General features: G+C 37.8%; 9 protein-coding genes and 1 long non-coding RNA gene across 18 annotated transcripts; 4 read left to right on the top strand and 6 right to left on the bottom strand.

Moving 5' to 3' along the window:
- Positions 1–11,141: 11,141 nt before the first annotated feature.
- On the bottom strand, positions 11,142–28,950 carry LOC108280819 (serine protease 16). The gene is made up of 12 exons (XM_017496249.3): positions 26,561–28,950; positions 22,188–22,345; positions 21,924–22,023; positions 21,420–21,549; positions 21,200–21,323; positions 18,890–18,967; positions 18,721–18,768; positions 18,230–18,499; positions 16,712–16,847; positions 13,924–14,103; positions 12,147–12,298; positions 11,142–11,840 (listed from the first exon to the last, which is right to left on the bottom strand). Exons 1-12 carry the CDS (start codon positions 26,619–26,621, stop codon positions 11,781–11,783), a joined length of 1,497 nt encoding a protein of 498 aa, XP_017351738.1. The 5' UTR covers positions 26,622–28,950; the 3' UTR covers positions 11,142–11,780.
- A 151-nt stretch (positions 28,951–29,101) lies between these two features.
- On the bottom strand, positions 29,102–41,228 carry ech1 (enoyl CoA hydratase 1, peroxisomal). Of its 2 annotated transcripts, XM_017496246.3 has the most exons (12): positions 39,459–39,507; positions 39,118–39,191; positions 38,826–38,928; positions 36,563–36,731; positions 35,959–36,047; positions 34,225–34,349; positions 33,005–33,053; positions 32,740–32,804; positions 31,460–31,530; positions 31,308–31,379; positions 29,796–29,946; positions 29,102–29,672 (listed from the first exon to the last, which is right to left on the bottom strand). In XM_017496246.3, exons 1-12 carry the CDS (start codon positions 39,490–39,492, stop codon positions 29,568–29,570), a joined length of 1,107 nt encoding a protein of 368 aa, XP_017351735.3. In that variant the 5' UTR covers positions 39,493–39,507; the 3' UTR covers positions 29,102–29,567. The 2 variants fall into 2 exon arrangements, with proteins under 2 accessions (XP_017351735.3, XP_017351737.1); XM_017496248.3 differs by lacking the exons at positions 38,826–38,928; positions 39,118–39,191; positions 39,459–39,507 and adding an exon at positions 41,070–41,228.
- A 2,124-nt stretch (positions 41,229–43,352) lies between these two features.
- Positions 43,353–62,491, bottom strand: hnrnpl2 (heterogeneous nuclear ribonucleoprotein L2). Of its 3 annotated transcripts, XM_017496198.3 has the most exons (14): positions 62,332–62,491; positions 59,150–59,268; positions 54,018–54,255; positions 53,789–53,874; positions 53,163–53,259; positions 51,273–51,345; positions 48,836–48,868; positions 48,321–48,389; positions 47,892–48,145; positions 47,680–47,801; positions 47,036–47,237; positions 46,799–46,856; positions 44,817–44,924; positions 43,353–44,705 (listed from the first exon to the last, which is right to left on the bottom strand). In XM_017496198.3, exons 1-14 carry the CDS (start codon positions 62,416–62,418, stop codon positions 44,647–44,649), a joined length of 1,605 nt encoding a protein of 534 aa, XP_017351687.1. In that variant the 5' UTR covers positions 62,419–62,491; the 3' UTR covers positions 43,353–44,646. The 3 variants fall into 3 exon arrangements, with proteins under 3 accessions (XP_017351687.1, XP_047018419.1, XP_017351688.1); XM_047162463.2 differs by lacking the exon at positions 48,836–48,868; XM_017496199.3 differs by lacking the exons at positions 48,321–48,389; positions 48,836–48,868.
- Positions 62,492–68,579: 6,088 nt separating this feature from the next.
- LOC108280551 (serine/arginine-rich splicing factor 7) lies at positions 68,580–75,804 on the bottom strand. 4 transcript variants are annotated; one of them, XR_001815792.3, is made up of 9 exons: positions 75,614–75,804; positions 73,735–73,975; positions 73,205–73,381; positions 72,979–73,053; positions 72,624–72,662; positions 72,436–72,480; positions 72,257–72,343; positions 71,071–71,468; positions 68,580–68,966 (listed from the first exon to the last, which is right to left on the bottom strand). XR_001815792.3 is itself a non-coding variant. In XM_017495647.3 (8 exons), the coding sequence occupies exons 2-8, from the start codon at positions 73,962–73,964 to the stop codon at positions 71,402–71,404; spliced, it is 720 nt and encodes a 239-aa protein (XP_017351136.1). In that variant the 5' UTR covers positions 73,965–73,975; positions 75,614–75,804; the 3' UTR covers positions 68,580–71,401. The 4 variants fall into 4 exon arrangements, 3 of the variants coding, with proteins under 3 accessions (XP_017351136.1, XP_017351135.1, XP_017351137.1); XM_017495647.3 differs by having other exon boundaries at positions 68,580–71,468; XM_017495646.3 differs by lacking the exon at positions 71,071–71,468.
- A 763-nt stretch (positions 75,805–76,567) lies between these two features.
- On the top strand, positions 76,568–83,305 carry chchd2 (coiled-coil-helix-coiled-coil-helix domain containing 2). Its single transcript, XM_017495649.2, has 4 exons — positions 76,568–76,753; positions 78,990–79,248; positions 79,402–79,579; positions 83,027–83,305. The coding sequence occupies exons 1-4, from the start codon at positions 76,707–76,709 to the stop codon at positions 83,035–83,037; spliced, it is 495 nt and encodes a 164-aa protein (XP_017351138.1). The 5' UTR covers positions 76,568–76,706; the 3' UTR covers positions 83,038–83,305.
- Positions 83,306–83,432: 127 nt separating this feature from the next.
- On the top strand, positions 83,433–96,556 carry phkg1a (phosphorylase kinase, gamma 1a (muscle)). 3 transcript variants are annotated; one of them, XM_017495645.3, is made up of 10 exons: positions 83,962–84,100; positions 85,044–85,168; positions 85,967–86,145; positions 88,481–88,535; positions 88,671–88,736; positions 92,025–92,188; positions 93,700–93,790; positions 94,035–94,188; positions 94,970–95,095; positions 95,850–96,556. In XM_017495645.3, exons 2-10 carry the CDS (start codon positions 85,086–85,088, stop codon positions 96,114–96,116), a joined length of 1,185 nt encoding a protein of 394 aa, XP_017351134.1. In that variant the 5' UTR covers positions 83,962–84,100; positions 85,044–85,085; the 3' UTR covers positions 96,117–96,556. The 3 variants fall into 3 exon arrangements, with proteins under 3 accessions (XP_017351133.1, XP_017351134.1, XP_047018743.1); XM_017495644.3 differs by lacking the exon at positions 85,044–85,168 and having other exon boundaries at positions 83,433–84,100; XM_047162787.2 differs by lacking the exon at positions 85,967–86,145.
- Positions 94,834–97,884, bottom strand: LOC108280553 (uncharacterized). Its single transcript, XR_001815793.3, has 2 exons — positions 97,457–97,884; positions 94,834–96,131 (listed from the first exon to the last, which is right to left on the bottom strand). It is a non-coding gene; the product is annotated as an uncharacterized LOC108280553 (long non-coding RNA).
- Positions 97,885–98,084: 200 nt separating this feature from the next.
- Positions 98,085–104,772, top strand: psph (phosphoserine phosphatase). Its single transcript, NM_001201161.1, is given in 6 exon segments — positions 98,085–98,170; positions 98,616–98,778; positions 101,568–101,702; positions 101,856–102,001; positions 103,689–103,837; positions 104,330–104,772. Coding segments are annotated over 5 exon segments (681 nt in total). The 5' UTR covers positions 98,085–98,170; positions 98,616–98,638; the 3' UTR covers positions 104,441–104,772.
- A 2,321-nt stretch (positions 104,773–107,093) lies between these two features.
- Positions 107,094–115,939, bottom strand: nipsnap2 (nipsnap homolog 2). Its single transcript, NM_001200366.1, is given in 10 exon segments — positions 107,094–107,527; positions 107,631–107,714; positions 107,799–107,893; positions 109,492–109,523; positions 111,120–111,260; positions 111,597–111,667; positions 112,698–112,792; positions 113,231–113,276; positions 114,897–115,036; positions 115,832–115,939. Coding segments are annotated over 10 exon segments (858 nt in total). The 5' UTR covers positions 115,921–115,939; the 3' UTR covers positions 107,094–107,462.
- Positions 115,940–124,072: 8,133 nt separating this feature from the next.
- LOC128628846 (succinate receptor 1-like) lies at positions 124,073–127,591 on the top strand. Its single transcript, XM_053673812.1, has 2 exons — positions 124,073–124,141; positions 126,161–127,591. The coding sequence occupies exons 1-2, from the start codon at positions 124,073–124,075 to the stop codon at positions 127,091–127,093; spliced, it is 1,002 nt and encodes a 333-aa protein (XP_053529787.1). The 3' UTR covers positions 127,094–127,591.
- The last annotated feature ends 2,043 nt before the right edge of the window (positions 127,592–129,634 follow it).

Genomic DNA, 129,634 nt, shown 5'->3' with positions numbered 1-129,634 from the left:
GATCAGTCTGATAAAGGAGCTAAGCTGGTGTTTAAGCAGCATTTTATCTCATTCTTAACTTGTTATTGTCATTCAGACGTTGCTAGATGTTTCATATACACAATATTCAATTTTTAATATCACTCTATTTTGTTTTATCTTCATGCTTTATACGACTTTAATGAGAACCAATTATGCTGTGTGGATATTATGACTCACGTTAGTGAGCTGAGTATTAAAAATTTGCAGTATTTAATGATAAACATGCCAGTCCCAGTCGAACAAAAAACTGTTTTCAAATTACCCCAGATGTTGTGGCTCCATTTCAAGAACAAAAATTAGGGAACAAAATGTTTGACATCTGATGATGCATGCGCAGCACCAGAGTGGGGCTGTATTGAGAAAACCAAAGGCAGATAGGGAACAGCATGTTTATCACTAGTATGTCAGTGGTAGGAAATGTTGGTGTCAGATGTTTAGCTTGCTGTTCCTGATTTCGATGAAAAAACAAATCATATTGTGCCTGTGAGTTGCCCACTTGGCTTAAAAGGCTCATTCAAAAAAGAACAAATTATTCACAAATCACCTATCAGTTTCTGAAAGTGAGACTATTGCACATTTTAGCTTAGTCTTGCATCATCTGATCCTTTAAACACTTTTTAAGTAACTTTTTTTTTTCTTGTCTTGCTCGCGGTGTGTTTAGCTTTCCTTTTTTCATTTGGAAAGATTAGGACAGGCAAGGTTTCCTACAGTGTCATATTCGAGTTGTTCTCTGTCTCTCCGTATCTGCCTCCATCCTTCTCTCTTCCTCCATCCCTCCCTCACTGCCTCCCTCGCCTGGTCCCCTTACAGATGGAGATTAACTTGGAGCCTGAGCCCCATCCGTTTTCCTGACTGTTTGTTATTAAGGAGATGGATGGCAGCTCGCAGTGCCAGGCCGACGCAGCCACAATTACACCAGGCCTTGTGATAGATAGAGGGAGAGGGAGAGAGGGAGGGAGGGAGGGAGGGAGGGAAGGAGGGAGGGAGGAGATGGAGAAGGGGAGACAGCGAGAGGTGCATCTATCACACCCCTTAATCTACCTGTCACTCTGGGCGCATGGCAAGGAAAAAGAAGAAGGCTGAGAGGAGAGAGCAGAGAAAGGAGAGTGGAGAAACAGAGAGAATTGTAATGTGGTGTTAAAGTAATTTCCCTAGTAATTATAATTACTAAATTATGATGTTTACTAAGTAGCCTTTTAAATAATACATGATTGTTTATATAGCATATACTATTCAATTTATAATATAGGATAACATACGTCAAGTACTCAATTTCATTATTTCTAGAATTCTTAATAAGTCTTCTTAAAGGTGATTTATAAACATGTCATCACTGTAGTATGTCACACGACATTACAATAAATTGTGAACATTAAACGTTAAGTTTACCCTGAAACACATTAAATATGTTTTCATTTCATTGAAATATATGCAATGTGCTTACTAATTTGTTGGTTGGTGCTGGCATTGCTACTGCAGTTATAATGGTGTTTAAGGAGCAAAAATGCCAATAGTAGGAAAAATAAGGGTCATTGGCCAATTGTCATTAGCTCCTGAAAACAAAAGAGCACAAGTTACAATAAGACTAAAAGTTTATGGACACCTGACACCCACCCCAATATGTGCTTTCTGAACATCCCATTCCAGATTTAGTCACTTCTATTGCTGTTATAATAACCTCCAGTCTTCTGGGAAGACTTTCCACTACATTCTGGAGCATAGTTGTGAGGATCTGTGCTCATTCAGGTACTGTACAAGAGCGGTAGTGAAGTCAGGCATTGATATAAGGTGAGGAGACCTGGGACGCAGTCAGCGTTGTGGTTTTTTTTCGAAGGTGTTCAGAGGGGTTGAGGTCAAAGCTCTGTGCAGGCCACTCAAGTTCTTCCATACCAAACTTGGCAAACCATGTCTTCATGGAGCTCGCTTTGTGCACATGGCATCTTCATAATAGAACAAGTGTGGGCCTCTTAGTTCCGGTGAAGGGAAATTGTGAAATTGTAAAGTTACAGCACACAAATACATTCTATACATTTGTGTGCTTCCAACAGTTTGAGGAAGAACCACATATGAGTGTGATGATCAGGTGTCCTAAAACCGTTCACCTTATAGTGTATCCATCCATCCATTTTCTATACCACTTATCCTTCAGGGTCGTGGGGAACCTGGAGCCTATCCCAGGGAGCATCGGGCATGTGGCAGGGCACACCCTGGACGGGTTGCCAATCCCTCGCAGGGCTGGCCTTATACTGTATTAATGAGAAATCCAATGTAGAAGTAGTAGAGACAGTACATTTTGGACAATATTATCATGAAAGTTGAAGCTTTGGATGCTTTGACCAGAGTGTAAAGGTGAGGAGGTGACAGAGTTGGAAAGACTAAAGGACTAAATTGCTGCTGCATTGCTCTCTTTCGGTAGAGATTATGGGAAATATAATATATTTTATATTATATTATCAAAATATTATCAAAAGTGAGACTAGACCAAGAAGTTCAACATCAAGGAGATAATTACTGCACTTTATGAAGTTTATAAATTAGAGTATATGTAGAGCTTATAAATGCTTGGCAAACTACTTGCAGTTAAAACCATACTTATAATGTTTGGTGAATGTGGGCATCATAGGAATTTTTTTTTTTTTTTTTTTTTTTAAAAACACTAACTAAACAAATAACATATACAGTAATTATTAAGTATATAAGTGCTATACAAGTATATACAGTAAGTGCTAGTAATTGTTGTAATTACAATATGCTTGGGGCTGTAGCTTCACACTTTCGACACACTTGGGCTAAATTTTTAACTTTCTCTTTAACGTCCTCCATGGCATTTACCTCCCAGGATGACTGAACGCTCCTCACATGTCAGACACATTTGAGTCAAACCAGCCCAGCAAGAGCAGGACACGAACTCTGTTTGACCCAGTCACCTCATCACTGGACAGGTTGTCGACATGAAGTTGTTGTCTCAGCAGTATTTGTAGTATTATTGTGGGTCTCTGTGAAGTTGAGGTGATGTTTCATGTTTTCTGCAGCTGCCAATTGGAAGCTTTCAGACGTTTTAAGCACGGGTGGTCCAGGTTTACATTAAGATGTGGGATCAAAACAAGCTTGGAGATGACAAGATGTCACCACACACACACACACACACACACACACACACACACACACACACACAATTTCCAAGGGAATCCTGAAACACTCACCTAAATATAGTGGGGTAATAAATGAAAGAAAGCATGGGCTGGTATCATATGTGCATGCACTGTGATACAGTTTTAGAGCAACGTTATGAGAAAGTAATCCCAGGTTCTCCCTTGTTCTCCTGCTCTCCAACCCCTCCTTCTCTCTCGCTGTCCAAAAGAGTGAGGGATGGGATGAGGGGGGATTAATGCTCTTCCGCTGGCCATGGGGATGATAGATGGACAGATGTGGGGAAGGACAGAAGGAGGGGAGGAGTAAGGAGCAGGGCAAAGGAGAAACACTAAGTCAAGTGGTTCATAAATCTGACCCAAGGTCTGGTTTGCATCACATGTACGCCGAGTTTTGGCGAGGTGTTATGATCAGCAAGTGGATTATTGCAAACTGCAGTAACAGAGCAGGATTACATTTTTTCTTCTTTCTCAATGACAAGAGCTGTGAATGGTTGTGTGCAAAAGTGTTCAAATTACCTGAACTGACCTGACCTGTATATTCCAGGAGATCATCGAATAGCCTTGTGAGCAGAAATTTAAATAAATAAATAAATAAATAAAAACCCACTAAAACAGGCACAGTCCATCATTACGACATTACTTTGCATACAAATCCTGTCGTAAAAACACGTCTGCTGATTTAATTAACAGATCGTGTTTTCGTAATATCACAGTTTAATGAGCTGCGCCATTGGAATCTCGTAAGCCAATTAATTCTATGGCCTAGTACTTTATTTAAAGTTAGTATGGATACATTTGTTTCTGTCTTTTAAATATATGGAGCTTCATATGCATCATTTTGTTCATCTATATATATATATATATATATATATATATATATATATATATATATATATATATATATATATATATATATATATGTGTGTGTGTGTGTGTGTGTGTGTGTGTGTGTGTGTGTGTGTGTGTGTGTGTGTGTGCGTGCGTGCGTGTGTGTGTTTTTAATCAGCATCTGGAGTCATCTGTAAGTGCCGTTGTCTGCAGCCTGGTGAGGATCAGATAAAATGCACCCCCAACCACCACCACGCACACCTACCCACACACTGCCCCGTTCCATCCCTCCTCTATCCATTTGTCATGGGGCAGCTGTCGGGCTGCTGTGATTGGTTGTTGTTAGAGACAGATTGCCGATAGGCTCTGATTAATAGTTGTGGCTCTAGCTCTTTCTCATTGATCAAGGGAACATGCAAGAGGCAGAAAGAGAGAGAGAGAGAGAGAGAGAGAGAGAGGGATGAGGCGTGGGAGGGAGAGTGAAATAAGAGAGAAGCATGCTATTTTCAAGCTTCAGACTCAGCTGATGATCAGATTGTGATGATGAGATAAAATCCTGTTTTGTTTTGGGTTGTTTTTTTTTTTAAGGCTTTCCAATTGGATTCTTTAAAGCTGGCTAATAATGGAGCATAATATTATGTGGCTCAAGACGGTGCATTATATGCATGCTGCATATAAATTTTGTTTATTTGTTTTTTTGTACACATCAGGTCAGCTTGGAAAATTATATTATGCACGTAAAGGATGTGAATTGTTTCAAACTTTACATTTAATTCATTAATTAATTAAAAAGTGTCCAAGTTCAGCATAAATTGTTTTAACTGAATTTAGATTAGACAGGACACATGTTTATCTCTCACACAAATTTAGCCATTACTGAAAAATCATATACAATGCATATGCTTTTCAAATATGACTATGTGAGTAATTTGGAAACACCTTAGAAAAATATGTGAACATATGTTATGCTCTCAAATGGCACAAATGTATTTGAGTAAATAGGTGAACAAGATGTGATCAAATATTATAATAAATGAATCAATTCAATTATTTTTTTTTACAGAAATATATACATTTTAAATTTATTCGTTTATCCCTAATGATAATCCCTAATGAGCAAGCCAGAGGCGACAATGACGAGGAAAAATTCCCTGAGACAATATGAGGAAGAACCTTGAGAGGAACCAGACTCAAAAGGGAACCTATCCTGATCTGGGTGACACCGGATAGTATAATTAAAATTAATTCCCTTCTATATCTCTGTACTACATGGTCAGAAAGTACAATTGTGTAACCAGGAAATTCTTAACCTGGAGACCTAAAGCTATTGTAGCAATTGTAGTCCTTAGCCAGCCTAGTATAACTGTTCATATCAATTGCAGTTCAAAGTCATCTTCATGGTTTTTAAGTCGAATTATGTGAGAAAATCAAATAAATAAATAAATTAAACCGCAAACCCTAAATATGGAAAATTAACATTTCATTCAATCATTCATTCAAATTCAGGAAGATCTTTATTCTGATTCTGATTCTGAGCCTGTTCCAGGTACACTGAGCATGAGGCAAACACAGTAAATTATATGTGAAAATAAAAACACCTGCCATACATGTGGAAATCCATTACATGTGAAAAAAGCATGAAATAACCTGTAAAGTGTCTAAAAACCACAAGTGTAAATTTCACATGCTGCATTGCCAACAAATGGCATAATATTTCATTACATCACGTCCTTTTTTTTTTCCATGAAAGTACCTTGAGCGTATGAAGAGAAAGCGAGATCAGTCCTTACACAGACTTGAGTGGTTGTAGTGTCTATATAAATTGGTACGAACTTAGTTGTGTGTTTGAGATATAGTTAATAAATAAAGTTAAAATCCAAAAGGAAGACAACTGATTGAACCCAGGTACCCAGGCTTATTTAAGATTTTTAATCAATTTTTCTTAGATTTTTATCTGGTTCAGGATTCGAGATTGAAGAGTTTATTGTCATATGTACAGGAAACAATGTACAATGAAATTCTGACTCTGCGAATCCTCCCAGCAAACTCTGACATAATTTAAACAAGACATTGGGAAGCACAAAAAAACATATTATTACAAATAGTGCAAAAAAATACATATGCAAGAAAAAGTGGATGCACAATGTAAACATGGAAGATATACATGTGCAAAAGCCTGCATAGATAGGCTCAGTAGTGGACCATGGTGTTGTTCTCATTTGTAAATGTATGTGTGTGTGTGTGTGTGTGTGTGTGTGTGTGTGTGTGTGTGTGTGTGTGTGTGTGTGTGTGTGTGTGTGTGTGTGTGTGTAGGCAGGGTGGGGTAAAGCTTGGCTCCTGGTGTGTTTCATTCACAAGAATGCTTACCTGTTTCAAAAAAATATTGGAGAGAATGTCATCATGTGTAAGATTAATAGTATAACTGCCTTTAACGGTATAGAGTCATGCTCCTTTACATTGTAAGTTAATAATTTGGTTAATGTTGTTGCTCATACACCTGTGCAAAAGTACTGGATCTACAAATTTTACACACATTGGTAATGTGGAACTGGGGTATTAAGTGTTATTATCATGAAACATTTCAACACAATGCAAATGCAGCATTAGGAATTAGATGTTATTTGTGCACTGCACTGCATTTTAGAGCATATGGAAGTGGGATGGCAACCACCACTGAAGTGGTAGTAGATTTCTCCCTGCCATTGCAGATCTGCCCCTACCTTGCAAATTATATCAGTTAAAAATAGACTAACCTATTAACCACATTTATACAGAGGTTTCTCTTAATACGGTCACTGCGTTGGGTGGCAAATTGAAAACCGGACCGTAGCACTCTAAAGGTCAGATTTTACATTAAAACAATTCAAATTGAGAGTAAATAAAACTTACACTTTTACAAAGAAAAAAACAGTAATTTACTGTTACTATTGTGTTTGTGCTACTGTAAATACACTATTTTACCAGAAATTACTCCAGAAACTGTAAAGTAACATTTGCATTGTACCAGACTATAAATTGTGCATTTCCTGTTAAAACATTATATATTTTTTTATTTTATTAACATTTTTTTTTACGAAAAATACATTTTATGTTGCATTTTCAACAGGAAAAACAACAGAGGTGACTAATATATATATATATATATATATATATATATATATATATATATATATATATATATATATATATATATATATATATATACATATATTAGTAATTTTATAAATAAAATATAATTTTATTTTTTTTAATCTGAATAAATGACTATTTCATCTTTTATCTCAAATGATATTCCTCATCAACACAAACATTACTGACACTCTGAACTTGTTTTATCCCCAGAAGTTGAAACTGAGTTTGAGTCTGAGTTTCAACAAAGGACTTTAAAAAACAAAACAAAACAAAAAAAAACATATGAGCATACTATTTTTAAATAATAACAATAATAATAATAATAATAATAATAATAATAATAATAATAATAATAATAATAATAATAATAAGAAGAAGAAGAAGAAGAACAAGAAGAAGAAGAAGAAGAAGATAAAGAAGAAAGATTTAATAGTAGGCCTGTAAAAGTACTCTTTTTGTAAAGAACTCTTATATTTCATTCCACATTGTAGGGACCAGACCTGGGTACATTCATATTGGAAGTAGAGCTCTTTCTTAAATAATGAGACCTTGCACTTATGCTAGTCTTCATAAAGACTGCTGAGCCGGCAGAAGCCAATAAGACTATTTAACACACAAGCACACACACAGCCCGTACAACTAACTGCGAAACAAACAACAAAATATGTTGTTGAAATTACTGAAAAAAAAGAACAACCTCCATAATGCTCAAAAATAAATCAGTTTAAAGTTCCTCAGACCCAAGTTTCACTGTGCATTGGATTGTGATGATTTGCTTAAAATGTGTTGTTTGTTTTTATCACAGCAAAATCACAAATCACAAATGTTGATTTAACAACAATGTTGAATTTACACCCTACAGTGCTTATATAAGTCCATTGGACTCAAATGAACACTCTGGGTGTTAATTCAACACTAGGGATTTTGTGGTGGGAGCAAAGTATCTGAACAGACTAATACTTTTTTTTAGTCAATTAGCTAGCTAACAGTAATTCAAGATACAACATCACAGGAACTCACCACTGCTGAGTTAGCTAATAATGTTAGTGTGAACCATTTGTAGATGAATGACTCATAAATATTACCAGAGAGTCAAATATACTGGCTAGGAAACATAGCTAAATGATTTGAAATTTCACTTTTTTTTTTTAGTTCATTAGTTTCAACAACTAACCTACTGATAGAACTCACTACTGGTGTAGGAAGAGTCTGCATATCTTGAAATGAAACACTTGCCTTGGATGAGATTGTTGCAGCTAAACAACCCAGGATGCATCGCTTCATTTAGTTAAATTAATTAATTTATTTATTTTTACTATTTTACAGTCAGTGCTACATATTTTACCACAGTAGTGGCCTAGTGTTTAAAAATTAAATATTGTAGCAATGCTGTAGTGGCATGGCTTTTGCACATAATGTGCATATGGGTCTGAGGAACTCTAAACTGATTTATTTTTGATCATTATGGAAGTTGTTTTTTCAGTACTTCATGTTTTGTTGTTTAAATATTTTTTTGCCATCTGCCAACTCAGCAGTCTTTATAAAGACTAGCATAAGTGCAAAGTCTCTTTATTATGAAAGCAGTCTACTTTCGATATGAATGGGCCCAGGTCTGGTCACTACAATATATATGGAAATAAAAGAGTATTTTGATATTAAATATAAAAATGCTAATATGTAAAAATGTCCTTTGTTGTTGAAACTCAGACATACAGTATTGAAATAGTACAGTTTAAGTCACATTTTTCATTCGAAATGTTGGTCTTCATTTCAAAAAAATATTTTATGTTTTATAGATTTATGATTTTATCTTCTCAGGTGCATTCATTAAATTTAAGGTATACGCAAATTTCGACTCTTCTCCCCATTTGAGAAACTGAAATATGACCTTCACCAAAAATCTGAATGGTTTTGGGATTATTTTTTAAATATGACACCCAAAAAAGACCATTATTATTATTCCTTTTATGTAATATATAGTGTATACATTTATTTCAATAATGTAAAAATATATATATATATTTTGAAAAATTATTTTAATAAGTAAAAATGTTTCCAAAAAGAGACCATATTTAGCAAAAAATCTAATTATTACAAATATCTTTTTTTTAAAAATGTTTTTCAGACATTTCAGATTATTTACAGTATTTATTACCTATTAATTTTCAAGTCTACTATTTATTTATTTATTTTTATTACTATCTGAGTCTCTTGTCCATCTTGTTCTCTTGGTCTTCTCACTTATATGCGATTTTGTACAATGAAGGTTCAGTGACACCTTTATGAAAGCCTGTAATATGTAACACAGTATGTAACTGTAACCTGTAACCTGACCTGTGACAAATAAATAAAAGTCAGTGTCTCTCATTAAGTGTTACAGTTATCATGTGAGTTGATTTGGCCACCGCATGGTATACCTCAAGCACGAGGTGTCAGTGGTGAATCACTGTTACAAGATGTCCTCATGAGTTCAGAGCTTTGATGATTGGTACTGGTAGGTGGCATAATCTGATCAGGTTGGTAGATAGGGCTTTGGCTAGTAGATAAATGGATCGTGGTTATCCCAGTGACCTCATAACCCCTGATATGACAGCAAGTAGGAAATAAAGAATAGATTGGGAAAGGAGAAATGAGCAGGCCAGGAGTTCATAAAGTGATTGGTAGCAGCTCATGATACATTTATAATCTGCTTATGATTATTTCATAGATAGTTACGAATATATACGATAAACCTTGGCATTGGCGAGTCTGCAACTATCTATATAAAGATTATAGGCTATGAAAGAGGCTAAATATGACCTGTAAGCAAATTGTAAATGTTTTATGAAGTCCTAATGTTTTAGCGATGAATGCATGTGACCGAGAGAGAGAAAGAGAGAGAGAGAGAGAGAGAGAGAGACTAATAATCTATATGAGTGAGTGTATTTGTGTTGAAAGACAGACAGAGAGCATGTATGCTTGCAAGTAAGTGTGTGTGTGTGTGTGTGTGTGTGTGTGTGTGTGTGTGTGTGTGTGTGTGGACCCCGGGTGCTCTCTCTCTGTGGGGGGGTCAGTGATGGGAGGTCATGACCTGGTCGACCCTGGGGGAGTGGAGATCATCAATCAGCGAGAGGCAGTACTGAGCAGCAGGAGCAGTACACACCCCCTGTCCCCCAAACCACCCCCACACACACACACACACACACACACACACACACACGCACACTCACACAGCCTCGGACCAACCCCCTCCCACCCACAGCCAAACAGATGGCCACAGGGCAACTGGCTGTTCCTCACCTTACACTTCGCACAGTTGCAAATAGATTTTCAGATTCTGCTCACATTGATTTTCTGTTTCTGATTGTGTTCGTGTAGTATTTCATACGGCCCAATTTGTAGCCACTTTGCATGAATCCATTAGCTAAATCCTGCTCGCTGAATGCCATGGTATAGAGATATCACAGTGAAATCCCTTGTGCATAGTAACATTATGCAGAATTGACCTATACACACAAGATGACAGAAAGTTTGTGGCACATATATGACCTTAAAGAGCTTTGGCATATAAACACATAAATGTCTCATACAAATTAAAACCATCTTAGCTAAATGACTGAGTGGAATGTATAAGAGCTGACACAGAGGTATGAGTAAAATGTAGTCCAAAACATGTAATAATTGCATTTTCTCTTTTCTTCTTTACAAGTCTTAAATCTGAGACATGTCGCTCTTCTTTTTACATCTAATGGCTGTTATTTTAACAGAGGAAAAAAATCTGTAAATATTTTACGATATAATTCTGCTATTACATCTCTCATTATAGTCTGTACAGGGAAAATATACATATTAAGTGAGAAAATAAAATCTAAAGTGCAGGATTGCTATTCAGAATTATGACCCTCGTTAGATTTAGAATACTAAATTAAGTCATAATATTTACAGGATTTTTTAATAAAGAATGTCACTTTTTGCTGTTTTGGAATTACCACTACGTTGAAGAAAGTCTAAATAAACAAAATATAGAGCTAAAAAAGTATTACTTGTTTTATTAGCGCATAGTGACTATACATCATACATCGCAATAAAATGATGCTGTATCCGTCATCTGGATTGTTTACAGCTAGCAGTCTGATTCCAGTTTTCTGTTTGTTTTGTAACGGTTAAATTGTTAAAGAACATGAAAACAACCATACAAATCTAATCATCACACCACAATTAATTATTTTCTTGCTTATTTGTTTTGTTTTTTTGTCTTAATGTTACATTTTTATGTACATTAGACTGTTTACCGTGAAGTCATATAAATGTTATGTTAATGATGATGTCAATCAAGAACTAATACTAATAGAATAAAATATCTTTTTGTTATAAACACACACACACACACACACACACACACACACACACACACACACACACACACACACACACACACACGCACACACAGCTTGGAAGTTCTTTCTCAGTGATGGCCTGATACTGATAGACATACAAACTACATACACATTTAGTAACTTTCTGTCCCAACACCTAGTCACACAGGCATACACACACTCACATCACACAAGCAGCCTGATAAGATAATTTGACAGAAGGCAGAAGAGAAGGGTCACGGTGGAGCAAAGTGGTTCAGTCAGGTGATCAGCTTTCAAGCATGCTGATTGGTCAGGGCCTGTACTCCCATGCTGCACTCCTCAGCCACATGACAACATGCCTTTCAATTTCCTGCACAGAGAGGAAAAATATGAGACGTGTGTGTTTGTGGTTTTTGTGTGGGTGCATGGAAAGATGGAGAAGGAAAGACAGAGTGTATATGTGTGTGTGTGGGTGAGTGTGTGTGTGTGGTGTGTGGTGGGTGGTGGTGGTGGTGAGGGGGGGTTGTGTCAGGGTGGGTTTTCACCCAAAGTATTACTGTAATCAATCTTTGTTCTCACACATGCCACTACTGTTTCCCCACAGAATCTATTTCAGTTTTTGTGCTTCCATCATTCTCTCTCTCTCACGCTCTCTCTTTCTCTCTCTCGCTCTCACCTTCCTGGCCTGGCGTAGTGAGGGCTTGTCCCCGGAGTGTGTAGGGTTCATATCCGCGCAGTGAGCAGCACCGTGAATCACGATGGCTCTGTCCTCATCCACTCTGGTCCCATTACGTACAATACTTAGCTCCATCCAAGGGTCAATGTCACCTAAGGTCGTCAGAAACTCAGCTTGGTCAGCCATTACAGCCCACATCACTGACAATATCCTTCACTTAGCTCCAAATGCTGTGTTTTTAATTAGTCATTCAGAAAGTGCTGGATTAGCTAGATGGCTTACTGTATGTTGCACTTAACTCTCATGTTCAGTTTACCTTTTAAGAAAGGATATCCTGTTTACCCAGATCACTTCCTGATTTTACAGCAATATGAAAGTAAATGTTCTTGAGTAAGGAATGAAACTCGACTGGGTATTGGGGTGGTGCAATTATTTTCCGATATCAGTACGATTTTTAATTTATTAGTGAATGACGGGATACTTAAAAAAAAAACATTTTTAATCAATTTCTAGTTACATTTCTTCTCAAATCAGTCTTTGGTCCACCATACAATTAATCCACACCATTTGACCAATCAGATTTGAGAACTCAACAGAACTGAGTTATAATAAAACTAAACCTCTTACCTTCATTTAAACTATTGGCTATGAACTATTAACAACATGTTTTTGGAAATGCTTGGGGATCCTCCTAATGACATCTGTGTGTGCAAATTAGTCATAAAGCTAAGGTGATAGAAAAATAAAACCTCCCTTTTTCATCCTTACAAATGTCAGCAATTTTTCTCGTTTTATTTCCTTGTTATATCAAATGACCTATAATATTTGTGGGCATGCTGGAAAAATATTTAAGTGTTGTTCTACACAGAACATCAGGATTAAATCATCATCATGAAGATGATGATGATGATGATGATGATGATGATGATGATGATGATGATGATATTATTATTATTATTATTATTATTATTATTATTATTCTAAATACTATTAAATTGAAGGTGCAAGGTAATCTTACTTACAGCCATCCCACAGAAAAAAATTTGGGGGTTCCCAAATGGCAAAGATTTTTTTATTATTTTTTTTTTAGTCAGGGACCCCTTTAACTGAAAAATAAATCCCATGGAACCTCAGGAAAGATTTATTTTATGAATATAATCCAAATATCTCAACTATTAGGTTCATTACTCAAATGTGAAAAATAATATTTCGGATATTTACTAGAGCCATAGAGCGATTTATTTCTGAATTTTCCATCGATTGAACACATTAGGTCCAACGTGACATTATTTAGAGGTTACTTGTTTTTGAGTTACTGAGGTTTGAATTAAACTCATTCAGTTCAACTGAGCAGTAAAACAGGCTAATAACTAAAAGGAATATTATACAAATATAATAGCATAAATAAGGCTGGGTTTGTGATTTCCACCAAATTAAAAAAAAAAAAAAAAAAAAAAAAAAAAGCAAATAAATCACTGACCCCCTGCCTATGCTTTATGCACCCCTGTGGGTCCTCAGACCCCACTTTGAGAACCAGTGCCCTGGGGAACCTTTTCCCATTATAAATGTCCTTTATGTTGAAGGTTCTTTGTGATGGGAAATGATTCTCTTGTTCATCCAAAGGTTCTTGAAGCAACCAAAAATTTTTGTTGTTCTTATGGCATCTTTCAAAAGAAGGTTTAATTGTTCTAATGCCGTTATTCATTTATTGCATAATAGTAAGACACACTTATTCGCTGTTACTGTACTGTGTAAATAAATGATATTTCACTCTTACCATTGATGTAGAGCACACGCTGGGTTTGGGCCTGAGCTCCTCCATAGTACTGGTTGGTGAAAGCGATGTTCATGGGGAGTGTGTGTTCAGGAATCTCAAACAGCTGGGGGCAGAGCTGAGTATGGTCCTGCAGCGTCAGCACATGCACAAATGGGCAGCTAGCATCGTCACAGGTCTGATCTGCACACATGAACATACAAACAAAGTAAAAGTATGAAAAAAAGAAAGAAAGAAAGAAAGAAAGAAGGAAAGAGCCCAAAATACAGTATGTTCTTAAAGTATGCCATTTGTTGTAGTTGCACAAATGTGCATGCATTTATATTGAAACCTGGTATTTATTACTGGAGGCATTATTAAATACCAGGTCATATATGTTGAGGCATATATGAGGATGTATTAAGTGAATTAGGTTTCAATACCAGCCCATCAGGAATCTGCCAACATTTCAGTCAGATGTACTATAGCATGAAAAACAAAAGCTATAAAGCTATGTTGTGTATGGTGCCACATGGCAGGGATTGAAAATCTATGAATACATACGCTTTGTTTCCATATCAGATTATTGTTTATTTCCATTATCTCCACAAGCATGAGTTTCTTTCTTTCATTCTTTCTTTCTTTCTTTCTTTCTTTCTGCTTTTCTTGTACATTTCTGTCTGTAGTTCTGTTCATTATGTGATCAGGAAATCTCTGATCTTCTGGTGAGAAACTGAACCTTTTTTTTAAATTATAGCTCTCTAACGTCTGCTCAAGTCCTTTAGAAAGACTATGCTATCATTCCTATTGTAACATTTTGATAAGTTTGATATGATAAGATTTCTGTGAGAAGGAATCTTATTTAGCATTTTTTGGAAGGAGTCTCCAGTGGCAGCACTTTGTACCAGTCACAGGTAAAGCTGTAACTTTAAGTTTTCAGTATGGACAGCTTTTCAGTTCCTCTGTGCATTTTTTCTGCCTTATTAACATCAAAAGAGATACAAATACACTTTGTGTTGTTGTTTATAGCTGCCATAACATAAATGATAACAAGAACTAGCTTGTTTCACTTATGGTCCGCAATATTAACCGTAACTCTAAACATAACAAATGAACATTTATTCTTTAATAAATAAAATCGGAACTGTTGGCAAATGGTATAAGAGGAATTAAAACACTTTGGGACATGCTGTTACAGTTGCCATCCAAATGGCTCCACCCCCATTGCAAATCAGGTTTATTGTCAAAATTTACAGACTGTCAGCTGTTTGCAGTGAACAAATCAAACAAAAGCAATTGAAATAGTTCAATTCAACAAATTCTTCAAGTGGTTTCCAAATTCAACTTAAAATGCAACTTATAATGATTTCTCCAGTTTCAAAATTATTCAACCCCTTCATGGCAAGCATCTTTAGTACTTAGTAGAGCACCCTTTTACTGTTATGAGCTGCTGCAAATGAGATAAATAGCCAGACACCAGCTTCTGGCAGCGTTTCTGAGGAATCTTAGCCCATTCTTCATGAGCAATGGCCTCCAGTTCAGTAATATTCTTGGGTTTGCATGCTGCAACCACCTTCTTCAAATCCCTCCAGAGATTTCCTATGGGGTTCAAGTCAGGTGACTGTGATGGCCCTGTAGAATCTTCCAGGACTTCTTTTGCAACCAAGCCTTGGTGGAATTTGAGGTATGCTTGGGATCATTGTCCTGTTGGAAGATCCAGTGACGCCCAAGCTACAGCTTCCTCACAGACGGCATAATGTTTTTTTCCTAGGATTTCCTGATACTTCAATGAATCCATCTTGCCTTCCACACAATGCTGGTTTCCAGTGCCAGAAGATGTAAAGCAGCCCCAGAGCATCACAGAACCTCCACCATGCTTGCCTGTGGACAGAATGTTCTTTCTTCCTCCAGACATAATGCTGATCCATCGTGCTGAAAAGGGGTTTCATCGCTCCACAGAACAGAATCCCAAATCTTCTGTGGCTTACTTACATGATTTTGAGCCAACTTTTCTTGTGCTTGGGCCAGTAGTGGTGTACGTCTTGGAGTTCTGGCATGGAAACCTTCTGCGTTTAGTATGCGCCTTACAGTGCTCACTGAAACCTCAGTACTTGTTGCCACCAAGTCTTGCTGCAGGTCTTTTGCAGTCACTCGAGGGCTCTTCACAACCTGCCTTCTCAGAAATCTGGTTGCAGCCGTTGATAGCTTCCTTTTTCTGCCCTGTCCAGGTATTTCATTTATTTTCTACCCCTAGCCAGTTCGGGTATTTCATGTGTTCCAGCTCAAGCACACCTGGTGCAACTAATGAAGCCCATGATTAGTTGTATCAGTTGTGCTTGAGACAACACCTGTTGTGCCTATTTATTTTGTTGTGAGGGATTCTATTCAGTGGGTTTTTGAGACTGGAGAAGTCATTAAAGTTGCATTTTCAGTTGAATTTGGGGAAACCACTTGAAGCATTAGTTGTGTTGAACTATTTCAATTGCTTTTGTTTGATTTGTTCATTGCAAACAGCTGAAAGTCTGTAAGTTTTGACAATAAACCGTATTTGCAATGGGGCTTAATCATTTTGATTGCAATTGTATATGCACTGTTTTTGGAAAATAATCTACCTTGTGTCGAATGGCATTACACCACACAGTCATCATGTTTTATTCCTTACTCGTTTCTCAGTGCATTGTGTTAACCAAAATGCACAAACAGTGTATCATATGCACTCCCTGTTTCCGCACTGAGTTAATTAGTGTGTGTGTGTGTGTGTGTGTGTGTGTGTGTGTGTGTGTGTGTTATTGAAATTTAAAGGCACTCATACAGAAGCCGAACTCGCTGCAGGTCTGGAAGTACCACTGTCTGTACCCAAAGCTGCCACTGGTGCTTTTATTCAGGTTCAGGATGGTGTGTTGGTGAGAGATATCCAGACATGGCTCCTTCGCCATAGCACGATACATCTAACAAAATGAATAAAAAAAGCATTGAGAAAATATAACACCATAAAGACATTTCATAACATACTGTAACTGGGGCATTTTCAAAGGGAAACCTTAATATATTTAAAAAAAAAAAAAAAAAAAAAAAAAAAGTACTAATGTACAGCAACTAAGCTGCAAGCATTTAGAGTCCAGCAGCACCACCTTCTGTTCACATCCTCACTTCTGTCCACTTCCGGAGTCTCCCAGAAGTCTTCACTGCCTATTTAGAGACCTCATTTATTACATTGCTTATACTAATGAATAAATCCCATTAGTGAATGAAAATGAGCAATACAGAAATGTGCCAGACCTAACAAACTCTTAATTACAGATTTAATTCATTGCTGCTTGTCCCAATTAATTACATGAAATAAGCCTCAGTGGAAAACTGTGCTGCATAACTAAAAAGTCAAGAGCATAATTTTCTTCTATCAACATTATTGATGAGCCTAGCAGATTTCAACCTCCAAAAAGAACAGAATAATATGCATCATATATTATACCGTAACTGTATAGTAGAACCCCTTATATATGTGCTCAGTCGAGTTACTGTAGACATACATTTCTTTAGATGACTATTATTTACATAATTTATTATTTAAAGAATGCACTTTTCCCCTCTGCCCATCACTAAATAACATTTTTAAAGCAGTTCATAGATAATTAAATCTTTTTTGATAATAAGAATCAAACAGGAGAATTTTTTTTAAGTAATATATCTGAGCAAAAAAGCCAGTAACCAGGACTTAACATGATTTATGAGCACCACTGATAATAGGATTATAATTGGAAATTAACAATATTAGACATTTTCAAAAGACTTAATTTTTTTTTACTTATTAATGGTAAAGGCACACTTATAAAGTGCTTTTATCCAAAGTGCTTTACACTGTGTCTCATTCACCCATTCACACACCAATTGTAGCAGAGCTGCCATGCAAGGTGCTAACTTGCCATTGGGACCAAAACTTGGGGTTCAGTGTCTTGCCCAATGACACTTCAGCATGTGGAGTCACGTGGGCCGGGAATCGAACCGCCAACCCTACGATTAGTGGACAACCCGCTTTACCACCTGAGCCACAGCCGCCCGATAAGATATTAATGAATCTTTACAAAAGATATATTAAATGTATTATTGTTGCTGTTGTTGTTGTAGTAGTAGCAATTATTATCATTATTATTAGTAGTAATAGTATTAATAGGAGTAGTAGTACCAGAATAAAAAAAAACATTATTTTATTAAAATAAATTATCTAGGGAAATAAATAATTATGCTTTGTTATTTGTTAACTAGTCTCAGTTTGTAGATAATAAAGAACCTAAGGGTAAAAACAGGAAACAGAAAACGCTGAATTTCACACCGCTGCAAGTTCGACCAGCCTGTCATAGACCTCCTCTTGGCTCTGGTTGGTCATGATGTCACAGATTTGAGAGATGGTCAGCATCACTCCTTCCTCATTGTACTGCACACTTCCCATGAAGATGTCAGCCACGCTCTGCACGAGCTCAGTGCGGTCCTCTGGGCTCTTTGGCACATTACAGCATCCGAAATCCTTCACCACCTTCATCTCTTTCCCTCCAAGCAGAGCTGCCTCCAGAGCCACAAAGGCCTTCCGAACACTGCGTAAACACTGACCGGTGACAGTTAATACACATTTAAACACACACACACACACACACACACACACACACACACACAAGCAAATGAACATGGTAAAATGTGCACACACATAAACAAGCTCAAGTACACATGGTATAAGATGAGCAAGTACACACAGTATACACTTAAAGACGAATAAGGAAATACTTACAGTAATACGCTTTAAGACACATACCAAGATTCAGTTCTCACCTTATAAGAGCCTCCTACACTTTCCTCTGTAAGACTATGTCCCACCACCTGGATTAACATACACAGACCACAACAAATGCAATAATATTACACATTCACAGCATTCTAGCAAGAGAATATACGGATGCTGTGAAACATAATAATAGTGGCATGTTATGTAGGATTTTACCTTGTTATATGCAGAAAAATCCAGTTTGGCCTGAACAGGAGCCGAGGATGCCACAGCCCCATAGACAAGGTGGGGAAACTACAACACCCAAAAACACCATCGGTGATTATAGCTTCACTAATCAGGACTAATATCTCCCAAACATGCTTCCACGTATGCTAATTTTGCAAACAGTCAAGGAAAGGTAGCAGTTAACCCAATACCGGCCCATGATAACTGACCCATACAAGAGTTCATTCACTGCAAACGAATCCCACAGTGCTTGTGATTCAATTCGATTCAAATGATCTGTTAGGAATTCTTTTGAATCACAACTCTGAGGGTTTTCCAGGAATATTAACCAGGCTACAATGTCAACCACCTACCTTTTTAATAATCATTACACTCCTTGGCAAACAAATGGGCCAAGCCTCAAATGGCAAAATATTAAAATTGTAATGATCTTAACAACAAATCATTGATCAGAAATTTAGAAAGAATTAAACAAATAGATAAAGTAACTTAGTATAGGAAAGCTTTTCCCTTTTATTTCTTTAAATGTTTAAGCCTTGTGGGTAAACATGTGGACAGCTTTTTTTTTTTTTTTTTTTTTTTTTTTTTAAATCTTCTATTTTATTTAATTTTATTTTTTTCTTTATTTTAATTTTGTACACCTTTGCTGAACGTCAAAGGTGTACCTTTGCATACAAGAAGACTACATAAGTGAATTTCCCTGTTTCTTTTCCTCATACAGTTCACTGCAGCAAAAGTAAACGAGCAAATGGTGGCACAGGAAGTCTCAGGAGTGCATTTGTTTAATTCTTGCTAATTTTCTGACCAATGATTTGTTGTTAAGACCATTAAAAGCCTAATATTTTGCCATTTTGGGCTTAGCCATTTCTTGGCCCAGGCGTGTACTCAACGTTTGATACATTTTCTGTATAATAACATTATTTTATTTGTGGAAAAAAACAACTGAATTTTATAACATAAAAATAAAATTGACCACACACTAAATCACAAAATCACACACTTCTATCAATGCTCTTCTTGTTCTAATACATTATTGCCTCTATGGTAACAACTTACACAGGGACTTACACAGCTATGGCGTATGACGCACATACAATATGGATTAAAATTTGTCTCACTGTTGATAAAGTGAAGTTTTCTGTGAGGAGATTTTTATTTACCATTTTGGAAGGAGTACCCATGTCAGTGCTTTGGAACAATCAGATGTAAAGCTATAACTTTAAGTGTTTTCTGAAACAAGCAATGCCGTACAGCTGCGTTTATATTACATTTATAGCTGCTATAAAATAAGTGATAACACGAACTTGTTTCATGGATGCCCAACAGCATTTAATGTAACTATAAAATGATTTTTAAAAATTGCCACTTGCAGTAATATAAGATGAATTAAACAGTTAAACATTTTACTGTTCTTTACAACTCAAACTGCATTGGCATTTTGTATTTAGTCTTTGTGTGTCTAGTCACAGCCTTAAACTCTCTGTTCACAAAGCATGGCACTCAGTGGCCAGTTTATTAGATACAAGTGTACATGGGAACTTTAATGTTTATTTCTAATCGGCCAATCATGTGGCAGGAACTGAGATCAGCAAATGTGATCTATGGAATACATTTTTGACCCTAAACAAGTCTCATACACTGCAACGCTCTTAGAATTTTCATGCACTATAGTCTTTTACAGAATGTTGTACAAAAATGTGCAGGTGTTTTGTTTTTGGGCTAATACACCTTGTTAATAAAAGAGATCACAGGAAAAAAACAACAACTTCATAAGAACATATTATAAAAGAGGTGCACACAACATATCTAACTTTGAAGTAAATGGGCCACAGAAGCAGAAAATACCTCTGCTTCTGTCAGCTAAGCACAGGTAATTGAAGCCACCAATATAAGAGAGTTAAATATTAGAAAAACACTTCCTGGTCTAACAAATTATGATTTCTGCTGTGACATGCAGATGGTAGGTCAGATATTGGTCTATTTTCATTTGATTTAGAACTGCTTTGCGTCAAAAGTTCAGGTCAGAAGTGATAGTGTAATGGAGTGGTGAATGTTATCTTGACATACATTTGGCACATTGAGACCAGTGGAGTCTAGTTTTAATGCCATTAATGCCATTGCACTGCATTGTTGCTGATCATGTTGAATGTCATTTGTGCATAGATACAAGGATACACTGCAGAAAGTATGTTTTAGCTTATCCATCAACACTGCACTTGGTTTAATATGTAAATGAAGAAAAATCTTTAAATCACCCTTCACCTAAAAGAATCAATCACTTTATGAATCATTTATCACCTTTCCCCTGAACCAGGCGGAGAGAGCGCCAGCATATGAGCCCCCGAAACTGATCCAGATGTTCTTGTCAGTGAGGCCATATTTCTGACTGATAAAGCTGTGGAAAGCAGCCAGATCTGCAAGGCTGAGCAAGAGAAAAAAGATACACATGAGAAATCGGTGGAGATTTTAATGACCAAAATGGGTAATGTGTAACCTTCTTCCAAGGGTGGCCACTCACGCCTGCTGACTGGAAAGGTGCTGCAGATTCAAAAGCTCCAGGCCACCTGGATTGATGCTTGAACCGTAGAAACGGTGTTCGAGTGCCACCACCAGTGCTCCATGCTTCTCTGCCATCGCCACATAGTGACCTGAGGGACAGATGAATATCAGATTGAGTTAGGTCATCAGGTGAGAAAATAACAGACATGTGGGAATGTGGTTTTAACAAAAAAAAAACTGAAAAGTTAAAAATTACAGTAGGATGTCTTGTGCCTTTCATGTGCCAATATGTTACCATGTTACCAAGAAGTTAAAAAATTCTAGGAATTACAATAAGAGCAGTTTAGTTGGAAAATCCCACCCAACACAATTACCCTAACTGTATAATCATTTCATTTGGCTTGATCAAATTCTTACAAACTCAAAGCTTCAATAATAGGAATCTCAACTAACAACAGGCCATACTTACATTCCATCTTGGTCTATAATAAATCTCTGTATTAAACAATAAAAAGATAAGTACCAGCCAACACGCTAAATTTGGACAGAGGGCCTTCACCACTGATGTAGAGAAACACAGGACCATCAGGCTTTTTCCAGTAAGCTTCATTCACAATGAATTTCTGTGTCATAAAGAAAAGAGCATGTAATAAGAGTCCTATTATATACCAACATGCTTTGGGTATATAATAATTAGTCCTACATGTTGCATAATTTTTATTTAAATCCTTGATTATGAATGTTTGATTCATCTAGTTATTTCCTGTTAAATAATGTATTTTTGGACCTGAGGGAGGGTGTCCATGTTTTTGCCATTAAAATGGTCAAGTTTCTGGTGAATTTGACCCTCAATGAGATGAGATTTGTGCGTTATTAGCAAGCGCCGTTCAGCTCTTTGCTCATGGATTGAATGCACACGTTCCTTCAACTTCCAGAGCACACGCCCTATAAGGAAGGATTACAAACATTTTACAGTAAATGACTTGCAAATGAAAATCCTCTAGAAAATCTGAAAAATCACAGAAATTCTGTCATTGTAGGTTATGTTATCAATCTATTTAGTATTAGCAGTAAATATCTTAAACATTGTAAAATCTTGTCAGTTTAGCTCAATTTAGCTAGCTAATAAGATTAAAAATCCTCTAGAACATTGGTGTGAGGTAATGTTAGCTAGCTGGCTAGTATCAGCATGAATATACAAAAAGTATTTCTTCTGTTTTTGTGTATATCAGGGGCAGTGGTGGCATGACGGTTAAGCGTTCCTGATCGGAAGGTCAGGGGTTCAAGCCCCAGCACTGCCAAGCTGCCACTGTTGGGCCCTTGAGCAAGGCCCTTAACCCTCTGTGATCCAGGGGTGCTGTTTCATGGCTGATCCTGCACTCTGACCCCAACCTCCTAACGTGCTGGGATATGCGAAGCAAAAAGAATTTCACTGTTTTGTAATCTATATTCAATTCAATTCAATTCAATTTTATTTGTATAGCGCTTTTTACAATAGACATTGTCTCAAAGCAGCTTTACAGAAATATCAACACGGTATACAGATATTAAAGGTGTGAATTTATCCCAACTGAGCAAGCCACTGAGTGGCGACGGTGGCAAGGAAAAACTCCCTAAGATGTTTTAAGAGGAAGAAACCTTGAGAGGAACCCGACTCAGAAGGGAACCCATCCTCATCTGGGTAACAACAGTTAGTGTGAAAAAGTTCATTATGGATTCATATGAAGTCTGTATGGCGTTAGGAGCAGCCGTAGTCCCAGCAGTCTGGAATTAAAGAAGATTTGAGCTCCATCCAGAGGCAGAAAGGATCTGGATCTCTAGTATCTCCATAAATTCGTGTGGGGCTCAGCGAAAGGAGAGAGGGAGAAAGTAGAACAGAATCTAGTCAGGGTAGGCTTGAGTAAACAAATACGTTTTAAGCCTAGACTTGAACACTGAGACTGTGTCTGAGTCCCGAACACTAATAGGAAGACTGTTCCATAACTGTGGGGCCCTATAAGAGAAAGCTCTTCCCCCTGCTGTAGCCTTCACTATTCGAGGTACCGTCAGATAGCCTGCATCTTTTGATCTAAGTAGGCGTGGCGGATCATATAAAACCAAAAGGTCGCTTAGATATTGTGGCGCGAGACCATTTAGTGCTTTATAGGTTAATGCGAGATTTTACTGGGAGCCAATGCAGTATTGATAATATCGGTGTGATATGGTCGTATCTTCTAGTTCTAGTTAGGACTCTAGCACCTGCATTCTGGACTAATTGGAGCTTATTTATATTCCTACTGGAACATCCAGACAGTATGGCATTACAATAATCTAATCTAGAGGTGACGAATGCATGAACTAGTATTTCCGCATCATGTAGTGACAATATGTTTCTTATTTTAGAAATATTTCTGAGATGAAAGAAGGCTATCCTAGTAATATTATCTACATGAGCATCAAATGATAGGCTGGAGTCAATAATCACTCCAAGGTCTTTAACTGCTGCACATGATGAAACAGAATATATGTGACCAATAAAGACTCATTATATCTCATACTAAATAGATCTTCAAATGAAATACAACATAAAACAAAGGTAACCTAAGTAAACAATACATAATAACACAATGCAGTTTTAATTTTTTTGTTGAAGCAAAAAATTTACCCAACACCAAATGTGAAAACTAATTGCCCCCTTAAATTTAAAATCTGGTTGTGCCACCTTTAGCAGCAATAAATGCAACCAAATGCTTCTAATAACTGGAGATCAGTCTTTCACTTACTCCTAGGACTTGGATTTACTCCTGTGCTTTGGATCATTGTCTTGCTGCATAATCCAGTTGCAATTGAGTTTCAACTTACGGACTGAAGACCAGACATCCTCCTTTAGGATTTTCTGGTAGAGAGCAGAATTCATGTTTCCTTCAATTACTGCAAGTTGTCCAGGCCCTGAAGCAGCAGAGCATCCCCACATCACACTTCCACCACCATGCTTGACTGTAGGTAGAATGTTCTTTTTGTGGAATTCTGTGTTTGGTTTATGTCAGATTTAACTGGACACCTGTCTTCCAAACAGTTCCAAATTCAACTCATCAATCCACAGAACATTCTCCCCAAAGGTTTGAGGATCATCAAGGTGTGTTCTGGCAAAATTCAGACGAGTCTTAATGTTATTCTGGGTTAGCAGTGGTTTACTTCACCACTCTTCCATGGATGCAATTTTTTTTGCCATTTATAGTCATGAACAGTGACCTTTATTGATGCAAGAGAGGCCTGTAGTTCCTTTGATGTTGTCCTTGGGTCTTTTGTGACTTGCAGGATGAGTAGTTGCGGTGCTCTTGGAGGAATTTTGGAAGGTTGGCCACTTCTGGGAAGGTTCACTATTGTATCGATTTTTTCCATTTGGAGATAATGGCTCTCACTGTGGTCCTTTCAAGTCCCAGGGCCTTTGAAATAGCTTTGTAACCCTTCCCAGACTGATGTATTTCAATCACTTTCTTCCTCATCATTTCTGGAATTTCTTTCAAGTTTGGCATAGAGTGTTACCGGGTAAGACCTTTTAACCAACTTTATGCTGTTGAAAAAGTTCTGTTTAAATGTTGATTTGATTGAACAGGGTTGGCAGTAATTAGGCCTGGTTGCGACTAGTCTAGCTGAACCCCATTATGAATGCAGTTTCATAGATTTGGGGACTTAGAAATTATGGGGGCAAATACATTTTCACACAGGCCCAGTTATTATTGGATAACGTTTTTGATTCAATAAACAACATTATTATTTAAAAATTGTATTTTGTGTTTACTCAGGTTGCTTTTGTTTTATCTTAGTTTTTATTTTAATTTCTGATACAATTTAGTATGAGATATATACAAAAACAAAAGAAATCAGAAGAGGGCAAATACTTTTTCCAAGCACCACAGCTAAAAAATCACAGAAAATTTGCCATCTTATCTTATGTGATCTTTATAGCTAGCGTGAGCAGTAAAGATTCTCAATATTATGAAATCATGTCCGGTTGGCTAGCTGGCTAACAAAATTTGAAATTACAACCACATGTATCAATGCATATTTTTATTCATATTTTAATTTGATATTTTTAAGAAAGGATGACAGTGATTTTCTGAGAAGTATCACAAATCAGCCAAAGTATCAAATGAACACTTTGCCAATGATGAGTGCTTCAAAAAGTGTTTGACTTGCTAAAAAAGTGGCCAAGCATTGTTGATGGCTAAACGTTATGTGATATGTGTCTAAGTTGTTCATAAGAAACCTTTTACTTTTGGTGACATTCAATATACCATGAGCTCACTGGGCTCAAGTTTCTTTAAAAAAATAAAAACTCAAGTACTGTACCTATATTGAGTGTTTGAGTCTTAATGCCATTAGGAACACCAAGTAAATATCCACCTTGAATAACTTGCCTAATCTTTATGTTTCTTACAAATTTAACAAGAGATCTTCAGTGCTGTCCAGGATTAAATTTGTACTAAAACTCTGAGGATAATATATGGAGTTTTCTTTTACAACCTAGACTTCTAGTTTAACTTTTCTTTATAATTAAACAAAACAAAAACAAACAAAAAAATACAGTTGAGGTCATAAGTTTACATACACCCTGCAGTATCTGCAAAATGCTAATAATTATTTTTTTAAAAATCAGCAATTTCACATAACAGATGTTTACATATAGTTCACAGACACAATAATAACTGAATTTACACAAATGAACCAGTTCAAAAGTTTACACACGCTTGATTTTTAATACTGTGTGTTGTTACCTGGATGATCAATGACTGTTTTTATGTTTTGTGATAGTTGTTTATGAGTCCCTTGTTTGTCCTGATCAGTTAAACTGCCCATTGTTCTGGTCCTGCACATTCTTTGCTTTTCCAGCATCTTTTGCACATTTGAGCCCTTTCCAACTGTCGCTATATGATGCTGAGATCCGTTTTTTCACACTGAGGACAACTGAGGGACTCGTACATGACTATTACAAAAGGTGCAAACATTCACTGATGCTCAAGAAGGCAACACGATACATTAAGAGCCAGGGGGGTGTAAACTTTCTAAATGTACATTTTCACACTAATGTTTAAAGCAAGTCCAAAGGCAAGGACATTTATTATAGCAAATCACTCTCAGTTGTAACTTAATTAAGAAAGCATAAAGAATTAGTTTTACCTGCGGAAGCAAAATCAAAGACAAGCATCATCACCCCACACTGGATCATGGATGGAGCCATAATGGAAGAGTTTTCACTATTAAAGGTAGGTTTGGATATTCTTTTTATCCTGTTCTCTAACACACACTAGATACTACTCTATTCAGTTTGATCAAATAATCTGTGTTCAGAAATGACTGAAGAACAAGTTTAGTATTAGCACTGAGCTTTATGTTGTCTACACATCTACATTAACATCCTTAAAAGGAGCAGCTAGTAATGCTAACTTAAAACCAGGACGCTCAAATAACCATATGATACCCATGCTATGGTCTCCTATCATATTACATAGAATTATTGGCACCGTTCAGATAAATGAGCCAACATTAATATATAAAATGAATAGCACATGCAATGAATGATATTTTGAGGTTAAATTTTGCTTTCAAAATGATCATCACACCAACAATTGTTACTCAGGTACAGTGCTGTGAAAAAGTGTTTGTCCGCATCCTGATTTCTTCTGTTTATGTGTACATCTCCTAGTAAATTGTTTCAGTAATAAAAACAAAATCTAAGATAAAACAAAGGCAACCTGAATGAATGCAAAATAGTTTTTAAATGAGTTATTTATTGAAGCGTAAATTGTATCCACACTTTTTCCACAGCACCATAATTCACCCCTGGGGAGAATAACACTGCGGCTTCTGCCTGTCTAATAGGGTTGGAGACCTTAGTGTTATAAAATTTTATCCGGGTTAAGAATGAATGGGAGATAGACCCTTATAATTCTAAGGTCATGTTGGAGACACTAGTCCATGCAAAACATTTCAAGCTCATTACACAGGCTTCAAATCTAGATACTGAGATATCCAGCTGCTGAAATTTATTTGCATTCCAGCTAACACCTTCAGTGTAGATTTGAACAAATCAAAGATGTCTTGTTCAAAGTTCCAGCTACAAGAGTAACCTCCTGGCAAAGGCAGCCAGTTTTCAGGCTAAAATATTAGGGTTAGTAGAATTCATGACAATGACAAACAGTCCCCAGAACCATATTTTACAGTGGGTATGAAGATTTTGTCCCCTTTCTAGTCAAACATCCTGATGGAGGTCATGGTCAAAACATTTCACATTTGTCCCATATGACCACATCCAATCCAATCAAATTGTTGTTCCAATAATGCATAGTGAAGTACTTTTTTGGGCAAGTAGCTTGTGCAGTGGTGCCTAATTGACTTTTAAAACTTGAATTTTTAAAGCCCTGTTTGGGCTTAGTGGTGTTTTTAACTGTATAATAAATTATGACATTTAGTAGAGGCCCTTATCCAGAATGACTTACAGAAGTTTTGTAAATAAATGTTTTGGGGTTTTGTTTTTTACTTTACATACACTGCCTGTTTTGTGCAGGTCAACAATCATGTCTCTTTGGAGTTATTAAATCACTGTTTTTCCCCGGATGATGATGCAGTTATACACTGCAACAATGCTAACTTAGCAAATGAAGATACCTTCATGAGATTTTTATACACCTATCGGCCATAACATTAAAAAGGGCCACCTTCTTCCATTGGTCCATGGTCCAGTTCTGATGCTCACATGGCCATAGTAGGTGCTTTCGGCGGTGGACAAAAGATCAGCATGGGCACTCTGACACTCTACAGTTACCCAGCCTCATGCACTGTGCAAGCTGCAATGCACCGTGTTCGGACTGCTTTCTTTCATAGCCAGCATTAACATTTTCAGCAATTGGTGCTTTTTCAGCAATCAATGAGCCGTTGGCACAAATTACCCTGTCGCTGGTTCACTGGTTGTCCTTCTTTGGACGTCTTTTGGTAGGTACTAACCACTGCATAGTGGGAACCCCACAAGACCTGCTGTTTTGGAGATGCTCTGACCCAGTCATCTACCAATCACAATTGGGCCCTTGTCAAAGTTGCTCACATCCTTGCACTTGCCCATTTTTCCTGCTTCAAACACATCAACTTCAAGAACTAACTGTTCACTTGCTGCCTAATAAATCCCACTCCTTGACAGGTGCCATTGTAATGAAATAATTTGTTATTCACATCACTTGTCAGTAGTTTTAATTTTATGGCTGATCTGTGTATAAACAAATAGAAGATCATTAAGCCTATATCAAGACCTATTTACTTAAACATGTCTTATTATATTAGCAGATAATTTTGTTTCTTTTCTAGAAATAAATGCTTGAAATAACCTAAAAATATCTGTCAACAGAACAAGACAATTTAAAGCTTAACAGTAAAAAATACATAAATCTAGAAATAGGCTTAATGATAGTAATTGTATAAAAACAATGATCTAATTAAGAGAAATATTAGTTGAATTTGTCTATATTGCCTATGGTAAGATATTTCTACTTACTAAGGTATACTTTTTTGTGGCATAGGGAACTATTTTTAGGGTTACAAATTATTGACTAGAATATTTCAATCAATATGTTCGGTGTTCATTTTATACATTTGCTGTCAGGTTTACATCAGGATCTGTAAACAAGCCCATACTCTTAAACAGTGTCAATCATACTGGGGTTGACTATATTACATCGTTTGTTTTTTTTTATTCACAAACATAAGGCAACGAGACATTTAGGTGTTCATCTGTAAATCACAAATGGAAGACAAAACGTGACATGTATTCCTAATAAAGATTTAAAAGTGAGCATCCAAGGAAATTTAATGTGTTAACTGCACTACATTCTGCAGTCATACAGGACCAGAAGAAAATATGTACATCTACTGTACATGTTAACACACAAAACAAGCTTTTGAGTATTAGTTACCCTGTCTTACTGAACAAGGGACCTGCAAATAATAAACCAAATAATTAAAAGTTCATCTATCATTTCACTTCCACTAATCAGTCTATTGACCAGTCTGAAATTAAAAAGACTAAAAAGAAATTCAGTCTTAGCAGGAAGAACTAAAGATATGTGGATGATGAAGTCTCAGTTCCACTGCTGATTCAGCAGGCAGCTTCAACAGCCCTGGATCTTCTCCTTCTACTTTAAAGCTTGGAGAAGGGCACGTCTTTCGGGCTCTTCTTTTCCATGGCTGCCTGTGCTGACTTCATAAGATCCTGTGTCTGCAACATGCTCATGTTCCAAGTAGCCTGGATACGCAGAGTAGAAATCTCAGATTTCGACCGCTCTACTTTGTGTTTACGGCCATACTATGTGTGCATGGGTCTACCTTAAGGCTAAAAATGCTATTCATGTCTTTAGCAGATTCTTACCATGTAGTCTAGGCCCTCAATCACACTGTGGTCTCTGGAATAGAGGAGGTTGATTTTGGTTCCCTGGACAGCGACGGGACTCCGGCCTGCAATCTCACCTGCTATTTCCAGAGCTCCAGCAATCATTGACTCTTTATCAGGGAACACACGACTGCAGAGATGAAGAACAGAACATGCACTTACTTTCATTTATACAAAATAATGAAGCTACATGAAAAAATACATGGTACAACCCAAAGTCACATTCTTCTGTTATTATTCCATATCTTCCATATGTCAGTCCAGAATTTCACGATTTTGTGATCACAGAAATTAACGCAAAATCAAGAAAACTCCACAATATTCAGTGGAGCTTCCACTTTTTCAAAGTTACTGCAGATTTGCGTCAAAACGTGTCATGACACGTCATCACCACAACAAGCCTTCAGCAAAAGCCCGCTGCGATTCACATGCGTCGAACATGAGTACAGCTAAAAGGACTCGTTTACAAACAAACATGACTGCGAAAGACTGTACAAAACAATTTCGTGCAATTACAATTTCACCAATGCAAGTAGTTTTCTGCAAAGAAAAGCACAAAAACTCAGCTAAATAAATAAATAAATAAATAAATAAATAAATAAACTCCGCAAAATCCTGAATGGACTGATAATTGCTATTTAAAAGGGAACATCATCAAATAACAACACTGCAAGAGTTGGTCAAGCATTAAATCTTTTTGGAAGGGGAAGCCGCCATATTTCTTCTTTGCCTTCAGTAGTTTAGCAAAAAAATGACAAAAATGTTGCCATTTTTGTTCTGATTTCAAGAGAGTTATAAATAATTTTATTACATAATTTAAAATAAATAAATAAATCACAGTACACCTTATTCCAGTGTGCTATATCACACCATATACTTCTACAGTCCATACACAAGACTAATTATTGACATCCTGATATAGTGAAAAGATTGCATCTTGCAAAATAATTACAAAAACTTGCAGTTTTATAAGCTCTAAGATTAAGATACAAGCTCTAAATATTACCTTTTATTACAGGAAATTCATTAATGGATCTAAAGAAAGCTCAGATTATGAAAGACAGTCAGACATTGCAGAAGTCCTGCAATTTATACATTAGGACTTTTAGCTTAAGATTTTATCAAGTGAGGAATTTGTTTATTACATGCAAAATGCTTTATTTTGGAATTGTATTATATATTTTAGAATTGTATTACAATTTATAACTTGTATTTAAGGACATTCATTGTCCGCTCTGACTCTAAATACGTGGTGTGTTAAAGGAAAGTGCACTTGTTTGGTGAAGGTACTGTAAACGTCTGTTTGTCTCACAGTTGATATTAGATTAGTCTTATTATCGGTTGTAAAACAAATAAATATTGTGCGCTACCCCAATAAAATAAAAAAAATAAAAAAAAAGCCTTTCTCAGAATTTTCTCTCCCTTCAATTTCTCCTCTGTTCACTTATACATATTTCTTACTTAGGTTTTCTAATTCTGGAGTCACAATACCTGACTAGTCCACAGCTCTTGGCTTCATCAGAGTACATTTTCCTTGCAGTAAGCGCTAACTCATTCACCAAGCTGAAAGAAAGAAAAAAGAACACATTGCAGAAAACTATTCAGTTAGATTTTTACTTTACTTCGGAGTCCGGCGTTCTTACCTACGACTGCCAATGACTTTAGGGAGACGCTGCAGTGTTCCCACATCTGCTGCCAGGCCAATGTCGACCTCCTGAATAACAGGTAGCAGCAATTCAAAATTCAAAAACTATTTCTATAAAAAAATGCAGCAGGGTCTGAAAGTCTGAATTCAGTACAGAGAGCTGTTTTTATGTTAGCAGTTATGGAAAACTTGATCGAATTTTGATGCGTCATGCAAGATTACTTTGGGTGTTGTTAATCAACAGACGTATATGGCTACACAACAATTTCAAAACAACAGAAAACATGTCTGAACGGGATATTCAGATTTTCCAATTTTATACAAAGCTTTACTATGGTGGTTTTCACACTGGGCACGTTTGCTGCGGTCCGAATCCGAGTACGATTGTTCCCGGCGACCACCGGGTCTGATTTTAGTGTCTGATGTTAGTCTGATTTTAGACCAGACTTGATTCTATCAAACAACATTGCATTTGCATTCATCTTACGTCACCACAAACGTGCATCGAGAACACAACGTGACTCACCATATTTTTTTTTAAAATTATTTTGGTGCTATTATGCGCAGCAGATTTTATGCGCAGCAGCGGACAACTTCTGTGTCCAACAAAATCCTCTGTCACTCATGGTACATGTGTGTTGTAGAAACTAATAACATAGTCATTGGCTAAAACACACGCGCAGGTTACTCTACTTCCTGAGCAAGTGCGAACCCGAATACAAGTTGCGTTCACATTCACAGGACAATTCACATTCGCAGTTCCAGTGTAACCGAACTCGGACCACCTTCTACAGGTAGTCTCGGGTTCGGTACCGCAGTGCACTTCCCGGTCCACATTACAACTTTCACATTACCAACGTTTCATGCAAACTGCTGTTTTGGACTAAATTTCCAGCGTGAAAGCCCCGTAAAACAGCTACACTGCAGAATTTTTCTGTCTTAAAATGTACAAATTTCAGGTTTTGGAGTTCTTCTTTGATAAATGACAAGATGTTAATATCATAAAATAGTCCACTTTGTATTAAAACCAGACATTTGATGCTCACTGTGGTTTATTTAATCTTCAACAAACTGCAAATGTAAATAATTGTTCACAGTGTGCCCCCTTGTGGTCAATTCTTTCACAGGGGCTTGTACGAGTCAAAACAATCAGCCCATTTTCATCTTCTTATCACTTACTATCTCTATATATGACCATATGGACAAAAATAACTTGTTTATAGATCTTGGTGTAAACATGTAAGCAAGCAATGTATGGCAAGTTAATGTTCCTCATACCTTCACCTGAAACCAGGCATCCTGCGTGCACAGACGAATATCACAGGCTGTGATTAGATCCACTCCTGCGAAAGAAGAAATCAGATACACAAAAAAACTGTTAGTAATTCAGTCTCCTGCAGCTAAATATAGAGTGAAAGCCCCAGTAAAAGATAACTCTCTGATGGTTAAAGCTTTGCAGGAAAAGTGACACCACAACTCTGGAAATTTCCATCCATATTTTTTGCTGTGTGTATGAGATGATGGTACTTAACACCCAACAGACCTGCTCCCACACACGCACCATGCACTGCCACCACCACGGGCTTTGGACACTGCAGACACATCAAACACAAAGTTCAGTTTATATACACGACAATGTATTACTCTAATAGGTTATTGATTGTGCAAATACTAAATGCATGTAGAGCCCCTATATGCTTTGCGTTTAATTTATGTAAGGAATATAAATGTGATTATAGGAAAGTAGTTAACGATCCAATGAAGTGGAGTGACCGTAACCACCCCAAGGTATAACTGCACATACTGAAGTGTTTTATTCCCCTTATGCCACAGCAAGTTGTCAACAAGTGCATTTCTTTATTAATTAAAGAAGAACATGTCATACATATTAATCTATTTTAAAGGCTGACCGATGTGGATCTTACAGATGCCGATAACCAAGTCGGGTAGCACCTACTAATAACTGATTAATACTGAATGAAAATATAACACTCAATGGAAAAATTAGGTTTACTTCATTACAAAAATAAACAGTACTGACTGTACCATGAAAATGTACTGTACTTTTTTTTAATGAAATAAATATATAAATACTAATATATATATATATATATATATATATATATATATATATATATATATATATATATATATATATATATAAACTATTAATAATATTAAAGTAAATAAAAGATGTACATCCAAACTGAACCAGAAAGTAACACTCCAAATAACAAATAATAATAGAGACATCCAAAATGAATAAAAAAAACCCCCACAACAAATAACACAACAAAATTTGTCAGTAATAAAAAATTAAAACTCCCTCTTTTATTTATATTTCATACTGTATAATGACAGTGGACCTTTCTGTGCCTCTCCCACAACGGACGGAACTGGGAAGGACTATGCTGATAACTGATTTCTGGGAGTATCTATTATCAATGCTGATTAATAGGCAAAACCAATCAATCGGTCGACCTTTAATCTATTTATGTGGTGCATCCACCACACAAGGCCCTGTGAATTTGCTATTACTAAAGAAACAATAACATATTAGAACAACATTAATATAAATGTATGATTTGCCTTGCGGATGGAACTATTGTCAGAGCTGTTATAGATGATCAATTAAATTAATATCTTCTGACCAGTGAGAATCAAGTATTTAACAGGATTGTGGAATAAAAGCTAATAAGAGGTTAGTTATTTAAAAAATAATAATAATAAAATAATAATAATACAATAAAAAATGAAGGCTACCTTTTCAATGACAGAGAACGTGTTTTGGTATTTGGAAATGATGTGGCGAAGATACCATGCTATCCTGGCTGTATCGTCTCCCTGGGGCTGCAGCAAATCACCAGCAATGTCCATAAGGTCAATACCTATACAAAATGAAAGTGGATTCTTTCAACAAAGACAGAAACATAAACAATGGATATGTCTCAAGCAGCTCCATAGTTCAGTAGTCAGGACACTGATCAGGGAGTCAAGCATTTTAAGTGCTGTCTCAATTGCAAAATCCTTCCAGTGCACTGGAACGTTCGCTCCCTAAAAAAATCCCACAATGCACCGCAAAAACCAGAGAGCATCGATACTCACTATGTTCCCTTACTGGAAATGACATCATGTCTCTCAGCTAATGTCTCTCTCTAGTATCTGGTTTAAAATTAGCTCAATGTGCAAAACCAAGGTGGCTGATTTGTGTCCATTGTTGCTGAATATTTTAATGGTGCTATACTGAGAGCTATTGTAAATGCACTGTAGCACTTGTCTGTCCTGCAGACTTCATAGTTGAAAATGTTAACTGCTTGCTCCCAAGACTTCTTTAGTGCAGATGAACACCTATAACTTACACATAATGTCTGGTGTAACTGTTCTGCTAGACCTGACCAGATTTTCTCGTTGACTTCATGCCAATAAAGGGTACAATCAATACCCAGACAGCTGAATATTCTAATAACATGCTCCTTCGACAGTGGGACAATTGAGAGTGTCCTGACCAGCTGTCTCACGGTGTAGTACGGAACTGCCCCGCCTCCAACCACAAGACCCTACAGCGAATTGTGAGGACAGCTGAAAAGATCATCGTGGTCTCTCTACCCATCAGACACCTCCTTCAACTACCAGTGCATCTGCAAAGCCACCAGTATTGTGGAAAACCCTTTTCACAGACTATTCACCCTCCTACCATCTGGCAGAAGGTACAGCAGTGTCCGTGCCACCATCAGCAGATTCTGCAACAGTTTCTTCCCTGAGACAGTCAGATTACTCAACACACTGCTGCCTCCCAGTGCTCACCTGGGCTAGTCAAACACCTCACCCAGTAAGACTCATAGCACTGCATACCGCACTAACCCAGTAAGACTTTACATACCTGCACTTTATACTATGGAACTATTTTTGCTGCCATTATTGCTGCAATATATGTGCTGCTACATTACACAGTAGCTTACAGTTTACAGTCCATGTTCTGTGTATCTATTGTCCTGTGTATTTACTGTCCTGCGTATTTGCTGTTTTGTGTTTTTATTGTTTTGCACTTGTCTCACACAGTTGTGCATGTGCACTTTATGTACTCTTGCATACTGTTCTGTGTTGCATCATGGTCCTGAAGAAATGTCACTTTGTTCCAATGTATACAAGCTATATAGAGGAATGACAATAAAAACCCATGTGACTTGACTAATGGCACCTCAAACGGTTAAATGTGTATACGAATACCTGGGCACATCCCTAATTAGAAAGACTATTAACTACTAAGCTCTAAATTTAATACATATTACAGTAGGAAAGAATAAGGATGCTTGTTAAATTAAATTAACCTCACTTAGTGTTGTGGTTGTAGCACATGGAGCCATTGCTTATAATAGTACTGAACAGCTATGAGAGAAAAAACACTGCAAACCTACATAAAAATGAAAGCATATTTCCAATTCTGGAAAAAAAAAAAAAAATATATATATATTTTTTTTAAATGACATACTGCTGTACCTGCAGTGAAGATTTTCCCGGCACCCGAGAACACCACCACACGGCACTTTGAGTCTTCAGCAATCTGATTAAAGCATTCAATCATTTCACTGTAGGGAAAAAAAAAAAGCACTAACGATGTTATTATGCAAAGTTGCCTATAACGGAGTATAAAGCCAACACCTTATATAACAAAACAAAGAGAGGTCCAATGCAACAAACCAGAATTATACATGAGGGAAATTAACACTTTTTTAGGTAAATGTCTTCCAAAATTTTTTTTCATACTTTCATTTATTCCTCTCTCCCCCCCCCTAACCCCCCAGATAGCTTTTAAGAACGCTTTTGACAAAAGAAGAATGTACTGAAATCGTTCTCATGCCTGGATCAGGAAGCTGTGGCAAGGATGGACTAACAGGAAACATGGCAAGCACAGCAAACATACAACACAGTTTCCAAACTTATTAACAAATTCAAAAAGACTGGAAGTGTTGCAGACCAACTGAGAAGTGCAAGTCCACTGACGAAGGCACAACCGACCTGGTACTGGCAAACATAGTCCCTTATGTATGGAGACTTTTGGAAAACCGTGTAGTTATGTCCATTTTTTGATGGAAAAACATACCTCCAGTAGGCCTTGTTCATGGCGTTGCGTTTCTCCGGTCGGTGCAGCTCTACATGAGTGATGTGATTGGCGGGGTGGGTGACTGACAGGGTGGTGAAGGGTGGAGTGGGGCCTCCTGAAGTCGACATGGCTCGAACAGCATTCAGAGTAGGAAACCACAGGCTCCTGTCTGATAAACACCAGTCAACAGGTTAATATGATGACAATTTACATAAATGAATAAAGGACACAAGACTATGGCCCCATACACAGTGAGTGACAATTTACAGACAGAAAAGTGACTGAAATCTTTTTTGGTGCTACAATACATAAATCATCTTAGTCCTAGTTGGTTTATGTTAGGAGACATTAATGGAGCATTTTTGAAAGGAATCTCCAGTGTCAACACAGTAAAGGTCAGGGGTAAAGCTATAAGTTTTCAGATACAGGTAAGTCTTCAGCACAGAGGACATTTTTGTGGCCCTATTGGTAACATGACAAGCAGCATTTTTGCTTTGCTTTATATTAAAAAAAAAAAAAAAAAAAAAAAAAGGGTTTTTTTTTTTGTTTGTTTAAAAAAAACAAAAAACACAATAGGTGAGGGAAGACCTGCTGTGAGAACAGCAAGTGAGAACAGGAAAGTGTTTTCCATTCTACAACATTTAATGCAACTAAACACCGATCAGCTACAACAGTAAAACCACTGACAGGTGAAGTGAATAACATGAATAACATCGATTATCTCATTACAACAGCACCAGTGAAGGGGTGGGATATATTAGGCAGCAAGCGAACGGTTGGGGAAAAATGGGCAAGTGTAAGGATCTAAGCAAATTTGATAAAGGCCAAACCGTGATGTCTAGATAACTGGGTCTGAGCATTGCCCAAACGGCAGGTCTTGTACCTACCAAAAGTGGCCCATGGAAGGACAACTAGTGAACTGGTGACAGGGTCAAGGGCGCCCAAGGCTCACTGATGTGAGTGGGGAGCACAAGCTAGCACAGGCAGTGTGATGTTCTGGACAATGTTCTGCTGGGAAACCTTGGGTCCTGGCTTTTGTGTGGATGTTAATGTACTTTGACACGTACCACCTACCCAACACTGCTGCAGACCAAGTACACCTCTTCATGGCAACAATATTCCCTAATGGCAGTGGTCTCTTTCAGCGGAATAATGTTCCCTGACACACTACGAAAAATGGTTCAGGAATGTTTTGAGGAATATGACAGAGTTCAAGGTGTTGACACTGCCTCCAAATTCCCCAGATCTCAATACAATTGAGCATCTGTGGGATGTGCTGGACAAACAAGTCTGATCCATGGAGGCCCGCCTTGCATCTTACAGGACTTAAAGGATCTGCTGCTATGGTCTTGGTGCCAGAAACCACAGCACACCTTCAGAGGTCTTGTGGCATCCATGCCTTGACGATTCAGAGCTGTTTTAGCGGCACAAGGAGGACCTGCACAACATTAGTCAGGTGGTTTTAATGTTATGGCTGATTTTTTATTTATTTTTTAACAAATTGTTAGTGCTGCCAAGCTTATGTGTTGCAAGGGGAATAAAACACTTTGGGATGTGCTGTTAACTCCACGTTGGGCTGAAGAACACGCCACCGTGTTCCGTGTTAAAGTTGTTCACCGTTCTTCACCGTGTTAAAAGTTGGTTTGACGTTGGACGTTCAATATTTGCAGAAATGTGGAAATTAAGGGACCGTCTCTAAAGTTACATACAACATTTTAATACACAATTCTAACTTCAATAGTATTTGAAGGGAATGATGTACAATCACAAAATCAACTGAAAAGTGTTCATCTAGGTGTCAGGTATGAGAAACACCTTTTAGATTTTTGATATTTATCAAAATAAGCTATTAAATCACATTTAAATTAAACATGAATTTCACTGCAGAATGGGCCCGTACACAAAATATACCATTATTTAAAGCTCAATAGCATTTGAAGTGAATGATGTACAGTCACAAAACCAACTGGACAGCATTCATCTAGGTGTCAGGTATGAGAAACACCTTTTAGATTTTTGATATTTAACCCTACAATGCATGAACCAAAAAAACCTTCACGAATGCATAATGGGGGTTAAATGGACCCATACTGGATTGAATGGTTTTCTTCAAAAGATAGATGTCCTATTAATGAAATAATTAAAAGAAATGATGATCCACGAATATTTTAAAATTTCAAACATTTTTATTTGTTTTCTTTTAATTTATTTATGTACATGTTTAGTTTGTGGATGGGAGCCAAAGGAATTCAAAATTATTTACATAGGCAGCACCTCCAGTCAACCTTTTGAGCCTTTTTGAACTGCTTCTCTGACACAGAAAGGCATGCCACATGAAACCACCACTTGCAGCAGTGACATTCAATCTGAAAAATGATCATAGTAATCTTATCAAATTGCTCAGTAATCAATTAGTTTCTCTCAGTCAGTCTCTCTCTCACTGTCTCTCACCCTCTCTCTCACATTCATTCACTCACTCTCTTACACACACAACACATATTTGTAAAAAAATGGTGTGCCCATAAAAATGTTATAACCATTGCTACACTACCCACCCAAAATGTTTTTGCACCACCACCTGGGGATTTTGAGGCAGCACATAATGAGCAGTAATGTCCCCTCTTGAATACTGAAAACATGCAGTTATATGTTAGCTCTGTTGGCAAATAGTACATACTGTAAATAGCATTAAATTAAAAAAATGTAACAAAATAAAACACTTATGCCATTTCATTGTTATGTCTTAAACTATTATGGATAAATTCACACATTTAAAATCCATATGCTGAGTTTATATGTTTCTGTAAAGCTGCTTTGAGACAATGTCCATTGTTAAAAGCGCTATACAAATAAAATTGAATTAAATTCAATTATTAAAGATAAAGATAATCTTTACATTTGAGAGACTGTTTCTCCGTACTCCATCTCATTCTCCATGAAGTGTAACACTTGCTGTGTAGTGATCTAGTAAAAAAATCTTGTCTCTGTTATTCACCACCACTTGAAAATAGCATTGGATTGTCAAAGAACAAAAGATAAAAAATAAATTATATATAGTTACCTCATCCAGTGTTTCATTAACATTTATTCAATATACTCAACAATGGCTTAACATTGTCATTTTTACATAAGTTAATATATTCCTCTATGTTCACAGATTATTTTTCAATTGTCATAAGAGCAATGCATTTCCCAAAGGTATGAATAACTTTTTCTTACCTCAACCACCAGCCATTTATGTGGCTGGAGTGTTTTCAGCTCTGAATGATGCAGGATATAAGACCTTTTTTTTTTTTTGTCCTTTGACTGTGTGACGGCAATGACTATCTCACATGCTTTCTTAGACCACAGAACTTGGATCTACCAAATATACCATTTTTTTAGCTTTAAAAAATGGTATATTTTGTGTACGGGCCCATTCTGTAGTGAAATTCATGTCTAATTTAAATGTGATTTAATAGTTTATTTTGATAAATATCAAAAATCTAAAAGGTGTTTCTCATACCTGACACCTAGATGAACACTTTCCAGTTGGTTATATGACTGTACATCATTCCCTTCAAATGCTATTGAGCTTTTTAAAAAATTTTATATTTTGTGTATGGGCCCATGCAGTAATAAAATACATGGCAATATTTATATATGATTTAATAGCTTATTTTGATAAATATCAAAAATCTAAAAGGTGTTTCTCATACCAGACACCTAGATGAACACTTTCCAGTTGGTTTTGTGACTGTACATCATTCCCTTCAAATGTTATTGAAGTTAGAATCGTGTATAAAAATGTCGTACGTAACTTTAGAGACGGTCCCTTAATTTCCGCGAATATCGAACGTCAAACCACTTTATTCCAGCTCATTAAATATATTTTTCTGTAACAACTCTGTCGTGTTTTATTCATTTATTATCGCTTTTTTTAACCTTGTTAAATACTTTGTTTTTCTAAACGTAAAAAAACCACACACACATCAATACAATTTCCATAATATTTAAAGAGTGAAACACCGGGAATCTTTAGATCTAAAATCGAGACGAACATATCGTGTGTTGTAAGTGCAGGGGTGATCTGTTCTGACACACCACTAACCCTTAGATTGGAGACACAACACATGGAAGGCTGTGACTTCTCACCTACTTTCATTCACTTGTTCATTGCGCAATCTACTTGTTTAATGCGATCCACTGCAAAAGCAAAAGGCAAATCATCTTATAATGAACCGTGACAATTACACAATCTAGAACTACAGCCATCCGTCTTCTGTACCGCTTATCCTTACTGGGTCGCGGGGAACCTGGAGTCTATCTCTGGGGACATGGGGAGGCGGAGGACACCCAGGACGGGGTATCTACAACATAGCTATTATGCTAAATTAAGGCTAGTTGTAGTTATAGTTATGAGACAATCCAAGCCAAGTGTACGCCAGATTGCTTTCGCTGTTTCACTAAAACCAAAAAGCAATGCTAGTCTCATGCTAGTACACACGTCTGCAGTACTCTTACTTACTTCCCAAAGCAGCAGCTCTCATAATGCAGTTCATTGCTCTTGAACCAGAGTTTCAGGTAGAAGTACAGATGCAAAGTCCAAACGCCTTCCTGTCTGTCTAAACGCACCATGTAAGGGTATGACAAGGTATCGTGTACACTTTACGTAGTTTTCTACATGCCCAATAGAGATTCAGCTTGGATTTGCGTTGTAAATATTTATAAGGGACGCCATTTTGGACCGTTTTTTTCTCATACGGAGCCTGAGAAGGGACATAAAACTCCGAGTATTATAGCCTATTCTAGAACATCTATAATTTAACCGTTATCTTCTGCTCTCGTGAAAATTTGACCTTTTTAAACTAAAATAGAAGCAATTTATAAATAACTTTTATACCACAGCGCGGTTGAATTTTCGATTCAGATTGGCTGGCAGACGTTTTGGGGTGTGCAATTATTTTTCAGTAAATGCACGGCTAAAGTAGTTCCAGTCAGGTCTTGTCCGCATTACAGATCCATATCACTTCGCCATGTCAACTGAAATAATGGAAAAGTTAGGATACTGTCCACCACAGCACACAGATTTAACAACAAACAAAATAACAGAAAACTACAATTTTCCAGAAGTATGTGAAGAATAATTGACGACAGGCCGTTGAATTATTAGAAAAATAATACGCACCCGAGGTGGTAATGTGGCCACGAGGCACTTAGAGAAAAAGAGAGCAAGAAAAAAAGCGTGAGAGCATGTATTATCAGTGCTCTCTCTCTCTCTCTTTAATTTATTTTTATTATTTATTTATTTATTTATTTATTTTTGCAGTGCGGCAGGGGGCATTATCTTGCTGAAAGAGGCCATACTGTTGTCATGAAGGGGTGTACTTGGTCTGCAATAGTGTTTAGGTAGGCAGTACATGTCAAAGTCACATTCACATGAATGACAGGACCCAATCCAGTTCTGATGCTCATGTGCCCACTGTAGGCACTTTCGGCGGTGAACAGGAGTCAGCATGGGCACTCTGACGGGTCTGCAGTTATACAGCCCCATATGCAGCAAGCTGTAATGCACGGTGTGTTCTGACACCTTTCTGTCATAGCCAGCATTAACTTTTTCAGAAATTTTACTACAGTTGCAACCAGACGTACTAGCCTTCGCTCCCCGCGCAAATCAGTGAACCTTGGGTACCCGTGACCTTGACACTGGTTCACCGGTTGTCTCTCATTGGACCACTTTTGGTAGATACTGGGAAAACCCCACAAGACCTGCCGTTTTAGAGACACTCTGACATGTAGCCGTCACAGTTTGGCCCTTGTTAAAGTCGCTTAGTGCTTACATTTGCCCATTTTTCCTGGTTCCAACACATTAACTCCTAGAACTGACTGTTAACTTGCTGCCTAATATATCCCACCGCTTCACAGGTGCCAATGTAACAAGATAACTAATGTTATTCACGTCACCGGTCAGTGATTTTAACGTTATGGCTGATTGGTGTATATCTGTTTAGAATGCATGACCTGTTCAGTCTGAATTATGTGTTTGTATTCCCTGGTGAGGACCATGTATACACATTGTACAGAAACATTTCTGATATTGTGGTAACTATACACCAGCGCTCTAGTGTGAAATAAGAATCAGACAATACATAGTTTTATGTAAGAACTATGTACCCACCCAATAAAGATAGTTATGGCACTAGGGTAACGACAGATGTTCATTCAATCAGGTGAGTAGAACAATTACTTTTTAATAATTAGTGTTTATAACCAATGAATGAGCAAACTTAAACTACAGTACACTGGCACTGCTCTGTCATATACTGACAATATTTTCAGGCTAATCTCAGGACTTTTTGTGTTGTTTATATGATGTTTTTAGGCTAGAAATTGTATTGAGACACAAATACTCTGTGAATCAATACATTTTAAGACTAGGCATTATCACAAAGCATCATTACAGAAATTCAGATCTGGATCTCCAACCAGCCCAAAAGAAAGAGTGGCAAGGAATAAAGCCACAAGATGACATACGGATGAAGACTTGATAGGAGCCAGACTCAAAACGAAAATGCAGACACCAGATAGTGAGATTATAAGTCATTACTCCTCCACAAGTTTATACTATAAAGTCAACCAGTACTGTGAGCGTACTGTGAATAAGGGTCCAGGGATGAGTGCAAGACAGGCTTTACGATTATTGCAGCAGCTCTTAGGTACCAAGTCTATTGTATAGCCATGGCTAATTTGTGAACAAATTATGTTTTCTGGAAATGACTATAATGCAAAGATGAACAATTGATCCACAATGTAAAGTCCTGCTGTTTATTTAACGATCAGTTGAATGAAATCTGCAGCAAAGTCCATGTGTTTAAGATGAAAAGAACAAAAACAAATTGGGCAGAGTAAGGGGCATCACCAGAGACTGAACTTGTAGCAGTAATTAATGAGTTTATGCTGTTTCCTTTTAATTAAAAAGCATTACATTGCTCTTATACCACAGTGCTGAATTCTTGATTCCGATTGGTCAGAAGGTATTGACAATTTCTGTAACAGCGGACAGTGCTGGCTGAAAGGCAAGCCACTACACAATCCAAGGCTAATCATCATCATCATCATCATCATCATCATCAATATTTATAAAAAAAAAAAAAAAAACCACATTAACACATCAAATTGACATTTTCTGTAATGAGATGTTTCTTATACATTTATGGAGGCCTCTTCACCGTCCATCAGAGTTTTCAGGATAGAGGAGCTTGTGCATTTCTTGGAACAAGCTTTTTTTTTGTTTGTTTGTTTTTTTTTAAAAAGGGAAGAACTGTTGACATTACAGCACAAATGATAACAGGAACAATGTTCAATCACTGAAATCCCACATTAAAATTAGACATAATTCATTAATAAATTAAGAATACTGTGGTATAAGAGGAATAAAATGCAGAAGGATATGTTGTTATCAGAAAATAATCAACAGGGTGGTAACAAATTTCCTCATTGATCATTTTCCTATAAATGCATTTATTCACAGCTTCATACAGCTCTGTGTTACTGGCCATTGTGACCCCTGTTTTTGTGTCATTTCAGTGTTAAAATATCTTTTAAATCAGTTAAATACTCAGCACTAAAATCAGATTAAAGTACCATCCAGAGCCTCATGAAGGGAATACATCTATGGATATTTCTCAATTTATTAAAATTCAGCAAAGTCACTGAAAACAGCGTCTCACACTAAATAGCTAGTATATTAAATAGCCATGACAAAGGACTAATCGTCACTAATTTTATTTTACAATTAGAGAAAAATGCAGGCTTTCCTTTACAGGCTGCCGTTTGGAAAAGTGAGGTGCTGAGCACACAGCTAACAGTCAATAATGGAAAGCAATAAAAAAAAAAAAGAAAGAAAAAAAAAAGAGAAAAGAAATACTGGTACAAAAGCATTTCACCTTTCTCCTCTTCTATAAAAACAAGATTTAATAGTTCTGCCAAGCTGATTCTCAGCGTGCGCTGTGGCTCACTCAATAGAAAGACATTCGATATTGACTGCACACATGAAGGACGATGAACATGGGACAGTGAAGTTGTGGCGGTGCTGAACTTGTTTTTCAATTTGCGTGCTGCGCAGTGGAGAAGCACAGCTTTAGTGTGTAGGGGTATGGGCCATCTAGAATGGGGGGGGGACAAATTATAGTAGATTAGAATGGTAATTAGAGATCAGATGCATCTGTTCAAACATTTTACCAGTATTATGAAAAAGCAAATGTCCAGCACTCACTAGGGTTCTTCATCTGGTAATGGTTCATCATGGCAAGGGCTTCCATAGCATCATTAACAGATTCCCACTCTAGAAGCCCTGATGAGCTTCTCTCAGAGGAAGCACCGCCTGAAATAAAGGAATCAGTTTCTTATCAACTTTTGTTATACCGTCCTCAACCTCACAATTCAGATAAATATTAAGTCCTGAACAAGCCAAACTGGCTATTAACACACACAGTGCAGTATCATGCACAGTTATGGTTAAATATTTGACATCACATTAGGTTTATATACATTTCAGCTGTAGTGCTAACTCCCTGCAGGGTGTTATCTTGGCAGATACTACCCAGAATATCTAGACTTCTCAATGCTGGAAAGTAATTGTGCACTTTTTCCCCCATAGTCCTGGTGTCTAATTGATCAAAACAAGTTCTAATTCTGTGTTTAAGAATTGGCAGAAAATACTAGAAAACTAGCATTTATCACACGTGTGTACACAGCTTTGATTGACAATAAGTGGGATGGGAGCTTTTCAGAATCAGGCTACACTTGATCAGCAATTACACTTTTATACCACTAGGGGTTTGTGCATTGGCATGGCCAGGAACAGTTCTAACTATACACGCTTACACATGTGGAAAAATAACTTGAACAATCATGGGTGTATGCACAAAACTATACATATGCCCAGGTGATAAAGGAGACCCCTGGTTCCCAGAGCAAATGCCCTTTAGAAAACCTATACAATTCAGTCTCCAAGTGATTCTAACTAATGTTTACGGCACCTCTCAATCATCAGAAAGTGACGATTTATATGGAGTCAGTAAAAACAAAAGCATGTAAAGTTGTTCAGAAAGTCTGCAATAACAGTGGGTGGTGTGGTGGCTATAGTTGTAAGTCTTCGTACGGTTATTTATTCATATCAGTGACTATGTTTACATGGACAGCAGTAATCTAATTATTGACATTACTCGGAGTAAGATAATGTGATTAAGGTGTTTACATGAGTCGCTTTTAGAATACTCCTGTCATGTTCTTGTTTTACATGTTATAGATCATAATTAGATTAACAGCCCACGTCATTACTTCACTGCACCACGTCGTCTGACGTCCCTCCAGAATTTCACATATCAACATACAGTTTGTCTTCGTTATGGTACCGTATACAGTTTTGAGTGTTTTTATTAAATTTTTTTACAAACACTTTAAGTGCAGTTAATTATTTGTCATGCTGTACGTGCTAATAGACAACTGCTTGAAGCCGTGGGCTGCATCTCAAACTGCGTACTTAACATCTATATAGTAGCAGAGATGCATGTATTTTTCCCCACTACAGGCCTACAGTAGGCAAATATGCAGTTTGGACACAGCCGTGCTTTCTTGTTCACCGTAAAATGTTGAGAACTGCCGTGTGTGATCGTGTCCTGTCGCAAAATGCAGTGAAAACTCAAACATTAATAATGTGATTAAGGTGTTTACATGTCTGTAATACACATCCATAATGTGACTAAAACAGGAATACTCCACCTGTCTTAGTTCGATTAGAGCTTAATTCGAGTATGACCTTAATTAGATTAAGGTAAGTAAAAATTGCTGTTTACATGATAGTTTCTTAATCAAAGTATGGTTGTAATCGGTATAAGAGTGGATTATTGTTGTCCATGTAAACGCAGCTAATGAGGACACAAAGTATTACCCACACAATCCAAACAGTATATAATGCAACAGTGTGAGAAACTGGTTATATTTGTTGCTAAATCAATTGTAAATTAGACTTCAAGTCTGGATGGTTGAAGAGTTCTTACACTTTTTAAAATTAAGCGATTACCAGTTCACTTCGCTAACTACCACGATACACAGTCACATTTTGGCATTGTCACACAATGTATCGTTACACTTAATTGTCAATATGAAAATCACCACAAACACAAACTCAACCACCATCACAAACACACACACACACAAACAGCCCTCAGGAGATAAGTTCAAGGGGTCACTCACCTTTTGCTGCGAACAGTTTTATATTAGATGGATTCTTCAAACCGAGTTCATCACAGATCTGAAAACAGAATAAATAGATACTGATGAATCAGTTTAATTAAACAAAATAAAAAAAAATATTTTTTTAAATAATAAAATAAATTAATTAATTAATTAATTAATTAATAATAATAATAATAATAATAATAATAATAATAATAATAATAATAATCTGCACCAACGGGCTGCTGAACTGACCTCAGAGAAGACCTCAACTGAGGCTTCTGGGGCAGCGTTGAAGAAGTGCAGAACATTGCTCGGATGCTGGATGCGGTTCTTGGCCGCCTGTTCTGGGGAGGCAAAACGATTGTTCCGGCTGCCGTGGAAGTCTTTAAAGCTGCTGGTGCCATCCTCTAGCTCATATGACTGACCTGGCATGATGGCCTGCTGCTTGGATACGCTGCAAGGATGAATAGAGTCTGATGCTGATCCAACTCACCAAGTTTGTAGAAATTTTGTTGGATTTTGATGAACACCTCAGAAGCTACAAATGCTAACTCTGGCAAACGGTTACAAACAATCCTAGATAAGGACAGTCAACTAATGCAAATCCTAGGAGAGCATCTATAACAGTCCATACAACCAAACTACATCAAAAACGACTGCTTTTGTTACCATATTATACAGGGTGTCTAAAAAGTCAGGAACCAGTGGTAATATGTTTTGCAAATATCTTGAGCCAATACAATATGATGTCAACATTGACCAAAATCCACAAAAAGTTTTCTGTTTCCTTTGTTGTGGTTCCTGACTTTTCAGACACACTGTAGTTAATAAGAGTGAATAGTTCATAATGGAAACATTGGTGTTTGTCAACAGACATGCACAGTCAAAACACCTACCAGACATTAAGCTTCTGGTTGAATAGGAAATAGTTGTTTAGATGACAGATGGCCCGGTCTACGGCATAGCAGTCTCCCATTTCCACCATGGCAGCACCCGGTTTGCTCTTCATGAATTTCACCTGGATATCAGCAAAAATAAAATCAACTTTTCTTTCTAAACCTCAGAGAGAACTTTAAAAGTATGGGCTGTTTAAGCCTTCTCTGCTTACCCTCTCAACATTGCCATAGAGGCAGAAGATGTTGAACACCCTGTCCGCATTTATTTTGGATGGCTCCAGACCATAGACCATCATGACTGGTGACTCCGCATGAGCGCTGTATTCCCCTGGTGGTGGTGGAGGTGGGGCTCCGTACTGGCTGCCGTAGCGCTGAGTAGCCCCACCCCTCCGTGGGCCTCCCATAGATGGACCCACACGGCGTCCGTCATACCCGCCATAACTCTCATCCTGGTACCCATAACCACCTGGCAAGCAGATACATAAACGATGATGGTTGAAATTTAACAGTCACAGATCACTGCAAATCTGAATGACTCAACACAGCACCGTCTTACTGCCACTGTGGATCTATTCACCCTAAACAATCAATCACTCCCCGTTTTTGTGAGTGAACGTGTTGGTGTCCGCCAGGAGCCTTACCGTACTCTGTAGGGTGGTGTCCCAGCAGAGCCGGCTGTCTCTGGCGCTTGTTGGAGTGGCCATTCATATCTGAGAGGCAAGAGAGGGAAGGAGGCCGTGAAAGGGAAAAGAAGAATACACAGTGACAGGGAGAAAGGGTGGAAGATGAATTTGCCCAAAAAAATAAAATAAATAAATCTGCTTAATATATAAAACGATAATTAGCTTAAAAACCGATTGGATAGGAAAGAAAGGGGGCCAGAAACAGACGGCAGAAAAAGAGCTACACCAAAACTGAATATGAAATTGGTAGATGAGCCCTAGAAAATGTGGACCAGCACCAATGTGTGTGAAAAAGGAATGCAACGGAGACAATTAAGAGCAACTAGCTCAAATTATCAAATCGCCAAACAAACAATTATCTCAATGATTATATAGTGTACTGAGAAGGGAAAACAGGAAGGATTTATATATTTAAAAAAAAAAAAAAAAATAATAAAAATAAATAAATAAAAAGGCCGGGGATGCACACACACCTTGTTCGCCCCCATCACCATCAGCGTCTGCACCTGTTCAGGTACAAATATTGCAAATATGAATCTCAAACTAATTTTGCTTGTGGCATTTGCTTCAACGAAAGACAGTTCTTTAGCAAGGGGCTTAAGTAAGGGGCTCAAGTGTCACATGCCCTGAACATAATACAAGAAGAATATAGCAGTACTACTGATGCAGCACAGCAACACGAAACTGGAGTCCACTGGATAAATAGGCAAATGGAGATTGGAGAGGGAAAGCGATAGCAAGTTAGGTACATATCATTTTGTCAGAATAAAACCATCAAAGCATCACTCCAAGACAACACAAGCTTGGGGATACTTACAGCTCAAACTCAAAGGGAGGGGTAGAGGGTGATGCAGGTGGCACAGGCTGTCAATTAGCCACAGATGAGATCCTCTTCATCTCTGCCACTTGAAAGTTAAAAAACACGTTTCCATTTTCCTCCCAACTCAGTTTACTCTCAAAGACTCTAGTGGTTGTCATCTTTCTTTGTCCGAGAGCAAAGTGCTGCCGCCGCTCGTCCATATTCTTCCAGGAGTCTGTATTTTTATTTAAATATATTGTCCATGTCATCACGCACAGCTTGCAACGTGGTGGATTTTTGCACATTTCAGATTCCCACTAGAGACAATGCCAAACCTGCATCATATTGGAAGGTGTTACAAAGTAGGTCATAAGACTAAAAATAGAAAGGGAAAAAACACACACATACACACACGCATTGAGAGGTAAAATAGTTTGGGAGATCTAGAGGTGGGAGGTAGGCTGGACAATTAGTATTCTGTAATCAAAGGTGTCAGTCTGTGTGGGTGACATCTTCCTGGTGGTGGTGGTGGTGTGTCATTTCTTGCAGAAATCAGAGCTATAATCAGTAGGTCGGCACAGATGCTGCGTTTTATGTGGAATGTGAGCACATTTTGTTCAAGGAGTCGAGTGTGAGGAACAGAGAACAAAATACACAACCATAGATGAGTAGGGTTCAGTGAAGGTGTTTTGTTTCTTGAGTGACTTGTCCTCTGTTGTGTGCATGGACTGGATTTTTTTTTTTTTTTTTTGGTCTGTTTGGAACAATGTGTTTCCCCCCCCTGAAGATTCCTTTATCAGCAGTTGGTGGTGTTGGTGCTGTGTCACAGTGGGGTGGTGATGGTACTCTCTCAGTGGCGTGTATTCTTCTAACACAATTAATCAGAATGTGTGTCATGCCAAAGGGTGGCGCGTCTTCGTGGCTGTAGTGGTTCAGTGGCGGTTCAGGAGAAGATGAGTGTAAAATGTGTTCTCTTGTATGGAGTGTCAGAATGCATGCTTATGCTTTCCTTCTGCTTGGTGAAGGAGAAAATGCTCTTGCAGGTGTAGCTGAGGAAACTGAAATGTCTTCGATGTGTATGAAAAGTGCATTCTTCATTGTCCACGTGTGTTGTTGCAGCTGATGTTTTGAAGCAGTTTAGGTTTTTTTTTTTTTTTGTACAACATGGATGTGGAGGAGCAACTGGCCCATAAGCAGGCATCAAGTGTGCAAATTAAAACCTGATACCTTTTAAGAGGACAGTGCAAATGGACCTTTTGCCAATACCTTTTAAGGAACTAAATTGGGTAAGATACAACAGACAAAATGCACACAGCATTTCAGTGCATTTACCTCAAGGTTCCAGAACCTTTTAAGGTACTTAGACAAACATAAAATAAAATAAATAAATTTAAAGAAAAACCCTAAAATCATCCACAATGAGATCTATACAGCTCCTGGACAAATTCCTGATATACATCTCCACTGCACTGCAGGGGTGGTGAATATTATGCAACATAACAGAAGTGACACAGATAAAGGGACTGACACTCATACAGTTACATGATGCAAGCAGAGGTTGAGTACCTCACAGTTTAGATAGTTTCGAATTAAGATCGGGCATTGTCACGTGAAGTGATCAAGAATTATAAGAAGGTTATTGGAACAATGGCTACACAGGACACCTTAATTTCTCCATGAACTAAAAACTGGCCCCAGTTCCCCTTGTGGAAAGTTCTGAAATGGTCTAGACTTCCTCAAAATGTTCATGGATTAGAAACATGCTTTTTTTGTGAAATGCCCAATGCAGAAATACTTTAACATTGAAAAACTTGATTTGTCAGTGATGCATACTCAGTGGTCCAGTTGCTCCTTTCATCCTTGCCTTGTTGAGAAAAGGAGCTCATAATATTCTGAGAAGCTGTGTACATTTCAGAAACAAGGTCAGAAAACAACCAGTCTACTACCTGCTATGCCTCAGTGTCTGAAAGGAAGTGTGCTAAGCTGCACAATTAAGCACTGGAGCTCCTGAAATCTAACATGACCCACTCCCACCCGCTTAGCTATTCTCCACAGTGGCAGTAAGGGTGCTGAGTTGTGTCAGTAGAAAAATGCCCAGTTGCTCATATTACCTTGGCTGCTCAGGTTTGGATTGGTGTAGTCCCACGTGTCCTGGTCATTCTTGAATACGTTGAGGCGTGTCGGCTGCGAGAAGGAAAACTAACCGTTAGGTTTATTTCCAAACAAGTAGTTCACAAACTTCGAGACCATTTCTACAACATCATTGAAATGTTTCATGTTTCAATCCACCAATGTTATCCAAATATACCAGAGAGAAAAAAAACTAAATTGTACAATACTTGGGGGTAAACAAATCCGTATATTGCGACAAGCAGATTTTGTTTTTGTTATTCATAGTTACAGAGGAAGAAAAAAATCTTAAATCCTATTCACTTTTGCAAGAGTTTTAATTTGGGATGTGTGCTTAAACTAAAACGCACTACATGGTAGCGTGACATCGCAACGCAGTAACTATAGTCAAGTTCCAAATCCTCCCACCTGCTGCAATACACACATCAGCAGACATGTGATCTAATTAAAAACAGAACAATTTAACTAAGCTGAATAAGCAGCATGAATGAATGATACGTGGTCTTTTCAGAATTCAGGAAAACACAGATGTGGAAACAGCAATGAAACTGAAAAGTGCAGGAAAAGCTGTCATAACTCTTCTGCTAGCGCAGTAATTAAAATCATTTTACTTGCGATAGAAGGAGGTAAAACATAATGCATAAGTGAACTGCCTGCCATGAACACAATGTGCTAAATTAGAAACATTATCAGGACTACAGCTATACAGTCATCCTCCCCACAAATTCATATATTTGTTCATTTCCCTAAAAAATTAATTTTCAGACCTACTGGAGCATGTTAAACATTTCTCTAGATTCACGTATTAACAAGTCTACTGGAATGTGTTTCATTCCAATGTGAATCAGCTGAAGAGACTGCTCTTTGTGCTGACCTAGAAGCATAGGTTAAAAAAAAAGGGGGGGGGGCTCTTTGGTATATGGGCAGTTGAGGACTGAACCTTGAAGGGACAACATCGGTGTATTAACATGAATAAAATTTCATTATTCAACAGTTAATTCCGGTCCACTAATTTGATTGGTTGGGCTATGTGCCAAGAGTACCTATATTTCCTATAACCACACTGGGATGTTTCACTCCGCTTGTCTTTGTTTGCCAAGTAAAATTCCACTTCTTAGTTCGAAACTATTGCCACAGTAGTGTTAATGAACTCATCAGAGGGCATGTTGAACAATACTTTTCAGGAATACAACTTTTGGCTTAAAAGAATGAAACTTTGTCAGAAGGGACGGCAATTTTACCAGAAGCACCTTTAGTGAGAATGTACAAAATCTACGTGAACTAGCCAACAAGCTATAAAATGGGAGCAGCTTCTTTGGGATCTATTTCCAACATTGGCGCAAAAACAGGACATTTGACCATAATGTGTCCAAAATGTCACTTACTCAATATTAATTTCTTGCTTATAAAACTGTCGTATATATTTAAAAAGAAAAAAAAGCACATAGCCTGCGGTATGCAGTAGAACCGCACTCTTGCAATATTGCTTAAATAAAAGACTATTCCTCTTCTCCATGTTTGTGCCTGCTTGCATCTTTAAGAAGAAGAAAAGGACTTCACAATCCATCAGTGTTAATGCACTTAACTACTTAGCTCCCCATACGTTATTACATTACATTAATAACCAACCTTTGAGCCTGAACAAATAGGTTTCCAGGCAACCAGAAACCAGGACTTGGCAGCACACTGGCACTTCCACTTGCCCGGTTGACTAGCTAATAAATTAATCATTTGTCCACTCCTGATATAGCATAAAAGCCTGTGAAAGCAGATGAATGGACACACTACCCTCACTCTGCCTTTACCATATGGACACTGTGTGTGCACGTGCACATTCTAAATATATCTAAATAAAACAGTGCTCCACTTACCTTGGCATACTCAATCTTGAGTGTGCAGCAGCCTGAATATATATCGGCACCATTGAGAGAGGCTTTGGCCCGCTGTGCACTCTGGACTGAATCAAATGTGGCAATAATTAAGGAAAACGTACATTCCACTATTCAACGAGTCCTTACAAGGCAAGATCAGTCAGTCATTCATTCATTTGCAGTGACTGCTTCATCAGTGACGTTGTGAAGGACCCAGAGACTATCTGGGGGAATACTGGGCACGAAACACACACACACACACACACACACACTATATGGGACACCAGTTAATCTCAGAGCACATCTGCATGCTTATTCACACCGAGGGCAATTCACTTTAGCCAATACAGGCCATTCAGTGCATTTGAGCCATTCAGTGCATTTGGCAGATGGGGCAAAACCAGAAAAAAAACCTTTGTGGAGAAACTCAGACAGAAACCCAAGTTCAGAATCGAAACAGGGACCCTGAAGCTGTGAGGCAGCAAATATTTGAGCCATATCTGTAATTCACAGGTTTTGTGTACTTTAACCAGGATGTATAAAGACTTCAGTGCCAGGCTCTTCTCTAAAGTATCTTTGCTTTTTGTAGGCGGATTGGACACCAAGCCTAAAGCAGTAAAGGATATTCTACCATGGCCTGGACACCATTTTTCCTGAAGATGACAATTCTTTGAACAGGACCACAATTGTTGCAGATGGTATACAGCACGTCCTGCAGGATAAGAGGAAAAAGTGTTATATAAAAGGTACATGTGTATGTACTGTACGTGTAATCACAACCATGACTGTTCATCCGGTAATGTTTAATATACAAATACTAACATAAGGGAGTTACAGAGTGCTTGAGAGTATTACCGTGGTGATGGGATAAATGGGGTTCATGATTGTCAACAACAAAACATTATTAACACTGCGAGAGTCGTCGGAATCGCCGGGCCGGGAGATCTTCTGACTGGTGGAGTAATTCACATAAGCAGGATTTCCAGCGATGTAAATCTGGTTGTCGTTAGCGTATGTTACAGCGTTGCAAGAGCCGCTCATGTCCTCGTATTCAACTAGTGCTTGGCGCTTTTTGGGCATCAGGACCACATAACTGTAGAAACAGGAAAGAATTTGGCTGAACCACAACCGTTCATTTTCCAAATATCACATGTAATGCAACTGAAGAAAGGCAGGTTGGTTATTTTCCCTGAAAACAGTAGCACAAAATTAGCGACTAAGGAGTCTCTGCAGAAGGTGGGTGGATGGATGGTTTTGGGGGAATTTGGCAATTAAGTACATCTATCTATTAGACACAAACCAAACACACCCAACAATTAAATAAACACCCAACTTTCTAGGGCATATACAGTGAGGGAAAAAAGTATTTGATCCCCTGCTGATTTTGTACGTTTGCCCACTGACAAAGAAATGATCATTCTATAATTTTAATGGTAGTTGTATTTGAACAGTGAGAGACAGAATAACAACAAAAAAATCCAGAAAAACACATGTAAAATGTTATAAATTGATTTGCATTTTAATGAGGGAAATAAGTATTTGACCCCCTCTGCAAAACATGACTAAGTACTTGGTTTTAAAACCCTTGTTGGCAATCACAGAGGTCAGACGTTTCTTGTAGTTGGCCACCAGGTTTGCACACATCTCAGGAGGGATTTTGTCCCACTCCTCTTTGTAGATCTTCTCCAAATCATTAAGGTTTCGAGGCTGACGTTTGGCAACTCGAACCTTCAGCTCCCTCAACAGATTTTCTATGGGATTAAGGTCTGGAGACTGGCTAGGCCACTCCAGGACCTTAATGTGCTTCTTCTTGAGCCACACCTTTGTTGCCTTGGCCGTGTGTTTTGGGTCATTGTCATGCTGGAATACCCATTCACGACCCATTTTCAATGCCCTGGCTGAGCGAAGGAGGTTCTCACCCAAGATTTGACAGTACATGGCCCCGTCCATCGTCCCTTTGATGCGGTGAAGTTGTCCTGTCCCCTTAGCAGAAAAAAAAACCCCAAAGCATAATGTTTCCACCTCCATGTTTGACGGTGAGGATGGTGTTCCAGGGGTCATAGGCAGCATTCCTCCTCCTCCAAACACGGCGAGTTGAGTTGATGCCAAAGAGCTCCATTTTGGTCTCATCTGACCGCAACACTTTCACCTAGTTGTCCTCTGAATCATTCAGATGTTCATTGGCAAACTTCAGACGGGCATGTATATGTGCTTTCTTGAGCAGCGGACCTTGCGCGCGCTGCAGGATTTTAGTCCTTCACGGCGTAGTGTGTTACCAATTGTTTTCTTGGTGACTATGGTCCCAGCTGCCTTGAGATCATTGACAAGATCCTCCCGTGTAGTTCTGGGCTGATTCCTCACTGTTCTCATGATCATTGCAACTCCACGAGGTGAGATCTTGCATGGAGCCCCAGGCCGAGGGAGACTGACAGTTCTTTTGTGCTTCTTCCATTTGCGAATAATCACACCAACTGTTGTCCCCTTCTCACCAAGCTGCTTGGCAATGGTCTTGTAGCCCATTCCAGACTTGGTTAGGTCTACAATCTTGTCCCTGACATCCTTGGAGAGCTCTTTGGTCTTGGCCATGGTGGAGAGTTTGGAATCTGATTGATTGATTGCTTCTGTGGACAGGTGTCTTTTATACAGGTAAAAACTGATATTAGGAGCACTCCCTTTAAGAGTGTGCTCCTAATCTCAGCTCGTTACCTGTATAAAAGACACCTGGGAGGCAGAAATCTTTCTGATTGAGAGGGGGTCAAATACTTTTTTCCCTCATTAAAATGCAAATTAATTTATAAAATTTCTGACATGCGTTCTTCTGAATTTTTTTGTTGTTATTCTGTCTCTCACTGTTCAAATACAACAACCATTAAAATTATAGACTGATCATTTCTTTGTCAGTGGGCAAACGTACAAAATCAGCAGGGGATCAAATACTTTTTTCCCCTCACTGTACATCCTAGTTGGTGATTGAGGCTGTTAACTCGGCAAAATGGGGTGGAGACGCTGCGAGTCAAACAAACTTAATAATAATAATAATAATATAATGCAGTTTTGCTACATACGTCTGAACCACACTGTGCAATACATATGAGACAGCATTAAAACAAAGTTTTTCATGGCAAACAATGACAATGCATTTTACTCCAATAGCCCTGTTGCTAGACTTTAAAAAGGAAGGAACAGATGATGAATATAGTATAGAGCTTGTTTCTGGAAGCGGACAAAGCAACATTGACAAGCTGACTAAATAAAAAGCAGCAGTGCCGGTGGTGAACAAGGCACAAAAGCAGCAGAGAGATGGCAGTTGTTCTGTTGGTTGCTTTTGCCAAGCCAAACACTGATTAGACATGGAGACAGTCACGGCATAATTGCATTTTGCCTATTTGCACATGAGCTTGACTGTTCTGCTGCTTTCACAACTGCAAGCAATCGCAAACAACAAACCCGGATATCAACCCGCATAATATTTGGACCAGGCGCAGTCAGGCTGATGTCTCAGAACAATATATGCAGTGGATAAGAGTTCTGTTTGGAAGCTTGGGCGCACACAGCAACGTACAAACGGAAACCACTTCTCACTCAAAATGCATTCAACATTTGACAGCCAGCTTAAATCCAGACGCGTTCACATGCTACTATCCAAGACGCATTTAAATATGTCCAATTAATTTTAAATGCTTTATTATTGCTGATTCTCATTACGGAAACATAATAGTAAAATCAGACGATTATTTGCTATACTATTATAGTGTACGTTAATAAAATGATGAAAAGGTGTACACCATCATATTAAGTTACTGCCCAAAAGGCTGAAAATTTTTACAGATTTTTTTTTTTTTTTTTAACTCATAACCTCAACTCTTTTGGCAGATTTAGCCTTCAAAAAGATACTATAATCGGTCCCTCGAGGAGTTTGCGACTACAAAAATGAATGCAAAATCAAGAACTCCACAATATTTGGAGGAGCTTGCCATTTTTCAACGTTATCACAGATTTTCCTCAGTTTGGGCTAAGACACATCATGTGACATGTCAACACGAATTCAACGCAAAGGTCTCATTTACCAACCCACATCACTGTGCAATTGGAATTTTGCAAATTCAAGTAGTTTCCGCAAAAAAGTACACACAAAAGAAAAGAAAAAAAAGGCAGCAAATTGCATCAATTTTCTTTTTAACCAATGTGCATCCTTAGGAACATATTTGTCTTTTTTATCAGTGTGTCTGTGTTGATGTAAACCGCATACATTTTGCAAAAGGTGTGCATTATTATTGGAATTAATATTTCATCCTCATTGGCTTTCATAAATCTACTTTAAACTAGGTACACAAACTTGTGTACTATTTTGTTAGGTTGAGCCTATGGGGAAAATACAGGTGCATCTCAAAAAATTAGAATATCGTTGAAAAGTTAATACTTTTCTGTAATTTAATTCAAAAAGTGGAACTGTCATATCCTAGATTCATTACACAAAAATATTTCAAGCCTTTTTTTTTTTTGTTTTAATCTTGATTACGGCTTACAGCTCATGGAAATCAAAAATCCAGTACCTCAAAATATTAGAATAAAGAATTTATAACATAGAAATGTCGACCTGAGAAGAGCTCTAATTAACTCAAAACACCTGCAAAGGTTTCCTGAGATTTTAATCTCTCAGTCTGGTTCAATAAACAACCACAATCATGGGGAAGATGAAAGTAAATTTTGCATTTCATTTGGAAATCAAGGTCCCAGAGTCTGAAGAAAGAGTGGAGAGAGACAGAATCCAAGTTGCTTGAAGTCCAGTGTGAAGTTTCCACAGTCAGTGATGATTTGGGGTGCCATGTCATCTGCTGGTGTTGGTCCACTGTGTTTTCTCAAGTCGAGAGTCAATGCAGCATCTACCAGGAGATTTTAGAGCACTTCATGTTTCCATCTGCTGACAAGCTTTATGGAGATGCTGATTTTTCCTTTTCCAGCAGGACTTGGCACCTGCCCACAGTGCCAAAACTACTAGTAACTGGTTTGCTGAGCATGGTATTACTGTGCTTGATTGGCCAGCCAACTCTCCTGACATGAACCCCATAGAGACTCTATGAGAGACACCAGACCCAACAATACAGACGAGCTGAAGGCCGCTATCAAAGCAACCTGGGCTTCCATAACACCTCAGCAGTGCCACAGGCTGATTGCCTCCATGCCACACCACGTTGATGCAATAATTAATGCAAAAGGATTAAAGCCTGAAGACTTTTCCATAATATTAATTTTTTAATTAATACTGCAGACCAACTGAATAAATGATGCAGCTATAATTGTGTAGTTGTGTATGTATGGATATCGGAGTTGTGATTTGTATGCATGTACTGAAAAGTGTGTGTGAACGATTTGAAAGAAATACTATTGTACTGGAAATCACAAATCCAACCTCATGTATACGAGTCAAAGAAGGTTACTGAGCTTTGACAATTTTTGCATTGAATAACAAAACCAGCCTTTAAAAGGATTAAAATTCTGAAAATGAATGAATGTTTGGTAATTATGATCAGAAACGATGCTGGTAAAAAAAAAATCGAAGTCAGTGAAGGTGGAAAAAAAACAATATAATATTTTTATGACAGTTTTTTGACGTGGACATTTTTGTCCTTTATGGACCAGAGTGGTAGGTTTTTCATTTATTTCATTTTTTTTTTATGCGTCACTGCATAAAAAATATGAATGCATCAAAATTAATGTTGTTAATCCTATGAAAGACTGTAATAATCATTTAGTATATGGGGGGGGGGGGGGGGGGGGTGTTGGGGACTGTTGCATTATATAAACAAGCCAGCTTTTAAAGAGTTACAATGCTGAAAATGAATAACTGTTAATGAATTATTATCAGAACTGATGCTGGTTAAATTTATATTTATATATATATATATATATATATATATATATATATATATATTCCACAAAATCCTGTACAGACTGAGTAATACAGCAGGTTATAAGATGTGCATTACCTGATGGTTCCAAATTCCTGCAGGGCTTCAACAATGTCTGCTTCCAAAACTCCATCCACCAGTCCTCTTACATGGACCACAAGGGAGGGGAGAGGTTTGTGAGGGTCCTCGTAGCCCTCCTGTAATACACAATGGTCATACTCATTACAGTTTACAAAAAGAGACATTTATTTAAAAATAAATAAATAAATAAAATAAAAGATTCACTACAAAGCTGCAATACAAATATGAACAGCTGTGTACATTTGGTCTTTTTTCAATATCAACTACAGTTTTTGTGATTATAACAGAAAGTGCTCTCGGATAACAATATAGGATTGCTTAGGTTTAACCCTCTTACCCCTTAGTTCCCACAGTATTATGTCCCACAACCCTATATTCCCCATAGAAACAGCACGCCAACCCTGAGTTCCCAAGCCAAAATTGGCCCCAAAATCAACATTTTAATTTTAACATTTTTAGGCCTTGAAACAACTTATAATAATGTATTTGTATAATATTACTTTGAAAATGAAGCAGTTCAGTGTTTTTACTCCACTTACAGCACAATTCTTAACTAGAGAAATGACGAAAAATGCTCGCTAAAATCCTTACACTCATTTAGAAGTACCATACGAGCATCAGCGTGGTCAATGCCTTTGAATAAATTCAAATAAATAAATAAATAAATAAATAAATAAATGCATTTTAGCATCAAAAGTCAAGTTTCTGGTGATAATCAGACCAGCAGGTAGTGTTTTCACAAATGTACAGAAATGGTCCCGTTATGACTCCAGACCCCTGCAGTGTCAGTCGCACTGGTTGATGCTGAAAATGAAGACGGATCAGGGTCTGAATCAGGAGAGATTGCGTCTCTATCAGCTTTGGTTTCGGTTTCAACGTCGCCTGAACTTTCACTGCTGTCACTATCTAGAATCCTTGCTATCGCCTGTGTAACTGTGCATGTTTTCTTTTTTTTCCTTCACTGTTTTAGATGTACCTGTGTTCACAGTAGGTGTAACTTTAGCTGGAACACGATTAGCTTTTCACTTTGGCATTTTTAGTTCACTTCTACTATTACACCAATATTCACGCTTGGATCTTCATCCTAATGCCGGCGTAATAACGTAATCACGTCGTGACATCATCAACCTTCCGGGTTAAAAAATAATTAAATAAGTAAGGAATCATAGCAGAGTAATGTCGGTACACCGGCCTTACGGGGATAACGTTTAAACTGTAAAGCCGCTATATCAGCCTTACGGGTATTTGGCATAGACGACCAAGCCGGTATATCGTCCTTACGGGAATATATCAAAGACGGGCAAGCCGGTTTTTCAGCCATATGGGGTAAGAGGGTTAAGTTCAAACTCGCCGGGCTATATAACAAAATTAGCTATTTAAAATTAAGATTATACAATATGTCTGAAGTCAAGTTTGTACTGAAATGATTTTGGGTGATAACTACATTATCATAGCTCAAGCACAAAATTACAGATGTAAACTTTGGTCAACACACATTTGACTGATCGACAATGGAAAATTGTGAAATTTTGTTTTGCAGAACTCTGTTTTTCCTGCCTTGTCCAATATTTATCTGTGGTTAAGCTCAAATCAAATGTACCTGCCCATTATGTAAGGAATAAAATGGGATGAGGCACATTCTCCAAAAAGCATGCCTTTAAATGTTTTATTCCTCTTACGCTTTTTTTAATTTTTTTTTTTTTACCATTTGTAGTTACCTTTAATGTTGTGGAATGTCTGTGAGTCAACTTGGTTCCTATTATCACTTACATTACAGCAGCTCTACACAGTTGTTCCCTCACTAGCCTCTCAATTTTTCCTCTCTGTCTCTCGATGTTATGTTGAAGACATGTTACAGAGAAACCATCCTGTCCTGCAGACTCTCTAGTGGTGGAAAGCTTACCGACACTGGAGACTCCTTCCATAAATGTTACATAAATGTCTCAGTAAATAAATTTTCATGATATTAATGATTATATGCCTTTGTAAAATAACAGTTTAAAAAATTCTGCTTAGGTCATGGGACACATCCATCATACAAGCCCCTGTGTAAGTTACTACAGAAATTATAACATTAGAACAAATGCAGCCAGACAGCAACAAATCACCAACGTTGCCATTATAGAAAATGAATCAACACCTTCCGACCAAGCTGAATCAAGAATTTATGAGCACTGTGGTATAACGAGACCTAATGTGTAATCCTGAATAATTATGACTTCTCAAGTTCACTTTCTGTTTAGCTGTTGTTTAACAGAGTTCATTACAGTGACTACTGGTCATCATGCAATGTAACAAGTGTAGCCCAGAGAGCTTCCTAATCCCTATGTGGACTGTGTATGAACTTGTATAGTGTAAATAAAGGACTTCTCCATCCTTTAGGGTAGTTTCCCTAACCCTGGTCCTGGACTAGCCCTGTCCTGCACTTTTAAAAAAAAGTAATTTAACTAATCAACTATTTAATAACTCTTCCTGGGTCTAAGTGAGTGTGTTAGGCCAGGGAGCCACTAAAATGTGCAAGGCAGGGGGTTCTCCAGGGGCAGGGTTGGGAACCTGTGCTTGAGGGAGCTATTTGGGATTCTGCTTTGTTTGCTACCTTCACCAATGTAGGCGTGTGTAGATTTTATTGTATTTAAATGTCCTAAATATTATAGTCCACCATGTGATAAATGCAGGGAATGCATCAGTTAAGCTAAGCTTCATTAAAAAAAAACCCAGAGGCGCTTTGTTAGCTTTATCAATCAATCAACATTCTACTGAGCAGGCCCTGTTTAAGCGGTGTGGCGTCTTAGGGAGTTATTCCACGCGACTTCTGCTAACTTGCTAGCTAACTACATTCATTCATGCTAGCTAGCCTTCAAAGCTCCACAAAGCTAACCGACTAACAAGGTAGTAGTGACATATTAGTGCAGCCTTTTGAACATGTGTAAGCGCGTTTATAGTTTTAGCCAATGCTTCTAAAATGTATTTACGTCACAGTGTTCTGAGTGCAATAAAATATAGTCCGGTGAGTTTTCGGAGGAAAAGAAAGAGAAACAAAGACGTTCAGCTAAGCAAGTCAAGCTAACAGGGTTGTGCAGCTAGCTCGCGCCACTAACGCGCGAGGTCGCAAAGCATTCTCGGCGTTCAGAAGGAGGGAAAAAAAACTAAGATGTTGGCCGGATATATATGATACTTACAGTCGCCATTCCTCCTTCGTTATCGGTTTTTTGGCGCTTTGTTGCCCTGCCGCCCTCGCTATAATACCGGGCCGTTTGCGTAGCCATGTTGTCCCGTTAGGTTTTTTTTTTTTTTTTTTTTCCTCCCCCCACGCACCAAACGAAAATGGACGAGAAAAAATACGAGAACGAATGCCTGCCTTCTGCGAGCTCCAATTAGTCAGAAAATCACAGTGCTCAACCAATGAGGAACGTACATTCGCACTCAACTGTTCCGTGATTGGACAGCTGTGTTCTTTCAGTTAAAATGATTATTAGGGCCAGAGCACCGATGGTGTTTTCTATTTAATTTTAGTATTATTATCACTATTATTATTATTATTATTATTATAATTATTATAGTTATAATTATTATTTATTTTTACTATTAATTTTTATTTATTTTAAAAAGTTTTTATTTTTTTCCCTGCCAATCGACTGCCCACTCTCCAGTCCAGTAGGTGGCGGTAATGCACCTTTAGTGGTTTGCCAACCGCCATTAAAAACAAAAAGAAGAAGCGCCGATCGTGTGAGGCCCTATTGTTTTTGGTGTGTGTATTATTATTATTTTGTTTAGAGATTTCACTCATTTTTGAGGCATTTGTGATGCTTCAAAACGAATTAAATTTGGCATACTACTGAAGCCCTAAGTGTCCATACATTATTTTTTTTTCTTTGTTGTTTTCTCGTGATCCCGACTTAATTCTTGTGTACTTGACATCCATCTTCCCGAGGTCAATGTTTTTTTTTTTTTAAATGCCTGAAATAAGGTCTGTGGTTAACACAAGTTCAATATATGTTCACGTTTTGTTTTATACTATGACATAAAATACATCAGTGATACATATGCATCAGCTTTTACGTGTCTTGAAAAAGAGGTTGCTAACGAGTGGCTAAATTGTACCACAGACGTTGTCAGGAACATTAAACGTCATCACGCCGAACAGGCAAACTCATCTACTACAGCCTCGCTGTGTTTATGCTAGCACTCTTGCAACTCAAACCTTCCAACTTGTAGATTTATCAATTTATAGTATTTTACAACTGTATTGATTTTTGAGCAAGGATTGAAGGAGTTGTCAGAAGCGTGGCGGTGGTGACGTTGAAATCATGCGACCGTCACGTTGTACGTTTACAGTTTAACATTAGCCCATTACTTCTGGTGATTGTATTTAGGCTTCAAAATTGTTACGTTTAAAAAAAAGTTATGTTAATTTGTGAAGATTGTCTTAATAAACGAAACATGTCGGAATCATCGACTTTTATTGGTCACAGAGTTTATTTTCTGCAGTAATCCAAAAGCCAATGGAAGTGTCGGATTCCATCTCTACAGCGGGCAATCACATTTATGAAGGCGAAAATGCCAGCGTGAATTATAACACCAGTACCATTCACAAAGCGCGAGATTTTCTCGGGATAAAATTACGTTGTGAGAAAACTTTTGTTCTGTCGAGATCACGAGAAAACAACAGTGTAAAAAAAAAAAAAAAAAGCCAGAGCGCCCTCGAACCACGGGATGGAATTTGATGAATTTTCTCAGAGGTTGTTGCACTCATGTACAACAAAGTTCACTTGGTTGTATCTGACTCCGCCCAACAGGAAGTCAGCCATGCTGGTTAGAATGTCGGGTTTTCAAACATTCCCACGGTGTTTTGGCTTACAATGGCTGAAAACGCACGAAACTTTACTTTTCTATTTCTGTTAGGACCACTCTTCACTGGATATTGCAGTTTAGCATAGGTGTACCTCATAGCGCCACCTAGGATTTGAACGCAAATTTGACCCCTTGTAGTGCAGGAAAAGTCAGGGAAACTTGGCGTACACATCACACTTTGCCCAAATTTTATAAATCTTTGGCCATTTCTTTTAGGTTTTGGCTAGTTGACTCCATAGCGCCCCCTAACATTTCTGAATGAGTTTATTGTTGTGGTTGCCACAAAGTTAGTCTGATATTAAAAATTTTGGTGGAGACATTGGGTGCGTCCGAAACCGCATACTTACCTACTATATAGTAGGCAAAAAGCAGTACACCAGAGGGGTAGTTTGTCCGAATTCTAAGTAGGCGAGAAACAGTACACAAGCAATACCCGGATGATATACTGCTTCTGGTGAGATTTTGCAGTATGCAACCAAAGCACACTACGCGAGTCAAACAATCCCATAATGCAATGGGACTGGTGCAAACGAGCTCAGAAAAAAATGCGGAAGACAGCGTCGGCTCTTTTTAAGTATTAAATCTTGGTTAAACAGGACTTGTTTAACAATACCCAAATAAATTGTTAACTTGTTTATGATTTTTGTGTTTATGATGACGTCGAAGGTCAAATGACAATGCTAACATGGCAGATGTATTATATCCAGGATTGTAGTCATAATGCACGCAGGTACTGATTAGTACGTACTGTCACAGTATGCGATTTCGGACGCAGCCATTATCCACATCATGTCAGATATATTTCCCATTGGCTTGTATTAGCTCCACCCAACAGGAAGTTGGCCATTTTGAAAGTTTTGTGTTTCTTCATATAATTGGAACAAACTCTTTCGTACTCCATTTACAAAAATAATCAGATTCACTTGAAATGTAATTATTATAAACTCCAGACATATGTGATTATAAATTGCAAGGGAATAGTGGATATCTTAAACGAGGACGTAATGGTGGGCAATAGGTTTGCTTGACACACAACACTGAATCAGATTCAAAGGTTTTAATGGTAAGGAGACAGTTGGTTTGACAGTCATGAAATCTGGCATGAGCATGAATGTCATCATTGTACAATTTTTTTTTTACATTGGTTTGAGTGACTCTACCTAACAGAAAGTTGGCCAATTTTGGAATCTGTGCATTTCCCCCCCCATATTTTTCAGAAACTCTTTCGTACTCCTCCTAGAGAGTTCAGCAGATTTTCTTTAAATTTGGTTGGAATAACTTTCAGATATATGTGATTATAAATTGCCAAGGAATAGTGGATATCTCAAAATAGGACATAATGCCTGCAAATTAATTTGCATGAGACACCATGCCAAACCAGGAAGTGGACATAACTTGAAGTTTGGTTTGATCAGCCTCAGCTTGTGCATGGCTACTTATGGGTCCCTCCTGATGACAGTAATGTGACAATTATGAGTCATTGTTATAGCGCCTCCTAGACTGAAACTGTTATATTGCACTTTAAAAGGAGTTTATGCGGGTTTACCATATGGATTCATGTTGATTTACTAGAGGGTTTGTCCGATTTGCTTGAAAAATAGTCACGTAAACCTAGAAAATTAAGGGGGAAGATTAATTTGAATAGGGCTCAGTGATGTGTTATTAAGGTGTTATCATTGCAATAAATGATGCCATGCTAAATAGGAAGTGTGAATGATTCTGTGCTGGTTTGAATAATGAGCTTTAAACTTCAAGTAGTTACTCAATAGCAAGTCCTGATTACATCCATTTGACTTTTGTACTTTTAGTTTTAGCACCACCTATATAGTAACATAGGTGCACTGCACTTTGATATACTAGTATGAGATTTGTTTGATTTACCTGAAATTCACCTATATAAATGTGTAGACACAATGTGTGTGATGTGTATCAAATTTTCCTGCATGGATGCTCAATATGGTGTTCAGTTGGCTTCAAACAGAAATGGCATGGCATACACATGAAGCCAAATAGAGTTGAAAAGGGAGGTAACATGTAGATGCTTAAAGAGAAAGGGCATAAAGATATAGTTTGTAAAACCACTTGTGGTGAGAGAGCCTATATATGTAAAGGTGTGGTTGAGGGTAGTAGGCACATTTTTTATTGTGTTACAGGATGTAATGGCAAACTGGAACTGTGTAAAACTTTGTTGTTTTGAAGGAAGAGATTTACATTAATTTGTTTACTCATAGTCATTATCGATCATGCTCAATTGGATAGCATGGAATATAATGATAGTGGTAAAAGAAGTGTAATGCATGCAAACATTGGTCTTTAGCAGATTTTTTGGACATTTATTTGACAAAAAGTAGAGAGAATAGTGAATATGTAATTAAAGAGATGGTGTTATGGTGGATTCCTAAAGTAATGGCAAACACAAACCTTTGCTTGGATCTTTGTGTTTGCTGTCAGTATGATTTTGTGCTTTTAGTTAGAGCGCCACCTATATGAAAAACTAGGTGCACTGCACTTTGTGGTAACTTGTAGTTACAAATGTCACTGCTGGTCACACATATTCACTTTACTGGAGTATAGTTAAAAAATTATTGACATTTAATTAAATGTGATATTAATTCACCAAACCTTGTTTCTTCAGCCTTATGTGGATCATAAGTTCATCTACAAAATGTATCTCAAGTATTCCATTTAGTTGGCCCTACGATCAGCTATTGTGTGACCATGTGTGTGGCAACAAGTGTCTCTTCATACATTTTTGGGTGCGCACAACTTTTACTGTAGTGCACACCAATAAGTCATGTGTATTCATGTGCATTCAGTTTGTTTGTTAGGATGTATCAGATCAAAATAAGTCACATCAGAACAAGTTACTGGCAAAGATCTGATGCCATTAATACATTTCTGTAACACAGCCTTGCCTGCCAAAATATTTAATTCCCCTAGCTTTACTTTATAGTAACAACTCTATGAGCAAAAACCTCAGTGTCAATTCTATAATAGCCATTTAAGTCAAACGCTCATCGTGAAACTAAGGCACTTATTATTCTTTTCCCAAATGAATCACATTTTTGAGGGCCTAAACATTCACAACACTCGTCAGAACTGGTGAAAAGTCTGATGGGGGTTCCAGAATTGAGTAACATACTAAGTCTCTTCGAACCCATGCCTTAAACGCAACAGGATGTCAGCCATTTTGATTTTTCTCTTCAATTTTTGCTGTGTTTTTGCCATTTCCAGGCCTCGTACTTTAACAAACTCCTCCTAGAGATTTAATCAAATCAACATCATATTCAGTCAGTCTCATCTAAAGGCCTTGACGATGCTAAACTGCGAAGCTTTTGAGTTTTTGCTGCACGGCGTGGGTGTGGCAGTCTCACAAATTTTGATATGAAAGGAATCACATTTTTGAGGCCTAAACTTTGCACACCTCAAAAGTATTGAACTTTTACATCTGATACAGGTTATAGAATTGAGTGTGGTAAAATGGCTCGATAGTGCCACCTACAAATTTTCAACAATGTGCGCTTCGTGCTACATTTCAACTACATGTATGAAATTTGGTACACATGTAACATGCCAATAGATACAAAAAAGTATCTTCAACCCATGCCCTAAACTCAACAGGAAGTCAGCCATTTTTATTTTTCTCTTAAATTTTTGCTCAGATTTTGCCATTTCCAGGCCTCGTACTTTAATGAACACCTCCTACAGATTTCATCGGATCTACATCATATTCAGTCAGTCAATCTAAAGGCCTCGACGATGAAAAATTGCGAAGCTTTTGAATTTTCACTGCACTGCATGGATCTCACAAATTTCAATGTTCTGTTATGAAAATGGAAGTCAATGTCCATTCTGCTCTAAACGTCACAAGTTCACAAGGCCTGAAGACATCTACATGCCAATAATTAGTTATAGTCACAGCGACCACCTACTGGCAACAGGACATGTTTTACACTGTAATCCACTCCTATCAACATATTAAAATATGCCAGCAAGTGGTAAATATGCTAGCAACATGCTAGAAACATGTTATACTATTCTAGCAACAGTTAGCCAAGTGGTAAAGCATGCTAGTAATGCCACAAAACAGGAAGTTGTTATAACTCAAACATGCAATGTTCAACCTGCACCAAAATTCATGTTTTATACCAATCCTCGCCTGAGCACACCTACATGCCAATTTTCAGTTATAGTCATAGCGCCACCTGCTGGCAACAGGAAGTGGCATGTTTTACACTGATGTATTCCTAGCTACATATAAAAATATGCCTGCAAATTCTAAACATGCTAGCAACATGCTAGAAACACTTAACTAAGTGCTAAAGCATGCTATTACTGTTATTAAACAGGAAGTTGTTAGTACTTTTTTTTTTTTTTAAATGTTAAATTTGTAAATATACAGACATCAATATGCAATCTTCTGATCTATGTTCAAACTTATTTTTAAGTGGAGCTTAATAGCAAAATTCCACTTCGTGCTACATGTATACACATAAGGATATGTGGATTGTGTGTGCAAATATTAAGAGGTTACATATTTTACATACAATGTATTTAAAGAAGAAGCCTTCAGCTCTTGTGTCATGCTAGAACACTTTATTAGTTTTTTTTCATTTCCAGTGTAAACTTACAGGCAAAACAGAAAACTCAGTACAGTCATTTTGAGTACTATCATTTCTTTCTAATTAATATGTAAAGCAAAAATATACAAGTGTCAATTTATAAATCAAGGAGGGAAATCATTTATGCTAAACAATAATTTTAAGGTAAACATATTAGAGTGAATAAACTCTTTCAGACAAGCAGAACTGAACAGATTCCATGATTGTATAAGATTCATGTGATGAAAAACAGGGTGCAAAAAAAAAAAGGTGGATAAGTGATTTGTGTTTAGGAGTTCTTCTCCACTCGATCTTCACCAGAAGATGTGGGGCTTTTTTTCGGGCTGGGGGACCTGGAATGACTGGAACACAGAGAAAGAGCCCTTCAGTGAGGAGAATATGTATATATCCAACACTTACAAAATCATAAATGAACTTAGCACGGCTTCAACCATATTCCTCCTGGATGGCTCTTATTCCAATGTTTGAGCTTGACCTCTTTCAGTGCTGCTTGAGAACTACACAACATATCTAGATATAAAAGAACCGTAAAACATCATGAGCTACAAAACACTGGTACTGAAAGCTTAAGAAATACTGAAACTGTCCTGTTTAAATCTGTCATATAGTTGTAAATGTTAAACACCTGGAAAGCAGCCGAGCACTGAAAAACAAAATTAAAGAAATACTCCAGCATATTTCTAATCAGACTCCTCTGCATCTGTAGGGCATGTGTAATTAGCACTGATACATTTCTCTGTACTGATAAAAGAATGAAATCTGTTTAATCATAATGAAGGTCAAATGGCAGATGTTAAATGCTCTCAATAAACATCCATCCATCCATTTTCCATACCGCTTATCCTACACAATGCTGCAGGGAGCCTGGAGCCTATCCTAAGGTGGGGGACACACTGGACAGGGTGCCAACCCTTCACAGGGTTCAATCACACACACTTTCACACACCCATTCACACACTACAGACAATTTGGAAATGCCAATCAACCTACAATGCATGTATTTGGACTGTGGGAAGAAACCGTAGTACACAGAGGATACCCCTCAAGCTTGGGGAGAACATGCAAACTCCATGCACACAGGATAGATACGGGACTCGAACCCCCAACCCTGGAGGTGTGAGGCAAACATGCGCTTGAATCAAGCAGATTCTTTCTTAGAAAATTCGTTTTTTATTCATAGTTGGCCTGCAGAAAAGTAGGTCCAACTACCAGAAAAAGACAAACTCTACTATTAATTTTAAAATGTATTACTACATTACATTTTTGCAGTGTTTAAAAAACTATTTCTGTTTTCTTACTATTATGTCTTAAAGTATCCATCTTTTTTTTCCAAAATTTATTAATCGTTTATCTTCACCGTTTTGTATTGTCTTGAGCAACTTCCTTTCCAAATTTCCTTTGGGATCAATAAAGTTCGTCTTATAATAATCATAATCTTCATTTGCTTTGTTTAGTTTGTATTCATGCACTTAACTATCTAGCTGGTTATAAGTTATACGGTATATACATTGTTAGTTACCATTTTTAGCATAGTCAATAAGGTTTCCAAGCAAGCAAACAAAAAAAAGAAAAAAAAAACCCCACAGATGTGGGTGGCACAGTTGGGCTTTCACTTACCAGGTGGGCTCGCTAATAAATTTATCATTTGTCCACCCAAATGTTCACCAAAATTAAGGTGAGACAAACATGCCAGAAAATCTTACCCAAGATGGTTTTACAATATTATTCAAATGCTAAAACAATAAAAAGTCAATCTGCCTACTTACTAGGATTTTTGTGGTATAAAGGTTTTATGGTGTGAGATCAGAACTGCACAACAAAAAAAATCATGACAAAGTGAATCTTCTACAAAGATTGTCATAAATATTTATTGATGGAATTCGCCAACTGCCTTTAGCCTTCTATTATAAGCAATTTTTGCATACGCAGGTTGCTGTTCTTTTCCTAGTCACAGGGAAATGTGTTACAGACACATATGCTACAGAGGAGGTGTATCAGAAAATGCTGTAATATTTCTTTAAAGTGATGAGTTGCTTGAAGCAAATTGCTGCTGGCTGCAACGGGGTCGAGACTGGTTCACCTACTGATAGACCATTTTAGAACCCAAGAGTGCCACCATCTCACATGAGCCATCTACAAAATTTCTAAATCCCTTCTCTATTTAACAGTACCACATTATCCAGAAAATCCAATTCATTTCTCTAAACCAGAGTTAGACTGATAAACACACACACACACACACACACACACACACACACACACGAAACCATGAGAGTTTCCCTTACAGTTGCACTCACTCTCACAGCTGCACACACTCACTCTCACAGGGTGTTAATCATAATATGCTCTGCACATGTTTAGCATTAAGTAAAGGTTTACAGAGAATCTGGCTTTATTAGAACCAGGGCTCATATCAAGAAGGACAGTAACTCTTGGGTTGGTTACCTTTGCAGACAGTGGCGGAAACAACATACAGAGAAGCGACGGATGCTAGAACTCGAAGACACACTCGCAGAGGTCTTGTAGACTGATCTCTCGTCTCTCTCTTTCTCTCACACACCCTTCTCAGAAGCTAATCATGTAGCCAGAGCTTTGAAGGAAAAAAGGGAAAGGGGGGGGGGGGCCAAAACTCTCAGCCCAGCATTTCTGGTCTGCAGTAGTAGTGCATGGGATGGGAGTGGGGCGGGTGGAAAACTGTTTGAGTACGCGCAGGATGCCCTTGGACGATCTCTTTAAAGCAGCGCGGCAGGAGGCTGATCTCGGGTAAGCTCTTTTGTCACCCTCCTGGAGGACGTTTAACATGGCAAGGACGAGCCCTGGTCAGTGCCTTCCACTCCCGCACTCTTTAAGAAAAAACAAGAACAGCCTGCAGCATTTGGTCACCGGAGTCTGATCAAGACAGATTTGTGCTTGCTTTCTTTTTGTTTTGGCGGGTGATCTCGTTCACTCTCTGTAGCTAATCAACTGGATCTGAGGGAGAAGAGAGATGAGAAGATTCCCCAAACCTTAACCCTGACCCTCCCTCCCTCCCTTGAACCCTCCCTCCTGACTCTTGGAGTCTTTCATAAATTGTGTGTGCGAGTTGTGTCTAGTACATTAGGTACGACTTGACCAAGATCATCTAGACTAGGTGACCTTGAAAGTAAAAAAGACATTTCAGACAATGTTAGGAATTGAAATACAGAGTGGGAATGGGGGGCTGGGCTGATGCTCCCTCACTCATTTTTGGAGTCACTTAGTTAGAATCCCTCTCTACTGCATCTAATTTAACTGCCCCTGCTTCGTCCACCCATCTCCATCACCAATTTGTCCATCCATGGCTGGAGCTCCATCGTCAGACTAAAGGTGTTACCTCTGGTGGAAGCTGTGCTTCCAGGACAAACTATGAAAAATATAGTAGACTATTTTTTAACTAACCCAGAGATGATATTATTCCTGACTATGATCAACAGGCTTATCTAAGCTGACTGTTAATTCATAAACATGATAGGTGGGGCCTTGAAGGTATTCTATTTCGCATAATTTAACTTCTTAAGCAAAAACATGCTTTTAGATATTTAATCAGAAGAATGACACAGTTAGGGCAGTTATAGAAAAGCAGGTATGATGTGGTTGGAGACCAGGAACCTACCTGCGCCTCTTAAGGCTGCGAGAGTGGGACCTGGATCTGGAGCGAGAGCGTGAGGCAGATCCAGATCGAGAGCGTGACCGAGAGCGACTGAAAAGGTAAAAATCATACAGCATTCTTGCGTCAGGGCTAGGCTCACCAAAAGCAGGAGGAGAAATAACAATCCTAGACTGGTATCATACCTCCGAGCAGGAGTCCTCGATTTTGAGCGAGCTGGAGTGCCAGACCTTGATGGTTTTAAAACAAAACAAAAATAATGCATATTACTTACTTTATTTAGTTCCAATTATATTAGGTCCAGTGAAAAAAAATAAGAAACCTTTAATGGGAGTTACAGACACTGTGATCGAATAAATTTCCAAGTCCTTACCTGCTCCTGCGTTTTGAATAAGATGGAGAACGGTGCCTCCTAAGAGACAGAGGAAGAAAACGTCTATTTATTAGGGAAAAGTGACGATGCTTACTTCACCCACAAATGTGCCCTCTTAATGCAGCCTGGAACAAGAGAACCTGGAAAGTTTGGGCAGTGTCATGCCACCTCTGTTGGTTTTATTTATTTATATTTTAACCTAATCTTTTCCCTCTAAATCAGTCATAGTGTCTCTCCACTGGTTTTCTCCCAACTCTCAATAACCGGTAGCCTCTTGGTAAATGGCACACTCTTGGTGAATGCTTTTGAATATCATTTTTAATGCTTTAAATAATAACATCATAAAAATTCCAACCGGTTATAGCTGCGGCTTCGGGATCGTGAACGGTTGCGGCGGCTCCTTGATCTGGAGCGAGATCGAGACCGAGACCTGTAAAGGAAAACAAGGCACTTCTTGGCTCACATGGAACACCATCACAGTGAATCTGAAATCATTTATTGGCAAAGAAAGTGTAATGGTTAGAGACACATTAGCCTCTGAAATATTGGGGGGGGTTGGGTGGTGTTGAACCACTTTGCACCTGCTTCGACGTCCTCGCTTGCTGAAGCGGTAGCAGTCGTAAGCATAGTGTCCCCTGTCGCCGCACTGATAGCATCTATCATTTGGATCAAATGGACGGCGGCTGGATCGGCCATATCGGCTCTTCCTAGACATGCCAGTGGACAGCTCCACGCGAATCCGAGAGCCACCCAGTAGCCTGAAATATGAGGAGGGAAACCCCCCCCCCAAAAAAACAGATGCATGAGCCATAATCCCTATCCTCTGATGACAAAAAGGACAGCTTGACAGCATCTCTAATTAACTGCAATGGAAATTTATCTCCTGGTAGATTTCCTCCACAAGCTAACAGAATACGTAGATAGGTTTGTCTTATAGTTACAGGGTTTCATTCATTCATTCATTCATTCATTCATTCATATATATATATATATATATATATATATATATACACACACACACACACACACACACACACACACACACGCGCACACATATGTATAGTATAGTGTTTCATAAATTTCTAAAATGCAAAAGTTTAAATATGCTTACTTTCCATCCATTCCTTTCACTGCATCCTCTGCATCCCTGGCATCTTCATATTCCACAAAAGCAAAACCAGGAGGGTTCCTGGCCACCCAAACGCTGCGCAAAGGGCCATAGTAGCCAAAAGCCCTTTCAATTTCTCCTTTAGCAGCTCCTCCTCCCAGATCTCCCACATAAACCTTACACTCCAAGTTTCTGGAGGAACTGCGAGATGATGATGATGAGTAGTACGACATCTCTCTCCTTACTGCAGAGAAAGAAAATACTCAGATCTGCAGTGTCAGAGTTTAATAATGAAGTCATAGCATGGGATTCCCCAATTCCAGTACTGAAGGGGCAAAGACCGGGAAAGTTTGGTGATTTAACTGCTCAAAGTTATGGAGTTTCTAGGCTCTGAAGGACTATCACCAAAATGTTCTGGGCTCCCTAGGAATATATCCCAAACGCCTCCTTAATTCCTTGACCCTACATCACTTAACCTGTGACCCAGAAATCACAGGCTAAACATCAATTCTTCCAATGTACTCAGAGGAATTTAAATTTGCATAATTTTGTAGAAAACGTGCATCGCACAACAATATCAAAAGACAATGCACACATCTGGCCTGTACGAGAGGGTGGCAAGAAGAAACCCATTTCTCAAAAAAGGTCCATCTGGAGTCCATTTTGAAGTTTGACACTACAAAGGCACCTGAAGGATTCAGCAACAATCGTAAACAAAGTAAAAAAAAAAAAGTTGGCACAAATGTCAAAAACGTAACATCAGTAACGAACACCACCATCCCAAATGTGAAGCATGGTGGTGGAAGCATATTGTCGCATATGGCCAAAGCTACCATGGAGTGGCTTACTAGGGACAAAAGCCCTGACCTAAATCCAACTGAAAATTTATGGAGTTTTATGAAGGCTGCTATCCATTAGCAAAAGCCAGTTCTCCCAGTTTTAACAGCTCCAAATCTCCATATCCAGGTGTGCTAACCTTGTGGAGCACTGCCCAAAAAGACTGGGATCTGTAGTTGCTGCCAAAGGTGCCAAGTACTGAATGTGGGGGTGTTTACTTAAGAAAAGAGGAAATTCATTTGTCAATCGAATGTTTTTTGATTATTATTATTAAAATGGATATACTATATTCATTTGTTATGCTGTGTTGTTTGTGTCAGGAAAACCATTTAAACCCATGATGTTTACGGAAACAAAAATATATAAAATTTAAAGTGGGCGTATTCATTTTCTATCAACTGTACTAAAGAAGCACTAATAAAAATAAACAACTGCTACACTACCTTGAATAAAATTACATTTAAATGTGTTTCACGTTACTAAAATATACCGAATTTGGTTTGTGTATATTTATTAAGCCCTGTGCAACATATTTTCAGTAAACCAAGCAAGTCAGCAACCTCGTTTACAATATATGAAAACGAGAAAGCACCGCAGAGCTGGAACTGCGCAACGTCTGTGTATCATGTCTAACTCAAATCGCACAGAATTTATAACGATTAAAATATCCAGCTTCTAAGACCGTTTTCAAATCGTCTATTTCTCTAAATCAACAGTGGTTATTAGCGAGAGGATTAAATTACCTAGCAAAGGATTTACAAGAAGCTAAAGGTCATCTAATATTGTAGTTAAAAGGGTAGTTAGCTAGCTAATTAGCTACACGGCCCAACTGGAGTGTTGCTATTACAAGGTTACTAGCTAAATGTGTGCACATAAAAAATAACCATGATTTTTAGTTTACTCGACTGAAAGGATACAGCTAACTAGTTCTTCCATTAGCTTATAAGCAACACTAGCTAGCTAATACGAAATGTAGGCTACAGCCAAGGATACGCTAAATTAGCAGCCTAGCTACTACGACAATGTCGTTATAAATCACTCTTACCTCTTTATGTTAATTAGTATGTCTGACTCCCAAGATGAACATTAAAAAATGTACACCGAGAATGAAGTTCGTTTTCAAAGCTAATGAGTAATATTAGCTAGACATACAGCAGCGAGAAGCTGGTTGTAGCTTTCCCACTGCAGTGGGGAGGAACAACAACTACCCAACTGCTTTTGGCTTCATACCAAGGAGAAGTCATGGAGGGCCATTACTGCACATAAACTAATCTCATTTATTTGAGAATTACCCGATGAGATGAGGTTTAAACGATGCTTGCACGGTGTGATAATACAGAATTGTATTTCTATGTAGATAATAAAATGTGAATCTTTTGTTGTTTGGGCTGAGGTTATATATCTGCACCATAAATTATTATGTTCTATGTGCTGACATATTTCCATTCAACTGGATCAGCATGATCTATTTCTTTCAGATATTCTAGTATTTTCATGCCAATTCAGTTTCTCGCTTTATTTTAAAAATGAGATAATAATACACAGAAGGCTGTGACAAGGGGTCTTGAATGATGTAACAGTCTGGAAAGTTCCCCGGATGAACTTTCTATCAGCTGACCAGAAAGAGCCGACTCTTTCGCCTCCCAAACGATTCGTCGCCTTTTTTCATTTAACCCGGACTAAGTGGAAAAAATCTGGATGTGCTACAATGTGAATAACATTATTAATGTTATTATGTATCTGTGCTTCATAAAAAAAACTTAGTTTTCCACTTATACTGATAATCACTTGACCACATGCAATACGGGCAGGTATATCTTTAACAAACAGCAGTGCTGCGGATCCTCACCATTCATGAACATATGCTAAAAGCATGCTAGAAGCAATTTGATTAAATTATACTCCTAGAGTGACACAATTGCCTACATCTAGTGAAAGAAAAAAGAACCGACTCATATATGGGAGTGGGCTACACATGTTCAACTAAAAGAGCCGGCTCAAAGAATTGACTCATTCGCGAACGGCGCATTACTACTAGCTCGGAAGGTTGAAGGTCGGAGAAACAGAACACAGAAGATACCCGCGTAACGTTGCTTTAAAGCTTTAAATATTGGTTGTAAATATTTATAATATTTAAAATGCCTAGAGGAAGCCGTAGCCGAACTTCGAGGATGGCTCCTCCAAGGTAAGATAGCTATGATAACTCTCAAACAACCAGCTAGCTTAGCAAGACTTAGCTAAAGTCATGGTAATATCTGCCTGAATTGTCGTACCACATTAGCTATCTTGCTTGCTATCATACTCTTACTGAAATTTTATTTAGACTCTGGATGTAAACTAGTACGTGATTAGCAAACAAAATAATGAAGTGAGTAATATTTAAAGATCAAATGCCTACCACATGTGAAGTTATGTCTAATAACAGCGCCATTTGTGAACGTAGGTTGACATCATGGGTTCCAAAAACTTGTACTTTTTTAATTTTTCGAACATAAATGAGCTATTCAAACATTAAGTACGTTTACATTTATGGCGTTTAGAAATTTGCCATTAGAAGGCCTTTCTTAAAAGAATGTCAGCCCTCATTTGAGTACGTTAAGCTCTGATTGATAAGAAACAGCCTTATTGTAACAGCAGAAGTCCAACCACAGTCTTACAACTAACAGACTACGTTTACATGGACAACAATAATTTAATTATTGACCTTATTCTGAATAAGACAATATTCTGATTAAGGTTTTTACTTGAGTTGCTTTTAGAATATTCCTTTCATGTTCCCGTTTTACATGTTATAGAACATAGATCGATTCACTTATCAACATACAGTTCGTCTTCTTTATGGTACCGTATACAGTTTTGGGTGTTTCATTTTTATTTTTATGAAAGCTTCAAGTGCAGTTAATTATTTGTGGGCTGCGTCAGAAACTACATACTTGCCCACTATATAGTGGCCGAGATACTTGTATCTCACTTATTATATAGTAAGGAAGTACGTGGTTTAGGACACAGCCATGTTCTCTTGTTTGCCATAAAACGGTTGAGCACTGCCATGTGTGTGTCCTGGCGCAAAATGCGGTGAAAACTCCCACACGACGTTAATAGTGTGATTAAGGTGTGTAGTAGTAATGTCACGATACCAAAAATCTAGTAGTTGGTACCGATACCACCAAAAGTACTCGATACCAAAGTCTATACCACGGTGTGGTATAACAATAAAATTTTGAAAATTTTATTAAAAACTCTCCTGGAGGACATGCTCCTCTGGCTGATACTGGCAAAGAGAGAGAGAGAGAGAGATTTTAGTTATCAAACACTGTCTGACAATGAGTGGAGGCTACTGTGGAGGTTCACTCCTAAACGCACACATACACACACACACACCTACCTTATACTCTGAATGCAAGCATTAGTTTACATTCACTGATATGGTGGCAGGCCAAAAAGATATATTAAAAGCATGAACATTTGAATAATTATTTGTGACATTAGGCCACATGTTGCTGACAGGACACAGGCTGAATGGCGATGCATGGTGGCCCATTAGGAGGTAGTTTGTAACATTGCAATGCGTTAGCGTCGTTAACAAATAACTGCCTATCGCAAACATTACATGGAGTTAACTAGTTCCACGACTACAATGCCAGCTGCCTCAAACAAACAGAATATATATTGACCGTCTTTCAGGTGCTTCACCAAATTCCAGGTGTTCCCTCGCTTTGTTTGAAATGAACGATAGCATCCGTTATATGTTTGTTGTCACCCGCCTCGAATGCGAAGTATTTCCATATTCCATACCACCTTTCCTCTCAATGAGTAGCACTGGAGCTAAACTTCTGTAGTGTTTCCCGTGTGCTTGTAGTTGTTGCTGTTCTTCTTCACCACTTGTGGACCGACTAAAACACTTGCGTGTATTTGCTGCCCCCATCAGGTCCGGAAGAATTGCAACATCGGTACCTCCATTAGAAACGCTTCTAACGCTACTCCAGAAAAACGAGTACCATCACGTTTTAAGAATGTTGGTACTGACTTGGTACCGAAGGATTGGTTCTTGTGACAACCCTAGTGTGTACATGTCTGTAATGCACGTCGACTAAAATAGGAATACTCCACATGTCTTAATTCGATTTGTGTTTACTTCGAGTATGACTTTAGCCGGGATTAAGGTCATTAGAAATTGCTGTTTACATGGTAGTTTATTAATCAGAGTGTTGTCTTAATCGGGTTAATATTGGATTATTGTTGTCCATGTAAACGTACTGATTGTTAACATTCAAGATCTTGAATAACTGAAATCTTCAGTCCTTTGAAATATGTGGTTGTCTAAACCAACAGGTTACAGTGCAAATTACTGACAGTGTCAACAATCAGCTATTACACAGATTGCATCGGTTCTTACACCTTGTTGATCTTTACAATCACAGCTATTCATCCCGCCCGGCACCACCTCCACCGGTGGCCAGAGTAGCACCTCCACCAGCTCCTGCACATGCCCCTGCATCTGCTGTGACTGCACCTTCTGCAGCTGCCCCCAGACAGCCAGGTATGTTTGCCCAGATGGCCAGCACTGCAGCGGGTGTTGCGGTCGGCTCCGCCGTGGGACACACGATCGGCCATGCCATGACAGGCGGCTTCAGCGGTGGCGGAAGCTCCGAGGCTGCCAGGCCTGATGTCACCTATCAGGTAAATGCATAACATGAAATAACTTCACATCCACAGGTTTATATGCTATGTATAATTTATTTTTTTTCCACCAAAAGAATATTCAGTTTTTTTGCCACAATGTGCATGCTTGTGTCTGGGCAATAAATAACACTGAATGAATGAATCCTCCAGGAGCCATATCAGCCTCAGACCATGTACCAGCAGCAGCCCATGTATCAGCAGGAGCCAGTGCAGCAGAATCCCTGCACCTATGAGCTGAAACAGTTCCTCGAATGTGCGCAGACACAGAGTGACCTCAAACTGTGTGAAGGGTTCAGTGAGGTGCTCAAACAATGCAAATTCTCTAACGGTATGTATTTGTGACGGTGTTCAAGCTAGGTTTGCACTGTATGATTTTTGGCACGATTTAGACACCGTTTTGTTGTGTGTCAATTGTATGGCAAAAAAATTTTCATGATCAGTGTCATGATCTGATATGTATATCAGAAGTCTGGTTAGAATCATTATTTAAAGTCTTTGCTATTGTAGGCCATGAGCAGTGAGTTTAATGGCAAACAGGGTCATCATTGGAATATCGTGTAAAACATTTGCGAAGAAAGCACCGTTTCCATCCCATGTGTTCAAGAGAACAAACTCTGGGGGAACTGCTGCAAAGTACCAATACAAATGGAAGTTGTTGCATCCAGGGAAGCCACTGTGCCTCTTTTTTGCAATACGATAAATGACTTGCGCTTCAGAGCGTGCCGATGAAATGCCATCACAAACCCCATGTTATCTTGCAATTGGAGGTGGATGCCTGATATTTGGGAATGGAATTATGTGAGACAGTTCTTGGAGGTAATTATAGCAAATAATTTTGGTGACAGACTTTGTTTCAGGCATTTCAGAATGACAAAAACAATAATATGAAATGCTGTGCAAAGAGATTAGTGATGTGAAGGTCGGATCATTTTACTGACTCAGATCTTTGAATCTCGTTCAGCAAAATGAACTAATCTTTCTTATAAGTAATTCCGTTAATTTTGTTCATTTCAGCAGAATATAATTAAAATGTTGCATGTTAAACTCCCCAACACATCTAGTACTTAATAAACTATAAAATAAACTACAGGCTAATGCAACCAAGGCCAAATGAGAAACATAAAATATTAATTAATTGCTTAGCTGGGTCTTCAGGCTATGCAGACTGATAGCCTGTCTGCATAGCCTTTCAGTTAGTTCACTTCACCTCCTGATCCGGGGCGTTCTTTTGTCATGTCTGTTCCCCAGAAACAAATGATTAGTTCACATCTCGAATCTTTGTGTTTGAGTCATTCGTTTATCCCGTTTGCTATACTGCATGGTGCATCGCCTATGCGGCATTCACCGAAAGAATGAATGACTCGAACCCGAAGGCTCGAGAGGTGAACTAAACGTTTCTGTTTCCTATACAGAACCTCAGAACCTATGAGGATGTTGCAGCGCATGTGTGGTGAAAAATGAATGAATCACTCTCCGAGACAACTCATTGTTCCCAAGTCATTGTTCCCAAGTCATATTAAAGATTTGTTCAAAATGAGCGAATCGTTCATGAACGACACATCACTAAAAGAGATTGGTCCACTGTTTAGTCCAGTTATGTGACCCACCATGCCCACAGAAAAACACATTTCTGAGCCAATTATCTAGCCACATGACTTTTTTTTTTTTTTATGCACATTGAGGAAGTTATTCAGTACATGTGTTTCCAACATTGTTTATGCGCTTGTCTTCTAATCGAAAAAAAAAATTATCTACTTCAACTGGGCACATACATGGTTTTTTTTTTTAAATGTGCATTTTGGAGATTTAGTATGTGAGGTTCTTTCGGTTTTAAGTTGACCATCTAAGGAACTAAGAATTATTTTTTTCTTTAGTTTTGAAATTTGTCTTAGGTGCTTTCAAGCAACAAAACCATATTTCGGAAGGACATTTAGTCATATGTCAGTTCCTTCTGGAGATTTCGAAGAGAAAATGGATGTTTTGAACCTGTTTAAAGACCTGACAGACATAAATTGGATATAAACTTCACCATTAGGTGGAGGACTCAGGCATTTGTAATTGAAGACCACAATGAAAAAACTATCAGAGTCACAAAACTGTATTTTTAGAGTTGTGCATCCACGGCTGTTGATTGAACATTGAAGAATGATCTCTCAAATGTACTTGGATGATCGAAAGATCAGGGTCACAGAATTTTCCATTTAAAATGAACCCATGCTATGGAAAAATTATCAAAGTCCATAGCCTACTGTGAGAAAATGATCACAGTCCAGTCACATGACCGAACTAAGCCAATAGGCTTTGAGTAATGGCCTACCCTGAACAAGCCATACATCGAGATAGTTATAATGGTTTGTGGAAAAACACTATCCTTACAAGGGCCAAAGGTCAGTGTAAACTGGCTTAAACTAAGCCTGCACTGTACACGGACCGTCTTCCAGTGTAACGTTTGAATCACAGTGACATTCAGCGTCTATAAAGGTTTTGTGGACCACTCAGTCAAGCTTTTTTTTGATGAATTCCCTGTAAATGACAGAATTGTGGATAATATTCAAGTTGAGATTGATGTATATTCTGTGAGTTTTCAATATTTAAGTGATGTTGATGATGCTCAGTTGAATAAATTAGTATAAGTTCATCACTGTATTACTGTGAATACCCACGAAAGAAATATCAGAGTCCGCGCAAGCATTTTTCCATGCTTCAATTAACACAATGTAAACAATAATGGCTGATAACTTTTGGTGTCTTCATAAAGGCTATGACTGGGTCTAGCGAACATATCAAGATTTTCTCTGTTCTCAACTATTATGAAATAAGAAGGTTATGAACTTTTAAATTCAAATTCTGGAATTCAAGCACAATGTGGCTCTGATCGTTTTATCGTTGGTGCCTTCAGCTTTCTAATGAAGTCAATGAGGACCACAGTCTGCAGTATAAAGTCTGACTAATTATTTCTCATAGTGGCCACATAAGCTTTGCCAAATCAATGCATCCATGCTCGAATGGTTTCTTTGAGTTTGAGGGACTTAGCAAGCAGACCTGACCTTGCATTCACACTAGAAATCATCGTGTGGGTCACAGTTTTTCTTTTGTGGGCATGTAACGACTATTCCTGTTGTCACTTGGGGCCATGCACTGTTCAGTGTTTTAGTTCAAATGAGAAACAGTAATAGCTATATAGAGCTTGTAAAGCATGATAGTTCGGACTAAGCAAGCTAACTGTAATAGCCATATAGGCTATGTTTACATGGACATCAGTAATCTAATTAGTAACTTAATTTATTATTAACTTATTATTAACTCCCACGTGACATTAATAGTGTGATTAAGGTGATTAACATATATATAATGCACTTTGATAATGTGACTAAAACAGGAATACTCCACATGTCTTAATTTGATTTGTGTTTACTTTGAGTTTGACTTTAGCCAGATTAAGGTAATCAGAAATCGCTGTTTACATGGTAGTTTCTTAATCAGAGTTGTGTCTTAGTTGGGTTAATGTACTGATAGACTCACCAGAGGCACCAACAGTTTCTGTACAGTTTTAATGTTGCAAGATTATTGCACATTTCCTAGCTGAACACTGAACAACATGGGTTCTTCTGTCTCCACTGAGGTTTAAAGTGTGCCTACATACATTAGTTTAACCATATTGTTTGATCAAGGTTTCCTTCTTACTAAAAAGAAAGAGCTCACTAGTATAGCGATGAGTGCATGCAAACCAATTGCACAACTGCACACTAATATGATCTGTCTCTTTCTTTTGCAGGTTTGCCCTGAGACTGGAATGGAGACATCGATTAGGACTATTCTTAATTTACATGCATATATAACAGAGTGAACTTTAGAAGTTATATGCATTTCTTAGGATGAGGCACTGTGTAATTGAACAAAACTTATTTTTGATTTTTATATATATATATATATATATATATTGTGTGTGTGTATATTGGTTAACTTGCTATGAATTTCAGAATTGCATATTGTACGTAGTTTCGGAAGATAGCCGTGCATGAACAAAAATACAATAAACCCTAAAACCACTGTTTCTTTTTTGAACTGGGGAATTATTGCAGAGCCTACTCGGTAGGCATCTTTTTTTTTTTAAGACTTCTGATGAACATCCACTGATGACATCCACAGCACATCTTTTACACGGTTCAAAAGGAGCGACATCATCACCGGCATCTTTTTCGATGCAGAATGCAGACGTGATAGCCATTATGTTCAACCCGTACTGTACTGATTGAAGAGGACAGGTGACTCGTGTAGTAAATAACTTATAAGTGTATATACCCAGCTAGGTCATTCCTAGTCAGTGGATATACTGACATACAGACTTCAGGCTCTTCTTATATTACCATGTTTACATTTTTTTTTTAATTGCATTCAAGATTTTATTGACAAATAACCACACTTGCACACGCTGGCTTCATAACATCAGCGATTTGAGCATGCATTGAGAATCACTGATATGTGATTAGAAAGTGCAAACGAAACTCATTTATTGTTCACTAAAATGAATGAAATAGCAGATTTGTTATCAAAGGCCTGACTCGTAGGTACAATCAATCAATCAATGTGAGCTTTAGGCACGTCGTGCACTGTGTGTGAGTGTGTGTGTGCGCGCGCGTTTTCAGGCTCTATAAGCCGCTCGGACTATTTTATTTTTGGAGCGTGACATTCTCACTGCCCTTTCGCGTGTTGCAGTTTGTGCTCGTGCCCGCATGCACCGTAACATACTGTTGCTGCATCATGGACTGATTTGGACGTCTAGAGAAGCAAGAAATCGGAACTACACTCAAACAAACAAACAAACAGCAGAGAATACTGATGCATCAAGGTATGCGATTTGTTTTTCGCTGATTTGTCGTGACAGCGTACCCGTTATGTCAACCGTTTATGTAAATCGCCGGTTTAGCGGCGTAGCGCGAGATGGAGAATAGCGTCCGCGGAAGCCAAATTGTACTTGCATTGCGACTGAAGCCTGCACACCATTTTGGATATCAATAGTAAACATAACTGTAATACAGCCGATATTATCTGCCAAATGAATAGTCATCTATTCAGAAGAATTTTTGTCCTTTTAGGGTTTCATTAGCTGCACTAGGTTACAATCGCTCCTTTCGTGACCGGGTATTACCGGAATAAATACTATGTCAGAACTGTAACAGCTGAGAATGTCATCATAACCCATAAATGGCGGTGTGTGTAGTTTGATATGCCACTTCTTACTATGCCGTTCAGTTACTCTTTAGCTAGAATGGCTTACAATGGTTATATGGTCAATCCAGTTTTATTTGTAAAGCGCTGTTAACAGTAGACAATACTGACAATAGACATTGCCGCAAAGCTGTTGATTTAGATCCCCAATGACAGTGGCAAGGACAAGCTCATGAGGAAGAAGCCTTGAGAGGAACCAGACACAAAAGGGAACCCATCTTCTTCTGGGTAGCACTGAATAGTGCAATTATAAATCATTACAGCTCTATACCTTTTAGTCAAAAGTACTGACTGAGTGTGTTGAAGGGATGTTCAGTAGGCCTATGTGTATACTGTGAATGATTCCTGGATTGAGCACAGGCCAGCCTTTATAATTACAGCAGCAGCAGTTAGTAGTGTACACTTCCTGACCAAGATAGTGAAAGAGAACCGATTCAGCTGCTCCAACAAGACACTCCGTCGTTGATAATCACAAGCTGGACAAACTGGTAGACCGTCTAAGGAATTTATAACATTTCCATAATTTCTACCATGACACTGAAGTGTTGTCTGCTCTCATTAAGGTTGCACCTGAGTTTCCTTGGATAATCTGTGAAACCATCATCATGACCAAAGATGACGAGATCCCAGACTGGGTGGGAGCTCAGGAGTTCTACCAAAAATATGATCCCAAGGAGATCCTTGGAAGGTAGCAGTGATGTGTTTAAGCTACACAAGGTCACAATTGTCCGTTAATACAAGCTGCGAGTGTCTGGAACACTAGATCATTTATCTTTATCTCGGTAAAATCCGATGTGTTCATTTTTCCTTTCTCACATCTTATTGCCATGAGGACTTATTTGTTCATTCAAGTGTAATTTCACTTGTGAATGTATGACAAGACAGGGCAATTGTTCATCATTGCCATATGACTGGTCAGTGCCAAACCATATACGAGTACTCTCATACCTACAGCAGGGGCGTAGCCAGACCTCTTACAATGGTGTGTGCAGGTTAGACCTAGTGACTTTATTGGGGTGGCAATCTAGGGTGTGGAAAAATCCTAATCCACATCCATATAAAATGCTCTGTGTTTACCTGAAAGACTTCATTATTTAAAAAAAAAAAAAATTAAAGGAAACCTATTATTCATTATTATTCATTATTCATTGTTGCATTCTGTTTTAGTCTTCAGTCTACTTGTTATCTTTTTATTCACTGCTAAATTAAAGATGCTAAATTTCAGGCATTTGCTTGGCACACTTTTTGGCCCAGAGAGGACAAAGCAAATTCATGAAATGATGTATTTTTAATTCAGCAATGAATAAAAAGGTAGCGAATATGTATGTATTTGAGATGTTTGCCTGTTTTTATATATATATATATATATATATATATATATATATATATATATATATATATATATATATATATATATATATATGCTCAGGGATTACATTGTAGGCAAGCTGTTCAAAGTTTTCTGAATTTCGAATTTCTTGTACAGGGGAGTCAGCAGCGTGGTCCGACGCTGTGTAAATAAACGTACAACTCAGGAATATGCGGTAAAAATCATTGACATAACACCATCAGATAAAATGACACCTCAAGAGATTACGGAGATCAGGGAAGCCACAATGAAAGAGATCGAGATCCTGAGGAAAGTGTGTGGGCAAGAGAACATAAGTAAGAATTCATTCTTTTCATACTAGATAGCAGACAACCAAATACAAGAACAATCAAGACATGCATTCTTTCATTTACAGTTGGAAGCAAAACTTTGCATACCTTCAGGACAAAATCAAGACACCTTCATAATCACAAATAACAAAAAATTCAGAAAGTTTTCAGCTCCTGTTTTATATGTGATACATGTGAAACCACATTTGACCTGATAGCTCCTTGCATATCTCCTTTGGATATTTTGTACATACATTTTCCCTTTTCTCATGCAAACCTTGGTTCTCAATTATGTTATTGTCTGTTTCTGAATAGATGTCTTGTTCTTTAGAACATTCATAAACCGCAACATATTATACAACCCCGATTCCAAAAAAGTTGGGATGCTGTTTAAAATGTAAATAAAAACAGAATGCAATGATTTGCATCAAATGTTTAAATTGAGCAAACGTACCATTTTATGAAGAAGATAAGGTAATTTTGAATTTGATTATCGCAATATGTCTCAAAAAAGTTGGGACGGGGCAAGAAAAGGTTGGAAAAGTAAGTGTTACTTAAATGAAACAGCTGGAGGTTAATTGGCAACAGGTCAGTAACATGATTGGGTATAAAAAAGAGTATCTTAGAGAGGCAGAGACTTTCAGAAGTAAAGATGGGCAGAGGTTCACCAATCTGCGAAAATCTGCATCTACAATTTGTGGAACATTTTCAAAATAATGTTCCTCAACGTAAAATTGCGAAGACTATGAATATCTCATCATCTGCAGTACATAATATCATCAAAGAATTCAGAGAATCTGGAGAAATCTCTGTGTGCAATGGACAAGGGTGAAAATCAATATTGCATGCCTGTGATCTTCGGGCCTTCAGGCGGCATTGCATTAAAAACATACATGATTCTGTAATGGAAATCACTGCATGGGCTCAGAAACACCTCCAGAACTCATTGTCTGTGAACACAGTTCACCGTGCCATCAACAAATGCTGGTTAAAGCTCTATCATGCAAAGAACAAGCCATATATGAAAATGATCCAGAAACACCACCATTTTCTCTTTGCCAAAGCTCATTTAAAATGCACTGAGGCAAAGTGGAAAATTGTTCTGTGGTCAGATGAATCGAAATTTGAAATTCTTTTTGGAAACCATGGGTGCTGCATCCTTTAAGCTAAAGAGGACTAAAGTGGAGAGGAACCACCCGCATTTTATCAGTGCTCAGTTCAAAAGCCTGCATCTCTGATGGTATAGTGGTGCATTATTGCCTATGGAATGGGCAGCTTGCACATCTGGAAAGGCACTATCGATGCTGAAAGGTATATACAGGTTTTAGAGCAACATATGTTTCCATCCAGATTCCATCCCATCTTTAATTCTGAGAGACTCCGCCTCTCTAAGATATTCTTTCTGTACCCAATCATGATACTGACCTGTTGCCAATTAACCAAATTAGTTGCAAAATGTTCCTCCAGCTGTTTCGTTTTATTAACACTTACTTTTCCAGCCTTTTGTTGCCCCTGTCCCAATTTTTTTGAGATGTGTTGCGGCTATCAAATTCAAAATTACCTTATTTTTTTCTTAAAATGGTACATTTACTTAGTTTAAATATTTGATATGTTTTCTATGTTCTATTTGAATAACATATGGGTTTATGAGATTTGCAAATCATTGAATTCTGTTTTTATTTACATTTTACACAGCATCCCAACTTTTTTGGAATTGGGGTTGTATTACTGTAACATCACTCTCAAAAGTATCTTCAAGTCTACGTCATAGAAACATGAAAAATAGAGCCTGGTCTGGAGTCAGGCCATAACATAAAAGAAGGTGAAACATCTGTGCCCTCCCAGTTCCCAAAAACATGAAGGAAGCTATTGAAGGAAAAATATTTCAGACATATGAACTTGCTGTGATCTTGACCCTGGATCAAATCCATAATCTAATTAGTTCATCTCTTGGCTACAATGATAATTCAATACAAATCCTACAAACATTCAACCACTAGTTCTTGAGATGTCATGCTAATGAGAATCTTGGACAGACAGACAGACAGACACACAATATTTCCAAAACAATTGGTTGAATGTTTGTATAATATATCCTACAAACATTCAACCAATTGTTTTGGAAATATTGCGCTAATTGAAGAGGCAGAGGCATAAAAATGACTCAGAATAGGTTTTTAGTATTATACCACTGGGCATGTGTAAAGTTCTTTTTTGTATAACTTAAATACAAAATACAAAAACTGTATGACTAATATTTATGGTACTATATAAATTTCTACTTTAATATACTGTTTATTATCATAAATCTGTATATATAAAGTATACTTTCTCTCTATAGTTCAGCTGAAGGACTGCTATGAGACAAAAGCCTTCTTCTTCTTGGTCTTTGACTTGTGAGTACATTACTACTGGCACACTACTCAATAGACATTATCTATAAAAAAGCAACTTCACTGTATATAAAATCTCCCTGTGCACTGTAGAAGAACATAAAACTGTGATATGTCTTCTTACTTTCTTACTAACAGGATGAAAAAAGGAGAGCTGTTTGATTATCTCACTGAGAAAGTTACACTGAGTGAGAAAGAGACAAGGTTGGCCATGTTTGTTAATTCGAAAATTCAAATGATCGTTTAAATATGCCCTTTTCAATGAGCAGTATATGCAGCCTGCGCCCTGAAGGGAGGGCCTCATGAGTATGGGTCTGGCATGAGAATTTGTTATCAATGATTGTACCTAAATATTTAAAATTTAAAACTTGCTCTACCTTTACACCTTTTATAATAACTTGTTCATATGAAATGCAGCCGTACCTGCCCTATTTTGATTCCCACAACATAATTCCTTTGTCTTCTCAAAGTTCAATTGTAGATGACTGTTATCTAACCACTGTACAAGACTTTTAATATACTCAAAATAAGTTGAACTATTCGTGTCCATTTGGCTAGAAATTAAAACCAAGTCATCAGTGTATTTGATTAAAGTGAGATCATCCCTGTTACACTGAGGTTCATTACAGAGAAAAGCAGAGGTGATAATACACATCCCTGAGGTAACCCTTAATTTAAAACTTTACAATCAGATGAGATTCTGTTACACAGACTTGTTGGGGCCTATTTCTTAAAAATTTCTCAATCCATAAAATTAACCAACTACTTACACCTAAATCTTGCAATCTTTGCTTAAAAATTTGCGGTTGTACAGTATTAAATGCTGATGTGAAATCCATAAAAAGAATTCTGACATGAGCATCCGTTTTATCTAAATGTTGCTGGAAATGGCATGAGGTGTTTTTGGTACTGGAATAACAATAGTGTTTTTCCATGCTACTGGTACAAAATCATCATCTAAAAAGACCTGAAACAGCCTAGTACATACATGCCAAAGTTGTTCTGCACATTCTTTTAGAACAATGCCCTTAAGGCCATCTGGACCAGTAGCCTTATTGGTTTAATTCTACTGAGCACTTTGATAACCTATCCCACGTCTATTCTCATAGGTTCACATTTTGTCAGAGTATCATATTTCACAACACCTACAGTGTTATAAAATTGTGAATAAAAAACTTTTAAATTATTTACAAAGTTTTGGGGGTCACCATCAAACAGTTGTACTCGTTTTTGTTGTCTTGCCATCACTCTATTGTGATCACTCAGGCTGCGGAGGGCTGAACACAGACACGCAGGAGACAGTTTACATGCAGAAAACAGTGCTGGTTTATTTTATTTATTTATTTGTGAGGAGAGGGAAATGGAGAGGGTGTGAAGGTTTTAGTGGAAGGTGTCATGCAGGGCCATCTTCCCGTGTCGGTGCTGGGGTCTTCTCTATCTGCGCCTGTAATCAGTGACATCAAACACGGAGACATATCTCACCTCTCTGTGCTGCTGCGAGCTTCTTATATCGTCCCAGCATCTGCTGGAGGATGAATTGCTGCCGCTCCATTCATTAACCACCAGCCGTGTGTGCTTCTGCCACCATGCCTTGCAGCCACACACTGTCAAGCTGTCCAAAACATTTGCAGTGCTGAAACTGAGCTGTCCGTTCAGCACCTGAGTGGCAGTCATGTGAGGAGCACATCTGTGTTTGTGTGTGCGTGCTGCATGCTCGCTGTCACAGTACTCCCCCCTCAACTCTGAGCCTACTGCCCGTGGATGCAGGGCCCATAAGGCAAATCAGCAGGAGACGCAATTTGTGTTTCCATGGTCCTGTAACGACAAAAACCACCTGGTTACCACGGTGTTGGTGTCCTTTGCCCAGGCCATCCATTGCAAAGGCGCTTGGTAGGTCACGAGTGTGAAGTGTCGACTTGCCAGTTAGCACAGCAGCTCTTCTATGGCTTATTTTATTGCCAGCTTCTCTATCAATGGCAGTATATTTTGTCACAGCAGACCTCAGAAAGGACCGAGTGCTCCTCCCCGTCCAAGGTGTGGGACAGGACAGCTCCTAGCCCTGTCTTGGAGGCATCTGTGTGGACCATGTAGAGCCAATCAAAATCTGGGTTTCGAAGGACGGGGAGCTGGTGAGAACCTGTTTGAGGGCTTGAAACGCATGCTCTGTCTCTTCAGTTCACCGCACCTGGTCCAGTTGTTCCTTTTTCGTGAGGTGTGGGAGGGGGGAGGCAAGAGAGGAAAAGTTAGCCACAAATCTAATGTAGTATCCCACCAACCCCAGAAAGGCATGTACCTGTTTCTTTGACTTAGGCTGTGCGTATTCATTTACGACCTCTGTTTCCTTTTCTTGGGGTTTTAGCAAGCCCAAGCCAATGTAATACCCCAGGTACTGTGCCTCGGTCAGCCCGAGGTGGCATTTCTTAGGGTTAGCTATTAGTCTGGCTTTCTGCAGGCTCCCAAATATGTATCTCAGATGGTGTAGGTGGTCTGACCAGGTGGAGGAGGGGATGAAGATGTCGTCCAGGTAGGTGGCTGTGAATGGCCTGTGTGGTCGTAGGACGACGTCCATTGTTGGAACATCACTGGAGCTCCGTGGAAGCCAAAGGGGAGAACCCAGTACTGCCAGTGGCTGCTGGACGACAGGTTTATTCCTTTTTAACATCTGTCTATATTTTGGAAGGAGATGAATGACATTATGGTCTGAACGTCCTAATGGTGGGTGTAACCTTGTCTAAGGTTTTGCCCAGTCTCTTCAGACAAATAATATACTGTTCCAATTTTGGCATATACTTCACAATTGTTAAAGTCTCCAAGAAGAAACACTGGGTCATCCGCTGAGTTGCACAATGCCTTGTTGTAGCTGGCAGCAATGCCCTCGGCTGTAAGTGCAAAATTTGGCCCAGGTACATAGACTACAATAACATTGATTTGTCCGAACTCTCGGGGCAAGCAGTGTGGTCTAAATGAGACAGATAATCGTTCATAATGGGTTGAACAATAGGTTCCACACACCATAATGTTTACTGTCCAGCTGTCGTTGACAAACATACATAGTCCTCCTCCAATGGTTTTGGATGATTTCTGACTATCGTGGTCCAGTCAAATTAGTGAATATCCCTCAAGGTTTATATCATCAGTCTCCTCCGTTAACCACGTTACAGTAATGCAAAGCAGATTCGTTCTCTTAAAGTCTCTGTTATATTTCGTTAAAGCTGCGAGTTCAAGCATTTTGTTCTTAAGTGTACGGGCATTAGATAGGGTTATATTGGGCAGTGGAAAACGGGTCGTTTAAGTCTATTCCAAATTCCCCATCTAGCACCTCTCTATTTCCTTTTCCTTTTCCTGCATGTTGTTTGTGGAGAATAGATCTCGAGAGGAACACTGCAAAGAGGTCTCAGTGGAACTTTCGCATTGTAGCGAAGCGTCATTCCAGTTAGTGTGTTGGTTTCTGTGGCATACTGTACATAACATGTAACACTGTGTTATTTTCAGAAAGATTATGCGTGCTTTGCTAGAAGTGATCAGCTTCCTTCACTCCCAGAACATAGTTCACAGAGACCTGAAGCCTGAGAACATCCTCCTGGATGACAACATGAACATCAAACTGACTGATTTTGGCTTTGCTGTCCAGATTGCACCGCAGCAGAAGCTCAATGGTAAGTCCTTTATGTTTATCCCTCTGAATCTGATTTTGTTATTTTATTAACCATTGTCAGATGCCTTTCATGCAATGATTTCCTAGGGAATTTTAGAAACATGAAAATAATTTGAATGCTACACTATGCAATCAGAAACTTGTCTGTAGTTTCTTATATTTTTGCAGTTCAGACTACATTTCAGTGCAATTCATGCAATTAACATAGTTGATTGGAAGGTTATCAGTTCAAATCCCAAAACTGCCAAGTTTCCACTGTTGAGTCCTTGTGCAACATCCTTAACTCTCAACTGCTCAGTTGTACCTTGTCTCAACAGTAAATAAAGCAATAAAGTTATTTTTCTTTGAGATCTTCTACATTGTCATCATTTTTTCTTACAAATGGAACTTGTTAATTGTTGCCCTAAGAGTGGAAATGGGCATTTGTAATGCTTGTGCTATTTTCTTATAGCCACTTCCCATTTTGTGAAGCTCAACAACCTTTTGTCGCACACCACAGCTATATTCCTTGGTCTTACTCATTGTTATGAATGACTAAGGGAATTTGGCCTACGTGTTAGCTCATATTTATACCCCTGTGAAACAGGAAGTCAGGGTTGAACAATTTCCTGTTCCTAGTCACCAAGGTGTACTAAGATTTTTTAAAATATCTTCAAATATAATTCATAGGGGTGCCAATAATTGTTGCACACCTATATTTAACAAAGATGTATTTTTTGATAAACGTGTGTTTTGTTTACAATTGTTTGATATCCATGAGAGCAGAGTATTTTTTGATTTCTTTTTAAATATTAGGACAGTGGAAATTGCTTTATTTTTTTTCAACCCTGCTTTGTAGGCATCAATTAGCTTAGTTTTTAAATCCTCATTCAGCTGCTTAGAGGAGCCCATGATTGTTGAGTGTTAGCATAAGGATTTAAAAGTCAGATAATTTATTGTTATTCCTACTGACCATCTTTGACCTGCCTAATGAGTCATAATAGTGATTTATGGCCTATCCTTTGTTATTCTATTTTTAAGTTAATTAAATATAAAATATCAGCATTAACATTTGCAGAATTTTTTTTTTTACTTTTTGTTTGCTGCAGCAGTACTTCTTTTCACTTAAAAAATCTACAAAATATGTAAATTGATTGGATGGTCAGACTTTTGCATACAACTGTACATAAGAATATTTGGAAATATATATATATATTTTAACAAGTTTTTATAAAAAAAATCATTTAAAATGTTTTATAAAATAAAATGTTGGGTATAAAATACACAATTAGATACCCTATATTAACGGATTAAATATAAGCATAGAAATTTAACACAACAATAATTATGATGATGATGATTATTATTATAGCTTTTTTCACAATATAAATGATCATTTAATTATTATTTAATATTAAGGATTGTAATAAGATGAACATTTTTATTTAAATCATTTTTAATAAAATGTATGTCAGTGTATGTCAGCTACTCAGTTACTTATAATAAATTTATCATTATTCACTTAAACCTCAGAGGTATGTGGAACACCTGGTTATTTGGCTCCAGAAATCATTGAGTGCTCCATGGATCCTCATCATCCAGGCTATGGCACTGCAGTGGATATGTAAGTTAGGAAAATAGTACTAGCACTTACACAATCCCAAATAATATTTTAGCTTATATTTAGGCTTATATGTTCATTTAAAGTCATCTTTTCAAACTGTGCCTTTGCAAATAGAAATTATGATATTGGGTTCTACAGTTGATATATGAACCCGTTTTTTTAATGTTCCATAACTTATTTTGATCTCTTGTTCCTCTGGGATATAAGAAGCTCACTAATCTAAACTGAGCTGTTGTTTCCACAGCTGGAGTGCTGGCGTGATCATGTACACACTGCTGGCTGGATCTCCTCCATTCTGGCACAGGAAACAGATGCTGATGCTGCGTATGATACTGGCAGGAACCTACCAGTTCACATCTCCAGAGTGGGATGATCGCTCAGACACAGTCAAAGATCTGGTATATAATGAGGAGCACAATATGACACACACACACATATGTTATGTTTAGGTTTTCTGCTGTAAATTTTTTACACTCAAATATATTAAATATGCAGTTGGAATAGGGAGTAAATCACGACAGGTAGTGTGATACAGCCTGACACAAAGTGGATTATTTTTCTATAACGGACATTTGGACCTTCAACAATTTGCCAACAGTTACAATTCTTTACTTATTAATGAATAACATGTCATACTTTTGATCTGTTTATAGTTACATTTATTGTAGTGAATAATCTGTGAGATAAATTAGTCCCTGTTATCGCTTACTTTAGCATAAAAAGTTATTCCCTCACCAGCTTTCTTGTGAAGTTACTAAGACAAACAGTGCAGCTTGTTGTGTTACAGAGAAACTGCAAAATGCAAAGCCCTCTGGCATGACGTCTCTCTTGTGGTGAAAACGTACTGAACATGACAACGCACTGACAACACTGGAGACACCTTCTATAAACATTAAATAACTGTCTCCTAACAGAAAGGTTCACCGTAACATTTTTTTAGTTATAAAAAATAACAACACATTTTTAAAAATTTGTTCATTTGGCCTAGATTATGTAGATCATTTGTCATACAAGTCCACATTAATTAGCTGTTACTATAAAAACCAATAACATTAGAATGAGTACATGAATATAAACTTATAATTTGTATGCAGTTGGCGCTACTGTTAGAACCATGCTGTTATTGATTACACTGAAAATGAACAAACAACTAAAAATATATAGCATTATTGTTTTCAGATCTCCAAAATGTTGGTGGTGAATCCAGAACAACGCTACACAGCCTTCGATGCCTTAAATCACCCATTCTTTCAGCAGTATGTGGTCGAGGAGGTGCGACATTTCAGTCCATACAGGAAGTTTAAAGTGAGTAACTTTTAATAATTATTATTTTTATGATTGACATACAATAGCTTATGCTTGTCAATGAGGTCTAAAATGTTACTACATTTGACAACATTGGCAACAGTGAAGCATGATCTGTCAGTGTTCTTCAAATCTGCAGAGTTTAGCGCCAACCTCCAAACTTACCTGCCTGTAATTTTCTAGCAATTGTGAAGACCTTGGTTAGCTTGTTCAGGTGTGTTTGATTAGGTTTGGAGCTAAACTCTACAGGACAGTGGACCTCAAGGGCCAGATTTAAAGAACACTGATGTATCATGTTGGTACAGTTGTTATGCGTGTATAGATTTGATCCCACTATGGAATTACAGTGTTCAGTTGGGTGTTTTACAAATGAACAGTTTCATAAACAGAGCTCTGGTGTTGATTCTTCTATGATAAGAGCAGTAAGTGCCTTCTAAGCTGTAGTCAGTTATGTTTATGTCAATCATAAACATAATTAATGTCAAATGCTTTTCATTTGTATTATTTGTTATGCTTATATTACCTCTGTTTATTCCTCAAAATGCTTGAATAAAGTAGGCTTTTCCCTAGATTTCTACTAGCCTTAGAAAAAAAAACTGGTGGTTTTGTACATAGATGTACATGGATGACATAGAGGTAATCACAATAAAAAAGAAGAGAAAAACAGGCAAGCAACTAACTTTACAATTATTGGACCAATTGAGATGGACTGACCCTATTATGAAGTGCAATTGTTTCCCACTTCTGTTTCCAGGTCATATGTATGACCGTCCTTGCTTCAGTGCGCATTTACTGCAACTATCGTCGTGTCAAACCCATCACCAAGGACGTGATCAAGAGTGACCCCTATGCAGTGAAACCAATTCGCAAACTCATCGATGCCTGTGCATTCAAGATCTATGGACACTGGGTGAAGAAGGGCCAGACGCAGAACAGAGCAGCCCTGTTCGAGAACAGCCCAAAGGCCATTTTACTCTCTTTAGCGGCCGAGGCTGAAAATTCATCATTGCGAACATGGTAGATGAAAAGGAGACATCTGAAATGAAGGAAACAGGAAAATAAGAAAGTGGCTTGATCAAGAATGTTACAAATCCTTTTTCTTGAATGTGTTGCTATGCTAAATTCAGGAAACTGACATGTAATCTTATTTTGCAATGGTAAATATGCAAATATTTTTTAGTTATAATTTATTTAAAAGTAAGGAGAGCAACTATGAGTTGTACTGTAAAAGAAATATGCTCTAAATTAATTCATTTTGTTTTACATTATGGAAGCTGAAATATTTGTATATCTCCAGGGATTCAGCAACAGATGTGTGTTTAAACCTCATTAATAAGCTTAAACATACCTCACATATGTACAGTGTGGCCAGAAATGAGAGTTTTAACTATATACTCATAAAACTATTTAACTTGTTAGATGTAAAGCAAAATTAATGAAAAGCAGCATTAACGAAAGAGATATTGCCTCAAATGAGTTGTATTTTGACCCTCTCAACTGCCTTGGAGGCTGACAATCACCTGAATACCTTCTGTGCACATACAGGTAAATATGGATGTATATATGGGAAATTACAGCATGTCACAGCACAGGGGTTGGCATTTCTTTGAGGGCTATTCTGAAAGGAATAAAAACATGTCTATCTACCAGAATTCCCCAAGAGACTGATGTGGAATCCACCCATTATGCTGGAGTACCTTATGAGTCTACACAAGATGCCAAACTGGAATGGGTTTGTACAGAATAACTGCCTTTTTGATAGCTATCATCTCATCAGTAAGAGTGGGAAGACTACATGCTCTGGTGATAAGCTCTGCTTGAAAGTGCTGGTGGCCAGATGACTCTGGAGTGAGCTTGTGGCTAACATAATGTAACATGCCACTCTACAGGGAGTGTCTCCTTATCACAGGCATTAGTTAGATGCTTGCTGCTGCTACCTGGGCATCACAGTGCACTTTCTCAAGGCTCCAGAGTGTTAATACTGTCTCAAAGTGGTCCAAAGCCTTTCTTATTAGTACTGAATCCTAAAACTGTGTCGCTTCCTCATGACATTGTGGCACACGTTATCCAGGTTCTCCCTCCCAGTTAGGACATTTAACATATACATTAAAAACAAGTAAAACACTATACACTCTTATTTACATTATTACAATGACATTATATATTTGACATCCAATGAATAATCAACTTTCTCAGGATAGAACAAATAATCGTCTCAGAACAAAATGTGTAAATAATCTTGAACTGAAAACTAAACAAATAAACCTTTTCTCAGCACATTAACAAAAGGTGAAAATTGTAGAATGTATATAGAACTTTCATACTATATATCTATACAGTATATGCAGTTGCAGTTCTCACCACTAGCAGGAACGAGTTATGTTACAGAACTGAATGTAGTTCCATGTGATTGGATGCGATGGCTCCTCTCGCCTGACTGTCATAAGAGGGTCCCGCCCTTGAACCTTTATGACCGCTCATACACTTCGTCCCGCAAACAAACTCCTGTGTGTAGCGGTGCTTAAAAAATACAGCGAAGACGTCTATTCAATGGATACTAGAAGATGAATTTGCGAGTCTATTCCATTCGAGGTATATTGGAAAGGGACAGACTCCAATCGTAAAGCCAATAAGAGATGTGGGTCTAACATGATAAAATCAGAAATAGCTGGCTTATAACTATATAAACTATAGTTATATATACTATGCTGTCTTTAAAAAATCACAATTCTACTGATAATGCAAACAAACATATGACCGGTAATACTATACAACCGGCTTCCGCCGGGAATTATGGGAAACATTGTACGTCAAGAAAAACGTGGTTTGACCATCGGCCATAAAACGTCATGTAGGCCGAGAGACTGGCCAATCATTGTGACCTGACTGTGATTTGATTGGCTAGCGCACCTGGCGGACGTCCAGGAAGGGCGGAGCCTTTTTGTGGAAAAAGTACTGTCCTAGCGACAACAGCATTTCAGTTGCCTCTTCGGTTGTTACGTTAAGGCGTAAACACCGGGTTTTTCCAACGTAGGGTACGATATCGCGTAGTTAATATTTCGACGGAGTGCAAAGGTAAGGAATACGCACCTAAAACTTTCCACACAGACTATAAACATTTTATAGTGATTCAGAGCGTGTTGCAGATTTTATTTAAACTGTATGCCAACTTGTCGGTACAACCCCCACCTCCCCCTGCCCCCTCGCCCGTTTTTAGGGTGATGCAATAATTTAGTCAGCAGCGAACTGCTTCAGTTGGGGCCAACTTAATATTATTCATCCGGGAAGTCTACGATATACTTGTACGCTCTTTGATCGCGTTAGAGTAATATAGCAGCTGCACCGGTTTTGCATTGTGGTTGTGTATCTCACGTGCAGAATAAGTTTGTCCAGCTCTCTTCATGTTCACGAGTTAGTATTCAAAGCCAGTCATTCGAGCGGACGCCGAGTCAGTGAGTTCAGGCCATGTTATTTCAATTCAATTCAGTTTTAAAAATCGCGTTTTTCTGTGCATTGTAAGCGTTTTGCAGGACTTGGTGCAGGATGATAACGCTAGCGCAGACGAAGGAGACGTTCCGCCTGGCCGAGGCGGTGTGCTTTGATGTGGACAGCACAGTGATCCGGGAGGAGGGCATCGATGAGCTCGCCAAGTTCTGCGGGGTTGGAGATGCTGTCACTGAAATGTGAGTGTCTTCTGCACAGGAGAAAAGGCAAACATCTCCAGAAGTGATGCGAGGATGCATGTAAATCATTCACTTGCGCAAAAGTGATTGAAGAGGATACTTTATACAACAAATATTAAACTATATGTAGCATGCACTGATAGATTTTTCTGGAGTTCTTACAGTATAAAACTATAGGTAGCATACACTCTAATGGCAGCTGGTAGAACATCTGGATTCGCTAATTTGTTATAACATCTCTTAAAGCGCAACTCATATAGCCTTAATTTAATGAAACCTTATCTTAAGCTGTATTATGTCTTTTGAATTTTATACACATTATGTTCCCTTACTAACACAGTTAGGTGTTGACCCTAGATATGAGTCAAGGACTGTGACATCAGCTCATCAGGAAGCAGAGTTTACTTCATTTCATACACTACCTAATCCTAGTGAGAGAACCCGTAAATGTATAGTTTTAGAGGCTAGGTATTGCTAAGTTGTTTTTATCCATATGCTATAAATGAGTGACCAGAGGAAAAAGGAGCTTGTGTGTGTGTATATGTGTAAACATATATGTGTGTGTATATATATAATATATATACATATAATATTTATTTATTTTTATTATTATTATTATTATTATTTCCTTATCAGATAATTGAAGCGAAACACAAGTCATTTACATGTTGTCTTAATACATAACTTCTCGTAATGCTGTTGTGCATCAGGTCCTGGGTTTAGAACACATGAAGGCTGATTTGTGTATTTGTTTTTTTTTTTGCTTTGCTTTCCATAATTTTCTCTGAACCTGAAATCAGTTTGTTTTGGCGTTGAGCATCGTGTAAAAATCCTTCAGGGATGTTTAACATTAGCCAAAGTTTTTAGCACCAAATGACAAAAATGAAGAAACAGAGCCTTACGATTGTAATTACTGTCAAGTCAAGCTTTTTCAGTTCACACACTGCCTGTAACTCATTCATCGAATTGAGGTTAGCTGGGACATAATTAAATACATTGTGCAAAATGTCTGTATTGGACTGTCAGATTAATTTAAACATGCATTACTACTGTATACTAGTATACTACATTGTATACTATTATTAGCCCATCAAAGTTTGGTATGCGCAAAGTTGTTTTGTGCTTGTCAGATTTAAATTTAAAATGAAAGTAGAGCCAGTCACAATGCTTCAATGGGCTTTTACTTTTACTTTATTGTTACTTATTTTCAGCACTATGTCGTCCTCACATGTAAAACCATACCATGTATAGATGTGAGATAACGCACATTTTTTGTTATAGAACTCTCAAAGACTTTCTGGCATTTGAGTTTTGTCGAGTGCATGAACACAACAGGCTTTATAAAGTCATGATCAGCTCCTGAGAATTAACAGACTCTCCCATTTTGTCTTTTAAGTACTTGAACTTTGAAAATGACCAAACTGCACAGTACTGTATGGTTTCTGCTGGTAGATAGATAACATGAGGTCATTGTCATGTCCCGGCTCACCACTGTTTACGTAATGGCATACAGCGTCCGGTGACACCTGTGGTGTCTGAACCTTGGGCTGTGACAACAGGTTTAAAACTGCACTTTGAGTTGCACTTTAATAGTAATCAGACATGAATGTGTAGCACTTTGGCTCTAAGGTTTGAGTAGCTTCCTAAGATTTTCATAGGTTAGGTGTGAAATATCGATTTTGTTCACCACACCTGATGACAGGTAGTTAATAAGGAATTAATAATGGAATTGTATGAAAGTATAAAATTAAGTTATTGGAAAGTGATTGCAATTTAGCTTCTGTATACAAAAACTAACTATCATGGAAATGTAAATTTTGTGTATCTGTTTTTAGTTTGATGATCTGAAATTCAGACAGCATCTAAAATGTTTCGTCTGGAGTGCTTAATGGACAGGCTCCACATCAAGAATCAAACAGAAATCTCTGGATTCAAAACCTCTAGACACTCTCCCGAAAGAAATACAGGAAAAAAAACAAAACAAAAACCAGGCCACTTTTAGAGTAGTACTGAACTTTCTAACCAGCTTCTTCCATAATAGAAACCAGTTTTAAAGGTCTGGGTGACTTGCACCCTCTACAGGATAATATATAAACCTCAAAAAAGGTTTATTTGAAGTAAATGCACTAATGCTAATAATGTTTATGCTTCCGTTGTAGCCTTCATGTACATGATTTAGTAGCATTAAACTGTGGAACTACTGGTGTGTTAATTATTAGGCATGTTAGTCATAACTTAATAGTTTGTTCCATAAATGTGCATCTTGACACAAATCATCACACCTGGATTTACGCATAGGCAACCTAGGCAGTTTAAACAGCCTCAAATTCTTGAGTAGTTTGCTATGAACAGTTAAGAGTAAGTGGCAGTAAGGAAAACAAAAGATATTGACCTACCCAAGAACTGGAGAGTATAAAATTATATCAGCGGTTTACCACTACCAACAGTAAAAATCATGACTGATAAATGGAAGGAAAAACCCCCATCTAAAACAAGTACTTAGAGACAAGTCGATGTCCACATTTTATATACCATTCAGAAATTTTATTTCAATATCTATAAACTTTTTTTTGTTGCTTGTGATAAATACGGAGTTAGGTTACAATATTTTGTTGGTTTTATCATTTAGAAGTGTGAATGTGTATGCTTTTGTACTCCAAGTTATTTTATTGTGTTTTGTGTGTGTGTGTTGTAATATAGTAGATTTGGGTAACAACATTAAGTGTAGCACAGAAAAGGAACAGTAAGCAAAAGGAAAAGGCTTTTGATCAGATAATATTTGTTCCCAGGACTCGCAAGGCCATGGGAGGATCAGTAACATTCAAAACAGCTCTGACAGAGCGCCTGTCCATTATCAGGTGTTCACGGGAGCAAGTTAACAAACTGATAACGGACCACCCTCCTCAGCTGACTCCAGGTATTAAGTAAGTTGGTGTTGATTCAGTTTCCTAACATGGCCACCTTGGTGGACAAATATGGCGCTGTCTGCTTCAAGGATTTCAAACTAAACATTTTTCAACTTGAATAACTGACCGATTTAATCGGAGCATACTGAGGTCTAACTGTTGTATGTACAGGGAACTTGTGGAGAGGCTACATCAGCGCAGTGTGAAGGTCTTCCTCATTTCTGGAGGCTTTCGCTGCATTGTGGAGCATGTAGCCACTCAGCTTGGCATTCCTCTTGACCATGTCTATGCCAACCGCTTGAAATTTTACTTCAATGGTAAGAAAAGCACAGCTCTCTCTCTCTCTCTCTCTCTCTCTCTCTCTCTCTCTCTCTCACACATACACACACAGTCATTAACATACAGTATATTGCCAGTTTGTAGGTGTAAAATTACTGACTGCAGTCCATCTGACATCTTCATGTCAGACTTATCCAGCCAACAGCAGTTTTGTGGTCAGATACCGACACCTTTATGAGAGAGTAGAGGATGATTAGCATACTGTACAAGGTAAAAGATGAGAGATAATCTCTGTATAAACTTTTTACCTCCAAAGTGGACCAACAAGATGGGTGTGTCTAGTGAAACAAGCACTACAATGTTTAAAGCGTCATGAAATACTCAACTACATTTGCTGAGATTTTAAAAGAGGTGTTCGTATTGCACAATGTACAAGACAATCTTGGCATCCATTAATTTTAATTGTAGGAGAAAATTTATTTATTATATTAAACATTAATATATATTGATATATTAAACATTGTTCTATGGTGAGCTTTTTGCCAAGCAGTGATGCTCCTGACTTGAGAAAGACAGCACAATAAAAGATCTACGAGCACAAATTTGATAAACACTTATTCATTTGGGCAGTTGTCAGGAAACATTAATTGGGATGTTTAAAAATAAATAAATAAAATATTTATTTTTTAAAATTATTATTTATTTATTTTTTTAATGATTAACTGCACTCAGTCCAGCTTGGTCTGACCAGCTGATAAAAAACAAATTGAGCTGATGAAGCTGGTTGCTTGGCCAGCTAGTATTTTCCCCCTTCACTATTAAGGGGGAAATCTGCGACACCAAACTATCCTAGTCTCGTGTTCGATAGCCAAAATAGATATATCTATCTATTTTGGCTATCTAAATAGATTAGATATAGTTAGATAGTCCTGCAAACAGTGATAACACCCGAGGCAAGTTGTATGATAAATATATTTGATCATTTTTTTAAGCAAATAGCCCTCACACGCAAGAAAAAAATGCATAAAAACAGTCTGTGTAGAAGTATGTGTCTTCTACATCTAGCGCACAGGCTTTCTTTTCTGTGGAGTTTGCAGGGACGCTTGCCTCATCGTCAAGGCAATGGTGCCTAGGTCAGATTACTTCGGAGTTTGTTGGAAAATCATACCACACTGCTCAGACTTTAAACTACCTGACAGATGCAGATTGAACATGTTTCGTTGTTGAAAACTAATGCCGACAAACAGCAACGGACAATGACAGGGTTATCACAGTGAGCCAACAAACACGACAACCGTGTCTGTTGGGGTTGGCCAGTGTCTGTCTGTCCAGTGTGACCTTGGCATAATAGTAACATTATATTTGGCTTTTTTTTTTGTTAGGATAGTAATAGTATATAAATAAATAATTTAATAACTAGCATGATCACTGTTTCCTGTTCATAAATGCTTCAAGATCTTTCATATGCTCTGAATAGCTTTTGGATCCTCTTGGTTGTTAATTCATTCCCTGATTCAATCCTCAACCTTTATTTGTACTAACTTGGCCGTAAAGCTGATGTATTGTAACTTTTTACAAACTCTTTTTTTTCTTGGTTTTTAATGGTTGTCTGATGCCTTTTATATGTTAAAATAGTTTACTTTTAAACTGAGGAGGATGCAGTCTTTTGCACTGCACCTGGTTTTGAGTGATCTCCAACTCATTGTTTAAGTTGTTTTTTTTTAGGAGAATATGCAGGGTTTGATGAGACTCAGCCCACAGCAGAATCAGGAGGCAAAGGCAAAGTGATAAGTCTGCTGAAGGAGAAGTATGGCTTCAAAAAAATAGTAATGATTGGAGATGGTGCCACTGACCTAGAAGCCTGCCCTCCTGCTGTAAGTGCACATTTTATTTATATATATATATATATATATATATATATATATATATATATATATATATATATATATATATATATATATAAGCTTCTGACTTTTTTTGACAATAAATTAGCTAATATTATAAATGGCATTTACAAGTTACTGAATGTATGTAATGATTCACACCAGAATATTGCTCAGTATCGCAAAATTACAGAATTGTCTGATTCAAGATCTTCATAATTCTAAGGTCTTCAAATGTAAAATACATTTCAAAATGCGAGGTACATTTGTTATTTTAGCTGTTAGCAGTGTGTGGCATGTGGAATTAAACACAAAATTCCCTCTCACACTTGAAGACTGTCCTAGTGGCAGGGCAGGATGTGTGTGTTTAAACAAAAGGTAGAAGAAATATGACTTGTATTCCGCAAAAAAAAATATTTTAACATATTTGCAGAGATTATGTTCATCATATGGGTGAGTGACTGTACTGCTGTAATATTTCAGAGTGGTTTCATTGGATTCGGTGGCAATGTGGTGCGACAGCAAGTAAAAGAGAAGTCTTCTTGGTACGTGACAAGTTTCGGAGAGCTGCTAAAAGAGCTTGAGAAGATTTAGTGTTTTTTTGCAACCTTTTGTCTCACCATTGCCTTGTTTGGAGCCTTTGTGCTGACTTTACATATTGCACAGATTTACTTACTTGCACAGATTTCTAATTTTAATGTTTGGATTTTAACATTCCATTGTATGAAACATTTTAATACACTAAAGTGTTTACAAGTTGTACAACCCCTGGCAAAATTTATGGAATCACCACTCTTAGAAGATGCTCACCTGGCATTCTTACTTTGTATCCAATCACATATGACACAACTATTTTTTTTTTGTTTAATAGCTGAGTATTCTGCCTTCCTGAAACATACCTCAAACAAATTAAATTAAATTGTAAATAAATAATAAGAAATAAACAACATTTTCCAGATCAATTAGAGGTAAAAAAATATGGAATCAATAAAAACAACAACAGAAAAATCAGAATCAGTATTTTACTCCTACTCAGGCTTTTATGACGGCCTGAATTCTTTGAGGCATGGACTTCACTAATGGACAAACAATACTCTCCAACAAGCTGGTTCCAGCTTTCTCAAATAACAGTTGAGAGATCCACTTTGCACGATGGAGCCTTGTCATGGACCAATTTTTTTAATTTCCACCATAAATTTTCAATGGTATTGAGATCTGGACTGTTTGCTGGCCATGTCATTGAGTTGATTTGCCTTTCCTGAAGAAAAGCTTTAACACTCTTCGCTCTGTGGTACGATGCATTATCATCCTGAAAAATAACTTCATTACCACCAATCCTATTTTCTATCGATGGAATGAGAAAAGTGTCCAAAATTTCACTGTACACTTGTGCATTGACTGTTGAGGTCCCCTCTGGTCCTTTATCTGACATGCAATCCCATATCATAAATGAGTGGGGGGACATGTGATTTGTTTTATTCAGGCAGTCATCTTTATATGTTTCATCAGAACGACACCAGACAAAAGTTCCAGCAGCATCTCCTTAGCCAAGGCAAATTTGTGATTCATCACTGAATCTCACTTTCTTCCAATCATCTACACTCCATGGTTTCTTCTCTTTAGCCCACTGCAACCTTGTTATCTTCTGTTTGTGTTAGTGCTGGTTTTCATTGGCTTTTCTATACGCAAGTCCCATTTCATTCAGTCGATTTCTTACAGTTCATTCACAAACACTGACTCCTGTTTCTGCCCATTTGTTTAGCATTTTCTATTTGTTCTCCTTTTCTATATGTTTTTCTTTCATAACCTTCCCATTTTGTTTATACTTGCACCAAATTTTATACACAGCCGACTGGGAACAACCACTTTTGGTACACTGTGTTGGACTCCCTTCTTGAATTAGTTTTATAACCCTTTCCATTATTTCAATTGACAACTCTCTTGTTGGCCATGTTTCCTTTCAAAAAGTCCAACGTTAAGCTCTGTAAGCACTCTCTTTTAACTGCAGACTAATTAGCATTTTTTTTTTTTAGATTTGTGCTGGTATTTGTTTTAGAAATGCAAATTACAAAGTGATTCCATAATTTTTTCCTCTACTTGATCTAGGAAAAAAAATGCCATTAATTAAACTAATTTAACGTAACATGTTTGAGGTATATTTCTTGAAGCCAGAATGTTTAGCTATTAAACAAAATGTGTCATATGTGTGCTTTTGTTTATTTGCTATGAAGTAAAAAACCCAGGTGAACATCCTCTAGTGTGGTGATTCCATAATTTTTGCCAGGGGGGTGTAGCAGTCGTGTTAAAATGCTAATCTAGTAAAAAACTGATCAAAACTGTGATGTTTTAATTTCTTATAGCATTTATATGTTGGTGATTTAGTAGTTCTTAATTATTGTAATGTATTATTATTATTATTATTATTATTATTATTATTATTTTTTACATTAATATATGCAATGTTTGTACCTCTAAATGAGACTTTTTCATTTTGGTACTTACTATAGAGATATTAAAATATATTCTAAGGTACACAAATTGTGTCTTTGAGATTTATCATTATGAAATGGTACATTCATATAAATTGGGGAACAATGTATTTTATTTTACAGGATCACTTATACCTATGGACTGAGTACAGGTCATGTGTTATAATTTAATAAATTGCAACTGGAAAAAAAAAAAGGCAAAGAAACAAATACATAGTGTACGTAATTGAAATTGAGGTCAGTGCTCAGTATCCACTTAACAGTTGCCTACAAGATATAAATAAATAAATAATAATTGTATCCTTATAAAAAAAAAAGTTGTTGAAACTGGACATGCAGGTTTACTTTCAACATGCCATACAGTACAAGAATGTTTTTCATACTTGTCTTTATAACCCCACAAAACAGAAAGTGGTTTAGATACAGAGATGGTATCTGTTTACACATTAGATACACAGTTTAGACACAGAGATGGATTCAAATCTTCAGATTGTAACTCTGAATGTTAAGAAAGTTTATATATTAAACTTTCATAATGTAAAATTCATGTAAAAAAACAAAAACAAAACCAAGAACACGCTTTTACCATCAAGCACATTTAAAGTGCCTTTTACAGTACTGTGCAAAGTGTAGATTTGACAATTTTTTTTCAACTTCTATTTAGCAGTAATGGAAAAAAAATGAACAGGTTTTTTTTGTTGTTTGTTTTTGTGTTTTTTACAGAGTTGATGGAAAATAATACAAATGAGCAAATGCAGCACGGGCTATGAATTTAATAACAGAACATTTAAAGACCCTCTAATACATTTTTCCTATATATTTCACTGAGTTGGGCCACAATGCTAACATTTATTGTGCATAAAGATTCATTGCTTATCAGATGGCTAAGGTCTGTTAACCAAAGACACTTGTGACATCCAAAACAAATCATCTTTGCCTGTTAAAGTTCATTAGCCTGTTAGGACATGTTTCTTTCAATGCATTCTCAAATTAGATTTGCTGGTGCAGATTATGAATACTTTTTAATGACCAGAAAGAACATCAAGATGGATTAAAATGCATGGATGTTAGACATATACAGCACTGGTTCCCTTGTGAATGCATGTCTTTAGCTTGTAAAGAAAGTATTACTTCAGGGGTGACGCCTTCATTGGAATCATAACCCTGGACTCCATGTGTTGAATCAGGGGCACTTAAAAAAGAATAAGATTTTAAGATGTGTTTAAGTTTACTTACAAAAAAACAAGAAGACACAATGTGAAATGCTGTACAATATCAGATGATATTAGGCTTACCTGTGTAGTAGACCACTTCATTCCAGCCCTCATGTTGCCACACCGCATTGCGAGTGTCCTCTCTAGACTGCAGGTCCTTATACGCTGACAAAGTAAAAATAAGCACTAAGCACAGAACTTACTGGAATAAAATATTCTGTGCTAGTACTTATCATGAAGTGTGCTTACCCCAGAGGTGATGGACCAGGTAAAGACTTCCTATTTGGGAGAAAAATCCTCCAACTGCTTCACGGTTATGCTGCCGATAGCGAATGGCTCGAGCCCTGAACAAAATCACGCAAATGTCAATAATGTGGAATACCATCTGATCCATGGATTGTTGATTTTTGCAGATTTATTTTTGCAATGAATGTATGTAAAAGCAGTAATCAACAGCAAACAATATTTATTAAAAGGCTCAGAATCTAAAATTTACATTGTTATAATTAATTAAAACTATTCTAAATGTTACATTGAATATATGTGGTCATGCACACAAAAAAAAAGTCGTACACTCTAAAATTTCGTTGCACCACCTTTAGCTTTGATTATAGCGTGCATTCATCATGGTATTGTTTTGACAACCTTATGAAATTTCACAATAATTATTTCCATCCAGAGTTGCATACATTTTTGGTGGAGATCTTGTATTGAGGACAGGAGTGATGAACCACTCTGTAAAGTCTTCTCCAGCACATCCCAAAGACTTTCAATGAGGTTAAGATCAGGACTATGTAGTGGCCGATTTATGTGTGAAAATGATTCCTCATGCTCCCTGAACCACTCTTTCACAATTTGAGCCCAATTGATCTTGGCATCGTCATCCTGGAATATGCCTGTGCCGTCAGGGAAAAGAATAATCCATTTATAGATAACCTGATCATTCAGTACATTGTGGTACTCAGCTGACTTCATTTTATTGCTGCATAATGTTGCTGAGCCTAGCAACATTTGAAGCAACCCCAGTTCATAACACTACCTCCATAGGCTTGTACAGTAGGCATTATGTTTGATGGGTGCATCGCTTCATGCGCTTCCCTTCTTATCCTGATCGCTTTGGAATAGGGTAAATCTGGACTCATTAGAGTACATAAAACTTTTTCCAATGCTCCACAATACAATCTTTATGTTCCCTAGCAAATTGAAGTTGTTTTTCCCCTGATTAGTCTCACTACCAAGTGGCTTTCTTGTGGCCACACAGCTGTTTAGTTCCAATCCTGCAAGTTCTTGTCTCATTGTGCATGTGGAAATGCTCTTACTTTCACTACTAAACATGAGTTCTACTGTTGAATTTTTACCAAGCGTTTTTAATGATCTCCAAACACAAACATTCAAGATTTTTCTTCTGACCACATTCCTTCCACAAAGCTGACAGTTCACCACAATCCTTTCAGGTTTTAATAATGGACTGGACTGTTCTTAACCCAATTCCAGTGATTTCAGCAACCTCCTTAGTTGTTTTCTTTGCTTGATGCAGGCCAATAATGTGCTCCTTCTGAAACAGTTACATCTTTTCCATGATTACAGTATACGTCTTCCAACATGGTTGTTTAAGATATGAGAAGTTACACACTGCATCAGTTAGGGTTAAAAGAATTGTTGCCAGCTGAAACATTAATAACTGCAATAATGCAGTTATTAATGCAGTTATTAATGAACCATAGGCTCAAGTATTTGCTCATTTAAATCCAAACAGTGACCTTTTTTTTGGCCAGGAAGTCTATTAATAATATGAATGTCCCAAAGAACCTATTGGCATTATTGCTTTCTAATGAACAAAATGTTGGTTGGATTAAATTAGCATGATACCGATTTTTATCTTTACACTTGGGAGTTTAAAAATGAACAGGAATTGAAGAGAATTACAATTAGGGCTTCTTACCAGTAATTCCCCCATTCAATCATGGTTCCTGGCTGCAAAAAGAAGAGATTATTTTATGTTACATGCAGTATTTGCAAATTGCAAAACATGTCTATCTTCTTTTCATGACTGGAATGTTGGCTATTATCTAGAGCACAGAGGCCTAGGTGATTCACACAAGGAACGAAAACACATGCCACAGCCATCATGTGTTTAGCAGTCCCGAAAGCAAAAGTAACTTAACAGCAATCAGGTAATGAACAGGGTTACCTTTCATTACTGGAATGTTGGCTATTATCTAGAGCACAGAGACCTAGGTGATTCACACAAAGGAATGAAAACACATGCCACAGCCATCATGTGTTTAGCAGTCCCGAAAGCAAATTAACAGCAATCAGGTTATGAACAGGGTTAGGCTGATGAAGCAAACAACATTCACAGGAGTATTTCCATTTAAGGACATGACCTAGCACACATGACCAGTGTGCTAGGCACTCATGTTTGTAAGTGTTTCCTGGACTGTTCAGTCGGGTGAGGTGGATTAGGGTGCCATATCATGCCATCCATTTCATACTGCAGATCTAGGGGGGTGGAATCCACTAGGGTGTGCTGAGAATAACAGCGAGATCTGTTTTGTTACTGAAAGAAGGTTTTGTCAGCCATGTCAGGGCCACAAGCAAGACTCTGTGAGCTAGTTGCTGAATTCTATACCTGTGGTAAAAATCAACAGTAGAGGAGTAAAATGTATAAAACAGTCACATATAATACCTCACATGATGGCCTAGCTGAAACTGATTGACAAGTGTAATAATATCTGCCACATGTTGGAGTAATGGAGCGGCTGGTATTCTCAGGGAATCGAGCCTCATGCTGATGCTCAGTTTAATTTTCTTAGATGTGGAATGGAACAAAAACCACCATCCTTTTTTCAAACATGAAAATTAGTTGAATAGAACCTCTTGTTTGAACTGCAGGGTATATCTTTTAAATTGCACACCTGTCCAAGATGGAAAAATGTCTTGGGATAAAGCGATACTTTGTTCTGGTGTGATATAAACGAGGCCTTGAGCACCAAACAGACTAAGTCAATGGCCCCCTGTAGACTCTTTGTGGTGTTGTCTAAGGCATACACTTTAGAGTAAATATGGGGTACTCAGATACCTAACATGGGTGTGGCCTGTCCCCTACCAAAAGTAGTGCAAGTAAGACAGGCTGTGTAAATACAGAACTAGGGTGTGGTGTCGTAAGGCAGGCCAAAAGTATGACACTGGCACACAAGGCAGATTTGCATACATCAGGCATCTGGCAAAGTGTATAAACCAGACACTGCCAGGAGTAAGGTGTCAGTCAGCCCCCTTTTAAAGGGGTCAACATCTACAGATGTTCATCTATATATGAAGGGAAGGCTCCAATTTTTGCAGCAAAATAGCTAATGTATTGCCAATGTGTGCTACATGCAATGCAATATCAGACATCCTCACCTGGGAGTCATCAATCTAAAGATAGGCCGAATCTAGAGATGGTTTCTTATATCATACCTGGGTATAAAATCAGCCTTCACCTTCAACTGATTGTACTGAACTACTGGTGCAAACAAACTAATTTGAAATGATCTGATGAAGTCCTCAAAACAGAGTTTTGTAACTCACTCTTAATTGGTATGATCGAAGTTCGTAGATATTTGGTCCCTCCCGTGGAACTGGCTCGTTCCAGAAACTAAATTCCAGCAATAGTTGATTGCGGCGAGAGAGGAGCATCTTCCCCCGTTCCTTTCTGTACTCCAAAAATTCCTGTAAGTCCAAAGGACAAGGAAATTCAGGGCTCAATCAAATCAAATGCATTGAATGTACTTGAGTCAGACATTAAGTAAGGTTAACACTGGAAATTAACAAGTAAAGGTAATAACCACCAATTCCTTTTAATATCATAATGATTATAATGGTTAGAATTTCAACAATTGATTTATATTAAATAATGTGATCACTCTTGAATCCACACAAGCATTTAGCATTAGCTTTACCAGTAATAACTCAAAATGAAGGAAATTGTGATGCTTTCCTCTCAAAAGATAGAGTGTCTTTTATGCATCTGAAACACACCAAGACTTTACTTCAAGTGTCATCTACCTTATTATTTTTCAGTTTATTCATGACTTCGGTCAGGGCGGGGTAGCCTCCTCTGTACCTCCACAGATGGACTGTGCACAAAAAAATATACAGATCACTTTGCACCCTCCAGAGTAACTCTTAATAATGTGCACAGAAATGTTCTACAGTATGTTTACAAGATCACATTTCAGTAATATTAACACAAAAGTCTCTGTGCTTGAAATACAGTATAACTGCTGTGAATGCTCTTAAAAACACCTACTCTAGTGGGCATGATCAGACTGTCCCACAAAATCTATATAGGGAATTTACTTTTCTAATAAAATCCCTCACAAAATATTGGCCCTCTGTCAAAAACTTAAAGTTTACCTTGCTGCTAGTAAGTTATATTTTCATAGGCAAATTAGTTTTGTGGCCAACTGGCTTTTTTCTGGCTAGCTTTATGGAAAGCACTTAGATTTTTTCCAGATGCTTTGTTTACTACAATTACTATTCTTAAAAGGAAAACCATTGATAAACTGCTGTAAGTGATACACTTACCAGAAAAGAAAAGAAGCTTCTGCTACCCTTAATCTGACCACAAATGTTTAACTATTACCACTAGTGGCAATGAAAAAAAATAAATAAATAATAATAACAACAACAATAATACTAATGGTGAAGAGTTTGTCTGTAATGTGAATAATAATATGGTTGCCAGAAAACCAAACTGTAGTGGCAGCCAACTAGTGAACATAACTGCTACAAGTGTCAAACAATGGCAGCATCTTTAGAGTGAAGACTAGGCAAATCAATGATGATAAAATAAACCGTTACAAACAAGTTCTCAGTCACCAATATGTCCACCATCAATTTGGATTAGTAAATCTAAAATATGCAGCAAATCATCTTCAAGGTACCGAATTCCTAGACTTCATAGTATGACACATTGACAATGACTAAAATGTTTAAAAACCTTCAGAGATTTTCACTGAACAGGCTATTTATCAGGACTATGCATTTAAAATGACCAGGGTAGATAAAAACCTAGCCTAGATGAACAGAAAACTCTAATAAAATAACATCTTCCTCCCATTTCTGTGGCTTGAATGAACAACGTGCTTATCTGCAAGGTCCTACCAGCCTGGTCTTGCTCTCCATACCAGGTGTTCCATGTTCCCACCAGCTCACAGGGGTAGTATTTATCCACGTGGATCGAAGGCAACACATCCTCACTGTGGGCCACAATGTAAGCATGGAGATCATCACTTATTTGTTGTATTAATGCCTGAATATAAAGTATTGGACAGCACACAACAGGGATCATAAGGGTGACAGCAACACATAATAGTGATAAATAATAGCATTCAAAATTCAAAATCACTTCCAAGGCCTGTTTTATTTCATTCATTTTAAGAAACAATACCATTTTAAAATTAGTTTTCTCAAAGTCATTGTCCCTGAAATGCAATTTAAGAATGGAGTGCTCCTGCCAATCATCTCACAGGAATAGAACTGAATAAGTTTTGGATGGAGTTACACTACAGGCGGCATGTCAATTCATTCTCAACAGTTTCCAACAGGCAATTCTTGATTAAGAAACCGAAAATAGATGACTGGTTTCTAACTAATCACCAGGAACACTTTAGAAATGGGAAAGGGTCAGTGCTTACCAGAGTTTGTTATAAGCATCCAGACATTCAGGCTTCACATTGTGAACTACAATTAAGAAACCATTAGTTATTAATTGCATTGTTAAATGTTTCACTGTTTTCTTTTTCACAGTAATTTACAGTGCTTTACTATAGTTAATCCATTACAGTAGGCTTACTGTAATAACTTACAGTAAATTAACAATTACTTCTGGCATGTATATTTATATTATTCTAGATGTAATTATGTTTTACTTTAATAAAGTTTGTGCTGTATTTTGCTAGCCATTATGTTGTAGTTATGTTTACCAAAAAGCAAATATTTTTCATGTTGCTATTGGTTGCTTTGCTATATTGTACTTGTTTCTGGTTACAAAAAAAAAGTGTTGCATCATTTGCATCATTCAGTATTTACATGGACAACAATAATCCAATATTAACCCGATTAAAACAAACTGATTAAGAAACTATCATGTAAACAGCAATTTTTATTACCTTAATCGGTTTAAAGTCATACTCGAAGTAAACACAAATCGAATTAAGATAGGTGGAGTACTCCTGTTTTAGTTGCATTATCAATGTGTATTACAGAAATGTAAACAGCTTAATCCCATTATTAACATTGTGTGGGAGTGTCACGATTCAAAGTTGGAGACGGAAGCAAGCGCAGATTCTTAAACATTTAATAACAAACAAACATACGAAACACTCTACAACAAGGAAACAAAAACTGTGACAAAGACCAAATACGGCATCATAGACAAAGGTATAGTGAGACGATAACATGAGACAAAGCGTGCACTGTGACTATAGACAAGAGTGCTAATTACCAGGAACGTGATTCAGGTGCAGGTGGTCATGTGACAATGAAGCAGTGGCTGTTGGAAACTGTAGTTCAGAGTTCCCTTACTGATTTCATGAGAGGGAGTTCTCACCGCATTTTGCAACAGGACACGTTCGCAAACGACAGTGCTCAACCGTTTTACGGCAAACAAGAGCATGGCTGTGTCCGAAACTGTGTACTTACCTACTATATAGTACGCGAAATACATGTATCTCAGCTACTATACAGCAGTTAAATACACAGTTTGGGATGCAGCCCACGGCTTCAAGCAGTCATCTATTTGCATGTACAGCATGACAAATAATTAACTGCACTTGAAGCGTTCATAAAAATTTTAAATAAAAACACCCAAAACTGTATGTTGATACGTGAAATTCTGGAGGGACGTCGGACGGCGTGGTGCGGAGACGAAATGATGTGTCCTGTTAATCACTCTATGTTCTATAACATGTAAAACAGGAACATGAAAGGAGTATCCTAAAAGCAACTCATGTAAACACCTTAATCAGAATACTGTCTTATCAAAATAAGGTCAATAATTAGATTACTGCTGTCCATGTAAACGTAGTCACTGTTAGCTAGACTCAGAAATAAAGGTTTCCCTCGTCACTAGCATGGTATCAAAGTAAATATTTTAGTATCTATCTTTTACCCAGAAAAGTAAGTACCTTCAAAAATAACTTAAGGTACATAATTGGATCTTAAGGACTACTGATACCTTTAAAGATTCACTCTAAAAACTAATTAAAGGCATACCACATGCACTTTCTGAAGCAAAAAAACAAACAAACAAGCAAAAAAAACCAAAAACAAACATACTAACATACACACACTATTACTTACATTGAATTTTATAAAGGTTACTTTCTTCTTTCTTAGCCAGCAGGTGAGAGTGGGCGTCTTTTCTTGGGTCCACTTTACGCACAAATAGAGATTTGAACCAGCTCTCCTCTCTATTTCGGTGACTGGATGCCGACAATCCTCTAGGATAAGACGTTACAATTACCAGCTGGCAAAGATGGTCCACCAGTTTGACTAGCATGGCCCGTGTAACTGGTAGCCAGACATTCAACCAACCAACCAACCAATCAAATGAATGGATAAATGAACTCATTAATGATGACAAAATCATAGGAAACAGTAAACTGCTGCTACTGTTTTAGCCTGGAAAAAAAAAACTTTTCTGTGCAGTGCAGGTCCCTTGATACAATTCTCAATGGGAGCTCTATTAAAGTAACAACAACATCGAAAAACCTATTTAACACTGTTTAATTTAATAGCAAACAAGTCATGTCAACAGCTGTAGTAGTGTGGCTCAAAATAACAGCAATCAACAGTCCTCAGTCATGCCCAAACTGCCAAAACATTAAAAAAAAATAAAATAAATAATAATAACACCTGATCCTAGTATGTCAATATCACTACATAGTGACTGTAATGTAATAGTATATTGAAGTCTGTGTGTCCTTCAGCAATCAAGACTCTGATTTATCCTCTAACAATGTACAATTGCACTGATATATGCTTAGCCCAGCAGTTTACACTGAGCAGAATTTATTATAAAATAAATAAATAAATAAATAAAATGCATTCAAACGTGTTTGAATGCATTACTGAATTAGACGATGTGTAAATATGCTTTAATTTAGCTGAACTTGTATGGAACAGCATGTGCACTGAGAGACGGCCCGTTATCTGATTCACTCATGCATCTTTCTCCGATGAGACAGCGTCGTGATGACGCCTACAAAACAGTAATGGAGATAAAATGTTCAGACCTGAAAAGAGTGACCTGTCCCTTGATCCTGGCCTTGTATTTCGCCAAACGAAGGCCGCTATAAGAGCGCTGAAGGAGTCCGGTCGCCATCTTCAATGACAGGACCCCGTTCTGTATGTAGGAAAGAAAAGGGTTGTTAGTGTAATGCGCATTTCGGCCACCAGAGGGCAGCGAAAGTCCTACTTCTAGTAGTGGTTAAGTACACGATTTTAGAAAAAAAAATGCTAAATATAAACATTCAGATTGTTTGAATGAAAAGACAATCATTTTATATAGAAATTTATTAATACACTGATTTGTTTATAACATCAGTGAGCCCTGCTGCAAAAACAACAACAATGGAAACAATCACAGAAATTGTAATAGTTTCCACTACAAATACTACTACAAACCATCAGTGGTTAACCATTAAAACTATTTTATGCAACCATCAACAACATTATCATATACTAATACAAAAGACAAGATACATGTACACACAAAGGACAAAAAAAAATACAACAGAAGCAACAAACATAAAACATTGTGTACATATAAAAATAAAAGTCTTGAATAAAATCAGGTATCAGCTCACAATCAGCACTGAATCCAACCATTAAGCTATAACTGATTTTGAAGATAACTTAGATAAACCCCCCACATAACAGCAAACTCAGAACCAGAACCCTGCAAATTCAGTCTTATTTTTTTCAGACTTAAGAATTGAAGCATATCTGAAGCCCACTGTTTAAAAGAAGGGGGGAAGCCTGTTTCCAATTGAGCAGGATCAATCGCCTCACCAGCAGAGAAGTAAAAGCGATGCAGTTGGCATCATGTTTTGATAGAATGGTCTTATCACCAACAATACCAAAGATGGCTGTTAGAGGTTTTGGATTTACATTTTTATTAAATATCTTAGAATAGGACTCAAAAATCAGTGATCAGAAAACAAACAGTCTGGGATAAAACCAAAACATATCGGGCAAGTGTAAAAGGGAATCGCTTGCATCTTGAATAAGTGGAGTCAATAGAGGACTATGTCTTTGCCAACCTGGCCTTAGATGAAGACTGGGTGCCACTTTAAATTGCTATATATATATATATATATATATATATATATATATATATATATATATATATATATATATATATATATATATTGACTTTGATACGGGCGACTACAGGAAGCCAGTGGAGGGAGATGAGGGGTGTGACTGGTTGAAGACGAGGCATGCTGCTGCATTCTGAAACATTTGAAGGAGTTTGATGGAGCTGGCTGGGAGGCCCGAGAGTAGTCCAGTTTTGATATGACAAGAGCCTGGACTAGTAGTTGTGTAGCCTGTTCGGTGAGATAGGGTCTGATTTTCTTGATGTTGTACAGAATTAACCTACAGGACCTTACAGATGTTGAAATGTGGTCTGTAAAGTTCAAGCTGTCATCAAAAGTCAGTCTTATACTGCCGTTGTTGTTCACAACGTTTCTGTGCCAGTACACAGGAACGAAGAAAGTGTTACCAAGTGAACAGAGAGAGTGGGGAGTGTTCACAGTAAACATCAATGCCCTCTTAGGTCTCAATGGGACCTGCACACTCTCTTTCCATAAGCTGCGAGGAACGCCCAGGCATCCATGAGCCTAGGACAGCTTCCAACACTCACATGCTCCATCCAGACAGGGCATGAGTCGTTGCTTGTTTTCTCAAGGCTAATATAAAAAAAATCTATATGTGTATGTGTAAGGTGAGATGAGAAGAGGCCCCTTGAGAGCTGCTTGATTGTGAATTTTCTCCTTTTTCGAGTGAGCTGGTTCTGGTCAGACACTGTTTCTGTCTACTGGCATGAATCCACTGGGGTTTTCAAACTGCCACGTTTGAGACACATTCCTTGAAAATAGGGTTATACTATTTAGAATACAGTTACTCACAATAAAGCCGAGAGAAAGCACTAGCACGGTGGCCAGAGCCTAAGCACAATAAAGATTCAACTAACAGCTACTTCCAATTGCTTACATAGAACACCACAGAATATTTGGGCATCACATGTAGTACAATTGGGATACATGAGATATCTACTTCAAGGCAGAGCAAACAAATTAAAATTATTCTTACTTCTCAGTAGATATCCCGGAACAAGCCCCCAGAAAACTGTTAGGATTTGAGAATAGAGAATCTTAAGAAGAGAGAAAGAGAACCTACACAAGAAAGAAGGCACCCTCGCTCCACTACACAGCTCCTGCACCAAGGCCTTGGGAGAATTTGCCAAATGACACACAGACACACAATATTCAAATTCTGTTTTACAGTGAAGTGATGGTCACTGTCAAATCCTTTTCAAACTGCCACCTTTGAGACACATTACAGAAATCTCACCTCTGTCCATTTCTTCACAAGTTTACCCTCACTTGTCAAACAGTTAGCGACCTCATTACCATTTATGTGACACAGACAGGTCAGAAGGAGACTGAGCTACAATGATCTTAAGTAAGTTCTAATGATCTTAAGTAAGTCATAACACAACCTTACCTCAACTGAAATCTATATCACTAGACAAGGTCTTCTCTCAACTTGACATTTACATTGAGAAATGCTGTCTTTACATCAGCTGACGCATATTGGAATAAGTCTTTATAACTATTTCTTATAACTAGTTCATGTCACTTGTCATAAAGTTTTTATGTAGGTGTCATTTAGTCTTATCAACATGTGTCTTAATAATGTGTTACCTTTATTTTTAAAGAAGAGAAAATGTATCTGTTAAAGGTACATGTTTTCATTAATTACTGTGAGCATGCTTTAGTCCAGTGTCATGTGCCATATTACTAACAGTGAAAAAAAACTGTTATAACATATTTTGTCATTCTTTTCAGTAGAAAGGAGAGAAACTTCAACACACTCGAGGAAAACAGACGCAAAACCTCCATCAGAACAGCCTCAGAGTAAAACAACAAACTCTCCACCCCCCCAAACATCTGTATTATTACATTTACATTACATTTATTCACTTAGCAGACGCTTTTCTCCAAAGCGACTTACAAATGAGAAAGATACAAGCAAAGCGATATCAAGCAGAGAACAATACAAGAAGTGCTACCATACAAGATCTATTAATTGAATTCCAGAAGAAGCAAAGTGCAGAGTAGAGGTGTAAGTGCATTTTTTTTTTAAAGTTATTTATTTATTTTTTATTATGAGTTGGTTAGGTGTTCATAGAAGAGGTTGGTCTTTAGCTGTTTTTTGAAGATGGTGAGAGATTCAGCGGTCCGGATTGAGATTGGAAGTGCATTCCACCACTGAGGAACAGTTAGTGTGAAGGTTCTGGAAAGGGACCTTGCGCCACGCTGAGTTTGAACTACTAAACGTCAGTCGCTAATCGATCGCAGATTGCGAGAGGGAATGTAGACCTTCAGGAGAGAGTTGAGGTAGGAGGGTGCTGTTCCTGACAAGGTCTTGTAGGTGAGCATCAAGGCCTTGAACTTGATGCGGGCAGCTACAGGAAGCCAGTGGAGGGAGATGAAGTGGGGTGTGACATGGGTTCTCTTGGACTGGTTGAAGACAAGACACGCTGCAGCATTCTGAATCATCTCAAGGGGTTTGATGGAGCTGGCTGGGAGGCCTGAAAGCAGTGAGTTGCAGTAGTCCAGTTTAGAGATAACAAGAGCCTGGACTAGAATCTATGTAGCCTGTTTGGTGATGTAGGGTTGGATTTTCTTGATGTTGTAAAGGATGAACCTACAGGACCTTGCAGTTGCTGAGATATGGTCTGCAAAGGTCAAGCCATCATCAAGAATCACCCCAAGGTTCCTGGCTGTCCTGGTTGGCATGAGTGTGAGTGAGGCGAGCTGTACAGTGAGGTTGTGGTTGATTGAGGGACAGGCTGGGATGACGAGAAGCTCAGATTTTGCCAGGTTAAGTTTAAGATGGTGTTCCTTCATCCAGACCGAGATGTCCGAAAGGCAAGCAGAGATGCGTGCAGAGACGGATGGATCGTCAGGCTGGAAGGACAAATGGAGCTGGGTGTCATCAGCATAGCAATGATATGAGAAGCCATGAGACTCAATCACCTGCCCTAGAGATGTAGTGTAGATAGAAAAGAAGAGTGGACCCAGAACTGACCCCTGTGGAAAGCCAGTTGTGAGTTGCTGAGTTTCAGAAATACCTCCCCTCCATGATACCTTGAAGGATCTGTCAGAGAGATAGGATTCCACCCAGCGCAGAACCGTTCCAGTGATACCCAGGCTGGAGAGAGTTGACAGGAGGATCTGATGGTTCACAGTGTCGAAAGCAGCAGAGAGGTCAAGTAGGATGAGGACAGATGATCTAGAGGTTGCTCTTGCTAGTCGTAAGGCTTCAGTGACGGAAAGCAGAGCAGTCTCCGTGGAGTGGTTGCTCTTGAAGCCAGACTGCTTGGTGTCCAGGAGGTTGTTCTGTGTGAGAAAATTTGAGAGTTGATTAAAAACGGCTCTTTCAAGAGTTTTCGAAAGAAAAGGGAGTAGGGAAACAGGTCTGTAGTTGTCAACTATAGCAGGGTTGAGTGATAGTTTTTAAGCAGTGGGGTAAGCCGGGCTTGCTTAAATGAGGTAGGGTATGTGCCAGTAGAGAGCGATGTGTTAAAGATGTGTGTGAGTGCAGGTAATAGTGTGGGAGAGATGGACTGAAGAAGGTGAGAAGGGATAGGGTCAAGAGGACGGGTTGTGGGATGGCTAGAGAGGAGGAGTTTAGAGACATCAGTCTCTGAGAGGGGAAAGAAGGAAGTCAGCTGGGAGTTACACGGAGGAGGAGTCAGTCTATGCATGTCTGGGGCTGAGAACACGTTTCTGATTGATGTAACCTTGTTGGTAAAGAAAGTCGCAAAGTCATCTGCAGTGAGAGAAGTAGGGGAAGGGGGAGGAGGGGGACAGAGTAGAGAGGAAAAGGTTTTGAAAAGAATGTGGGTGTTGGGAGAACTAAGAATCTTCTCTTGGTAGAATGTGGCTTTAGCAATGGAGATGCTATTGGAAAAAGAAGAGAGAAGTGTCTGGTAATTGGTTAGGTCAGTTGGGTTGTTTGATTTGCGCCATTTCCTTTCAGATGCTCTTAGTTTGGCCTAGTTGCTACGCAGAGCTTCTGAGAGCCAAGGACTAGAGGGTGATGTGCGAGCAGGTCTGGAGGTTAGGGGGCATATGCTGTCAAGATTATATTACATTTATTAACATTATGATGTGTTTTATTACACAGGTTTTGGCATCCTGGCGGTTTTACTGCTGGTGATACCCAATGTAGTGGCATTTATTTGTTGGAGACATAAAGGTACATCACGCATGCACCCACCCACCCACACACACACACGGACACACACACACTCTCGCAAAACAAATGTTTAGATTGATTAACTGAAAACCTGTAGAACCAGCAGCAACTCCGTAAGTGTCTCTGGATAAGGAAAATTAAATTCTGTATTTACCACTAGAGATGTGATTTCTGAGGTCTTTTCTCTTTAGGAGGAATATGTGGAGAGAATGTGATTACTGAAGGACGTCCAGACTGTAAGAGAAAGCAAAAGGATCAGGTTAGTGTTCTGCAGACCTGAACTCAGCTGCATTTTTATTATCATGTGGCATCTGTAAATCTTTGAGCCAGAAGATAAATGATTGAAAAGGAACTATCAAATTTCAACGTTCTATCAGAGTCTTAATGTATTCTTAATTTGATCTCCATTCAATTCTGCATGGCTTCTACAATAACAGTTATAGCAGATTTGTTTCTACCTTTATAGCTTTAGTTGTATTGGTATAGGAAAGGATCTTCTGCAGTTTTCTATCAGAACAACACATGGTGTAAAGAAATAAGTAAGATTTGGAGATTGTGTTGTCTTTAAAGGATTTTACTTGCCTCTTGGAGTCAACAGTAAAAGCCACAGAATTAGTTTGTGTGTGTTATATGAATAATTTTCATGTTCTGTCTTTCCACTGACCTTTCCTGATGTTACTTACTCTGCACATGAACACAGCCAGAGCAGCACAGGTACAGATCAACGAGAAAACTGAATATGCCAGCACTGTACCAATCTAATCCACAATACATATAGTTACATTTATATCCGTCCATTTTCTATACCACTTATCCTACAGGGTCGCGGAAAACCTGGAGCCTATCCCAGGGAGCATGGGGCAGAAGGCAGGGTACACCCTGGACAGGGTGCTAATCACACACACATTCACACACCCATTCATATGCTACAGACACTTTAGACATGCCCACCATGCATGCCTTTGGACTGGGAGTCCAACCGGCATACTCGGCGGAAACCCCACAGCACGGGGAGAACATGCAAGCTCCGCACACACAGGGCCAGGGCAGGAATCGAACCCCCAAGGTGTGAGGCGAACGTGCTAACCACTAAGCCACCGTGCGCCCAGATACATTTTATATATTATATGTAGCAAATTCAGCAGATTCATCTAGAGTGTTGTGTTACATTTACTTATGTTAGCTAAGGTTATTGTTCTGCATTCAAAAAACTGCTGAAGGATAAATCTTGCTAATTATATTGCGAGTGTACGTTTATTTTTTTTACTTATGCATACTATTCTTATATCAGGTTAAGAAATAAATGTTCTAGAAGTTTCTTTTGCTATCACACTGTTTTGTGTAAAAAAGACTATTATATGCCATATGTAGCCAAATGTAAAAATATGACAGTGTGCTTGTTGAGTGTTGAGTATTACACATTCTTGCATGGCTCTGTGCATGGTGCAATGTTGGTTAACTGATGCTGTGAAAAACAGGAAGTAGCGATTCTCCCATCAGTTCCCATGCTACCCTGGCCACAGTGAGGTGGTTACTCTGACATGCTGAGTGTCACACACTGGCTCTGACATGAGACCATTAGTTATTTATGTGCTCAACTGTGGTTCTTTAAAATAACTGATAACTGCCAGAGGTGGTGAAAGTCACTGAGATACCTTCCTGTGTGCGTGTGCATGCATGCTGAGACCATTCAACATAGGTGAAGATAGGTAATTGTAATAAACAAAGTTGTATCATTTATAAAAATGCAGGTCTACTGGTGTGAATTATTGTGCTGGTCTACTGGTGTGAACCAGTGCTGTGGTTGCAATAAATTACAGATACTCACCCAAGTAACATTACAAAATGTTACAAAAATTCTCTCATAGAAAGCTGCTCAGTTTGTAAACTTATGAAAACATCCTAAGTCCTTTAATCTCCCAAACCCAGTGCTGGTTATTAAGGATAATCGTATTGTGAACACCAGCTCACTACAGCAGCGATATCCAACGAAAAGTCACAATCGTATTTTACATGACCAGCCCAGACAATATGTCATATCAAACTGCTAATAATGGCAATAAAACAGTTAAATTAAATTTCAGTTATAACAATTTCAGTTGTTAAATTGCAGTGTTAAATTTTCCATAAAATTACTTACTGCTGAAACAGTAGGATTAAATTTTGTGCTGCCACCAAAAGTTGTCGGAGCAGAGCTCAATGTCTCATAATTCAATGCGAAAATGTAAATAACCAGGAAAAACACCTGTGAATCATGTGCTATGCACAAATTCTGATAAAATATACAATCTTTCAACTGTTAATATACAGACATTTCTTACAGTTTACTTGTCAAAACAGTTAACAATATGCAACACACCCCAAGACACCCCTTTTCCACAGTTCTATGCTCTTCAGCTGAGGAGAAAGTGGAGGCATTATCTGTTCTTCAGATTATAAGAAGGAGAGTTTTAATGTTCGAACACAATTATCTTTGAGACTGTACAGTATACACCATTGATCTTGTGGGCGATTGACTCAGTTTACAATAATGTGACAGCAATGTGCAACAAATAAATCACAATATTCAAAGGCTTTCAAGTAGTCAACAAAAAGTAATTCATCACATCTGCCCCACACATTACAGGTACATTACAGGTACTACTACATTACTAGTACTCTTAAACATATTTTATGCCAAAAAGGTTGCATATGAGGATGGTAGGCACCCTCTAGAGATCTAAAATGACATATAAATTATCATATAAATTATCTATCTGGCAATGCCGCCTCTGTGATTCGATTTTTCATGTTCCTTTAATCAACCGAGGAAGCACTCAAAACATAATTTTATATTTTTAAAATGCTGGTTTTAGTATTGTTCAACTTTTAGTAAAATGAAGAAAAAAAACAAAACAAACAATGTTAGCTACAATGGTATATCTGGAATCAAACCTCGATGTACAAGACACTCACAAAAGCTCCATAAAACTGAGTCAACAATGTTGAGTCAACAAAACTTATCACCCCTCCATCTGCACCTCTACAAAGGTCACAGAAATGACAATACGGTAAGTAAATAAACAGGAAACAATGGCGGATAGAGATAGAGGAAGAAAGAAGAGGCAACTATGTGATCACTGAATTAGTTTGCATGAGTGTGATATTACATCAGATCTGTGGTTAGTAAAATACCAAATAAGCACAGGGTACAATTAATGATGATGCGCTACAAATGGGTGGTTCAGTGAATTCTGGAGTGAGGAACCATAAAAATCTGACTCACTCCGAGAGCCATTAGACCAAACAGCACAATGGTAAGAATGCTTCAAATATACATCATTTGAGAAAGATTATACGTACTAGATAATGTGTACAAATATGTATTAATGAGGACCATTGAATATCATGGGTATTACATATTATATATAATCTAATATTTAGGAAGAAACGTGCTGACTATGTTAAGCACAAGCACCTTACTAATTACCGAAATACATTAAAGTTTAGTTTATTCTTAAAAACCTAAGCAAGAAATGTATTATAAACCAATGTTACATTTATACACTTAATGCTTTATTGTTATTATTATTATTATTATTATTATTATTATTATTATTATTATTATTGCATTTATCCACCTAATGGTTATAAATGTACTGTTCATACTTACGCTTTGCAGGGTCCTTCAGGGGTTCTTTAAGCTGTCACTGGAAAATTAAGGGGTCTTATCTACCACACAAAATCTGTTTATTCAGTCTTTCAAGTAATTAGGCATAAGATGGATTATAGTGGTTTTTTTTTTTTTTTTTTTTTTTTTTAACAACACATGAATCTGAAAAAAAGGAAACTGAAATAAACAACACAGAGCATTGGCACATTAATTCTAAATAATAAAACTAAAATATCACATCTAAGTATTCAGGATATTTAGACCTTCTAATTTAAAATGGGGAAGAAATAAATGGTATGCGTTGAGGTCAACGGTCAGCAGAGAGGCGCATACCAGGAACATTGTGCCATTTCTTCATCACCACTCCAATTCTATTTAAAAATAGCATCATTTAATTCACAGTAATAGTATTCCAAATACATGTGAAGTGTATACAGTAACTTAAATAAAAATATAGCCCTGGCTATGACACTACTATTTTAGCGGTGAGCCCCACCTATATATATATATATATATATATATATATATATATATATATATATATATATATATATATATATATATATATATATATAATAGTATCTAATAATCTCTACACCAACTCTAAATATTCATCATCTTCAGTTCAGACTAAATTAAAATATAAAGCATCATCATGCTTGACGTTATGAGATGTGGCATGACTGACGGTAAAGTTTATGCTGCACTTACTGTATGTGTGCGTGAAAACACTGTAGGATGGATGGGTTTGCACATCTCAGCTGATGTGGATTTTAAATGTTGGTTAAAATAAAAACTAGTATCCAAAATCATAAAAACCTTCTACATGAATCGCAGTTTAGTAGCCACAACTAAACTATTTGTTGTTGTTGTTGTTGTTGTTCTTCTTCTTCTTCTTATTTTTTATACAGTTATAATAATTAAGTGTGTTGTATTTAATTAGTATTGGATTAAATAGCCTTTAATTTATGTTGAAAGACATTTATATAAATGATGAACACTGAAAAATACCATCTTATCCCTGAGTCTGCACTAAGTTGGATCTTGGGGTAATGCATGTCCATTTTTGGACCAAAATGGATTTGATAAGCACATTGCACAGCTGGATTCTGAATGTCACAACCCCGTTTTCCCCATTCCATGCATACATTAGCAGAGCACAAACATTTATAATCATGAAAATAGGATAAGAGCTCAAGGCCAGCGTTAACTACAAATTACACTTGCATTGGCATGAAAATAGAGCCCTTTATGTACAGTAATTATATGTACAATAATCTTTATGGCAGGAATCCAACTGTTCCAGTGTTATCACTCCACTATTAGAGAAATATTACCTCTCGCCTGCAATAACATGAAAATAGAGCCCTTTATGTACAGTAATTATATATACACTATTTTTTTTTTATGGCTGCAGGACAACTGTTCCAGTGACATCACTCCACTTTTAGAGAGATATTACCTCTCACCATTGTATGCTCTGGAATTTGCCATTGGCTTAATCGGAAACCTAGTGGTGGTCCTAGGCTATATATTTTGCCTCCCTGCTTGGAAGTCCACAAATGTGTACCTGTTTAACCTGTCTGTGTCTGACCTCATCTTCTTGTGCACTTTACCTGAGCTATCCTATAACTATGCTCACAACTTGAAGAAATTCAGTTTTGCACTATGTGTGGTTAATCGCTACATCCTCCATGTGAACATGTACTCCAGCATTCTTTTCATGATGTGGGTAAGTGTGGACCGGCTCTTGCTGCTGCATCACCTACAGCGAGAACACATCTTGTTGACTCTCAAGGCCGCATGGTGCATTACCATACTGAACTGGATCTGGGTGAATGTTCAAATTGCACCGCTCATCATCTTGATTATCCAGGACTTGAGGGAAAATGACTGGACAGTGTGTCGTGATTTTGCAAGCCTGGGAGAGCCCAAAGTTACTCTGATTTACAGCATAGTGCTCACCATAACTGGATATGCGATGCCCCTGGTGGCTTTGTTTCTATCATCGCAAAGGACGGTTTCTGTACTCATGAAAAGAGAGGAGGTGCTTGGGACATCCTTCCAAAGGCCAGTAAGAATCGTGAGGACTGCGGCAATCATGTTTCTGGTGCTCTACATACCCATCCATATAATGAGGATTGTGCGTATTGCATCACAGCTTCCTGAGTTAAATTTGTCACAGTGTATCATGGATTACATCAAAGCGGTTTACACAGTGACACGGCCAATTGCATTTGCTCACAGTGTCATCAACCCCATTTTTTACTTCCTCATGACAGACAGATTTAAAGAAGCACTGCAGGACAAGTGGAGACAGCTGAAAAGGATGCTAATGATTACACCATAAGGAAGTCTTACCCATTAAACAAAGACAGCACTGATAACAAATGCTTTCAAATCTTACAGTGGTGTACATTTATATACAGATGGATAATAAATTAGAATATAAACCAACATAAAGTGTCTAAAACTTCAATCTTATACCCCATAAGGCAAAAAAAATCTATGTTAAAATATTGCTATTATTAACTGGAAAATTAAATAAAGCCACGGTTGTAAAGAGTGGTTATTTGAGTTACCACAGCCGTCAGCTCAAACCAGTGTGAACATTCTTCTGTGAGCTCTCTCATCAACAAGGCATTTTCACCCACAGAACTTTTTTTTGTTGACACCTTGTTCACACCTTTCTGTGTCAACTTTAGAGACTCTTATGAGTGAAAATGTTCTGAAATACCCAAATCAGCCAACCTGGTACCAAGAACCATGACGTGGTCAAAGTCAATGAGATCACATTTTTCTTCTCTTTAATATGTACATTAACTGAAGCGCTTTACCTGTAACTGCCTGATTGTTCCTAATAAAGTGGGCAGTATATATATACATACACATTTTATATATATATATATATATATATATATATATATATATATATATATATATATATATATATATATATATATATGTGTGTGTGTGTGTGTGTGTGTGTGTGTGTGTGTGTGTGTGTGTGTGTGTAACCCCAAATGCATCTGATCATTCATAACACATTTGTTATGTGAATGTTGCTTCTGTACTTTAGTTCCTGAGCTGTATGCCCAAAATTGGGTACATTTAATTTTTGTCCAAACTATTCCTTCAATATAATAGTGGCATTAATTTATAGCTTACAGTTCAGGCCAGCAGTAATTAATATACATGTTGTTTGTGATATTTTTGTCTTGTGATTATATTTATGATATGTTATTATTTAAAACAAATCCTGGTACTTGGGAGTTATTTGCAGACATGTTTGCAGGGGGAACTATTTTTTCAGCACTAAAATACTATTAAACCATCAGAATGTCTGTTGTTAAATGTGATGTGGCACCAGATTTGATCAGCATTTGAGAAATTAAGGCATCTCACAATATAACCACCAGCTCAAAGCTGCCCTCCAGTGTTTACTGTAAGTCACTAAAAGAGAAGTCTAAAAGTGCAATGGAGAAGCAAGGCACCCAGTTCTACTGTGAAGACAGCCATGATAATCAGCATCAGATCACATTGCATTGCAAGATTGTGGGGAGATGCTGGTGTAGGTGTTATGTGTGAGACTTAGGCTACATCAGTCAGGCTACATTAGTTTGCATCTATGGCTGTCAAGGGCCTCCTAGTGGCCAGGTCACTGCTTAGGGAATGAAAATGACTTGTTCAATTATAGAATTAAATTGCTTTCAATTGCCAAAAGCAGATTTATTCTGACTAGCTTCCCTTATAGCAACATGAATGCAGTCATTTGCTCTTATTACATTTGGGAAGATTTTGGCCTGTTCACCTACCATGCAAAGAAATCTAATGTACCAACTCGCAACAATTTGCCAAGACTCCAAGTGTTGTTAAGACCTGTAAGTTGATAGATACTGCCTAGTTTAAACCTGTCTCCAATTCAGCACATGAGAATATCTCTTGGAAATCCAAATTGGCTCATAGTCAATCACCACTGTTGGCAAGAAATTCCAGACCCATTTTTGAGCATACACACCATTTATAAATGACATGACATCCATAAAAAACACGTTTGGTGAAGAACTCTACAATGAAGAACAATTGGAAACCATGCTGGGATGACTTGGCATTAAGCTTGTGCAGTTGGAGGATGACCAGGTTGACCTTGATTGTGGTGTAGTGCTGAGACCCCCCCAGATCACACCAAAGCCTGAAAGCATCTAAATACTTCAGGATATTTACTGACTTACTTGCAGGAGTTACTGACTTAAAGGATACATACTATATGCCATGCTGCAGAGAAATAACCAGTCTCCTAGAAATTGAAATTTTTTATGCCTCATGACAAACAAAGAAATGACTATTGCCACACAAGAGCATGCAAAGAACAGCACTTATGATAGACTTTTTTTAGGCTACATTGAATGTTGGAGCCCACAGTATGCCAGCAGTCATATAAACTTTTAAGCTTTCCTGGGTTGTATGAAGTGTCACTCTAAGGATTATTTGGCATGTGTTGGCCTATGGAAATATTTATATTGTATGTCTGCTTCATGAAGGAATTGTAAGCCCAGTTGAAATTCCAGCTGAAATTCCTGACTCTCCCAGTGATCCTCTTACTCTTTATTGCACAGATAGATGTTAACCATGGCTTGTGGTCCTTTGCCATCAATGACTTCAATTTGCCACCAAATGTATTTGTTACCTGATTAAAGAATGTAATATCTACCAACCTACTGAAATTCAATGTCCTGATGTAAAATATTTTATTAAAACTGTAAAAATATTAAATGTCAACTCGTATTGTTTCTCAAAACTGCACATACATCAGTACATCAGTACAATACATCAATTCTATTTTACTCAATTTCTTAATATGTTGCATACATAGGTTCATACCCATCAATCA

Source organism: Ictalurus punctatus, chromosome 20 (genome assembly GCF_001660625.3).
Source record: "Ictalurus punctatus breed USDA103 chromosome 20, Coco_2.0, whole genome shotgun sequence".
In the NCBI taxonomy this organism is placed as follows: Eukaryota; Metazoa; Chordata; class Actinopteri; order Siluriformes; family Ictaluridae; genus Ictalurus; species Ictalurus punctatus.
The sequence above is the reverse complement of the archived record's forward strand: the minus strand, read 5'-3'. Positions and strand labels throughout refer to the sequence as shown.

Bases quoted from the DNA above. Each gene is read 5' to 3' on its own strand.
- LOC128628846 (XM_053673812.1), top strand. From the start codon at position 124,073: ATGTTGAGTCAACAAAACTTATCACCCCTCCATCTGCACCTCTACAAA. The intron at 124,142-126,160 runs GTAAGTAAATAA...TTATGGCTGCAG, and splicing joins GTCACAGAAATGACAATACG to GACAACTGTTCCAGTGACAT.
- ech1 (XM_017496246.3), bottom strand. From the start codon at position 39,492: ATGAGATGGAGTACGGAGAAACAGTCTCTCAAAT. The intron at 39,192-39,458 runs GTAAAGATTATC...GCATGTTTTCAG, and splicing joins GGAGAAACAGTCTCTCAAAT to TATTCAAGAGGGGACATTAC. The intron at 38,929-39,117 runs GTGGGTAGTGTA...ATCATTTTTCAG, and splicing joins GTGGTGCAAAAACATTTTGG to ATTGAATGTCACTGCTGCAA.
- phkg1a (XM_017495644.3), top strand. From the start codon at position 83,985: ATGCACCGTAACATACTGTTGCTGCATCATGGACTGATTTGGACGTCT. The intron at 94,189-94,969 runs GTATATAATGAG...TATTGTTTTCAG, and splicing joins CAGACACAGTCAAAGATCTG to ATCTCCAAAATGTTGGTGGT. The intron at 95,096-95,849 runs GTGAGTAACTTT...TTCTGTTTCCAG, and splicing joins GTCCATACAGGAAGTTTAAA to GTCATATGTATGACCGTCCT.
- chchd2 (XM_017495649.2), top strand. From the start codon at position 76,707: ATGCCTAGAGGAAGCCGTAGCCGAACTTCGAGGATGGCTCCTCCAAG. The intron at 76,754-78,989 runs GTAAGATAGCTA...TTACAATCACAG, and splicing joins TCGAGGATGGCTCCTCCAAG to CTATTCATCCCGCCCGGCAC. The intron at 79,249-79,401 runs GTAAATGCATAA...TGAATCCTCCAG, and splicing joins GGCCTGATGTCACCTATCAG to GAGCCATATCAGCCTCAGAC.
- hnrnpl2 (XM_017496198.3), bottom strand. From the start codon at position 62,418: ATGGCTACGCAAACGGCCCGGTATTATAGCGAGGGCGGCAGGGCAACA. The intron at 54,256-59,149 runs GTAATGCACATC...CTGTTTCTACAG, and splicing joins CAGGAATTTGGAACCATCAG to TTATGTGGTCCTGATGCCCA. The intron at 48,146-48,320 runs GTAAGGCTCCTG...TCTGCTTGCCAG, and splicing joins ACACCACCCTACAGAGTACG to GTGGTTATGGGTACCAGGAT.
- LOC108280551 (XM_017495646.3), bottom strand. From the start codon at position 73,964: ATGTCGTACTACTCATCATCATCATCTCGCAGTTCCTCCAGAAACTTG. The intron at 73,054-73,204 runs GTGCAAAGTGGT...TTTCCTTTACAG, and splicing joins AAGCGAGGACGTCGAAGCAG to GTCTCGGTCTCGATCTCGCT. The intron at 72,663-72,978 runs GTTGGAATTTTT...TCTGTCTCTTAG, and splicing joins CGAAGCCGCAGCTATAACCG to GAGGCACCGTTCTCCATCTT.
- LOC108280819 (XM_017496249.3), bottom strand. From the start codon at position 26,621: ATGGCTCCATCCATGATCCAGTGTGGGGTGATGATGCTTGTCTTTGAT. The intron at 12,299-13,923 runs GTAAGAGTGAAA...TGACGACCTTAG, and splicing joins GCGTGTGCTCTACATCAATG to GTGACATTGACCCTTGGATG. The intron at 11,841-12,146 runs GTGAGAGCGAGA...CTCTCTGTGCAG, and splicing joins CACTACGCCAGGCCAGGAAG to GAAATTGAAAGGCATGTTGT.